At 44.2% G+C, this 144,179-nt stretch overlaps 4 protein-coding genes across 5 annotated transcripts; 3 read left to right on the forward strand and 1 right to left on the reverse strand.

Annotated features, from left to right (window-relative positions):
* The first annotated feature begins 14,548 nt into the window (after positions 1–14,548).
* Positions 14,549–39,437, forward strand: LOC128305230 (tyrosine 3-monooxygenase). 2 transcript variants are annotated; one of them, XM_053042591.1, is made up of 9 exons: positions 14,549–14,932; positions 31,272–31,383; positions 31,683–31,733; positions 32,398–32,475; positions 32,618–32,683; positions 33,223–33,709; positions 33,787–34,119; positions 35,767–35,893; positions 36,609–39,437. In XM_053042591.1, the coding sequence occupies exons 1-9, from the start codon at positions 14,864–14,866 to the stop codon at positions 37,008–37,010; spliced, it is 1,725 nt and encodes a 574-aa protein (XP_052898551.1). In that variant the 5' UTR covers positions 14,549–14,863; the 3' UTR covers positions 37,011–39,437. The 2 variants fall into 2 exon arrangements, with proteins under 2 accessions (XP_052898551.1, XP_052898552.1); XM_053042592.1 differs by lacking the exons at positions 14,549–14,932; positions 31,683–31,733; positions 32,398–32,475; positions 32,618–32,683 and adding an exon at positions 27,310–27,393.
* A 19,112-nt stretch (positions 39,438–58,549) lies between these two features.
* Positions 58,550–83,708, forward strand: LOC128304339 (protein trachealess-like). The gene is made up of 10 exons (XM_053041517.1): positions 58,550–58,596; positions 63,168–64,137; positions 76,888–77,054; positions 77,131–77,282; positions 80,652–80,941; positions 81,008–81,200; positions 81,460–81,691; positions 81,776–82,909; positions 82,990–83,132; positions 83,201–83,708. Exons 2-10 carry the CDS (start codon positions 63,596–63,598, stop codon positions 83,552–83,554), a joined length of 3,207 nt encoding a protein of 1,068 aa, XP_052897477.1. The 5' UTR covers positions 58,550–58,596; positions 63,168–63,595; the 3' UTR covers positions 83,555–83,708.
* A 2,439-nt stretch (positions 83,709–86,147) lies between these two features.
* On the reverse strand, positions 86,148–93,496 carry LOC128304340 (JNK-interacting protein 1). The gene is made up of 5 exons (XM_053041518.1): positions 93,414–93,496; positions 90,264–90,823; positions 89,468–90,201; positions 88,786–88,970; positions 86,148–88,700 (listed from the first exon to the last, which is right to left on the reverse strand). The coding sequence occupies exons 1-5, from the start codon at positions 93,494–93,496 to the stop codon at positions 88,628–88,630; spliced, it is 1,635 nt and encodes a 544-aa protein (XP_052897478.1). The 3' UTR covers positions 86,148–88,627.
* A 5,144-nt stretch (positions 93,497–98,640) lies between these two features.
* LOC128301382 (tryptophan 5-hydroxylase 1) lies at positions 98,641–102,594 on the forward strand. Its single transcript, XM_053037826.1, has 8 exons — positions 98,641–98,748; positions 100,145–100,469; positions 100,543–100,708; positions 100,796–100,846; positions 101,149–101,430; positions 101,503–101,862; positions 101,928–102,144; positions 102,214–102,594. The coding sequence occupies exons 1-8, from the start codon at positions 98,641–98,643 to the stop codon at positions 102,286–102,288; spliced, it is 1,584 nt and encodes a 527-aa protein (XP_052893786.1). The 3' UTR covers positions 102,289–102,594.
* The last annotated feature ends 41,585 nt before the right edge of the window (positions 102,595–144,179 follow it).

A 144,179-nucleotide genomic window follows, 5' to 3' on the forward strand; every position in this document is an offset into this window, starting at 1 on the left:
CGGACGTTTCAACCAGCGGTTACCATTAAATCAGTGCCCCAGCGACCAGCTCTTGACCGCAATTGATATGCAGTTATCCAATAATCACCAGTTATTACAAATTCAATTCCTTCTCGCTCCTCGACGGGGCCCGCCGTCTGTCGAGTGGCCGGGCGGTCACCTTCCCGGAGTGCTCTCCCGCCACCATCAAGTGGCCCCGTTGACGTGCTAATGACGTGCGTTCCCGCTCTAATAGGTGGCGATAATCGGTGCGAGCCCTACGAAACATGGCCATAACGTTAAGCACATTGTCAACCCGTGGTGAGTTTGGGACAGGAAAGAAGAAAAAAAAGTCGCATTGACGAATGCCGGTCCGGCCACCTTCGCCGACGCTAGGTCAAATAACCGCAAATTGCTTTCTCTCGCACCAAAACCACCCCGGAACCGTTTGGGAAAGGACACCGAATGGACGCGGCGGCCTAACCAAGCGCTAATGTTGTGCGGTTTTGCTTTTTTACCTCCGTTTGAAATGGTAAACCACTAACGCGTCCGAGTTCTGATCAGAACAGGTATCGGAGGTCCATCTGTAACGCTAAGGCGATCGTTTGCTGTTGGTTGGATTTTTTTTTCTTGTGCGCATGCTCACACTCAGTGCGTAATTTATTTTACCCGGATTAAGCTCAATTCGAGACGGACTTGGTAGGAAGAAGGCAAAAAAAAAGGCAATCCAGCACATTAAACTATCCGCAACATCTAGTTACATTTCGCGGTCGTGTCCGGGTGTCGGGAGTTCCTGTTTACCGCCTTCTATTTTTTTTTATTTCGCCACACCGCACAGTGACGTCAGCCGTGCGTGCAAGGTTCCGCTCGGCCTGGTAGGCAGGAATCACGATCACGCGGGTTAAGGATCTGCACTGCATGCGTGGCACATGTAGGAGAGTGTTGGTGGGTCGGTTAGGTAGCAATAAAAAAACGACACCTTTAACGCAAGGTGAGTACGGTATGTTCTGTGATTGGATCGTTTGATTGACAAGTTGACTGTTTCCTTTGCGCCAAGCAGAGGGGCATGCTTTACAAGATGTTAGAAATAGACTGCAGAGCTGAAGTGTAAAGATGGGTCAATCCGTGTTCGAAACAGGTGTCGATATATGAAGATATCTAGAAAACCAGGAAGATATTTCAAAATTTTTGATAATCAACTTGAAGAATACTCCAAATACTTACCAGAACCTATCAGTTCCTATGTAGTTCCAAGAATATTTATACAGAAATATACTACAAAGTTGAAGTACTAAGAGAGGTCAGAGTTCCAAATGAATACAAGTCAAATCTTCCTGTTTCTAGATTCCAATATATGAAAACATGTTGAACATCTTCAAGATTTATCAATACTTCTGATAATCAATTTAAAGAATCCGCCAAATATCAACCAGAACCCATCTGAGTCTTTGAAAAAGTTACGATATTTCAATATTTCAGATAACCAATTTCAAGATTCCAATGTACCAAGTAGTTCGGAGCTTCTTCAAGGTATTTAAACACTTCTGATAACCAAAGAATCCGCCAAATATCAATCAGGACCTATCACAGCCTTTAAAAATGTTACAATAAATACAAGAGCATTTATATAGCACGTTAGAAATAGACTACAGAGCTGGAAGGTCTATCAGAGATCTGCTCTGGATGCCGATATGTAAAGATATTTTGAATATCTTCAAGGTGTTTGAACATAGCCGATAACCAATTTAGAGAATCGTCAAATATCAACAAGAACCTATCAGGTTAAATGTGATTACAAGAACATATATATAGGACTTTGGAAATAGACCAAAAAGCTGAAGTGCTAGTTAGAACTATCAGAGTTCCAAGCGAATGCCAACAACATCTTCCAATTCTGGATGCCAGTGTCCGAAGAAATTTTGAATATCTTCAAGGTATTACAATATGTCTGATAAACAATTTAAAAAATCCGTCATATACCTACTGGAACCCAGCAGGTGCCAAGAACATTTATTACTAATTACTAATTCAAGAGAAAGGTGCACCGCACACGCTTATCCCAAGCATTCAGGCAGTGCATTACAGGCTATGATACAGTACCCAGCACTAGCCGACCAACTGCCGGATCCTTCTACACGTGCGCTACTTAGTCGCCACCCGGGTACCGAAAGGAGCCACCGGAGGGAAAGGTCGATACAACACAATCACCTTTCGGGTAGCGCAGCGCAGACCAGACACAATGGCTCGACACGGGCGAAGGGGAAGTTTGTCCGGTGCACGAATGCGGCAGTGCAATTTTCCATAATTAATAATGTTGATAGTGCATCGATAAGTGCATCGAATGTGGAATGCAGTCACACCGGGTAGCCGTCGAGGGTTCGCGTGAATGTGTGTGGGGGGGAGAGGGCGCACTTGCTCGTTTATGTGTCCACCCTTGGCTAGGTTCACACCTGGCAGATGTGGGATTGGCCACACTAGGATCTGGAGCACCTAGAACGTGCCTTCTCCAGTTGGGATCTAATAGGTTACGGTGCGATATCGGCGAGGTGCACGTTGATCGTATCGCTTGTGATCGTGATCATCATTATTGCTTGCTTGATGCGCTATGCCTTATGTAATCATCTTACATGCACAACCAGAAGCAGGTCCGTCGAGTATGAGCCTTTGTTACCGCGGAGCATCTCCATTGCTTTGTGAAAAACGGGGAAGTGCGATCGTCAGTAATATTCAACTGGACATGATGTAGATATCGATCTAATAAGGTATATCCCTTCACCCTGTGTTTACCGGAATCGGAATCAATCAATACAAACCCCTCACCAGTCGTTAGCATTCACACACAACAAACACAGAGGGTGGTGTGGGTTCACATTTGCAACCTGCATTTCCATCCACATCGGTTCAATCGCTCCATTTCAAACCGATTGACACTTGAACTGAGTGCACTAAGCGGCCCATTAGTGTCGGTTTATCGATGCCAATTTACGTGGCGCGATCCCCGCCATACCCCACCGCAAAGCATCGCCGGTACGGAGGTGTACTTAATTTATTAGCAAAAATGTGCACCTTTACTCAAACAATCCATAACTCAGTGCCACGGTTGGCGTTAATGTTCAGTGTTCACGGGTGTAATGAGAGCAGGTGGAAAATTATGTCCCACTCGCGGAGTTGTGATTGAATGATTGGGTGGCCCGGTTAGTGGTCTCGCCTGTTTCCCCCTTTTTTGCGGTTCCGCTTCCGAGCACCTGGAGCCCAATCCGTGTGCCAGGTCAATGCCAATGCAATTCTTGTGCCGGCGGCTTGTGAAAGCGACGAACCTGGGGCGATCGCGATTCTCCTTGGTGGTTTTTTTTTGTTTTTTGTTTTGTTTTGCCACTCAACGAAGGTTGCGCCAATTTCGTTGGTAATTTGTGGAAATAGTTCAATTTCGAGCATGTTGTGGTCATTCCTACTGCACTAACTCTTGAATTCTGCATCAAAATATTGGTTTGTCCCTGTGGTGATTTAATAAAGTACGTGACCCAGAAAAATTAATGAGATAGAATGTTTAACACAATTTAATTTTAGAACAACTTTTAGTACTTCATAATAATATTATCACAGCATCATTATTTGCAAATTGAAATGAGTGAGTATTTTTTAAATATAATATACAAATTTAACTGCTCTCAATACCACAAGTTTTAATACATAATTTTTAAAATTTGTTTTAAAATAATACAAAAATACAAGATCCCACTGAAACACTTGAGAAAGAGAATAACTCCAACCAACTCCAACTCTTTCGATTGCATTCCTTTGTCCATGGATTATCCTTAACCTTCTAACGAACGCTTTCTTCGAGCTACTTTAAAGCTGCTAGTCGATGGCCAACAGCACTGCTCCTCAGCTTCTCAGCAAAATGCCACAAAGCACCGGAACTCCTCGACCATCCCCTGCAGAAATGTGTGCCATTGGTGCGGGACAGTCGCACAACTCGTATCGCACCAGCAACCGAGCTCGAGCAATGCAACGTCCTAGTTCAAGGATTGCCCACATTTGACAAAGTCACCAGCGAGCCTTCTCCTTCGGGAGATTAAACGTCATTACCAACGGTGCTCGTGCTGCACAAGCATGTCCCCTGCATTTGCCGGCCGGTAATGACCGTGGCAAAAAAACCAATAGGCACACACACACCCTATGGCGGTGCGAACTTGACGCTGAACTTGGCCTCATCGAGCCGCACCGTTTCAGTGTCATTATGCGTCTTATGCTTGCCCCGGCCACACGCATACTCCAGCTCCGCTGCAACTGGCAACACTTGCCCGGGGTACGTACGTGGTCGGACCGGAGTGGGTGGTGAAGGTGCCGGTTTACTGGCGAACCTTCGGACGCGTTTAGATCTCGCGGCTAACGTCTCGTGAGCACAGCGCAGCGAACAAAAAAAAAGTGCAGAACGATCACGATAGTTCATGATTTTTGGATAGTTGCGTGTGTTACTCTTGCCGCTTTTTTTTTTGTTTTCTTGTGTTTTGCAGTGCCAAAAACATTCGCCATATTCGCGCGATACCGAGGACATGGTCGTTGCAAAACATTCGTGGCCAGTTCATTGCCACCTGCCTGATGGAAGGATTTAATGCCGTAGAATAAAAAAAAACACACACACCCGTACAGATCCAGACAAATGACACGGCAGCGTTTCATCGTCTCAATGATACAGATGACGTACCGATTCCTTGGACGGCTTATTTTAAGCTTCTACTCTCTGCCTGTTTCGTGATTCGTTCCGGGGTGACACGCAGTATGGGGCAGGTTGAGTGTATAAAGCATGAAAAAAGCTCGCTAAATCCAATCAAATTCACGAAACAAAAAGTCACATTTGGACACAATGAAACTTTAGGGGAAGTTTCTTCAGTTGAGAGAGCGAAACTTCAATTATAACTAAGCAGACTAATTCTATTGTCTGTTAATGAAAATCACTGATCACTTACAACTCCAGTGGAGTAGCTCTAACCTCTAAATATAGCGATATTATAGACTTTGAATTGTTGCTAACTTGAAGACGAACCAGATTGGAGTTGCTGTACGGAGCATTCCTTGAAGTCACATTCAAGCCGAACTATCTCGACTCCACAGCCGTACTCCGACACTCACCACCATACAGCGTTCCGTCACGCGATCGTCCTCGATCTTGAAGCTTAATCCCATTAGCTTACAAACTATATCGCTAAACAGTCAATAACGTTCCGCACATATCCAGACGAGGTGATTGCCAGTGGTACTTGCATTACGTGAATCATAACGTGCGATAAGTTATCGGTGACCACCACCTCCATCGACTCCATCGGTAGCCCCATCGACTCATAACGGCTCGACACGACACGGAATTGATTTCTCGTGCCCGTCCGATCCTTGAACGATCGATGCTGTCGGCACTCCACTCAGCAGGGTCAGACGGGGTGCAAAAACGCCAGTACGATGCAAAAACAAAAATAAACGAAGAAAAACGGAGTAAACCTCCACATTATTAGACGAGACCTGATGCAGTGCGCTATGCGGGTGCTACTGGGGGAAGGTTTTCCGGCTTGTCGATCTCGATTCTATAAGATCAGACGTCCAACAGATCACTTCCTAGCCCGGTAGCACGGTGATCGACGTGCGATCGAGGTGTACGTTCCGGCGGTCTTGCGTTTTGGGGTACGGACACGCGATGCTACTACTTCCGCTCGACGTAACGCTGGATTCGTGCGGATTTATTGCAAAACTGTACATGCAAAACCGTGTTCGTTGGATACAGATGCAGTTGCGAGGGAGAGTTAAACTATTGTTGAAATAAAAAGTAAACATAAACATCCAACAAAACCAGACATCTCTCGGCAAAACGATGGGGAAACACGAACGCATCGATTAGCATACAGCCTTGACGAGACTTACCCGAATGTCTTCATCAATTTTGTTGTGAGTTTGATGCAACCGTTTTCCGATACTTCAAACGCGGTTCAGAGAACTTTAACTGACACTGACAGCCAGTGATTGGTGCTAGAATTGCCCATTGCCCACAATAAAAAACATTAAGTCCTCTACCGTACACGATCATCGAACGATTTGATACTTAAAGCTCACCACCAGTATATTGGGTAATGTAGAACTCTTGGCCTTCCAAAAGGGTTTTTTTATTTTGATTTTTTTTTGTTTAAAAAAAGCAATAATTATACACGCTCTCCCACCCAGTTTTTGCTCGGTGATGCGAGACAGGGATTTGTTGCATAATTCAAAGAGAACTCAAAGAGGTAGAATCGGATTTATGAATTTTATGAGCGTGATTAATAACTTCGCACAAGCCCTTCAAAATTCAATCCCCCCGAACCTCCCACTTCCACTCCATCTTTGCCGACGGTTCTCTCTCTCCTTCAAAAAGGCCGGAAGTACAATCGCTTATGTCACCGCAAGATTCGTCATATCGGTCGTCAATCTCGGCCCGGTGTCCGTACGATCTGGCCGTACAGATCTCCACCATTCTAATTTGACACCAACACGCTTCCCCATTCGCTGCATTGCAGCAGACGGTGGTTGAGCACACTCATTTGAGCAGCGATCAGCGTAATAAGAAAATGGTGAATCGTTACCAGCGACACATTATCGGGTAATGTGTTCGGATGTGTTTGAGTGTGTGCCAGATCGTATAATTACGCTTAATGCTTTTTGATTGTGGCAATAGCGTGGGGTCCCGATCGGGACCGGGGCAATTGGCGCGCTAATTAATCACACGTACACCACCATTTCGCTGTAAAACAATCGACACATTATGGCATTGGCGGCAGGTGGGTTAGAATGTTAGAACGTGCTGCGGGCACGATCGGCGATCCACCGTGAAAGGGTGGATGGCGTTACATAATCACCCGTCGGTTAAGCAGGTGAAAGCCACCCTTTAAAGCCCTTTTTCCCTTCTCCACTCGTGCACTTGGTGTCCGTGTACTTCCGATCGAATCCATTTCCGTCCTTGAAAACCCTCGCGCTGACTCGGCGCGAAGCAGACCGCATGCAAACGGTTGCAATCGAAACGATCGAACATTGTATGCTCTACCGAGATCAGGAAACAATGGTTTTGCCCGGGTTTGGTTATTCATCGGTGGGGGGATTAATATTTTGGATGGTTTTGCTCCTGCGGTCACGTAGACCACCAATCAGGCCTGCTTGGGTACTGCTGGACACCTGTAATCATTACCACCCCTTTCTGCCACACGTATCTCGCTACGAACGCACCGAACGGCTGAATTAATGTAAAACAATGGAATTAATAACCCACGAAGGGGCCACTCGGAAGATTGACCGTTTTTTTTTTTTTGTTTAGAGCCATAAGCGTCAGGCGGTACGCCTGACTGAACATTATGGCATTGGTGTGATGAGTTGAGTTTTAATACCGCTCGATTGATTCGCTGTACCGCTGGTGGTGTTCGATTTTTTGATTGGTGTCCCATTTTATTATTTTTTTTCGTTTGTTTTCCACCATATGCACGTTTCCTGATTTAAGAAGCATCCCGGTAAAAATAGCCTGGAGCCTATTTTTAGAGCAATTCAATTATGGCAGGTTCGCTGTCAACGCAAGGATCATGGCCAATTCGTGGAGGTGTGTCTTACAAATTTTGATCTGCATTCCTGATTTTTTTGCTGCCACACTCCCGGTTTCTTATGACGCAAATCACAGCACACAGTGCTGCCGTGGAGTTCGGAAACAGTGCTCTGATATGATACGTATCGATCGTTGTTGCGGAACTTTGTCAGATCTGCAACGCCACTATCCTGATGGCCATGATATGTTGCGCGTTTTTCCGCGCCTGGGGCCCCGTTTGATCGTGCTTTGGACGTTCGTTAAATTTCATGACGATGAGAAATTTCACGTCTTTCTAAAGCATTCCAAAATCTGGTGATGGCTGATTGGCACGAGACCATCAATTTCGTGCATGACGTCAGAAGCGCTTCTAGCGCAGAATTCTAATGTGGCATTTCGCATCGTCTAAAATACCCACCTGCTATCTAGAACTATCCAAGTAGAACAACAACGAAAACTAAACCCCCGATCTACACAGTCCCCAGAGTGTTAACTCTACCCTGTTTGCGGTGTCTTGTGTCCAGCCTTCGGTCGTCTATGCCTTAATACCAAACGACCTTTGAACATCACTATCGCACACCTCCAGAGACGGTGCCGGAGACTCGCACAACCAGCTGCAACACAAATTCGGTTGTCATAGGCCAAGTACGGACGAATGGAGCGCGTCGGCCACGGCGACACGGCGGTGGAAAAAGTTGTCCACTAGCGCGCGTAAATGTCTCCAACAGCCAGCCGGTTTTGCTTTCCGCTGCGGCTGTTGCCAAGTGCTCACCTTCATCGCTGGTTTGCAGGAAGTTTGTTTGTTTGTTTTTTGTTGTCTACCGAATAAAGAACACACGCACAATACGACGACCCGGTTGATTGCATACGCCCATGCGAAGATTTTGCCAAAATAGTTTCAACTAATCCGATCCTCGCGGTACCACGGCCCAAAGCATCCGCGCCCGTTGCCCTCGTTCCCAAAATCGCTGGACATCTGAGCTGTCAGAAAAGGCAATCTCGAACAATCGCTGATGGAATTTTCGGCTGCAGATACCGTCCAGCAAGCACACCGAAGTGGAAACGGGAACTAATGATAGCCAGAAATGTATTTCCGTTCCGCGCACCCCTTCTCCCCCCTTTCCACCCCACACAAAAGAACCCCCCATTTTCGCAACCAGTTGATTGATTGTCGATCATGTAAAGTTCAGCATTGATGATTAACATAATCCCATCAAACAGCAGGGACTACAGCAGGACGGGTTTCGTACTGTCTTTTGGTCAATTTGCTGAAAGCGTCCGCCGAGCTGTCTCGAATTCTGAGCAAATAAACAGTCTAAACCCCTATACAAACGTGACGTACCCCCCACCCCTACGGGACATCCCCGGACAAGAACCCCGCGCTGACTGATTAATGAGCGGACCGTTCTAAATGAAGATTTTAGCAGCAATAACAAGCTAAACCGGCTCGCACTAATCCATGCATCTTATTTCCCTGAATTTCAAGATCGTCTACGCATGCGCAGCCATGTAACGGCCCTCGCCAGGAGTCGTTGAAATTCACACAGTCTCGACCTAAGCACGACGCGCGGCGCTCAAACACGATCGTCGATTAGGGTGCGATTATGTTACAACGCTGTTACAACGCTGAGATTTATTGGTTGCTTTGATTGCTTCCGTTATTTGCGTTGCGGTTTCTGCAGAGTTTCGTGTGAGTGTTTCTTTTTTCGACCTTTTTTTCGACCAGATGCTTACAATTGAAATCGCTCAACGTACAACCTCTCGTTTGTTAATCCGTCTGTTTCGTTTATTGTAGAATCAAACTAAAGCAACACAATCTATCTATCTCGTCTAGAATAGAGCTGCAACAACAAAGAAACAAAAAACTCAAATTCACTCCGCTTACAAACCATCCAGGATGTGCAGCCAGTCACGTTCGCATCGAATGTGGGTTGAAAAATGGTTTAATTTTTCGCAAAATTAAACACCAAAACATCGACACGCTTCATTGCGGGCCACAAATTAAATTATGTCGAGTTCATTGCGGTTCAAATTGACGGACCCATCGGACGGGAGTACCGGAACATTCGGCATACGTCCAAACACAAATGACCTCGCGTACCAGCCAACCAAAAAACAAAAAAAGAACACAAGCACAACAACAACCTTCCTCCATCCTTGACGATACCGGGCGATTTGTGACGATACCGGGCGAGAGGAGTTTTATTGGAGCCTTTCCATCCATCGAGCCGCCGAGTTACTTCCTACCGGGCACCAAAAGCGGTGCCATTCGGTGTCTCATAAACGGTGTTTATGGTGGCGAAATAGAGTGCCCGATGAAATGCAAGATAGCTCCATAATATATAGTGTATCCAAACAAAAAAAATAATACTAAATGATATCCCCTTCGATGAAAAGTGAATCACTTTCGCGGTAGACGATGGAACTCACTCAACCATGATCGTACGGTTCGATCGCTAATCCTGTACGACACACACGCACACAAAAAAATAAAATAAAATTAAAGAACATGTGCGCCATTAGTTCAGGTAATTCCCAACGGTTTCCCCGTGACCAAACCGTAGCCAAACATTCGCGGTTGCGGTGTGCGAATCCAATTCATACCAAACAAATCCAGTTTCCAACAGCTCCGACTAATCCGACTCTTCGGAACGATCCCGAAGACACTTCGGAACGTTCTGGACGTTTCAGGGAACGTTGCCGGTAAGAGCGGTGGCTTGCTTTTTTATTTTATTTTAATCACAGTTCATTAGTCCGGTTTTGTTTTATTCCACCCTACCCTCGGTCATTGAAGGTGCCATTCGGGCGCAACATGAAAGTTATACGGCTTGTTCCTTTTTTTTCGCCATCCCCAACTTAAACCCCGTTAAATACACGTCTTATTTCTACGCACCACACAGCTGCCGGCGACACCGGTGCTAAGTGGACAGTGGATATTAGAAGAGGCTGTTGACGATCTTGACCACTGTGTGGGACTCCTTTTGGCAAACCCAGCCCTAGGACAACTGTGTTTGTGTTGATGCGGACATAAATCATTGGCCGATAATATCTTTCCCGAAAGCTGTGCGAATAAAACCGGACCTAAGCTCTCGAAAGATCCGTCACCTGATGGGTGGGCTGCGCGTGATTCGCTGTTTGGGGGTAGAAGATAATTTTACTAATTTATGGCTGCCAGCCGATGCCAGTGTTCCGATTGATGCTGTGGGCAGATTGGGCAGCAGACGGTGGAGCCGCGAAAACAAATTTTTCCACCACAAAAGCTTGTCCGGACTGTTGGACTCTTTTTTGGAACAATTAGCAAGGATAATGAACACGACGATACATTCTTCGAGCGAATCATACAAGTCCTGACTACATGAACTAAATCATACGTAATGGGAAAGGTTAAATAGATGGGGTATATGGTGGTGATACAGGAAAAAGGCCTTCTCTACGACATAATAAATGCAAGAAAGATATTTCTAGTAATACGAAATGTTTAATGTGGTCTTGTACGTATCATTTATATAACAAGCGGTCTCATTCTACATTAAAATGGCTTAAATATTCAACTTTTTCAAACAGGCAGCAACATTATGCGGAATTTCTTTAAAGTTCATAAGGAAAGTCATCTTTTTATCTTTTTTCTATCTATACATTTCAGAAAAATCAATAAAATGGTATTAAGTTTTCATTAATATGGTACAACATAGATGAGTTTTGCAAATATATGGTCTTTAAGTGAATGCAATTTATCCTTTTTTTGTAGATTTATAGAAAATGTGATAATTTCATGATTACGAAAACTCCTGTCAAACATAATGAAGCGACAGTGGACGGGAAAAGATTTACGTTTCTTGCGATATAGTCAGACAAATAGTCCCGCAAAGTTATGAAAAAACTGCTCAGAGGCCATACGGAAGATGGAGAACGAATCTTTACCATTATCTTAGTGTTATGGGTAAAGTGATAAAATGATGAACAAAAATAGCATCATTATTGGTGCAGGATACCTCCTCGATAGGAACCGCTCCACCATTATAGAGACATAAAACATAGAACGATAAAACATTTATTTTAAAAAGGGAATTTAGCATTCAATTACCCATGTTTAATGTCCAGTGTCGTTGTGTTTTTTTAAAGAAAGAAACATATTTTCCATCATATTTAGCTGTGAAAGTAACAACGAAATTTGTTACTTCCAAACACCTTCCACGGGTTCTAATCGAGTTTTTATGCTGATTTATTTGCACCACTGTTTTTATACATACTCTATTAGTGAACAATTCAGTTGGTTGCAATAATTTAAAAAGGAACGGTTTATATATATTTCGCTTTAGTTTTTGTCAAAGAAATATATTCCTTAGACTTCTTTCAAATCTGACGAAGATTATTTCAAATTCTTATTATCTAACAACTTTAAACTTATATAATTGAATACAAATAATTAATAATTATGATTTGTTTACGAATTTAAATGTTGTTTTAATTTTCTGAAAACTACAGTATTACAAGTAGATCTTATTTTTTTAATTAATTTCATTTATTAATTTTAATTGATATTAATCAAGTTACTATAACTTGAGACTCTGGCTCCGGATAACCCAGCATGATACTCATGCCAAATATTGGTGTCTTACAAAAATATCGATTCTGTTCTCATATAGTGTACTTAAAAGGGCCTATTATCTAACTGAAAGCATCAGCCAATTATACCACTAGTACCACAATTCCAATTTCAACGCTATTCATGTTTTATTGATGGAAATCGTAACAGAATTCTCTAATCACCATGCCCACCAAACGATCCTTGACTATGGCCTGCTTAAGCTAGGGTCTCCCGCTTACAGCCATCCACCGGAGGAAGTAACATCCACTCAAGCGTACATGTCGGAACCAAGTAGAGTAGTTTTACGATCGACTGTCCTACCGCTCCACAGTGAGTCAGCCAGAGGTGAATGGCAACGGAACACCACCCTTACGACGTACGAACAAACGCCTTACTTGACACCGATCACCGCACCGCACTCGGAAGGATGCAGGCGTAGAGAACGAGAACGTATCAAGTACAGCCAAATGTACGATCAGCCAATAAACCGTACTGCAGCGGTCAGTAATGTCGCGAGCTCGCAAACGACCAACAGGTAGAATGGGACCTTCATCGCCTCTTCCAACGTCCGGAGCAACCGGGGGGGCAAACCTAAAAACAAAACCAACAGCAACAGCAGCAAAAAACTGTCAGCGGAAACAACCATCAGATATGCACTAGTTGGCTGAAGGATAGGGTAATGTAGCTTGCTAACGCTACGCCTTTTGAAGCGATCCGCATCATTCTGCCACATTCCTACTCGAACTTTATCTCTTCCTCGTCGGAAGTAAAAACAAACCAAACCAACGCTCTTCGCCACCGATCATCGATCATTTCACGGCGAATTTCACAACATTGCTCGGCACCCTTAGCGCACTTTCGGATGGTTGTGCCTCCCGGCCGGCGGCTACGTACGGAACCTCAACCTGAATGTGTCAACAACTACGTTTTTCTACAAATCCGCCACTACTTCTAGAATGATAGAAGAAGCAAAAAAAAGCCAAACAAACGATCATACAAGCAGAGAAGGTTAATCTGCTACAAATGAAGCGAAAAAATAGATCATCTATGTTTCAAGGACAACGCTTTTGGTCCCATCGGTCGGAACCGGGTTTTGTTTGGAGCGGGCGAGGGAATGGTAACGAAAGTAGCGAGTACGAGACCACATGCACGGGGCATCGTCATATAATTTAGCAACAAAAAAAAACACCAAACACGTTCTATAGTACGCGGCCCGGTCGGTAAGCGTTTACTACCGGCATATACACTAACCGGTCCATCGACTTAGCGTGCCCGTTAATCGGTACTGCCACGGTGTCGGTACTAATACCGGGACCACGGTGACACCTTTGAACGCACAAACACGCACACGATCGGCACGCGTGGTGGCGCTGGGAGAGGCGAACAAGTGCGTCCAAATGGGTCTAATGCCAACCAGTGCCTGCACCTGTTCTGAGGCACAGTTCTCGACGAGTTAAGCACCGCTTAGCGCAAGCTTTTTTTGTATCCTATTTGTTTTGTTTGTTAAACAAAGAGAATATATTTAATGTTTACACATCATTAGAAAGAAGAACATTATTCTACAGACAGAAATATTTGTTCTGCTATTTCTGTTTAGCAAACAAATGCAATTTATAAGCAGCACATTAGCAGTTCATTAGCTTTTATTTATTCTGATTTAAAGCTTCCAAATTTATTCGCTTTCATTAATTATCTGGACGCCAATAAAAATGGAATTATTACCAAAATAAATTTGACCCTTTATTGACCTTTTTTTTGTATCCAGAAGCTAATATACAGGCTGTCTCAGAGATACGCTATGTCTGCGTATGTCGAATTTACGCGTAAGTCGAATCCTAGTGCAATTTCGTTTATACTTCAATGTCAGGCGTAGAATCGAGTTTGATTGCACTTAATTTGTTCAGAGAATTAGACGATTTTTAGAGTAAATAAATTATAATAAATTAATAAATAATAAATAAATGTGACAAAGAAAGGTATTTCCAGCCAATTTTTCGCCTTTTTGGTTAGATTTTGTGTTATAAACTAACTAAGCTGTCAAATTTCCAAAAAACGTGTACCTAAGCGTAGCACGCGTAGAAGGATCCGCGTATCTGCGGAGCTGCCTGTTCTTGTTGGTGTAATTAAATTTAAACTAATATTGTTAAATTTTATAAATAATAAACAAATAAAAATTGCCGCAACCAATGGATAAATTATTACGAAAACATAATTTAAAACTCAACGCGATCATGCAAGATCACCGATCAATCAATTTCAAAAACAAAAAAATGCCATAAAATCAATACGTCACTAACCGATCTAGAGCAGCTTCTGATCTAGAGCAGCTAGCACATCCTGTCCGCAGATTGCCACATTGCGTTCGAAGGATAAAGGAATCCAGCTGGCAGCAGCATCATCATTCGTTCTGCTATCGCCAGCGAAGTGATAACGTTTCGTTTCAATCTCCCGGTGAGCTGTGCTTTCCCTGCGAGTGTGCTGTGTGTTTGGTGTGATTGTGTGCGCGAGCGCGTGTCTGTGTGTATGTGCGCGTGTTAATCATTTTGCCGAAATATATAATTGCGTAATTAGCCTGGTGCTACGACAAGGCAACCTTTTTTTATCACACAACCGCTAACGTTGAGAGATTTCGCGCTAAATACTATTACTACCAGTCGATTTTGTGTTTTAACTTCGTAAACTTTAAATAAAAAAAAAAACTCCCAAACATGCACACCTCGCCATCGAAAATTATGCAATTCCAGATCATCCAGATCTTCTTGGAGGAATGCGACGAGGTAAGTGAACTTCGTATTTCCTTAATGGGGTTTTTTTTATGCGAATAGCATCATTTTAACATTGAGAATTTATTTGCAAGCATTTGCCCTAAATCTGCCCAATTACATGCGTTTCTGTGCCATACTAGCAGCTTCGATTAAATGATCAAATTAGTGCATAGAAGGATATTGTTTTTTGTCCTTCCTACCCGAAAGATTTTAATTAGTTGCATTTTATAACGTTTTCCACTTCGCCACTGCATCACAGTGTCCGCCATATTTTTACAAAACCCCGGCACGGCGGCCATCTAACGCTAGCGAACCAAACGGTACGGAACGAAAAGAATCAATATCTTCCCATTGTGCCGGACCCTGACCCTGCAATACCCATGGGGGTTGGGGGTTTGGAAGATTTAAATCGGCTGCTTAAAACGGAACGGCCATTTCTCACACCTGGTTCACCCGAGGGGGGGCACCATTTGTCGCGCCCTTCGCGCCACGATCTCGATTGCGCATTTCAATGGCACACACCGTGAATGCGTTTTATATCTGCATCGGATTTAAGAAGCCAAGATCGAGCTGTGGAACTGGGAAGGGCAAAACTATATTATCTAATTGCAGTGTGCACTAATCGTGATGCGAACCGCGTCACTCACTCGCACACACGTGTACGCCCGAACAATGGCGTACAAAATGGCGAAAGATTCGTTCTAACCTTTTCGCCATTTTTGCCCCGCGTGGAATGGTGGCGTTCAATTTTTGAACGATGGCCGTCCCACTCCGTTCCGGATGTGGAACAAGATCTTGACCATCTTGGTGGTGTTCCGCATGGTTTCCACGTGTTCCGTGTCGTAGCGGTAGTGACGCACGATACATCATTTTCCTCCAAAGAAAATACGAAAAATTCACGTATCGCTGTGTAGAAAGTGGAAATAATGTGCAGAACAATGTACAGCGGTTAAATGATTTATTAAGCCACTCAATGAACCGTTTCGTTTAATCCTTTTTCGGGGAGGAAAATGATTCCTTTCGAACTTAACTCGATGCTCGAAGTGCATTGGTGTGGTATTGCACCCGGAAGCACGACCCGGCGTTGGGTGAAAGCAACGTGTCTGTACGCTTACGAAAAACGTCACCACCAGACCTCATGTCGGTCGGGTCGGTAAGGACCCCCGGTTTACCCGCAGGACCACCTGCCACCACAACAACAGCACACACACTGCCCAATGTTTTACAGCTGAAGAGCGAAGACGAAAATCGATGGCTCGATAGCACTTGACCGATATCAGCACAACACCATCCCCATTCCAGGAACCCACCCCCCGTACGTGTGCGAGTGAAATCATTTTCACCAGCCCTGAATGGTCGACACATGGACATGGAGGCACACTCGAGGCCCGACCGAGCCACTCGATAAACGGTTGGGGGGTTCAACTTTCGACCAATTACCAAACCCATCGGTTCCGTCACACCAGCGCTCAACGTCAGCGTCGTCTTGTACGGTCATCATCGCTTTTTAAAGCTCATCATAATAATCGACTACCGATTCTGGGGCTACTTTTCTTACATGCGCACCCTATCGTGTTCGTTGTCAACTTCAACCGTTAATGCTTTTGCTCTGCCGTTGGGCTTACATAATACTCTCGGGGGGGTTTTTTTTGTCGATGTTACTCGAACGCATCCTAGCAACCGCACACTTTGTGATTGGACGAACAGATGCGGTGTTCGGGTTAGCATAACACTGCCGAACAAGACAAATCCGCCCGACGATGTTTCACGGCAGTTCCGGTGCCTTACTAATTGCAAAAAGATTTATTTCTGCATTGCCCATTACAACCGACCGACAGTCGGACATGTGCGGGAAATGGTTGGTCCATTAAACGAACTTACAGAATGGGCCAAAGAAAAAAAACAGCGAGGCGGATACACACGTGTAAATGTATTCCACCCATTAGCACCAGCGTTTGCCGCCTTTTTTTTCGTTGAAGGTGATAAGCATCCGGAGATGCTACCGGAGATGGAGACGCTCGCGATGCAGCCGGGTTATTGAGGTTAAGTTCAATGATGAACAACCGATTACGGATGTGTATGTGTTTGTGTGTGTGGGGGGTTGGTTTTTCCGGCAAAACTGGCACACGATTTCGGTACTAGCAGCTCATTACAAAACCAAACATCACTTGTGGCCGACGCACAGTGTTAAACACGCAATTTAAAGCATGATATCATTACATCCATCGTTTGTCATTTACATCGTAACGTAACACGGTTTTAATTGGCTAGAAAACAATGTGTTCCATGCGTTGCTTGCCGCTCATTACAAGCCAACAAATCACAGTGCCAATAGGTATCAATGTTCTTCCCTCTCACCCCCCCTACCCAACCGAAGGCTATTTACTTCGATCGAATTGTGATCTTGTCATCATACGTTCGATCGTGAAAACCGTTGTTATTGATTTCGGTAAAGACAGATCAACATAAAACCTCATCCAATCCATCATTTCAGCTCAATCGTAATCGTAGGTTGGTAGTTAATTTTCTTTGTCCCACTGTCCATTGCCGGCTCACGCCTGCTTTCTTAGCTGCCCCAAACAATGACACAATAACGACCTGTTTGTTTGGTGTAGTACGATGCTATAATTTTTGTTTTGGCTTTTCTTTCCATTTCCTTACCACTGTTGTGCGGTAATGTGTGTTTTTTTTTTGTTTATTATTTTCGTTCACCATTCCATTCCGAACGACTTCATTTCAATTAAGATCATTTCACGGCGCAAGGGTTATGTTCTCTTCTTTGCTTGCCTTATTTACACCCATTAATGTGTTGTTGTACTCCGCACTTCAATCCAATTTTTCGATCATACTGTTGAAGCATACAAATGCGTGTGTGTGTGTGGTTTTGATGTTTGTATTTTTTTTTTGCTTCTCTCCCATGCTTCACCACCCATTACGGTTCCCTTTCCATACCGAGCTTTCGGTTTCGGTTTCGTTTTCATGTTTATTATGTCGACCTTCAGCCGGATCATGGCTCTTTCGCACGGCGGAAAGTCACGGGGGGAGGAGGGGTGGGAGATAAAGGGGAGGTATGAGTTTTTGGCCGCAGACCTCCACCAAGGCAGAAACCGATCCGATCTCGTTACTCACGTTCGCCTACGGTCGAAACCGATCGAACAAACGGCAACGGTGTTAACAAAATCCCAACCAACCAACGAGAATCCCCCCATTGTCGAATCGTCGAGGAGGGTGGTTCGGTTTTGCGATTTGCGTGCTTTTAATCTAGCGTCGATGCTGTGCTGTTTCACACACCTTTCGGGTTGCGAAAGCGTCCCCAGTGGCTGGATTTCTCATTAGTTCGCTCAAGGAGCACTGAAACTCATCGGTGCGCCGGCATGTCGGAAGCTCGTCAGGAAGGCTAATTTTTTCGAATCTGTTTTGTGAAAAGAAGATCCGAACGGGGTTCGCCTGTCTCCGGTCCCGCTGTCTTGGTTTGATCCGGTGGTGCATATGCTTCACCTCTTCACGGAACAGCGCACGAAAAACCGGGCCCCACGGGGTCGGACACGGATCACCGCCGTCGCCGTGCGGCCGAACCACGAAGTCCACCGAAGTTCAATGTCAGTGTCAGCGTTGGAGCAGTTCCGTCCATCAGAGGCTGCTCAGCGAATGCTCGGATGATGATGATGATGTTGATGATGATGGTGGCGATAATGATCGCGAATGGGAAGTGACCAGTTGGATCGGATCGAGCCATCGAGTCACGTTTGCACGATCGGGCTTCGATCTCCAATCACCACGGCATATGGCGACAGTCATCTAGCGGCCTCGGTGGCCTTACCGTTGACCATCATTCGTAAGCCCAGCGAAAAACCCAATCACCGAGGGTTAACGTACGGAGCAAAGACGAATGTTTTGAAGAAGAAAAAAAAACAACAAACCCCCACACACACACGCACACGCACATGGGAGCCAACGCACAAAGTAATAGTAAAAGAGAACAATGCACAACTTTGGCTAGCCGCGGCGCAATGTTTTGGAACAAGTTTTTTGTTTTGTTTTGTTTTTGGAAAATGAAACGGAACAGACATGCCCGGGACAGTGTGTGGTGTGCCCATAAGGGAAGAGACCTTGGCGGGACCGAACTACGCCACTTTACTGCCGGGACAGATAACCGAGCACCCGTCCAACAGTTTGCCACCATCGCCTAGATCCGTGATCGTGTTCTTAAGCATCACGATCGATCAGCAACAAACAAACAAAAAAAAAACAATGCTCGTGCACAATCATAAGAATAAATTAATTAGTCCCACACCAACACCAACACGTAACACAGGTACCAGGCCACGACCTGGAACCTGACCGCTACAGGACGCTCCCTGTAGGGGGGGAAGAACGGTTGGCAAGATTCTGGGGCCAACAAACTGCACGCAAACACCTCCCCTTTGCAGTGGCCGTCGGGGAGAACGTTCTAAACCGACTTCGTTGCACCGCTCGCGTTGCATACGCTGCGTCCTTGCCGTATTGCAACCCCCTTTTGGTGGGCTTCCGCCCCAAGCGCGACTACCTCCAGAACCGCGTTCCGTACACGGAAAGGGAAAGGATACCTCTGGAGACAATGAGACTTGCCTTCACGTCCATGTCCAGAAGCTCAAGGCACAACACACACACACACACACACACACACGGGTCGGCAATCCTTGGACCCGGTCGAACCTTGAAAGTAAGGAGTTCTAGCTGCATTTTCTTGTGTGTGTGTCCTTCGTGCGATGGGTGCTTCGATCGATGGCTCGAAAGGGTGTAATTTATCTTTGCCACCCGATCGTCGAGCCGCAAAGCCCGTGAGAGTGATGCATCGTGGATGAATGAAAGAATTGTGACAAAGGGAAATATTGGCAGCAAACACCTGTATGACTGATAACAAGATGCCTTAGACATCGGGCAGGTGACTCGATGTCTGCTACGTCAATTAATGCATTGCTGTGAGACTCATCAGTAGAAGTCTTCAGTCTTCCACCATACCGTGGATAATTGCTCTGATTGACCCATTCGCAACGTCGGATAAGCAGAGCGCTATTGAGTGCGATAAAAAAGGCTTTAAACTTACAACCCAGCAGGTCAGAACCAGCTGCTAAAGATCAGTCAACGCATGATTACAGCGTGTTGCACAACAACGATCGAGAGCAAGGGCCACCGCATCGATTCGCTGCTCATAAAAGTATAATTCGCGTTCGCACTCTTACGATTTCCCATTAGCATATATTCCATTAAACGAGCGAGAAACTAGCACTCTAACGCTTACCGCAGCACCATTTCAGCGCACCTGTTACCAAGAAGCGGTTTTTATTAGAACACTTCAAGAAGCGTACTACGGCAGAGGGTAGTGTCGCACTGCCACCTACACAGCAGGGTCGGAATGGAGAATTAAATGGTAGGAAATACCGCCGTCCGCGGGTGGGTTAATTTGCTCATTCCATTCCGCGCCAGCTCAATATGTAATCAACGTCAGTCCGGGTGAATGATAAGGTGAATCGATTCTGACCGCATGCAATGCGGTACACCTTGCAGGGTGCTAGAATTTATATTACGACCATCTTACGAGTGACAGCGAAAAAAAAAACACAGAATCGCTACAAACAATGGTCCCATGCACCCCACACTAGACACAGGACCGGATTATCCTTTTTATCTACTCTATATGACCGTATGAGTCAATATGGGTTCCAGTACCCGGTCGATGAATGTCACTGTACGCTGTATTTTTGTTTTGGGGCCCGGAAAAAGAGCAAAACGTCTGGCGGAACTTGTCGATCATACAGCCACGTACGGCATGCGGGCTCTACACAGCGAGCTTGATTTTGTCTTTAGAATTCTCATTTCCATCCTAGAACACCGCACAGGTGTTAACGAGGAACGGCTTCCAGCAGGTTGTTCGGTTGATAATTGAAACCGTTTAATACAGTTAGTGCGTTGAATATGCAATTTTTCCATACCAGGTTGGTCAATATTGCGTGTGTCTGGTCAAACCTGCTAGTCTAAACCTACGTAGACACATGCGACACAGACTACAGACAAGTAAAACCGGTTAGAATAAGGACAATCACAGGGATTTTTGTACACCAACTTCAAAAAACACATCCTTGCAGACATTAACGTTTAAAATACGCATGCAAATGTTGCCCTCAGTACGAAATTCCCGGGATTTCCAACCCATTTACAAAACCAACACCGCGTCTACGAAGAACAAACATTCGACTCATGCCTTGGGGAATGCGGAAAAGACCTAATGGGACCGAAAACTGTGGGGAGATCCCCCAATCAAGCTGTCATTATTCGGATGTAACGGCTCTTGCTTTCTTCTGTTTTTGTTTTGGGGGCGATCCTCAACTCGATCGTCTAACTCGTCTAAAGACCCCATTGATGGGGAACTTCACAACAAGTCACGTCCACCACACATTACCGCATGCAGCGAAAAACCTGGCCACGGGAAATTTTGGGAACCCACGAGAGTACCACCGACAGCTTCGATCGTTATGCACGCACACACCCTGTATGCGTTCAGTTCAGAAAACTGACGCGAATGCGTTTGGAATTACCCGGAACCGGTTCTTCATCTGTAGCTGACATGGGTACCCCGGCGGTATGACGGAATGGTGGAAGAGTGGGGAGTTTTGATCGAGCGTCGTCACGGTGCAAGTTTGCCACGGCAAAAAGGCCCGTCTTCGCACAGTAAGAACACACTCCCCAGGTGTGGTTGTTTGGTGACTGGTGGAACTCGCCGAATCGGGGAATCTCCGAAGACGCTCGCTACGGGTCGGTGCATTTTGCAATGACGTACCACGGTCCGATATAGTCACGCAGGGGATTCCATCGCGGTGGGCTTGCACCATTCGTGGCGACCGGGTACCGATCGCACGTTATTGCTGCTGGTCAACGATCTGGTCTAATGTCATGCAGCCGTACGCGCATGTGTCAACACACCTCGGCACCGTGTGCGCATCGCGCCATCTTCACCGGCCAGAACGCGCGCAGATTGTTTAGCGTCGTTGATTTGTCTTCAAGAACACTCTAAACCGCCATACAAAAACTGGCATGATTCTTTCAATCTCAACGAGTTTTTGCCACGAATCTTAGACACGATGGCGAAACTCATCAGTGGCGAACGAAAAAACAAAAAAAAAATGGCACACCATTTGCAAGGTTATATTGTGATATTACGTCTAATTACGTTTATAATTGCATAGCTTTCGGCAGTCCGGTTGCCGAGCGTTTCCTCAAAACAGCGTACACGTTACAGGCTTTGGTAACAATCCAGCAAAAAAAAGTAAACAAACAGGAGGATGATGCAAACTTTCGCTTCTGAGCATCATCCTTACAGAGCACTCCCTGAGCCCCCATCCCTGAAGGATGCCCGAGCGCTGGGCTGCGCGAATCTTCGAGACGCCTAGGCCATGTAGTTTGCGTCTCTGTCTCTTGCACGCCTGTACAGAATGCATCGGAATGCTCCCCGGGTAGCTTGCTCGAGCTCTCGATGTCCAGAGCCACCGTCCGTAAAAGTCGACGTGATCATGTTCACGCACCGCCCGGCCACACGGCCCGGTCGGGACGTCGCGTAAACGCACTTTTAAATCAATTAACCCTGGACTCCGCAGCATCGCTGTCCACCTCACTTTGGCACATTAGCGCGCAGAGGCAGTGGCGTCATTCGTGCAACGGCCCAAACAAACCCCGCTCAGTGCGGTATCGAACCAGCGCACCGGCGTCGCTACTGATCGTTGTCAATCACCGCGGGTACGGGCGATCCTCTTCAAACCGGCGACTTGTTTGACAGTCGCCACCTCGAGTGACTTTCGCTTCGCCCGTGCGCACACCCGCGTGGGCCTTAATGTGATGCCGCAATTTTTGGGCGCCATCGTCGTAAGCATTTTCACACACGCTGCGCCATAATTATGCAGAATTTACAGCTCCGTTTTCCTTCTCGCTCATCCGCGTGCTTGAAGTGTTATTTTTAGGCATCGCGCCGGTTTGAATGGAGCCGCAGCTTTTTTTGCTTTTTTTGGTGCTTTTTTTTTGGAGGGGTTTTACACAATGGAGCATAGCTCTTTTTTTTCCTCACCTGCAACTTCAGGTGTTCACGTAGTGCTCGAGGATGTCGACGTGCCCTCCCCCCAAAACACTGAAGCTTGCACTCGACAGCGAGAAGAAGCGTGCCTTCATCTGCTACGCTTGCCAAGCGCACACAAACACTTTTCTCTCGCAGAGAGATGAACCACCTACAAGTGTCCTTGTTTTGGTTTTTTTTTCTGTGGAGATGTTTGTTTACCGTTTGATGGAGAGCAGCATAATTATGGACGTTGCATAGGCGATCAATTTAATTGATCAAACTCTAGTTTAGAAAGTGAACAGCCGTAGCTTACTGTCGCAAACTCATGTAGTGATTTTACAGTCTCGCAATTTTTAGTAAACCGATCGAATATTATGCTATCTTTAAGCAAAATACCTTTCTTACTTACTTACTTATCCGGCGCTACAACTGTTACGCGGTCTTGACCTGTTGTAGGAGTCTACTAAATCGCTCAGAACGCTAATTCAGAACTTTTGGTAGAAACATCAACGTCGTCAATCCATCTCAATTTGGGCCTACCACGCCTCCTATGTTCATGTGGATGATCTAAAAGGACTTTACGAGCTGGGTCGTCCAGTGTCATTCTCATGACGTGACCACCCCACCGGAGTCTGGCGAGTCTAATCCGCTGTACGATGGTGAATTCGTCGTATAGGTCGTACAGCTCGTCATTGTTGCGGCTCCTCCATTATCCTTCCTCACATCTTCATCTTCTTTATTGGCCCAACTGCCTCAAGAGGTCTAGAAGGAGCCTGCCAATTTCAGGCTTTCGATGACTTTATTTACACGTAGCTTGTTAGTCCCGTCTTACGTACGAAGGAGGATTAGTCCGTATGGGACTTTGGACCGATCCTGTCTTGTGAAGACCGGTTCTGCTACCAATACACTAACGGGCCGCCCTTACATACGGAACCAAAAATCCTTCTGAAGATCTTTATCTCGAACACGGCTTTCGTCAGTTTTGGACAGAGTACAAGTCTCAGAGACGTATATGAGTACGGGAACTACATAAGTTATATAAAGTCCCATCTCCGTTGTTCGTGACAGGTGTTTTATTGACAGTGACAGGTGTTCGTGACAGGTTCTGACCTATTTGTATGTCACCCCTGCGTAACTTAGGGTTTTTAAGCAGGGCCTCTGGTGGTGCCACCAAGTCCAACCCGAGGATTTCTGCCGCCTGTTCAATCCTTTGGTAAGCAACTGCTAGAAAGATCAAGTCATCAGCGTAAAAATACCCTTCGGTCTTGCACTACTACTACGTAAACTACAATACCTTACAGTAGTAACAGTTCAGTTTCCATAAAATTAAACAAAAAACCAATGGAATAAGCGCAAAACAATAGCTTTGTTTTTTCACAATTAGAAAGTATACGCGTACGTGACTCGTGTCCGAAGGTCACCGCTAACCAGCCTTCTGGAAAGGGACGTTACAAACGCTAGTCTAGATTATTCCAAACCAACCAAACGCAGCTTCCTCCATGCTGGGTCGATTTCATGAATGAAAGTGTAGTCACACCCCCTCCCCCGTGCCCCTTTGTTGTTCGAGGTGTACAAACAATAGTTTTGTGTTTTTTTTTGTGCATGCCTTTATGGTAGCCAGATCGATGGGAAAGTGATCTCCACTTATTTCCGATAGTGATCACCGTGCGGCATGTAAAGTGCCCTACGCCTGGTAAACGTGCCAACGAGCCAAACGCTTTACACAAAGCAAATGAATGAGGAAAAACAGCATCTTTCGCCTTCATTCATCAATTCCGGTCGCGTTATCTAATCGTGCGTGCCCCCTGCCCTCCTTCACAGCTGCATTATCTTATTGTTCTCCACGCACACGCATTAGCCTGGCTTTTTTTGCTTATTTTTGCTTATGCGCAATAAATAGTCAAATTATCGAACTTAAATTGACTTAAACGATCGCTAACGAAATGATTAACCGTTCAAGAACTTAGCGGAGCGGTGCGACGGGAATATATCTCTGAAAGCCGAGAAATTCCATGACTGAACTACGAGAAGAGCAAACGAAATTAAAGATGCAAAAAATCACACACAACCGACAAAATGTTCCATTCGCGCCTACTATCTTCGGAGGCGTTTTCTTCCATGACGATGGTGTGCGGTGAGATTAATCCACCCGGTCGCACTTCGCCGCCGTAAGCAACACCGGACCGGCACCGGAAACGGAATGATTCATTCGCGACATTTGCTAGCAAAGTCCAGACACACAGCCGGTGACGCTGGGAGATTCCCTTGCAAAGCTGAAGGGACTTCCCCTTGGAAAGAATGATCAAGAATCGCGTTCGATCGATCGAATTTCTTGAAGCATCTCATGCTCGGGGTACAACCAGCACTGGAATATTGTTTTTTGGCTCTTCACGGTTTGTTTTGTGCGAATTTCGTCCAAGATCACGTGAACGTCGATAACAACGCTCGAAGTTACCGATCTATGGCCGATTCACTTCACCCTACTATTCGGTCAAGTGGCGACCTCTTTTCGGTTTACGCGCCGGATACTTGAATACGCAACTACCCTTTTGGTCTGAAGCCTGAAGATTCGGGGGGTGGAGGGTTGAACCTACCCTCACGGTAATTATGGCGAAAAGATGAGTTGATGAAATTATTCAAAATAAATCCAGGTAGGCGACCTGGGTGGATGGGTGACATTTAGGACGGCGAAAAAAAAACAACAACAACCGCTTGATCGGTTGATGTCTAAATTATGAAATGCGTTACGACGTATTGTTGGGCGGGTTTTTAGAGATACCCCGAGGACCTCGAAGGTATTGAGGACTAACACAACATGTAAGTGAAACATTTTAAAATAAAAATCTCTATTAGGTAACAAATAAAAAGGCTTCGGAATCCACTAACCCAAGCAACCAATAAGCAACTTTCAATAAAACGAATGCAAGAACCATCGAAAAGCGTAAGAACACGGGCCGGCGTCCGGAAATGCTTTGCCACCCCTAATGTTTTTTTTTTCTCGAACTTCAACCACCCTACATTGCCGAACCCACCAGACAAAACCTGTTTCCACAGCCCGACGTACAGAAAAACAGTCCGACGCCTGTTTAGCTAGGGACAGTTTTTGGAGGTAAAAATCCCACCGATACCTCCCATTTCCTCCATTTCAACCTGCCCGGGTGAATTCCCGGCGACCGACCGGTCTGGCCATTTTCCGCCACGATGATCCGTCTCCGTCTCGTCATACCGGGTCTTACCGGTCCGCGCTACCTGTTGAAGCTGTTGAATAGTTTTCGACGCCCAAAAATTATGTTTTGCCAACCCGAACCGAGCAGGTCAATAAGCATTGCGCGTAAACTTTTGGCAGGTTTGTTTCCTACACCCAAGAATAGGGGTGGCAGGGTTTTCGTAGAGGGGTACAACCACACGGAGGGTTGTCGCACAGTGTCCGCTCTATTGTTTGTGTCGTGTGTTGGAGATGTATGTTGCACGCGGATTTGTTATGCGCACGCGCACTCCTGCTCGCTCTCGCATCCAGCGACAATACGACCCGTGTGGCAGGTGTCGACAATACAACGCGACGAACGCGCGCTGGATCGCACCGGGGTCCGGTCCGCTAGCCGTCCCGCTCGCGCGAGCCTTGCTTTGTTGCAGTCGTGTAGCAGATCGTGTGCCGCCTTGTGCGTGTCGGCTCGTAACGGACCGGCGGTGGGGGATACCAACGCTACGTCGCGCGTACCGGTGTGTTCTGCCCACCCCGAAAACCCTGCTCGCCACGGCGGACTCGGGCCAGGCGCGGGTATTTAAACTGATGCGAACCAAAAGCGGCATGCATTCATTGGTTTGCTTGCTTTTTGCAAAGTGCCGAAGTTTCGGAGACAGCGAAAACACACTAGAAGGAAGGTCCTTGCGAGAGACGCCTGTTCGCCGTAGTAATTTAATTCGTTCGCTTTACGTCTAAAAACAACCCCGCTCCGCTGCTAAACGCGTGCAAGTTAGTGCGATCAATTGCGGTGTGCGATACATAGCCAACAGACAGGATTCCAAGTGTCCGGATCGGTAACAGTCACGACCGTCCAGACTTGAGCATCGCATCGAAAAACCCTGTGGTCTTGAGCAATACGTAGCGAAATCCTAACCCCTTTTTGCAAAGGAGTCGCTTCGAACGCGCTAAAGCGAATCTAATTAGACGACGAATCGAGGAACTCGCCCCATTCCGAAACGGAGAGCAGTTTTTGCCGAACAAATACACGCGTGCTGTACACAAGTGTTCGACTACAAAAGGCTACCGGTTGCACTTTGCAAAAAAAAAACACAACAACCTTAATATCATCCTAAAAACATGATGGCTGTCGCTGCTGCCCAGAAGAACCGTGAAATGTTCGCGATCAAGAAATCTTACAGCATTGAGGTAAGGAAAATGAAGGGGTTGTTGTTTTTACCTAAAAACCTATAGTGCTCGGAAAGGATTTTTCCCGAATCCGTAAAGTAGTACGCCGATCGTTCAGTGCAGTATTGGAAAAACAAAAAAACATTTTGTACCAAAAAAGGAACTCCAACAGTGATTGAGTGCGAGTGTGATGTGTGTGTGTGTGACTGTGTGTATGTGTGTTTGTGGTTTTGTGTGTCCAGTGTGCTTTTCCTTCCGTAAAACGGTTTAATAGAGCCACAAACAGTAGATCTAGTTAGTCAGAGCAACACTTTTATCGAAGGGAAGGATCAATCAGCATAGAGTGCCGCTCCGATCGCGCAGATAAGACAATGCTTAATTGCTGGGCCCCTAGCCCTATCTGTATATATGCCCATACACACAAAGTTGCTTCCTAGCTTCCTTAGCAATGCTGTGTTAGAGGTTGCATTCCTTACTCTGTGCCACAGAGTGTGATGGATTTGAATAAAGGCACTTATCGTGAAACCTTAGTTCTAGCTGGAGAGCCGCACGGCCGTGCAACTACAACCAGGTGGTTCGGTCGTTCTGAGCTTCTACCACTTACGTATGATTAATTGCTTGGGAACAGATTAAAGTGATGTTTGCAAGGCTTCGGCGGGTTACAAGTGTGAAGTGCTAGCGGTCGAGGGGAGGAAAAATCAAACAAGAATTTTTAACGTAAAAACGCGATGGTTGATCGGTGGAGCCTTATCCTTGAATAATCTGTAATCGTTTGCAATCGTTCTAGAACGATTCGTACACTGAAATAGGAGGTGTAATCACCTTGAATCGGAAGCTCAGATGGGAGTTGTGCGGTGGTATCTTTTTCGTACTTTGAAACGGAGCTCCACAGGTGGTAGCCCCTTAGAGGCTCCTTAGAGGTAGAAATTGGAAAATATTATCGCCACCAGATTTGAAAAAAAAAAACCGAACGGAATTTGACAAGTAATTTTGATAACTTCCAGTTGCATCGCATCACCCCTAGAACACAAAACTCCTTTTACCGCGGTGCCTTAACGGCGGAAAACGCATTACAGCACGTCTATAAAAGTTTCACCCGCGATCAGAGCGTCAATGATTTTAGCACGCAGTATAAAAAGAAAAAAAAACCGAACAACTCCCCAACAAAAACAGGAAAAAGGAAACGATCGTCAAATCGCATGTGGATCGCATTTGTGCCTTCGTACACCGTCCAGCCGAAATCGATTCATCATCGATTGGTCACCGTAATGGAACCAACCTAATTATGACCAATTTCCTTCTCGTCATACACTTATTCCTCGTGCGCTCACTCTCGATCGGCTTGAGGTTAAGGCCATGCCTGGGGCCGCTTCGGAAAACGGAAGGAAACCGAACCGTGCGCGCAGCACCTGAAGCCTGACGAAACAAATGCAGTCTACCGAAGGTCGGCCCATTTTGTTCGCGCCCCGCTATCGCCGCACCATTGCCGACACACGATCACCCAATGTCGGATGTCGCCCCGTACGGCTTGGTACACAGTTTGCAGGGTTGGATGGAGGAAAACGGGCAAGGAAATGATGCTAATTTGCGTTACAAAGTTTTTCCACCGATCTCAAACGTTTTGGTCGTTCTGGGACGGGAAAGAGTCAGGGGAAGATCCTATCAAGGGGGTATCCTTATGAGGTTCTTTGTTAGCATTGGAAGATGGTAACTATGTTTACTCGGTAAGATTTCCGTTTTGAGGTAAATATTGCCCTCCGTTAGGTAAATATTGAGGAGCGCCACTGTTTAAACAGTGGAGCCCGGGCCGTCATGCCAATTTTCCTCCGTTGAGTGTGTTTAGAGAGCAGAGTTCTGAGCTCGGTTCTTTGGGACCCTGCGCAAAACTGATCGCCAAGCCAACATCAAAGACACCGAGCAAAGGCCCCAGTAGGCAACCTCAACCCTGGACGACACTCCTTAGAGTCAGTTCTCCAGTCAGAACAGAACAAAAAACTCGTTACACGAGTCCGAGGCTTGCGGAAGTGATTGCCCGCGCACGGTACTACCTTCTGGTCCAACGTCCTGAAACAGGGGCAAAAGCAAGCCCCCTCCCCGCCCGGGGTCCGGCGAGACGTTCCTTTCACCCGGGCGCAACCGAAAATATGGCAAAACCGGGCCAATAATTGTGGAATGGGCCCCGTGGCGCGGGATATCTTGCTCAAGGTCAAACGGTTCAAACTGGACGATGTGTACGCTGTTGTACGGGTGGACAAGATCACGTTCACCTCGCACTCAACCACGCGGCCAGGAACACATCACATAATCTACTTATTGACATTGAATTTGGCAGAAATCAGCAACAAACAGCGGCAACAGTGAGTGTCATTAAACCGGTCCTCATTACCGTGACCGGTGTAATGCTTCTAGACCTTCCGGTGCACTGGGGGAGTCTTTTCGACGCGATCTCGATTCCCGCTCAAGGAACTCCGGTGTGGAGAGAGGCAAAATCTCCACCAAACAAGACGCGTTGAGGGTTGGCATGAGTCCGAGCGCTGGAGATGACTGACAGCTAACACCTTCGTCACCGGTGATGTATCACCAGCCCGGACGATAATGCGTGTCTTAGTAGCGCATCAAGCGCGTTGTAACGACTTATTCGCACCCACAACCGCCTCAGTGGTGCAGTGTGTGAACGTTGCTCAGTAGCCTCAAACTGCACATGCAACGTACAGAGCTGCCGCTTTTGCGCTCCGGACCGTTGCCAATGTCAATGACGAACAGAGTGCCAGTGCCAGCGCTAAGTGACGTGAAGGTCCCCCCCCGACATCCCTTGCCCCGCACGGTTGCAGCGCTTGTGCGGTCGGTTCCTCGTTGCTCCATGCTTGCTCTTGAAACAAAAACCACCAACGCTGGCAAAGCGTTTTGGACCGCATCAACGCGGAAATTGTAACGAAACGATTTTTGGGCCCCCAATACCCATCGTACTGTCCGTTGGGCTACTTGCCGATCGCCTCTTGGGTGAAGGGGGGGAAAATATTCTGACACCCCCCCCCCCCCCCCCTGGTCACTCAAAAACCCAGAAAAAAGGGGAAGGATGTGTGAGGGTGGAAGCAGACTAAGGGGGAAGGGCAGCCTACTAATCAGGTCAATTCGCGTCCGTTCGTTGCGCACCGGTAGATCGCGATCATGTCAAGGTTTCGGCCGTAAAAACCGAATCGCAATCACACAAGATCGCACGATCGCGTACGCATATGTTCCGGTAGCTCTAGGTAATAACCGCCGCCAACCGTTTTGGAGGCTCGCAAACCCCAACAGCAACAACATCATGGCACTGCACCTGCGCCACGTTCGGCCGTTGCATCGCGCGGTTGCGTCATCGCGGCTACCCCATCTGGGAGGGTTACTCCCTGGCCAGGCGAGAAGCGGCGCTGGCGGAGGTTTGCCGTTGCATCAGCAAACTCACGCGGTACGTTTAGCCATGTGCCGCCACCCTCTCCAAACGACTTCAATCACATCGCTGATCCAAGGCGTTAGATGGCTCCGCACGATCCGGTACTCTTCCAGCACCTGAGCGACAAGGTGCCGATGGTCATTAGGCTCATAAAACATGCAGCTTTAAGCTCTAGCCCTGCGAGCCACAAGAGCTGGCCGTGCGGATGGCTTTGACCATTTTTAGCGGCCACATCACACCCCCATTGCCAAACGCTTGTGTGTGGGGTGTTCTTCATGTGAGGGGAGGGAAAATGTGTGTTTTTTTTTTTGCAAAGTCACATCACAGCGTTTACTCTCCCTTCAAGCGAATTAAAACATTTTGATGTAAAAAAAAACCCACCCCAACTGCAACAGTTCGATTGTTCGATGATTAGCAAAAAAAAAACAATTAATTCACCATTTACCCACCTTTCCAACACTTCCAGAACGGATACCCATCCCGGCGCCGTTCTCTGGTCGACGATGCCCGCTTTGAGACGATTGTGGTCAAGCAAACCAAACAAACCGTTCTGGACGAGGCCCGCGCAAAGGCCAACGGTAAGTAAGCGCGTAGTGAATGTCTTCCGGCATAATGTGTGTGGCATGGCTTTGTTGGTTGGCGTGCTGATAGTCGCTCCTGATAGTCGCTTTGTCTCGCGACTAAGTGGAAAATCCTGTTTTACTTATGATTTTACCTTTCCTTTCTTTTTTTATTTGTCTTCATTTTTTTTTGTTTTGGCGTGATTGTCCAATTTTTGGCTGCTCCAAAACACTACTCCGTTTCCGCCAATGCAATGCTGACCCAACCGAATTCGCTTGATCGCGATTGAAAACCCGTTTCCTGGCTCCGTCTCCAGACTCTAGTTTGGAGTGTACCATTCTGCAGGCCCAAGAACAGCATCAACAAGGTAAGGAACATCCCCCCTCCTCTTGAAGACAGACAGCCAACCGAGAACCGAGTGAAGCTGTGGACCGAGAGAGGCCAGCGGTTAATTTTCCTAGAACTTGCGAGCAACCTAGAACGCCAGAACCAGATGATGAAAGGGAGTGTTCTTTGTATCTGGTTTCTCGCCCTCCGTCGTCACTAGCTGCTAACGAGCACGATATAGTTGTCGTCCAAATTGACCAAACCAAACCCTTACCCCCGTGGTTGCACGGGGCAGGGGTAGCAGTAGTACTCGTGTGGAGTGAATTTGAACCGAATAGCGAAGGTCACACCATTCCGTTCACTTTCGTACACAGAATTGTGGCGTGTGTGTGTTTTTTTTATTAAATTTAAAGTATGATTGTTTTTTTTTGTTGTTGCTCCCCAACCTCACATTTTTGTTACACACTTCGTTGAACAATTTTCCTTCAATTAAGTTCGGTCCGGTTCGGTTCTTTGTCTTTGAGTTTTGATTTGTTTAATGCTTTCGTTTATCTAACTTTTGGTTTTGTTTTTCCTTTTTGTTTTATTTTCTTTCTTTTTTTTGGCACTGCCAATTATTTCCGTTTTTGTTCAAACACAAAAAAAACATAAAAATCATCCACGCGTGTATCTTCGTTATTGTGGGGATTTTGATCTGCGCACAGAAGACAAAATTCCGCAAGAGGTTCAACAGACAGTCGAGGATCAGGATAATGACGAAGAGGAGATTCGAATGGTCGCAGGTAAGCACCCGGAATGCTGGGGTTTGTTTTATTCTTCTTTTTGGTTTATTTATTTATTTTACGTTCTGCATGACATTATTGATGTGCTTATTGTGGTTATGTTTTGTGTGGCTGTTGTTTTTACTCCTACTCCTCCGCGTAGTTGATGAGCTACCCCAGAAGCCGCAGGAATACGTTCCAAGTGCCGACGATGAGGACAAGGAAAAAGGTAGGTTGTGTAGTGGGAGAGAAAGTGATGATGGAAGAACATCATCCAACCCAGAACCCCATAACCCGGTCGCTTCCACAATCGTTCCCCGGCAAGAAAGCTTTTCCTCGTCGCATAATTCATGCTTTACGTCAAAAGCACTCAGTTGACAATGTGGTTCCGTGGTCATTTGGGTGGAAATAAAAATAAGCTGCCTCGAATGGACCATTCTTCGACGAGAAAATGGCTACCCATTAACGCCCGGCCCGGCCCGGAGTCCGTTACGTCACACGGCGTGTGTGTGTAGAATTTCTCAAAGCTCAAGAAACCCCTCAATTTCACACATAATCCAACTCGGGGGTCGGAAGTCGTTCGCGTGGGTAGCAATAAATTACCTTCCGGAGTGGAAAGCGTTCGCACGTGGAAAAAGGATTTACTTGTACGATTGGGGGAGCGATAACAAAAAAAAAAAACAGCGAAGGGACTCGCACCGGACTGACTGAGAGCGTTATTAATCGGGTGCTCTTTCTTTTCCTATTCCGCAAAAATAAAAAATCCAGACGCTGGGCTAACTGAGGAGGAGGTTGTACTGCAGAACGCTGCCTCGGAGTCGCCCGAAGCCGAGAAGGAGGTGGTCCGTGCCGCCGTGGTCGTCCGACTGCGGGACGGCATGGGATCGCTCGGACGCATCCTCAAGGCGGTGGAGGCGTACCACGGCACCGTGGTACATCTGGAGTCGCGCCAGTCGCGCAGCGAGGGCGTCCAGTTTGACGTCCTCGTCAAGGTCGATATGGCCCGGTCCAATCTGCTCCAGCTGATCCGGTCCCTGCGCCAGACGCAGTCCTTCGGTAGCGTTAGCTTGCTGTCGGAGAACAACGTCAACGTGAAGGCACCCTGGTTCCCCAAGCACGCCTCAGAGCTGGACAACTGCAACCATCTGATGACCAAGTACGAGCCGGATCTTGACATGAACCATCCCGGTTTCGCAGATCAGGTGTACCGCGCTCGTCGCAAGGAAATTGCCGAAATCGCATTCGCTTACCGATAGTGAGTATCTTTGAGTGTGCGTTGGAGATTACCACAGCCGAGAAACTAACCGTGTGGAACTCCATCCAACCTTACAGTGGAGACCCAATCCCGCACATCGATTACACCGAAACGGAGAACAAGACCTGGTCGGCCGTGTTCGCGCGCGTGAAGGAGCTGATGGTGAAGCATGCCTGCTCCGAGTACATTGCCGTCTTCAAGAAGCTCGAGGACGAGAAGATCTTCGTGAAGGAGCGCATTCCGCAGCTGCAGGAAATGAGCGATTTCCTGCGCAGGAACACCGGATTCACGCTCCGGCCGGCCGCTGGTCTGCTGACGGCTCGCGATTTCCTCGCTTCGCTGGCGTTCCGCATCTTCCAGAGCACGCAGTACGTGCGACACATCAACTCACCCTACCACACACCGGAACCGTAAGTTGACAGCCAGTTTTTTTTTCTTCCTTAAGTTGCCTTATTTTTTTCTCTTTCCAACCCCCACCCCACAAAGACCCAACTCGGAAGCTCACCTCGCTTCCACTTTAGCTCCATTAGGGGGTGTGCTTTCTGTCTTTCTCGCGTGCACTCAGAACTGAGTCCTTCCTTTGACGAACATCGCTCGTAGAACAATTTATGACTCCATTGTGTGCGAATGTGTGGTTTTTTTTTTGTTGTGTTTGTTGTGTGGCCCTGTGAAGGAGGCCACTGCGATGAAGGAAGAGATGGTATGTTCCATTTTACTTGTGCTTTACCACCATTTGCCACCGAAGCATTTCCCGACAATGGCAAGGACATTTCGGATGGAAGTCAACGTTCACACTGTGATGTTGCTATAGGCGCTGTGGGCCATTAAATTCTTGATTAGCTTCATTCTTTATTATCTTCTTCTATATCTTGATAATATAAAGCAATAATTAATTCTTTAGTATATAAACTTGTTACAAAAAAAAAACAAATTTACTTTAAATTCCATTTTATTTTTACTTCCACTTCCACATTGGAACTGTTTCGTGTTGACCTATAGTTCACCACTTAACCGTCGACGCTGGATTCAACCTCTTAGATCCTTCATTCATACCCGTACGGGAACGGCAAATGTGACCCTCCCCGACTTCTCGTTCCAGTCACTTGCACACTTGGCTCACAATCAAACATAACCGTTTGTGTGAAAGTGGCAAAAAGGCATAAGATGTCATAATAGAATAAAATGATTTTAACGGCAGCGCTACTTCACTCGGTACACGCTTCCGGCCCATGGGGCTGCCAGACCCAGACTTCCTTCCGCCCTCTCGGGAGGGAACCCAACTTTAGCTACTGGGCTACCCCGAAATGGGTCATTTCCTTCGGGAGTTCCACAAGCATCTCCAATTTTCTCACGCGACCCATTTGAAGTAAGCGCTCTTTTGATGTCTTTTGGGCTTTCGGTGGAAGTGTCGCGGTGGGGTGGGTGGAATATTTTCTCCACCCAGATGGGAGAGCCATTTATAGAATTTATAAATGTCTCTTTCTTCACTTTGGCCCGGCACACAAGCACGTACAGTGCAACAAGTGGCCCATCGCACCGTAGAACTGCCGGCAATAATGCTCGGCACATGAACTTTTTCGCTTCCCCAAAGCGAAACTCAATTAAAAGCCCGAACGGGAAACAAGGAGCATATTAAAGAGTCCAGGTCCTTTCTAATTGATTTTTCCGATACGATGATGATGTCGTCGATGGCGCAGATGATGATGATGATGGGTTTCAATCGGTCCCGGTGGTCCTTCATTCGCTCTTTCTCTTCCCGGGTTGGTAAATAGTTGCCATCGGAGGACTTTACTGTTGTATATGCCTGCTGTATCGGTTACCATAGCGACGGGCAACACAGTAATGAAAATCATCTCCCATGGGCCCAGTCAAATCCCCCGCTAAAGAAAGATATTGTTAAAAGTGAATTAAAAAATCTTCTGCCAGCGCCATTGAGCCATTTTCCACCACCCCATTTTCCCCTCAAATAAATCTCCAACGCTGCCGCTCGTACACGCAATCGTCGACAATTCTTATGCTCATCTCGCTTCCAATCTCATTGCACTTTCCTTTTTCAGCGATTGCATCCACGAACTGCTCGGTCACATGCCGCTGCTTGCCGATCCAAGCTTCGCCCAGTTCTCGCAAGAAATCGGATTAGCCTCGCTCGGTGCCTCGGATGAGGAAATTGAAAAGCTCTCGACGGTAAGTAAAGTCGCAATACGCTAAACCCCAACGCATCGCTCTGGGGGGGAAAAAACGGTACCACGGACACACATAATTCTGCGCACAGGTGAGCAGTAATTGCGCCTCGGAAACTGAAAAGGCGGTCGCAATTTCGCTAGGTCATCATCGCAATGGCCATGGGCGCTAGCGCGGGGGGTTTTGATCGCGGTTTGGGTCGAGTGTGTGTTAGCCGCCCGAGCGCCATCTGGCGGCCGGTTTCGAGCAGTTTCGAGCAGCCGATTGGCGTTGTTTTACCATTGGCATTAAAAAAAATAAAACTCGCCAGCAAAAAACCGGAAAGCAGGCCACGAAGGCCGGATCTCGCACGGCCAGTTGGCGGTTGGCTGCCTCTGAACCCGAAACCCCGAACGGACTTTCGCGAGAGTAGTGGATGCCTTGTTGCGTGCTGCCCCGAGAAGCGCGTAGTAACGCGATTCAATGGCATTCTAGCGGTATGATTTATTCCGATCCAGTTATGTGCGCGATCCGAACACTAACTGGTTCGATACTAATATGAATAAGCCTACCCGGGGCTTTGCCAAGATGCCGTGTGCCAGATTTTTTCCCTCAGCAAGAAACATGCGTTGGTTGCCATTCATCGGCAAGATTCTGCGCAGCGGATCACGCGGAGAAGTTCACTTCTAACCTGTTTGTGTGTTTTCGTCTCTCTTTTTCTTCCCACCACGACCACCAGGTGTACTGGTTCACGGTTGAGTTCGGTCTGTGCAAGGAAAAGGACGAGGTCAAGGCTTACGGTGCCGGTCTGCTGTCCGCTTACGGTGAGCTGCTGCACGCCATCAGCGACAAGCCGGAGCACCGCGCGTTCGAGCCCGCCTCGACCGCAGTGCAGCCGTACCAGGACCAGGAGTACCAGCCGATCTACTACGTGGCCGAGAGCTTCGAGGATGCGAAGGAGAAGTTCCGCCGCTGGGTTTCGACCATGTCGCGACCGTTCGAGGTGCGCTTCAACCCGCACACCGAGCGCGTGGAGGTGCTCGATTCGGTGGACAAGCTGGAAACGCTCGTCTCGCAGCTCAACACCGAGGTGCTGCACCTTACAAATGCCATCGCCAAGCTGAAACAGCCATTCTGCTAAGTCTCGCGGGGTCTCTTCGTAACGGCGGCCCACGCCGGATGCAGACCCACACCCCCCAAACAGCAGCATGTGATCCGATGCGAGTGTGTGTGAGTGTGTGAGAGAGAGCGTGAGAAAGAGCGAACGAGAATAATGGAGCGAGTGTGAGAGAGAAGCGAGACACTAAAGCAAAGCAAAAATGGAAAAATGTCTGATCGACAAGGACAATATATGCGTAAGCCCCCCCCAACACCCTGTTGTGCTCCCGGCGAGCGTCCTGGACGATGCTGCAGCAGTGCGGGGCACGTGAGCTTCCGCCATTTTGGGTGGACTACGCTAAACTCGATGTATACTATATCCGCTACTTCTATCCACTGCTACTACTACTACTACAGGAAAAAGAACACTACTATTACTACTACCCGCTACTATTATACGGAACAGTATTCTGCACCCACTCGGAGCACCAAAACTCGCAAGGAAGAATGCTGGTGCGAATATCCTTCTTTTTTTTTCTTTGTTTTGCTAAGATGTTTTATTGTATCGTTTTATACAATCAACGTATGCTTGCATACGATCGAATCAGTATCGGCCAGGGGTGGCAAAGCACAAAAACCACCCCCTCCTGCTGGAAGGAAAATTGTGCAGAATCGAAGCAGAGCAGAGATATTTTTGCACCAACCGCACCAAAACCCACGCCAAGCGTGTGGAGCCCAGTGGTGGTCCATATTGTCCGGAAGATATGGATCCCACATCGTCTCCATCGCAAGCAAGCAAAACCACACAGAAAAGGACAAACGGAGAAGCGTCAGGAGTATCCCGCTCCAACGAAACGCCACAGCTGTACAGCTTCGGTATTCGAAGCTCGTAAGCCCTCGCAATCGAAAAAAGGAAAGGAAGTAAGGCAGCAGAAGAAAGCGGGGAGAAGGGGGCCGATGGGGGGTTGAAAATACCCTCCAGCACAGCTCCCGCTTTCGACTGCCGAGCCTATTTTTGCCGGAGGACGACGAACGGAAGAAGGATTCATCGCAGTAACATCGCCAGTGTGCCCAGTGTGGCACCACCACGTTTTCAAATTCCTCAGACCGACGACTATTCGGTTGTCGAGTAGTGCAATCACCCGTGTTCGTGTTCTGAGCGTCCCCGTTCCTCTTCTCCATTCGACTTGCATGCGAGCGCGACTTGCATGCGAGCCAGTACAACGAAAAGGACACGACTACGACGGATGAACAACATTCAGTATTTTTTTGTTTATTCCAACAAACGAATCCCTGCCAGTCCAGTCCAACAGGATAGTGACATACACACCAACCATGCCTACAATATCCTGACCTCCTAACCGTCCGGTCTTCCCCCCCCAAGCCCTTCCTTGTCCCCGGTAGATCCTTTGCCCTATTCGAGAGCTACATTCCAACTTCCCCCATCCATTTGTTGCTCTCTCCATCTCCGTCTCTGGCGTACTCGCAGGTTCCTTTCCATTTTTCCCGTTTCCCGCACACACCCCCCCTCCCCATCACCCCGTTCCCTTTTCCCAATATGTGTACGTCCTGTCAACGTAGCGTAGGAAAGAGTATTGTTTATTGAAGAGAACATATTTTTTTATTTAACGTAATTTAAGTATTGTATACTATTTAAAGTTAGTGTTTAAACTTAAATTATTCACTTGACTTGAGCAGATACTTTGTTTTTCGTTATATGCAGACCAATGTAGACGGAATGTTGCAAAACCCCCTTTTTTGTCAAAAGGGGCGGATTTAAGGGTGCTGCAGAAGGACTGATTGTGATCGCGATCGCGGCTTGAATGGTTGATAACGACGGTACGGAACACCCGGGCAATAGAACCAACCACACATGCGGAGCTTGTGCTGCCGATCGCCTGCTGCTCCTCATCGCATCGTAAAGGAAGTGACTGTCCGATACGATACACTAACATCTGATAAGGTGCAAGCGGCGTGAGCAGCCGATCGTTCTGTGCGTGTTGTAGGCTTCTATTGCTTTTCTTCTGGAACCGGGTGAAGCTTGCTGTTCCAACCATTCCACCGCCCTCCGATCACAGCTAGCTAGGGAGCTTACTTTACGCTTAGGTATTAAGGCCGTAAGCTAGGTTTGTTAGCGAGATCCTTCGCGTGGTAACATAGATCCGCTACTACGAACGGCAACATTCGCGGCTCAGGACAGGTTAAGACAAATCCTAAAAGACAACACACTGCAACGAAAATTCATCCTCGACTGTCTGTAATCTCATGTTTGTTTTTTTTTTTATATAATTGTGTATTTTTTTATTATTGTGTATAAAGGCAACAACAATGAGCATGAGCGGAAAATTTCTATTTATATTTATACGAGACAATCTTAGCACGCGCGCACGTTTAAGAAAGTGAAAAAAATGCAAACAAACAACAACAAAAAAAAAGGATACAGGTAAAAATTTTCCGTCTTCATGAAAAACTTATATGTAAAAGCTATCCAGCACAAAGTAGCGATGCAAATAAAAGAAACTAAAAAAACACAACAAACAAAACCCAATCGTCGACTATTTATTGGTGTTATTTGCTTTGGAATATATAGGAAATATTGTACAAATACATCCGATCTGGTTGGTAATATTTTTGTGTGATAAATAAAAACATTTAAACTATAAAGGAAACTTGGAATGAATTTGGCAATATCACCCTAATTAGTAAAAATACCTTAATTTGAAATTTTATTCGGAATCTTAAGTTTTTACTGATAACTAGCATTAAAACGTGTTTAGATAAGACATGGAGAGAAACATAATGGAAGAACTCACAAAGAACACAAGATCTCGTCGCCTTAACTCCAGAAATGTATTTCTTTTCTTCAACGTCGACGCCTAAATGTGTTATACTTCTCAGTACAACATTTTTTTCCACAACTGTTCTTAATTGAATCCGGATTTTTACCGAGTATTCATAAACCGAGTGCGGAAAGTTATTGTGACACCCCATGAGATTGATATAATTTAAGTAAAATGATTTTAAAGTCACTCAGCTACTCAGAGGATTAATAATTTTGAGGATTTTCATAGAGACGATGTTTGAATGTAAAGCAAGTACAGTCTATTTCCGAACTGCTTAGTACACGAGATACGTTACGAGGTACTCGAGTTGATTCAAGCAGACACGAAATTTTTTATGCTTTTCAGTTTTCGGAGTTCAATTTCGAAATAAATCATAATGTGAAATAAAAGGATAAGTAAGTAAGTACATCGAGTGGAAGTCCCACGGTATTGAATTTCAGCTAGAAACATTCGCCTCTTACTTGAAAATATTGACTATTAGGAAAATACGAGGAAAATATCTCTTTATTCAAACTTCATGCACTACAGAGCGGGTCAGGAAAGGTTGACGAAGTGAACGGTCATTAAAAGAAAACCTACACAACTATCGTTTAAATGTTTCTTGGTTTTCGCAAGGTGCTATTCATGAAATTATATTCCAGGTTGCTTCGAAAACGATATCGAATAACTGACGCTCCTCATAAGTAATTCCCTGATCTACAATTGTTTTTTTTTTTACTTCACTCTTATCCACTCCACTATTATAAGTATATTTACGGGAATGTTTTCCTTAGTTTAGATGTTTGCTTTCAGCTTGTTCAGTACCCGAGGTTTGTCTTTGTTGACTATAGATTTTAGATGATCAAGTAAAAGGATGTATTTAATTAAATTGGGAGAGTGCGCAGTCGTGGTACCTTCAACACCACAATTGAGATTCGCGCTGTGTATACCCTGGCTCCATTCTGCTGGCATTGCTTTATGTTTCGTATAAAAATGACTTCAACATTCCTCTGTAGCGGTCTTCATTCAAATTGACTGCAGCTTAAATTTCGAATTAATCAACCGGATGTTTCGGGAGCCCTGTACATGCGTTGATTATTTGATTTTTCTTGATTTTCTTGATTTTTGTCTCTTTGTGTCATACGATAATTAATTGTAGAATAGCCAGGATTAGGACCATTCCGCATATTTCATAGGAAGCATAAGACCTAGGTCTAACCTAGATCATAGAAATAGAATGTTTAAATCAAGTACGGAAGATATCACCGAATAAATCCTCGAAAAGTAGGTCTCGACGACGAACTCGTTTGTCCAACGCATGACGACAAGCTGCTCGCGTTATATGAAAACTTATGAGTCTCGTCTTTCGTATGAGTTTAAAATCATCCCTTCTTGATTACATTCAGCAAGCATAACATCACACTGATAAACAAGCTGAGAATAAAGATTATATATAGATTATATATACGTATTCAGATTATATATTTATATTCGCTGATAAATTTAACCGTCATTGTTGAAATATTTCACACGAAACATTTCATGCGAAATTGAACCAAACTTTCGCTGACCCAAACGATAAGTTTCCACCTGTCATCGTTTGGCATTTGTGACAGCCAAGCTGTCAAAAACGATAAAATGCACAAATTCCGTGGTGTAGATAAATAAATACGCACACACGAAAGTGATTTTCCACCTTTCGGAAGGGTTTGCGTGCGGAAAATACGCTGCGATCGCCCGGTGCGGCTGGTGATAGTGGAAAATGTGAGCAATAGAATGTAAACAGCACCGTGCAACGACTGTGTCGCGTGTAGTGCAAAAACCCGTGTTCCGTGTCGCCGCGAAACAAAGAAACGATCACCATCACCAAACACAACACCCAGACGGGGGTTGCTGTTTTTATTACGGAAAAGCGTGTGGACACGGGTGGAACAGCGTATCAAAGGCGGAGAGCGAAGAAAGGAAAAAAAAACAAAAGTTCACAATCGTAGAAACTACGAGATAGAGCAGGCTGCTAATGTTTGCTGTCGGTGCTGTGGTTGCCTTAAGGTTGCCCCCGTAACCAGTTATACACGTTCGTGCCGATCTATTCGCAACCCGTATCGCCGTTGTTGCTGTTGTGTGCCTGTGTACAAGTGTGTGTGTGTGTGTAGTGTTTCTGGTGCCCGTCACAAATGGCACAGTTTGAGCGGAACGCAGACCAGTGCTGCATCCAAAAAATTGTCCGGAATCGGCACAAAACGCCGGGAATGCAATGAGACATGATGTGCGAGACATCGAAATCGAGCAATCCAGAGTGTCCTTACCGTGTGGTGCGTTAGTGTGTAAGCCCATTGTTTCCCCGTTTGTTCGTATCAGTGCGCTTGTAGCAGTGTTGTCCAAGGTTGGGATTGTTTTGTAACGAAAGTTTCCAGAAAAGAGTGTAATCGTCGTTGTGTTGTACAACGCAATGGAAAAGTGTGTTTTACCAGCTGCTCAGTGGTTGCCATGGTGGCAACGATCAAAGCAACCACGGTGTGAGACATGCTGCACCGATTAGAAAAATCTACAGATCACATCCTCTGACCTAGTCATGTTGCGTATTTTATAACAAAAAACTGCATCACCCCTCCGCGTAGAACGTCGCCTCGCTTGTGCGTGAATTTCCAACTGGAAAGAGTTGTCCCCAGCACGGGAATGTGGGCACGCACAATCCGACTATCAAACAATTCCACCGTGTCCCATTATCAACAACTGCTGTGACTGTTGCTGCCGTTGTGTGTCCATCTGCTGATAGCCGGAGAGCGGCTACGACGACCGCAGCGAGCAACGGAACCACGGAAAGCAGAAATTAAAGCAAAAAAAGAAACAAACCCGCAACAAGGCACACAAACACAAGCGCGACTTTCAGAAGGGGGGGCCCCGGAGAAGCTTGTGACGAAGTATCGAACGAAGAAGAGTCGGACCCCCGAACACATGAAACCACGGAAAGAAGGTCAGTTATATTCGGGGGATAGCGATTTTATTGCGTTTCTCCTTCAATCCGCAGGGTCTGTGTGTATGTGTGGTTGTGTGTGGGGTTTGTCCCCATCATCATTCAAACGCGCTCACACCATCATCTCCCACACACCAACACCACGCTTGGCCCGCATTCCGCGCAAATAAGGCTACGGGGCTGCCCCGATACTTGGCCGTACTGCGCGGGAAGTTATTGTTTTCCAACCTATCTCAACATTTTTCGGCAACATTTTCAACCATCGGCAACCCTCCGCCGCTCCGATGCTTATCGTGCACGTTGTATGTGCGCTCTTTCTCCGACGCACATTATCTTCCGTCTGGTCCGTTCGCGACCGGCATCGGTGGCCGTGCATGTACGGCGTGCGTACGGCGCACGGACGCAAACAGGCACCCACGGTGGTTGGTGGGATGACATTGAGAGGGTTTTGTGTTTTGTTTATTTTTAGTTCGAATCGCGATCGACGCAGATTAGCGGGAACGGCTCCGAGCGGCTGATGACGATATGTGTGGTATTTGACCGGGGATAGCAAACAACGGGAACCAGGATTTCCGATCGCCCGATCCGAGACAATATGGCAAAAATGTCGCAGCAGACGCCAACAGGCAGTGGCGGTTATGAAAACATTTGAATATGTCCCCCTGCGGCCCGTCCCTACTCTGGTTTAATTATTGCCCAGCGGTCGTCCAGCGGCGAGACGCGTCTTAACGAGGAGTTGTTTTGTCACGAAAAGTCATCGGCAGCAGTTTGTGCTCCCCCATCGTCCATACTGCTCCCAAAGCCTGGAGGGAAGAGATCCGAGTGCAGTCGGACATGGCAGACCCGTTGCATAACCGAGTAGAATGGAAGCTTCCGCTGGCATTTGAGTGTGTAGTAGTTAACCGCTGGCACACGACATGCACCCCCATTCGCTGTACCGATCGATTCCGATGCAAATGGCCATCCGGAACGGATTGTTCCGGTACAAAGTGTGGTGGGAGTGTGGCAGCCATAGGTCGCGGACCATTCGACACCTTTCGGTATGCATTTCGGAGAGTCGCACACAAACCGTGGCCATACTTACCGACCCACTTTGCGAAGAAAAATCAAAACAGAGCAATGCAACCTGTCGGTGGTTTTATCAATGCATCGCACAGTGGGTCAATTTTTTGGTAGGTGTGTTTGTTACGCCGGTAAAATGAATTATGCCCGTTTGCGTCTCGAATGTTCCATCGAGCTGTTTGATGGCACCCGCAAACTGTTTGTCATCTATGAATTCATTAACGCGATATGGGTAGAAACGGCTTAATTAATGGAATTTGTATCGGTATGTTAATTTCGGGTTCGGTTTTGTTTTTGCTCATTTTTACAAATAAATTATTACAGGCCCGTACATTCTTTCCGCCTTCCGCAAACACAATAATGCAATAGAGGAAACAAATGTTTGATATGAAACAAAACTGGATTAAACCAACTGTGAAGATAAACCTTCGGGGTCGATTTGTCACACAATTTACTTCAGTGCTTGAACGACTTGAACAATCGATCAAAACACCCAGTTATCGAAGCAAGGGCTTGTAAGGTTGCTTAGCAAAACAACCGTACATAAACATGGGAACAGTGTTGGCATAGGTTCTTAAAACGCTAACGATTGTTGAAATGTGCAATCGACTCAAGATTAAAAAAGTTCTCTCCCGGTTACGCATAAGGCCATATCTTTCGCTACTCTGGAGTATCAATCATAATAGGCCACATATGAAATGACTAGCACGGCTAAATGAAACAAAGCTCCACAAAGCATCTCTCACACAACATCATGACTTTATCAATCCTCTTTCACCTGAGCGGCCCGGTATTGATAGCGGTGCCGGTCTCCACATGACAGGACCGGTTCAAAATCCCATCCGGACCGATCCCCCCGTAGCAAGGACAGAGCAATCCGGCTACGTAGTAAAATAAGTCTAGTCTAGTCGTAGTAAATAAGTCTGAAATGGCAGGCAGAAATCTAATAGATCGTTACGCCAATTTTCAATGAATTAAAATTATTTTTAATTAATATTTTAATTTTTATTTAACAATCATATGTTTTACTCCAAGAATTCATCGTATCAAATAATCGAAACGTAAAACAAATCTTTCGCAATTTTTTAAAGCACGCCATTTGCTTTTAAATAGATCGATATTTTAGTTTTTGGGGCAAAAAAGGAACCATTTTTCAGTCAGAAATAGCTTTTTCAACTTGAATTCATCATGTCCATTATTTTGTTACACAATCTGCTGCTCCACAATTTTTATGCTGTCCACTACTTGCAAGATAGACGGCCTAGCCGTTTTAAAATGAAATTAAAAGAAAGCTTACTTCAATTACTAGATTTAGATACCTTTTTAAAAGCACTGCAAATTGTTGGTATGTGTTTTTTTGCTAATCGCCATTAAGTATGTCATATAACTTTACAAATATTCACTTTTTGATTACTCTTGAATTAATTGTATAACAAAAGATATCAAAACGGATCAAACGGAATCAAAACGGATTGCATTTTGACCATAAACTGCTACTACCGCAACCGCTGTGTTACCAGCAAAATTGTCTAACGCGCCATCACCAAACGGTGGAGCAGCAAGCGGAACGTCTCGTCGGTTGGGAGCCGATCGGGAGGTGGCCCTCGGTTTTCGATGTGTCTATTCGGCCGACTGCAACGTTGCATCAGCAACTGCAACTGCAATCTCACACCATTGCCGGCCGGCGTAATATAAATATAGTCACGACCGGGCACAAACACCAATTAAACTGCCTCAATATCACTGTCAAGGGCTTTATGCAATACGCTGTGGGTGGGTACCCACCCCGTGTGTGTGTGTGTGCGTGATGGCATTTTTTTCCTTTCGTTTGCCATTTTTGCCCCCCCCCCCCCCCCCCCCCCCTCCAATGATGGGAGAGGAGTTGGGTTTGGGATTTCAAGGTCTCGGTTCCGTCGGCAATGCGGCGCGAAATGGCCAGACGACGCTGGATTTCGTGTGTATATACACCGACGATCCGTGCAGCGGGGTGCTGCGGAAGGACAATCATTTTTTGGCATCCTTTCGGGAGAGGGCATCGCCGAGCGAAATGAATTATTTTTGGACGAGTTGCAATTAATGCAATACTGTTTTGGGGGTATTTTGAAAAGGTGCTGCGGCCCGTGATTGGGGCGATGTTTATCGCGTACGAAGCGACAAGCCATCGAGACGTAATTGTAAGCTACAACGTAGTGGGCAACGGGCAATGAAGAACAAAACATTTCATAATTGTGAATATTTGTAGTTTTTTGCTTCTAGTTTTTGTTGTGATAATTAATTGCGCTTTTACACAATGTTCACGTAACAATAGAGGCTAATCTGGTGTAGCGATTCGTAACGAAATATCATAAAATTTAACTAAATTTAAGTTACAACAATTGCCGTTTCGTGTTAGTGCGACGTTTTAGCCAACGTCAACACTTCCCTTTTCATTGCTTTGCTCTCCCGTCCGAGCAATGCGTCGTGCGACGTTTAATGCATCGGTGGACATTGGGAAACGGGTGGGTCGGAATGCTTTGAATAATAACGTGATAGGATCAGCTTGCGGGATGCATAGGTCAGTTAATGTGAGCAAAGTGAGATGTGAGATTCACTGCCTCCGGCGTAATTATATTACATATACATTTTTTTATGTTTTAATATGCATTTTTATTCCGCACCGTTTGTAATTTAGAAGCGAATGCACAATGCTTATCACATCACGCACAGTGTGCGATAAAATATTTACGGTTTATATAATTTCAAGGCTACATTACGCTTATCACGTTCGCATGACCGCACACGGTTTGATGCGTTGTAATGGTAATGGCAATCATGAAATGGGATGAGTACCAAATTCTAGTTTGGTAGAAAAAACCAATTGAGTTGCCAATGATAAAAACGATTCAGATAGAGCTTATCAAAATTGTACTTTGTATCTTCCGGGATGCGAAAGATCCATCATTTTGCCTTTGTCTAGATTGTACTCTGGTTCACAATGTACTGTGACTTTCGCTTGCGGTTATGAAGATGTATATTTGGCTGATAATGATTCTAGAAGACTGCAAGCAATTATTTTTTTAATTAAATAATTCTTAAGGGCTTTAGGTAATTGAGTATTTCATTGTCAACCACTGGAACAAGTGTTAAAAGTGCCTTGCGATAATTTTTAATGAAATGAATGCAAATTTTGGACAAGAAGCCAATCTCGTCCATTGTTCATCGGGGTTTGTTTGTTTTCCATTGACACGTCTCTGGCTGCGTGCAGTGTTGGCGCCTGCCAAGCGTCTTCAGCGCGGCTATCAACCAGAGTGGTGGAAACACAAACCCGCACACTAAAACCATCTCAATAGTATCTCTAGCTCTCGATCGCACGCAACCACCGTTAGCCATTAGCCATTTACTCATACTACCGGCGCAAAATGTTGGCCAGTTGTCGCAGTCCTGTGGGTTTTATAGGCGTATGTACACTGGTTATGTATGATTAATTCCCACAGGCGAACATCGATGCTCTCTCGTACTCATAATGCCACCAACCCTGCATCTCGAAGGCCATCCAGTTCTTTGTCCAGAAAAAAACAGTGCTTTGCTTGATTTTTGTACCAATTTGAATAAATTTATCCCCGACCGATCCTTTCCAAATGCATTGGGGATTGGTTTAGTTTTGCAACTGGTGGTTGCACCCTTTTCCCTTTTTTTCTATCGCAACAACATTCGAATGTTGTTGTTATGTTTCATTCAACACTTAAAGCGCATGGAAAGGTGCAGCTTCTATCGCTGCGTCCTCTATCGGGAAGAATGAACGCAGCGCCATCTGGGCGTTTCGCTTGCGTGGAACATTTTTCGAGCAGCTTTCCGCCCCATCGTCGAGGATGGTCGAGCAGTATTCTTGGGGGTTGTGTTTTTGCTTTCTTCAATTTCCTCCCTATTTGAAGTAAATTAGAGAAAAAGGTGTAAATGAGGAATGCTGTGGAATATTTCGTTTGAAATCCTTCCTTCGGAGGTACTTGAGGCAACGAAGATGGAATGAGCAGATGTTCCGGGAAATTGTGAGCTTTTCCGCAGGGATATTTTCCCTCGAATCGTTTCTTTATTTTAGCTTGGGTGCAGGCTGAGTTTCAGTATTTTTTATAAAAATGTTTTTAAATTACTAAAATCAATTTAAACAAATCCAAGATAAACGCGGTCCTCAAGTGACATGAAAAAGGATGTCCTTTTTCGAAGAAATTCTTTCATTCTGCATTACTGCATTCTTGGAAAGCACGCGCGGTAATTATGCTGAACATTGAGTGTAATAATGAATTGTAATAAAAGTAAGCCCCCTTTGTATGAGTTGTACTCAACTGTGATGTCATGTGAATCGAACGCGAAATAAATGTAAATTGATAACCAAAAGAAATAAATATGCTTAATGAACTTTTGATGCCTCATTAAATGCTCTTTGTGTCCTTATTTGGGGTTTGAATTCACCTCACTACGTTATTTATTTTATTTATCTTTCGACGACATTCGCCAAACGATTTATCGAAAATTTCGGAGGCCTCCAGTTTCGAATTTTTCGATTAAACTTAATGTCAACAACGATCTGGAAGCTATTCGTTCTTGATTAAAATATAAAAAAAAACTAATGTTTAATTGGGGAAAAATAAAGGTTCTAATAGTAACAATTAGGCAATCCTTAACGATTCTCGGATGGTGAAGCCTCCGTATCCGATTAGCTGTCGCCTCCCAGGGCTCGAAACCATCAAGGGCAGACACTTCATTTTCCAAGCTGGCTTCATCGTCAGCCTCCTTTTCCATAATACTGACGTCCCTTTCCTTCTATGCTTAATTCCCATCTATGCCCCCTTCCGTCCTTTACGTTAACGATCTCCACTTTCCATTCCCACTCGACTCACGCGGTATGGCCAAAACGATCCATTTCTTACAACGCTTGTCGGCTTTTGATGAATCCTACAACCTGTTAGTCTTCAATATTCCTGTAACCCAATTGCGTCTGCTTCTTCGTGACTACCTCGAATCCTCCTCATCCGCTTCCTCGGTCATTTTGTTTCAGTTTTCAAGTACCCCTATTGTTTAGCCCTTGTGGAGGACCATATTAGTGTTAAATAAATAAATATGATCCGTAAGTATCAGTAGTCATTGATGGAGTACCTGTAGAAATTGTTTCCTATGTTAAGTACTACTATGTCTTATGCTTGGATTTATGGATCACATCGACAACGTAATAAAGAAAATCGCCAAAAACGTAGGGGTTATCTATAGGATGAGAAGAGCTATATCAACCGCTATGATAAGATATAGTTCTATAGGTCGCTCATATCACGGACCTCACTTCGATTTTTGTGAAAAAAAAAAATGTTTCTGGCAACTAAAACACTACTCACTAGACTAAAAAGGCTCCAAATTTTGAGGCAATGTGAGCAATTTTAGTATGGTAGTTGGTACACTTCCTCGACTAATATGTAAGGAATTTTATAGCAATTGTCTGTAAGACATCAAATAGCGTACCAAACAATGACTTTTATAGACAAGTTCGTAAAAGGACGTTTGCCCTCACACCTTACACAGAGGGTGGTTAGAGAAAGGGACATACACAACTACCCTAAACGGCGAACAAATGCTCCAAGACTGCATCTGAGCTTAGAAATTTGTACTCAGCGTTTATTAGAACCTTTAGCTATTTGCTTTTGGCAATTGTCAACTGTTCGAGGATGATCAGTTGTAGTTGAAAATATTTTAGAAAAAAAACAAAGGAAATAGAATCAAGCTACATTACATTGAGATTCGCGTGCGTGCAATGGGCCTTATCTGGAGATTGACATTTGGGAGTCAAGAAGAAATCTGTCTGCAAGTGGAAACCTTATCTCTTTTGCAAATATTTGTTCCAACACCAATTCGGTTTTGCGTTGAAATATCTTAATAAAATTATAATTTAAATGTTAATAGATAACTGGACCATCTCAATCCAACGTTAGGGGTTAGTGGTGGGACCTCATCAACATCTACTTGAGACACCCGCGGATACAGCGGTGTTAGTTCGCAACGCAAACAGCCAAATGGTTGTGCAAACTACGCCATGCAATTAATCGTACATATTCAATAGCAAATTACAAATTACACCTCCCATCGTGACCCACTGTGGCAGGGCAAAGTTGATTATCCAGCAAAGTCATTACAATTATGCTTGTATTTTACGCTTTGCAACATTGTATCTACAATAGCAGTAGCAGTAACTTTCCCAGAATTTAAACCCATCCATTTGTAGTTGTACAGGTGCCGAGGCATATTCCGTGATTGCCATGTAAATTCACTTCGCAAATGATTGTTTTTGCCGCTAACAGCAGCGATCAGCGCAATCTGGTGCATATCATTTTGCACATATGCAAATTTTCCGCTTGCCAGTGTGCGTAACCAGCGACGACCCCAAATGATCTGGTATAGTTATGCAAATGTTGGTGGGCAGGATGGAATTTTCAACTTCCAAGGTGTGCACTTTGTAAGCTTTTCGAGTTGACCACCCTTCCTCCCCCCTCCCCCTCCCTCAACTGTTCAAGGACTTCATTTTCGGGTGACGTCTGTGAAATGTGTTTTAACTCTTCGCTCCTCTATCGGTCCTTCTTCGGTACTTCTTCCAACCCAACACCCAAGCTCACGAAAGCCTTAAGAAACGGGGTTTGTCCACCGACCGTTGACGTTTTTTGTTTGCTGTTACCAAACAAAACGTGCACGGCTAGCAAAACTGAAACCAAAGCAATTGGACCTGGCCTGTCCGCTCATGGGCCTGCCTTGTGTGTCTGTGGGCATGTAGGCTTTCAGGAGAATCCGAACCAGTCCCGCAAAGCCCGCGCCCCGGCGGTGTGTGTGGCACACGAGTAGTAATTTGGTGGAAACTTCGTGGAAAGTGGTCAAATGCATGAGCAAAAGTAAGAAAAGTTAAGTTCGAGCAGTGGTCGGAAATCCCGCCGGCATCGGGGATATTCCGGTTATCCCCCACCACACTGCCGGGGGCGAAATGATTTACTTAATTGAAAAGTTAGTGCTGGCGAAAAGGGCAAACTTTTCAGTAATTGATCGGTCTCATAAGACATTTCGTTGTTGTGGACTATGGTGTGATATATGTGTGTGTGAGTGGTGATATGGAAACTGTCCAGGGAAAACACATGGCAACATGCATGAAACGACGCAGAGCGCATTTACGAAATGCAATCCCTGCTGGAAGTCGGTGACGATAATAGGAAACCTTCACCGAAGGAAGAAGTTTGTGACGGTCCAGGGAGGAAGGGAATTGCTGCCCTGTCCTACCCTTTCCCCTGGGCAGAACTGTGTGCAGAATGAGCGTAATTCTATGCGTCGATAATTGACGAAAATGAAATCAAAGAAAAGTCCACGAGTTAGCATTTACGCAAGAATGCTCCCAACGATCAGCAAAATTGTAAACGCTGCAACGCGGGGTTGATATGGTGTTGTGTGGTGTACAGGCAGTACAGGTACAATCAACGAAAGAGGAGTTCTATGCATTTACGTACGTTGGATGAAATATCCGTTAATGTCCGTCTCCATTACTTGTTTTTTTTAGGAAAAAAAGGAGTTAATGTAGGGATCATTTGGGTGATCGGTCAGCTATTTCAGTACGTTGTAGGATTTATTTCGCTCTACAAATTTACAACGAAGCATCTCGTTTCGTGCTGCTATTTTCACACGACGATGACGTTAGCAACTGTCAAGGCCAAGCTGGAATCCCCCTGCCTGCCGGGCCCACGAAAACACACAATGTGTCACCAATTGTTTCGCGTAATGTTGTCTCATTGCATCCATTTCGGTGTGCGGCACTAAAGTCGCGCGTATTTGTCGTTTTATTATCACCATTATCTTACTCGGTACGTGATTCCACGGTGGAAACCGCCGCGATGTAGAGTCACCGAAGGCATTTGCACAGCGTGGTAGTTGGTAATAAGTTGGTCAGGGATTTATTTGCTTACTGTGTATGTTACATTAAGTTTCTTGTAATTTTTACTCCAGAAATTTACAAATCTGTGCGATGATTTGTTTTATAAAAGTTTCCATTATATCAGACACAGTTCCTTAAAATATACTCCTCTATTAGTGTACACTAAAAGTTTTACGAAGTGCCACAAGCACAGCTGTGAGTTCAATCTCCAGTTGTTTGCGTGATTTAATGTTGTTTTGCGGCCCCGGCACTTATCTTTCACTGACTTTTTACGGTGAACTGCCGCCCTTCGGACTCTTCGGTAGCTAAGTAGATAAAGCTCTTATTAAAAACAGTCGATGTAAGGGGGTTGCCATATGTGTATTGTTTTTTAAAAATATTTTTAGCTTTGTCTAGCTGTAACGAATAAATTGTGTAGGAAACATGCATTTTATCATACGCTGCTTTTAGCATTTTTTTATTGGCGAATATGTTTCGAAGTGATGTACAGCGGGAAAACAGATTTTGTGATTGTTCTTAGCACACGCAGCTAAAGCCCTCAACTGGCTCTAGTTATTTTGATTGGATATTTGTGTCATCATCACAGCTTCACTCTTCCTTGATGTCCTGCTGCTAATGTCGTTCTGTTCTGCTTGCTCTCTCGCCATCACGGTTGGTCACGGTTCGTTCAACGTGCGCAAGATCCTCGTAGCGTCTGACCGTTTCCGCTAACGGACAACATGTTCCACACAAACAATCTGGTTGGTGCTTCAGTTTTTGCTTTCCATCTGCGTGTTTTGTTTCCTGTTACCAGCCTGGAAACGACGTGAGCTTCCGTTAACCACACCCGTAATAAGCCTTGCTCGTTTGTCGATTGCTGTATGCAGTACGATGTGACACAATTTTGTGGGAAAAGAAAATCTAATGCTTTGCATTCCCGGAATCTCGGAACCGAGGAGGGACACACACAAACATGTGGTGAAAGAGATGTTGTGGGGTGTATTGTTTAAATTTTGCAAACACTATTTCACACTTGTATGAGACCTTTTGCATCATTGTTTAATAGACATATTTGATTGATAATAATTTTTTGACTGTTTAGGGCAATATATTCATGAAGAAATAATTCAATGTGGGAGAGGTATAATGTTAATATAATTATAATATAATTATAATGAAGAACTCATATCAGAATGCCGCTCCAAAATTCGCGGTCAGGTCGAATTTGTACCGTGAAAATGTGATCTGTTCAGACGTAGGATGTTAGGACCGAGCTAAACGACCTTTTTATATAACATCATTTATTAAAAATGTTATCCAACTGTAGAAGCCTACATAACAATAATTACAAATTACTAACGTTTGAAGAAGCCTCTCAAGGAAGTACCGTATTTTAGCGTGTATAATGACCTCCTTTTAGGTAAAAAATGACCAAACTCAAATTAAAGGGATCGTTATACTGGGGAGGAACTTTTCCGTTCTAGTTTCATAGATCAACGGTCGTTATGTTCAAGGAAAAGGATGAATGGATAAGACTGGGATGATTCTGTGGTTTCAAAATGTTTGGAAGAAGAGACCTGGAGCTCTTATACAAAGAACAGCAATGCTTGTACTGGATGCATTTAGAGATCATCTGACAGCAGAAGTTGAACAATTTGCTGTTCAAAGCAAAATGTTTCTGGAAGTCATTTATGGAGGTCTTACCAGTCAGCTGGAACCACTGGACGTCAGCCTCAACAAACCGTTTAAGGGTTTGATAAGAGAAGAAGGGAGGAAGTGGATACAAGGGGTTGATTAGAATCTGATTCCTTCAGGAAGAATTAAGAAAATACCATTCCAGACATATGACAATGGGTCCTTACTGCATGGAGAGGCGTCAGCGAAGCGATCCGTCGTCAAATCCATGCTAAAATGTGGAATCAGTAACACTCTTGGCAGGATGAGGATGATGCAAATTATGGAGATAGTGATGACGGGGATGATATGGATGATATGGAAGAGTATTTTAAATCGTAATGTTCAACATTTTTTGTAACAATAAAATTGTTCCAATTGTTTACAAAAAGGAAAAAATCTTTTTTTACAAATTGTTTGATAATTCATTTATAAAATATATATTATTATGACATCATTTCTTTGTATCTTCTAAAAATGGTGTTCGTGGTTCAATAAAATCACAAAGTTCTTTGCACTCTGCCGTCCAAGGGTGTGCATCTTACAAGGGTCAGTAACTTCAGAATGGAACAGCATAAAGCGTAATTGAATTTCCTACTCTTCTAAGGTAGCAACAAAATCAGTTGCCCTAGGTACGACCCAAGACAATGTTTCACCGTTTGAAACAGGTTGTTTGTCTACGGCTGTGGTTCGAATGCGTCCTCCGCTGACCTTTGCGCTGAGCAATGGCTTGTGGTAGAAGTTGATGACCCGCTGGGACAGGTAAGAGTGTGTACACAATTTACTTTGTACTTCGAGATGCGTGTACATTTTCTTTGTTACTTCTGCTGGTTTTAGGACATTTGTCTATAACACATTCTCCATCTTCCAGGTGAATTGAATTGATTAGGTTCAAATAAAGCATTTTGAACCGGCAAGCGGCAAATATAAGAAAAAACACCATTGTTAATATATAACTCTGGTGCGTTCACCGTTTACAGCGCAATCACAGCGCCTGTAAGCCTATCGGCAGAAGCGTACGTGACCGAATATGCGTTTTACAAGAAAACCACAGGAAGGAAGAATTCCTTTGCAATAAAAAGTGTGTGCGATGAGTTTCATGAGGAGGCGTATAAAGCAGGGCGTCACCTACTGGCAGTGAATTGTGCTGGCAGAAGTGTGGGAGTTTGTGTAAACTACTTTCAATTCATTTACCGCCTAATTCGTATCCCTGCAAATCAAACCAGTGCGACGTCACATGTTGCGAACCGCCTGATTAACTTTCTATATCTGGAACAACATTAAACAAACAAACAAAACGAACAAAAAAAACTTCATGTAAATAGATAGTCCTTGAAACCTGTGTGTGTATGTGTGTGTGTGTGTGTGTGTGTGTGTGTGTGTGTGTGTGTGTATCCTGATTTGGCGACGTGGTTTTTCATTTCCCTCTTTTGTTGCCGTGTTGCCAAGCACTTTACGGGCATCAAGATTATGGACTCATTATGGTATCGCATGTGCCACTGATTGCATGTCAATTGTCGCTCGGTGTGTCCTCATTTAGAGCCAGGCACTTTGGGCACTGGCAGCAGCAGAAATGTGGCGCATTCACCGTTTCTACTATGCACGCCGGGACACATTCCGGCAGATCCGATTCCAGCATAACTAACGAGCTAACTTTTAGCCGATGAATGGAACCATCCCCGGGCGAAAAACCTTGCCGCTCGCAGTTGGTGTTCTAATCAGCGTTCCGCCAGTGTTCCCGTGTGTGTGTGTTGTTCGCAGTCTGGTCTGGTTATGCACAGGGTAGCTCATCGTCTCATCTCTTGCGTTTCCCCTGCTCGTCTATTCCAGCTTTTTTTTCTCTTCTCTTCTTCGTTTTGTTGAATTACTCCTACACCTTCATTACATGATTTTCTCGAGTCTCGAGAATGAAATATAACCGTGACTGATCTGTTTTTTGTGTCATTGTCTTTTTAGGTTCATTGCAGTTCTACCCAGCGCCAATCAACCTGAAATGCACACTGGGATATGAGTAAACAAGCTGCAACAAACCTGATGTCGGACGAGTTAAGCATTGAAACCGGGCAGTGCGTAGGATAGCTCGACTCGAGGGTGGACAATTGGTGGCAGGATAGCGTTGCCTTTTTTTTTGGAATATAAAAAACACACACAACACCCCGGCACTGCCGACGAGGAAGCCAGTCACCGGAGGCAACGAAGGCCGCTGGTGTGCTCTGGTGCCTGGTTGCCGGAATGAACGAGTCCCGCCGCAGCCTCGTTCCGGTTGTAGGTGTTGATTCACGTGGACGGGCTGGTGCAACGCTGCTGTCTTCGGTTGGTTCGCGTGCGGACATTCAAAATGGAACCGATGCGATGCTGATCCAAGGTGACAAGAGTGCGACGGGAAGGGGCGGTACCGGGACCACCTTTGGTCCCGCCGGGAGTACCGATGACCACCATCAGCCCGGTTCGATTGCAGGCTACGATTCGGATGGTGAAGACCCGTCGACTGGCAGCAGCAGGGACGATGATCGGAAGGATGCGAGCACGAATTTGAAAGACCTGAACGATAATGGCTCCTCCAGGTGAGTGTTGCACATTGGTATATCTATGTATTTTCCTCCTCCCCTCATTGAATGTGATAGATTTCCAATGCAATTGCGGTTTGTCCGATGGTGTCAATGCTTTGGTGTGGCTTCATTGCGGGATGAGCATCGTTTCCAGGTACTGGAACGTTTTGCAATAAATGTCACAACGTAATGCAATTACACGTATTGCACGTACAATATCCGGCTGATCATTTTCGCAAGAATGAACTCCCAGTACACGTTGTCTAAAGTAGTGAGATGTAGTTTGAAGAAAATAAATTAACATTGGCTCAGAGAGAGAGCGATAATTCTGAAAATAGTCAATCTAGCAAATAAGTAAATGAATTACTTCTCAACATAAAAAAATATTATTTTAATTGTATGAGAAGTGGATCACTCTTGAAACGCGTTGGCTCTCGTGAAAGACCATCCGTCTCCATCGGAGAAAAATGATCTTGCATATGAGAAAATTTTGATTGATTTATTAACCATCGCATATAATGCTGTCTTATGCTGCTGGCTCATAAAAATAGTTTACGATCTCTCAAACACGATGCGGTGGCTGTATCAGTTTAAATCAACGAATTACGTTGAACATCATAATTAATGTGACGTTAATTAATTCATGCTCGTTTCAACCAGTAGCCATTAAAACAATCAAAACACCACCATCACCTTATCGCCGCTACCGTCTTAAGAAGTCGAACGTGCACACGATCTTTGCTGATCTTGGTGTTCGGAATTTAAAGTTGCACATAAATGACGCCTCTAATTTTCACTCGCCACAACGCCACCAAAAACAAAAGAAAGAAAGAAAGAAAAAAAACGGCAAATAGTGTACATCGCGCAGGAGAAATGGAAACGCTCCGGCTTTACCTCGTTTTTTGCAGACCGTTGCCATTCGGTCTGGTTGCTTAAAGATTGCCAAAAAGCTTTAACCAAAAAGGCAATGGGACCCATGTCCGAATGGGAGAAGGTTAATCGGGACGATCAAGGTGAAGGAAGGGGCAGAAACAGAGGAGGAGAGGCAGAGAGACAGCAGAAATGGTCGTAAAGTAGGAGAACCCACCACTACTGTCGTATCAACTAAGGCGAGCACAAATTTGCGCGCTGAAACGCTCTCGACGTCGCTTCGGCGGGTTCGGATGGTTTTGTTTGGGGTTTGTGTGTGATGAAGATGAAATCGAATCCAATCAAATGGGTAATCTTTTTTGTTGGTTCGTTTCAAAGTGGAAAAGAGCAACCCCCCCGCCCCGGATGGTCAAAAGCCACTGGTAGACAGTAGGAAAGCGGGCGACCATCGTGGCGAGGTGCGAAAACGAGACAAATCAACCTGTTTAATAGTAGTCGTCAGCGCGAACGAAGCAAAATACATTACGTCTTGTTTTCCGCCAGGGAGCCCGGTTTGATGAGTGCCCGGTTTTTACATTCGATCACAAAAGAAACGATGTCCGCGCCCGTTCTCTCTATCGCCATCTTACCTCCGCAACCGCCATTACCAACCTCCGACGCGGGGGCAATTTCTAATCGGTCGGGTATGTGTGTGTGTGTGCGGTTGGTCATGGTTGCCAAGTCAACAAGCATCCAACAAATGATGAATATAAGGGTGGTGAAGTCGAATGTGCAAGCGAGAAAGGTCCGTGCTGCAGGGAGGAAGTACATTTGCGTTCGTCAACAAATGGTTACATTGTAGGCAGGTTATGAATTTATTACGCGATCTCACGTCACTCGCCAACCCGAACGGTTGGCGTTTGATCGCACACAGCCACACACGCACACACGCATTTCCCGGTGGAAATGTGTGATTTGCGTTCGCCTACAACCGAAGACGAAATGAAACTCTCCTCTGAGTGCCCTCTCGTGGCACTCACGCGGATACTCGCTGTCGGCGGGGTTGATTCGATGGGGTGAGACACTCAGCTGTGAGTGGCGAGTAATGATTTGAAGCAATGTGTTATTTTTTTATTTAAATTTGTTATTAAAAAGTTTTCAAATAATTTTATACAATAAATTTTGTGATTATAATTATTATTGTATCTTCGTATTAAATGGTGAGTGCAAATAGAATTAAATAGCCTTTTTCGCGCTTAAGCAAGCTTTCGACGTTTGCTCTGGGCATATCGGCCCAGAAGTACCCAGCTTGGGCGCACTCACTGCTATCGTCAATATGAGGTATGGGCCACATATGCGCACACACATAGCAAGAAGGAGCCGCGATGTGTGCTCTGCCGATGGCACGAGGCTTCTCGGACGAACCTCCGAAACACACATCAGCAATGTTGGTGGTAACATTATCAAACAGCTACTCTGCCGCACTCAAAACGCTCTCCCACACGACGACGACGACGACGATGGAATCGCGCAGCGTTATCACCTACCGTCCAACAACGCGCCACCCCCAGGTTGCGCGGTCCAACCCAACCAAAATGCCCCCCCCCCCCCCCCCCCCCCCCCGATGATGGGAAGGGGAGGGTGGGGATCGCCAGTTGTGCGCGGGAACGAAGCAAAACGGTAACAACATCGCGCCAGAGTCCGACCGACCGCTGTCGGGCGCGAATGTTTCAGTCGCATCTTGCACGTGGTACTATCGGGAAGTAGTTTGTGCGCGATCCGTGTTCAGTCAGGTGCTTGCGAAATCGCAATCAAATTCCTTTTGAATTGCCCCACCGTGTGTGTGTGTGTGTGTGTGTGCCGTACGTGAATTTTTCCGAGTTCGAGCGTGGTCCGTCACCTTGAACCGACACACCTCGCCGGACGCCTCGTGTCTGCCACCGTGCGCCATCTGATCGGATGGAAATTCGTTCGCCATATCCTCGCGGACGTGTGTTGTTGCGCTGATTTAAAGTGACTGCTTTGCTGCTCTGCGTATAGTGCGTATAGGAATCCAGAATTGAATGCAATTCTAGCCAAGGGAAATGGCACGCCGGGATCACAAATGTGTGTGTGTGTGAAAGTGTCGCATCGCTCGCCGCGTGTTGCTCCATGTATCCTGCGAGCAAATCAAAGATGTCCCTAACACTCACCACCTGTTGCGTCACTGCGTTATCATAAGCGAGCGAACCGCATCGAACATTCTGGAGGAGAGTAAATGTCCTTTTCGGCGCTTTTTTTTTCCTTCTTCTTCTTCTTCTTCTGTTCCTTCACAATCTCTCCGCTTGTGTCCGGGTCAGTGTCAGTGTCCGATTTGTACGCGAGGACAATTCTTCGATTATGCGTATATGTGTGCGTTGCTATTTGTGTGTGAAGGTGTGCGTTTGCTGCGGTGATTTGGAAAGAATTTGAGCCCTAAATTTTCCCACTATTGCCATCCTTGTCCGTCCGCGCAATTCTACAACAACAAGAAAAAGGAAAAAACGGCGCTAGAACGGAACGCTGTCCAAATCGAAACCGACAAAAGAGACGGACTCGTGGCGTCCCGAATTTTCCCGGTGCGCGTGGTGGCGGTTTGTCTTTGTGAGGGTGGTTTCTTTTTTGGTATGAGCGATGTGATGTTTGGTGTGTCCTTGTAATGTTGACGAACACACTTACATACCGCTGCGTTGCTGCATGCAACATGTATAAGGGCTTGCTGCGAGGGAAGTGCTCGAAATGCGCGACTCCTGGCCGGTGGTACGCGCGGTTTTATTAGGGTTCATAAACTTTGGGGTGTGGTGGCGTTACACGTTCTGCTGCCGTTCGTGAACTGATTTGTTAGCGGGTGCCCTTTTGCGGAGAACCTTCCAAACCCGGGGTTCCGTTTGATTGCGTGTGCTGGAATATTCCACAGGTGTTGCACGGCGCTGCGCCCGATGGTGGCAAAACAGTATTGGTTGGTGTGCCGTGCCGTGTGTGCTTTATTTAAAGAATACAGCACCCACAAAGCGACCGATGTGTAACCGGGCGTGTGTGTGGCTCTGGTGGCTTCTCGAGAGAAATCTTCTGCTTTTGCCACCCTGTTTCCCTCGCATCGCAGGCGCGCGCGCCCGTATCCAAACAGTTTTGCGCAAATGTTAGCCGAAAATGGAGGAAAATAACACCGTTTCCAAACATTGGCCGGCATTATTGGTTACGGTTCGGTTGCGGTTGTATGTGCCAAAAAAAGTCACACAAGGCAACAACAAAACCCAGTGCCCAGTGCTTGTGTAAGTGGTTGTGATGGTGGTTGTTGCAAAGTTTCGTCGTCTTATGCGTGGTGTTTTGCGGGTCGTGAGAAAATGCCCAAAGCCAAGTGAATTTGGGATACAGAGAAAAAGAAAAACATCGCCAATATATACGCCCTGTTGCGCGCACCGGACTACATTGAGTGACAAGCTTTTTTGGAGGATCTTTCCTGATTTATTATTTAGCTTGGCAATACAGTGCCAGGTGATGCGCGACGAAAGTAAAGTAAATCGTGTAGCCGCAAACGCAGGGGAAGCGCAACGCCGATGCAGTAAAGCTGAAGCTTTCCCTCTATTAATGAACCGTTCCGTTTCGCTGCCAAATCCGTTTCGTTTGCGATTATTTAAAATTATTTATTACAGTTTTGGCATGGGGGCACCATATTTTTTTTTTGTAAATTTGTAAATAATTTAGCAAGTACCCACCGATGTGTTAAATGCTACTAAACGGTAGATCGGTATTGGCAGAGAGCGAGAAAAAAAAGCTGCTCCTCAGTAGATCACTGTGCGTGCTTCAAAACTAATAACAAAAGCTCCTGGTGCCTGGTAGCACTTAATGAATGTTTCCTTTCGCGTCGCTGGCACTTGTTTGGTATCGTACAACCCCAATCCCAATGCCCGTGGCATGTGTGTCGTCAAGACAAAAAGACAACAAAAAGAGGAGAGAAAAACATTGGCAAATATGACGGCGCCAAAACCGGGTTACCTTCACGTTCGCAGCTAGAAATAGAAAAGTGCAACAGAAGCAAAACACGTGTAAAGCATGGAAAACAATTAAAAAGTGACAAGGGAGTTAGTAAAATAAAGAAACCAATAGTGGAACAAATAGAAACAAACAAAAAATCAAACAAAACTTGCCCAAAGCTCCCGATCGAAAACGGACATGAAAAATGAAGGGCTCAAAAGAAGTAGGAAAGCTAACGATCTGTGGCAAATTGATAACCGTTTGCGAAATGTTGCTCGGTGCGTGTGTATGGGGTCGCGTGCGTATACGTATGCAAACGGATAATGGATGCTGTCAGAAAACTTATGACGAATTTCCTACACGCCTCTCCCTATTTTTTTTTGAACTGCACTGGAAGGAACTGAAGCGGACAGGTTGCAAGAAGGCTTTTTCGGTGTCGATATGATGTTGCTTCGGGTTCGAAGTTTACCTTCCTTTTTTGTTGTTGTTGTTTCTTCTTCTCCCTAACGCCACCGGACCAGAACCGACCGAAACGCTTGCCCCAGGTGCCAACACCATTCGTCCCGAATTCGATTGTCCACGAAAAGTGAATGTGATTGAGGGGTTCGTGGAGTTGCGTGGTGCGTGCGGCACACTCACCTTCAGCGAACGGCGGTTGGTTCCCCCTAACTTCGCCCTCCTCCCCCTGGGGGGGGGGGGGGGAGGGCAAGTTTGGCAGTATGTTAGGAAAGTTTATTAGTGCGAAAAACATATTATTTAGCACGTGTTCTTTCGACCGCTCTGCCGGTTGCAGGAAGGAAATAAATATGCCGCCCCACCGAAATATGATAGCAAAAATCTGTCAAGCAGAACTTAGGCTACGCATGTGGCATACTGCGAATAGCGACCTTGAGAACCTCTCCGCGATCGTCCGACCCCCCCTCCGGGCACACCGGGGCGATTGTATTATTTAAATAACCAGAACAGCCTCCGATGGCAGGTATTCTTTCTAATGAAAAAGCTTTGCCCGTTTTGCTCATCCTTGCTGCTGCCTGCCGTTTGGGTGGCGGGCGCGGGGCCATTTTCTCTGGTTTCGTGCGCAACGCTCGGTAACCACTTTTGCCAAATTTTGGGAAGAAATGATTGACATTCACGGGTGAGTGCAAAGAAATTGAACCCCGAGAAAAAAGCATCACCATCACTTCCAGAAGTTTTCCGGCGCTGCCTGCTTTCACGGTATCCGTCGTGTGCTGTGTTCCCTTTTTGGAAAATGTCTAATTAATTTAATTGATCCCCTGGTCGAACGAGCGGGGTTTTACGCGTTACGGTTTGCTTACCGTGCAAAATGGTGTCCTGTTTTAACCCAAAAATCTTCAACGGCGAATTTTGCGAATTGAAGAAGTTTTCCCAAGCCAAGCCAAATCAAGAGAGGAGGTTGCTGTAGGTGACTGTAAGCTTCCTAAATCTATCCGCCAACGGTGCGCTTGTTAATCACCATACTTTTGATGGCCTATCAAAGAGGTTTGCGTCCAAGGTCGCGCTTAGTAAATGCCAATCAATCTAGGTCGTTTGTAGCTGTAGCAACGCAAATTAACGTATCGAATCGTAGTAAAGGCTAAGACAAAACGGATCACACTCCAGACCAGAGCACCCATTGACGATGGGCAAGGCAGCGTAGAGTTAATGTGAATGTCAAAGGAGTTTGTTGTTTTTTTCGTTTTGTTCAAAGCCACTTAACATGGTTTTGATTAATTTGTGTCCGCCCAGACGAATATAGGTACATTTTTGCGATAGGCGGCCACAAACTCACACACTTGCATTATTAAACCCCCCTCCGACGCGGGACTCTTCTCTCTTCGTTCTGCGTTTTATTGTGTCTCGAAATCAAAATGCCGCAGAGTCTTATCAAATCCTTCCTGCAAGCGCAACCCAAAAGCAGAGGGGCATCTATTATTGATAGGGGATGCTTGGCAATGCTCCGCCAAATTTCTTTCGACCAGGGGCCGATTGTGTTCCGTCGCTTGGTCGTGGGCAAAGTCTTATCGGTCGCCCTTTCTTGGAGGATCGAAGTTTGCTCATTAGGGGATGAGAGCTAGAAACCAGAAACAAACGGCACATTACCTTACAAATAAATATGAGACGAGGCAGCATGATGCATGCAGAATTAAAAATAAAATCAACGATCTTTTCGATCTTTAAGAACTTTAGAAAAAGTTGGGGAAAAGATGGGCAATAAAATCGCACTTCGCTTTGTAGTAAATAGACAGAGCAGTTAAGGCATATCTTTGAATATATTTATTACGCGAAACGACCTCAGCTTTAGCAGATTGTGAGTGATTCAAAGTTGAGGAAAAAATGTTTTAATAGCATTGATTTACTCTCCATTTACAAGGATTTGTGTTGCAAAGCATCGAAAGAAGTGTGTTGTGTGGCAAAATATAAAATTGTGGAACATTAGTGTGACTGAAAAAGTGTTCTTTGCTGGTGGCTCAAATTGTAGTTAGTTGTGTGCAAAAGTGTTACAAAAAAAAATCGAGTGTCCAAGTTGGAAGTGAAGCAAACGCCAAGAAACATGCCCACCAGTGCGTCCGGGCAGGGGTTTGAATGTGTGGTGCGAAGCTGAGCAGCAACGCTTTGCTGTGATCAGCGGCCCCAAGCAAACTGGATTCATCCAGCGGTCAGCAACGTGCGGAACCGACGTCATGCACAGCTACCGCAGCCCAGCGGTGCACGGTATCAACGGTTCTAGCAGCTAATCAACCGGTGTCAGTGCGAAACCCATCCCGCCACCGAGACCTATACCCGGACGAGCGGCACACGATGAACATTTCGACCGAGTACGCACCGACCGACGGTATGAATCGATCTTACCACACACGATCATCCTACCAGAGCCGGTACTACGGCGGTTCGGGTAGTCCGGGTCCGGGCCATGTACCTTCGTTTAACGGTGCGGTGATGGATGCTCGACGCCACCACGATCCACCGCCCACTATGTTGGGAGGGTACGGAGATTCGGGTGGGTCGCATGGCGGTGAAAAGCCATTCTATTCGCCACCTCCACTCGGGTCCGATTCTTATGCATCGTCCGTACCGGACGAAAGACACGCAGCGTATCAGGCGAATTATTACGGTGCGGCAGGTTATTCCCACCACCACCAGGGTATGCTGCGAATGCCACCCGAGCATGGTGCGTACGGTGGATGCTACGGAACGCCGCCCATACAGTGGTATCATCCGCAACATTCGTCGTATCATCAACACCACGGCCCGCATCATTCGCACCAGCAGCAACATTCGGCAACGCCGAGAGGCTATCCGATGCCACCGGAACATATGTACAATATGTTTAACTTCAACAGGTAACGTTTCGTTGAGATGCAGCCAGGTGCGATCTTTCAATCAAATGCAGATCACTTGTTCGTCTGCGGTTTTGTTGAGATTTTAATGTTTTTAATGTAAAGCTACATTAAAGATTTAACTAATTTTACTCGACTAAGTCGTCTAGACATCCCGTGTAGAAAGACTATTTCGCTTCACCTTTTCTTATATTACCCTTGCTATATCTACTGTCATCTATCCCGAAAATGCGTTTCGTTCCACGTGTTATACCTTACGAAAATCCACCGTTGGTTGTGATATTTTAATGTTCTGCACCAAATCTTGTTACTCCGTTCCAATTTCCACGAAGCGTCAATCTTTTAAAATAAGCACAAAATGGAAGCTGTACTTTGTGCGCAGCGGGGCTTTCCTGTGCGTTATTTCTTTGCCCCAAGTTTTCCGTGCGACTACACGCATCATTTGCTTGCTCTTTTTCGCCCAGCAACGACGGGGCCAGCAAACGGGAATATCAAACGAACTCCAGAAGCGCGCGATGGTTCCGTCGCGCAATGCAAATACAGTTAGCAAAATCAATTCTCGGAAGGTAGCAAATTTTACGAAAATGTCAAAAGAAGCAAATCTTGCGGCAGCGCACACGCCATGCCGGTTCGGGCCGGGTTGGGGTGAAAGTGAAAGTGGAAAGGCCTGTTTTTCGTTGGTGGCCCATCCTTGACCGTACGATGATGGGTTTTCTTTTCTCTGGTGATTGGAAAGCATTACCGTTTGGCTATCCTCCGCCAACTGATGACTGTTTCGTTGAAGGTTACGGGGTTTTTTCTCCAGAAGAGTTTGTCCATTCCCTTACAGTACGTATCACCATGAGCGCCACTTCCGAAAATCAAAAACGTTGTGGCTCGTGGATTCTAAGTTACAAGTTTTGGAAAAAGGTATTCTTGTGGAGCATATTGCGGTGAAGCGTATAGCAGAACGTTCAGTTTCATTTGAAGTGACATCTTTGAGTCTTTACCATTACCTCATCGCTGTGATGAAGTAGATGACTTAGAATGATGACTAATTGACATAATAAGCACTTAAAAGCAATTTTATCGTTTGCGTTTTATAGCGTATACAGTGGAGTGCCGATTATCCGGGTGACATTTAACAGGGTGTCTGATTATCCGTGCATCTCAGAAATGACAGTTCGAAAGGAAATTTGACATATACCGGGCAACACCGTTGACGGAAGAATTTAATGACCTAATTGTATTTGATAAAATAAGCTAAAACCTTTATAGAAAACAACTACAATTTCTTTTGCAACAATAAAACACACAGGAAAAATAAGTTATTCTCTAAAAAAAGCTCTCCCTATGACATAGATATTAGCCTATTATCCGTTATCCGTGTTTTTCGATTATTCGGCAACCGTCATTACGATATGGGCACGGATAATTGGCGCTTCACAGTATATTGGTTAAGAAACAAATCCTTTCAAGGGGTCCATTCGTCATTGTCTATGTTACGATCGGACGATCAGAGTGTCGATCTTCTTAGTTAAATAGACTGACTGTCCAACCAAGAGTAACCAAAATAAATAAATAAAAAAACACAATTGGCAGGCTAGGATCTCTTAATATTATCTTGTCCACGAGATCTCGTGATCCAAGACAAAATAAGAGAATTACTCATATGTGTAAAATTAGATTCGTTAGCTCATAATTACTCTATTTCTTTATGGTAATTGGCCAGAACCTGTAGCTGTTTCCTGCACCTCCCTCATACCTATCAGCGCCCGAACTCATCGTCCATTACGTTGAAGCCTGGGAACTCATCATTGTCGCATTGTAAATAATGAAAATTTAAAATCTTCCACCCTTCATGCACTCTCCATTCCAACACACAGTTGCACCACACGTTTTCATCACACACATGTCCGATGAGCAAAAGGGCATCGAGAAAGCACAAATTAAAACGTTGCACCTCGGTTGGGTGAAGTTCAAACGGTTGGTGGCCAGCCCTTACAAGGTGGGAGGGAGGAAGGTGAGATTTGTATCGATTGCAAAATGATGATACGTTCCACTTGAGCGGCTCGTGCAACATTGTTGCTAAACAAGTACTCCTTACCTACACAACGACAGCCCAATTTTATTACTATTTGCACTTGCACCCAAGTGAGTGCAATCGGTTGAGTGTGGCACTAACGGCCGCGGGGAGGGGGATCGTGAAAGGGCGCGTACGACAACGTGCACCACCACCAGCATGGTTTCACCACTGTGTGGTGGTACACGATCTTGCCGGAAAACCAAAACACCCCTTCTCGGTAGGGGCGGATAAGTCAAGTGTTTGTTAGTGTGTGTGTGTCGATGAAGCATCACCTTCACGTTCCGGGGTGGCCGTAAAGTGTTAGGATTTATTTTTCCTTAAGCTTACCTTAATCTTCTCGCTTCACATTTACTGGGTGGATGTTTTTCTTTCGCCTGTTAATATTAATTGAATTTGAAAGGTCTGGATTTTTTTTGTTTTGTATAATGCGATGTTGTAGTCGTTTTTGCATTATTCTTGTACAAACTCGACAAATAATTCGGGAGAAAGAAACACATTAAATAATAAAAAAAAACCTAAATAAATCCCTTATTTCATTCAAAGCTCTTAAAATTGATCGGCTTTGGACGGTGAATCCAAATAAAAGAACAATAAATCAGTGTTGCTTTCAAAAATCAGTCGGAAATGTTTAACAAAACAATTGATTAATGATTGATAACTACAAATCAGCAACTAAACAGTTAAAACAACCTAAAAAGTTTTGTAATTTGCTTAAACAATCCTAAATATTGATTCCCTAACTAGCTGTTCCTAGCGTTCAACACAAACGAATCAAATGCATTTCAATGCTCGCACGTCTTACCTCGTACATTGTAAGCTTGTTATGGTGTTTTGTTTTTCTCGGCGAATGGCTTTCCCCGTGAAACATCCAACTGACAGAAGCCACTATACCGCCGTCACCCGTTTCCGTACGTAGGATATTGTAGGTGGTCCGGTTTCATTCGCACATAAACTAAACGTTTCAGTATCCTGTCCGTTTACCATCACCGCCGCCACTGCTGTGCCAAAGGGTGTGTTTTTTATCTGCCCTCCCATTTGCGGCTTGCACTTTCCACAGCACAATGTGCATCAAACCACCGGGTTTGAAATAATCGTCCGGTCTCAATACAGCGAGTCACCACCAAAACACATACTAATTCTATATTTCCCTTTTGAGGGCTCTTTCGTCCGCCACGGTGTGTCTCAAAGGATTGTTGGATACTCGCTTTACCGGTAGTACAACCCCGAGGAATTGCTCCGGCAACTCGTTCAAATAATGGCAGACACAGGGTGTTTGTACGGGCGAAGGCATGTGTGTGTCGGTGTGGTTTGGTCGGAATGCTGGCCAATCGTGTTTGCGCTTTAGCAAACCTCAAGCACTCTGTGTAGCGTTTTGCTATGTTTGTCCGGTAATTATTTGCATATTTACAATGTTTCGCCAATTGGAATTAGTTTCGATGGTGCCATGGTGCCATGTGTGGGTGTAATTTACGGTGTGTGAGGCAACGGCATATCAGCGTTCAGGTGTTGACAGTGGAAAAATTCACGATCGTCAGTATCTGGAAGCAATGCAGTAAATTGAAGTGTTTGAATAATCAGCAATCGTGCGCGTTCCCTGCCTCTCCCCGGCGACTGGGACAAACGTCTCAGGGCATTCACATGCGTCATCGGATCGGATCCCCTTCGGAGGTTTTGGACATGTGTTTTGGGCCGGCTAAATTAGTACAGGCTCAACTCGCAAAGAGTGACATGCGAGTGAGTGAGACATCGCTCTAACCATCATCCGCTTTTCCAAGGGGTTCCAGCAATGTAAATGGAATAAGCAGCAATTAGTGTTACCATTGTTCGATTGGCCCACTTCACTCCACTAGCAGCATATCGGTTTGGAAAATTGCGCAGTAGCAGGCGAATGGAGGCGCGCGATGCCTGATTGTTGGTGGTGTGGTTTGCTGACCTAGCCGCGATTTCAAGCGTTATTCTGTTTTTTTTTCGCGTTACACGTGACCGGGACGAGTACCTCGCCAAGACGAACAAGTGGAGCATTTAGCTTAGCCCGCTAGTCTTGCCTTCCGGCTTTGATTCGGCTCAATGAAAGTCTGCTTAATGCTTTATCTTGTCGCCGCAAAACACAAACAATCGTTACCGACCCTGACTGGATGACTGAAACTTTTATATAGTTACACTGTAGCTTTGTAACTTTACAATCTTGCACCACTCGAGTGTCATTTAAACCTATTTGTCCACTTCTTTGTGGGACACCCTCATTGGGAGCTCACGATTTGCGAGCGCTTAGTAAATTCGTTTCCCATAACCGGTGGATGATGGGCTACTCGATCGGCCATGTTGCAACAAGCTTATCTGTTGCAACTGCGTCAAAAGTTAGTCTAAACCAGCGCACTGCTGAATTGATCAATGTTCGAGACGGTAGCGGGATCGTCATTCTGTCATCCGTGTTTTAATGGTTTAAGGATTAAGGAAGCAGGGTGGGAAAGCCGGTTTGCAGCAGAAGTGGGATGAGCAAACAATTTGCTCAACGCCAAGCGTCACTGTCACAGCAACAACTGATGATCAAGATCGGCTTTAATCGTTGTGACCCCTGGCCGAACGACCCCTGTAACGGGGAGCGATGGCGGGAAACTGATTCGCATGGTGGCATGGTGGCAAATTCTGTTATTATAGTTGATTAATTATCAACTCGGCGTCAGCAAGTGAACGCCCGGTAGTTTTGATACAATGTTGCAACAATGTTGCAACAAACATGCAGCTCACAACCACCCTTGTACCGATGGGTAGTCTCTCTAGCGATGATGTGTGATGTGAAGTTTGTTCCTAGAAGCTTATTTATTCCACCATTTTGCAACAATTTTCATTTATATGGTCCTTATTTTATTTTTTTAAATCTTTTTTATCATTAAAAAAATGCAACTGTTATTTGTTGTTACTATGTGCTGTATTATTTGTATAAAAAATATGTGTACATACAGGCAGTCCCCGAGATACGCTATTATAGCGGACCGCTATAACCCGAGAAAAATCCGCGTATCTCGAATTTCCGCTTAAGTCGAATCCTGGTGCAATTTCGATTATACTTCAAAGTCACAGAGTCGATTTCCTTCTCTATACTTTATTTATTCAGCGAATCATTCGATTTTTTGAAAGAATACGTTAAAGTTAGTTAGAAAGAAATGTTTTATGTGAAAAAAAATGGATTTGAGACCAATCTTTTACCTTTTTGCTTAGATTTTGTGCTATAAACTTACTCATATGTCAAATTTCCAAAAACCGCGTATCTCCGAATCCGCGTATAAGAAGTACCGCGTATCTCGGGGACTGTCTGTAATTTGCTCATGCGTACACTTTTTATCTAAGTTTATTATTTTTTTGGCTTAATCCTTCATAAGGTAATTGCATATAGCTGGTAACGTGTTGGTAATTAATATTTTAATCTCCGAATTTAAATTATCATTCCCACGGTTTGTTTACCAAACCTTTCATTGTTGACTTTACATGGCACAGGAAAAAGAGGCTACACTTAAACAATGCTGACCTATCATGCTGACCAGCTTGAAGGATAATTACCCAATCACTTAATGATCTACCCCAAGTATTGGGCAATTAATTTACCAACTTAGGTTTTGCTGCTCGTGCGCTACGTGCCTCAAGAACATATTGTATCAATCCCTTGAATAAGGCGCACTTTCTTGCTGTTGCATACCTCAAGCAATATGTGAAGGGATTGCTTCGGTAATCCGTAACATGCTTTCCTTGCTAGCCTACGCATCCTACACATTCTTTCGATCGAGCTTTTCCCTACTTTCCCGAACTTGCTCTGTTTGCTTTAATTCCCTCCCTATTCCATTAGGGATGATAAAGCGCGTGGAGTTCCACGGAAATGGAAAGATTGCTTCCCTTCGACGAATTATTTTTCGCTGAACTTAACAATAACAAGCGCTCAGCCTATAACGGTCATTCACCTGTCACTTCTTGGGGGTATCCTTGAAGCATTCCTTGAGCATCATTATCGCAGCATCTCGTTCGTATCAATAGGCACTCAATCTAGATTGGCAGCGATATTTAGCCCCCATTCCCATTATGTGAGGCCCCGTAGCTATCCATCGCTGCAGCTGTATAATTCAGCTAAATAGCACTCGCTGACCGTTTCGTCTCACTTTCACTTGCGTTTCGCGAATAACGATAATGAATTCACTCTTAAAGTGAGGCTTATTCGGGCATACATCATCGAATGCGTTTGTAACGACGTTCAAATGCCAAAAGTATAGAATAGTAGTTTTGAATAAACAGCCGACCGTAGATCCTTCTGTGCTCCCGGCACAACTCCCGCCAACTGACGGTTACGAACTCTGCCCTATTCTTCGTCCCGGGAATAAAGATGCTAACGCACCAACCGGGGTAGCTATATATACGATCCCCGCCTGAGGCAGGAGTTGCTTTCTTCTATTTCGTTTCGGTCGGTGGTAGGGCCCATTCTCCGAACCCGGTCCCGGGAATATCTTGATACAGGTTTTCGACCTTGTATTAGCGAATTCTTGGAATGCCATTCAAAAGCGGGGTTGCACTTGAAACGGCAATATTGCGTAAAGGATCGGCTCTCTTCCGACCGGTACGCTTTCCACGCGGCACTCTCTTTTGGGCAAAGTGTTTCCCCCGTAACCCCGGCCGAATGAGCAGGAGAGCCTGTGGCTGTGTGTGTCCTTTTTGGGCTTTATTGAACTGTTCACTGCCACACGGCGTGTTCTTTCTGGGGTTTTTCGCAGGAGAAAGTGAAACGTAATCTTTCTCGTTCACTGGATTTCCCCCCCCCCCCCCCCCCCCCTTTTTCGGGTGCCCTAACCCCATGATAACCCATGATTTCCGTTCCGTGCCGTTGCCTAACCAAAAAACCACCTAGACTGCCATCCTGATGGGTCTTGTCAGTTTCTACTAGAGAATTCCCGGAAAGTGTAGCGAGCGGGGTTGCTCTTGACGGCTTTTATTTGATTTTTTTGCTGTTGTTGAATATCTTTCTGGCTGACGTAGAGCTTTGATGAGTTCTTATGCTGAGAGAAAATAGTCAAAATGATTCCGATTTTGAAAGGAACTGCACAAGCGACGCTAGGTGTGCTAGGGTATTTGTTTGTGAGGATTAGCGAGGGCCAAGGTAGAAATTGTACGTTAAATACTAACTGTTCTTAATTTATATGTTTCGATCATCATTTGGTCTATCGACTGTCATCGAATCTCATTTGAAATTAAGCATAATGTTCATGCTTTTCCTTTCACTACTGGAAAGGATCTGCAAATTTGAAGCCTGAGTACGATCGTTATGTTTTTTTTACTTTTGCTTAAACACTGTATGTAGCTGTGGTGGAATTAGCTATAAATATTCGTCATCCCGTTTTTTTGGGCCTGAGCTACTGCTGCCACGGAAAGATCTCTTCAGCCGGGTGGGAAAGGTGAGCAGAGACGCATATGATGCTAAAAGGATTTTTGGAGATATCGTACACAAGACGGGGCAATGTCGATGACAAGTAAAGAGCCCAGTTTGAAGAGGTCCGTTGCCGTTGCGTGTCCTCTGCGCGTATTAAGCAGTTTCTGAGAAATCCTTTGACATCCTTAAGATCCTCTTTCCCGCAAGGATGAAGCGGTCCCGGCAGGATGGAGCAAGTACTCACCGAGTGCGCACCCTGCTCCGGGCCCCCTTTCCTCTGTGTCACCGTCGGCTGTAATTTATGCTATTCATTTTACACGCCTTGATAAACGTGGCGCTCGCTGGGTGGAAGGATCACAAAATCACCTTTGAGCATCACCCGGAGAGGAATTGGTACAAAATTTTCAAGAACGTGTGCGGTGTGGGATGCTTTGAATGAGACATTTAATTAATCATCGAATTTATTCCCAAAACCGCTTCCTAATGATGTAAGCTACACGTTTTGTATTTTCACCAGCGTAACAGTGAGCTTTTGGGGTTCTGTCGCTGTTATAAAATTATGAGTTATGGGAATAAACGTCCGGAATGGTTTTTAAAACTCAATTTTCAGGTCGTTTAAGATATATTTTCTCTTATTTATATTTTCTATATATTTTTAATTTTCAGGTCGCTTAAGATTTGTTTTCTCCATCTTAAACATATGAGAAACAGATATTTATAAAATTGAAGGTATACCTCAATTGAAATCGGCAAAACATACTTTGAATTCGAAACTTTTGTGGAATATCAAGATATACACAATAACCCTGGTTCGGACTAGTGTAGGAGTATGCAAACTGGCTAAATTTTTCGAAACAAAAAACACACACGACACATTCAAGGTTTTAACAGTTCGTGATGAAATGTGTGCTCCGTGTGTGGAATGACGGGAGCGCATAAACTTAAGCGTGTTTAAATATAGTTTACAGATGCAGTTTTAGCACAGGACCTGTTCGGGCATCCCGAAGCGAGAAGGTTTAAAATAGACATGGTCACGATCGTAGGGTTTTTCTTTGCAGAATTGCAATGAGAATTGAAATTAAGATTCGATTCTAGCGAGTTCTGTTTATCTGTTGTGCAAATAAGCTTTCCAATTCCCAGCACCATTTCTGGCGAAAAACTATCAAAATACCAGACAGAATGCAGGCGCGAGACAACAACGGGCTGACCTTGGCCTCCTTTTTCAGCGCACCAGAAACGATCTCCTAACCGTGAGTGTTGTGTTCCTTTGGACAGTGTGTGCTGTTATTAAACCTACTTCGTAATGTGACCCAGCCGGCGCGAGTTTGTTTCTCATGGCGAAGAGAGCGGTTTCTTCCATGTGCAAAGTGCACAAACTTGGCCTAGAATGCATCAAACGGTGGGACTAATTTCCTCAACGCAACCGAATGTTTCGCTACCGTTGTCGTATTTCGCTCGTGCCGGGCCGCGTGCCATGATGGCAGTTAAATGCAGGGGGTTGGACATTTGTGGCGGAGCGGGTTTGATAGACGGGGAGTGTGTGTGTGTGGCGAACCCGGCCGCCGCAACATTGTTGCCTATCCAAACAAAGTGGTAGCGCGCATTAGTGTAGGGCACCACCCCGTATTGCACTAGCCGTACATGCATCAATTGCACCTCCATCACTCGATGCCGGTGTGCATCGGGCAACCGCAAACAAACACTCCAAACCGCAACGGACCTACCCCCACGCCAATCACAACCCGGCGGTGTGTGCCCCCCCTTCTACATCCTTGCGGCATCCCGGATTTCAGTGTACACGCGATGCTTTGGGAATGGGAACGACGCGCTAGTTTTAACCAACGTTCTGGTGGGTGTAACTCGTGAGAACTGAGATCTTATAGGGGTTTTCCTCCCCACTGGAATATTATATCCACAACCCGGTACCATTACAGCTTGGCATGAAGCGTGACAGTGTGATATTTCAAACTTCAGAGCAAATTCACCCGAAGTTTGCTGTCTAGACTACGGCTCAGACTATATCCACGTGTGTTAGACTCTTCTTCACGATCTGTCAGCATTATCCAGTCGAAACTCGTTGTCACTCATAGATTTGTGCGCGAATATAAAATGATAAAAACCCTCAATAACATGCAGGCCATTTTTGTTTTCGAACAATACAGTCGTTGCCACTAAATTTTGTATTAAACGCATGAATTTTTGTCTCGTGATCACTAATGTTTTACAGTAGGCATCAATTTTTGTCTCGTGATCACTAATGTTTTACAGTAGGCATCAATTTTTGTCTCGTGATCATCAATTTTTGTCGCAATTTGTGAAGTACTTCACGTAGGAAGAAAATTTAAATGATTACCTTACATGTAAGGAATATTTAATGGAATTAGATCAATAAAACATCAAAAACAATTAACGTTGATTCAGCATAATAATAATAATAATAATATAATAATAGCATAACGTTGAATTCAGCATAAATGAATTCCATTGAAATTTAAATTGATTCTCACCTGCTAAATTGAAAAAAAAAATGAATGCAAGGCTATTTCAGTACCGCAAAACTACCGATAAAGCTCGATTATTTTACATAATTTCATAAAATTATATACTTTATTCACAATAAATTTATTTTTATTTATCACTGTAATAAAAGCAGTACATTTCGCTTGACATTGTGTACATACACAAATGTATGGATGAGCGATAAAAAATCGTAACTTAGAGACAAAAATTGACTGTCAAAAATTGGTGAGCACGTGACAAAAATTGATGCCTACTGTCAAAAATTGGTTGCTAAGAGACACAATTTAGCGACAACGACTGTAATAATGCAACAGAAGCTTAAAAGCTCTCTCTATTATCGCTCATTTTTATTATATTTCATGACTATTGTATTACAAAATTGAATGTAATGGCTTGTTTGATAGTGGAAGGAGTTGCTAAGCTCTCGCTCGTCAACCACAGCCATGCAGAACAAGAACCAATCGGAGTTCATTAGTACAGCTTAAAATATGTCTGATGTGCTTTTCCGCACAGTGCGAGACTTATCATATTATCGCTCGCAGGTGATTAATTAATTTCGCTTCTTACGTAACGCATACCATTTCTTATGGTCGAAGACGCTAAGTATGCTCAATTGCGATGCCTACATTTCGGCAATCGGAATGATCTCGTGTTATTATCGTATCCTACTCCAGTGAACGTTCTAGATTCGAGGTAATAAAAGCGTGTCGTTTAATTCGTGAATTTTAGTTAATATTTTATAATAAAATAAATATTATAATTATGAGCATAGATATCATCGTAAATAGTAATAAGAACAAAGAAATATATCTCAATATTTACAAAACTTAACAGTATACAGCTTCGTTAGTACACTCATAAAACGATCTTCAATCAATTTTCAAAAAGATCTTCAAGATTTTAATTCTACAACTGCCTCACGGACATTTTCTCCCATTGAAGTTTTCATGAAACATTTTCGAAATTTAGAGCAACATCTATTTATGTTTCTTTTTGTCAGAATTAAGATAATTAATGAAAATAAATTAATTACGGATGATTCAACGCTTTTTCCACTTGTATGAAGCACGCACGTAGTCTTCTGCTCCGTTGCCCTGTTTAGTAATCCTACTTAGCAAAGCTTCCCCGTGGTACGCGGTTCATTGTAAAGACATTTACGTGGAAACTTTACAGCGAAGGAAGGAAAACAAGAGACGAAGCAGCAATAAAAGGCCCCGTTCAAGATTTTTCTTCGTGTGCAATCGTACCATTCCCCGTGCCTACGGTATATCAGATCACCGAGAATGGGAATGGTTGAACTTCAACTTCGCATTTTACATGGCACGCGTTATTTGAATGAGATGGATTTTTTTTTGTTTGCGTTACACAGTGATAGTAGCGCCACACGTGTCATGGCGCACGCAGTATCGATTTGTTTTTTTCCGAACCAAATATTTTTCCAACAACTTTTTTAACGAACCGATAATAGCATTTGCGCAAATTTCGACCGCGTTTCGGCTCACCTTCATTCGGGAAGTGTGTATTGCAAAACAACAACCAAAAAAAAAACGCATATCGAACGATTGTTGTTATTCGTCAATAATTACCTCGTCGGTACCATTTTACCGTCATGGTACGCTCTCGCGGAGATTGTTTATAAAGAAGACTCGAGCTAAATGAATGCGATTACAATTTACGATCGGGCAACAGCAATGAACTAAGTATACTAATGTCGATTCGCGCATACTGAAAGCTAGACAGTGGGCGCTTTTTTGTGCCATTGCCAAAAGTGAATGTGAGGTGATTGCTGTCCGGAAATGGGAAGCAATTTGTCTTGCCTGCTCTCTCAGTCATCGCATTCTGAACAAGTGAAGCTTCCCGTTCTTTTACGTTTTCCTTATCAATTACTTGCGCGCGATGATGTGCTAAAGCCCCCCTCCCAATGCATGGCTACAAATTCCGGAACATCCGCAGTATAGCATAATTGAAAGAAACCTAAAGACTTTGGTGAAATGGTGAACTCATTATTGATTTACATTTATTCATTATTTCGAGCAAATATTTATCTGCTTTTTTCTCATCGAATGCCGAAGACCTACCATTTCCTGTTCAGTACAGCAATTGCAATTAGAATTTACATGCACTTGAAATGAAGTCAAGCGCCCGGAGAAGCATACCAGCACAGCTAAACGTTGCTTACTGTTGTTAAAATCCGTTAAATCATTCGATGAATTGGCAGTTGTCGTACACAAATTGTTGTTCGGTTTTCATAAATTCAGTGACGATTTGAAACTTGCTAAGTACGATGCAAGCGACGGCGACACTAATCATCCACAAATTAGATCCCCTTCTACCGGACGGTAGCAAATTAGGTGATCATTTAGCTGCCTCCATGGCGAGGGGTAGCCCGATCGTGCGGTGGCGTTGGTTTTATTTTTATTTCTGGTTGAGAGCATGAGCAGCATGAACTATTGAAATTTTGTGTGAGTTTTGTTTCGACCCACCGTTGGATTTTGTTTTGCGGCTCGCGGTCAACGCGGCTAACCATTAATCAGGCCAGTACACTGGCCTAGGCCTAATGCCTATCTAATAGATCGACATCGGAACAATCACAATCCCTCTAAATCCAGGCAACGGAATGGCGGCGAATGGTAGAAAAAACATGCGATGGAAACAAAAATGAGAAACAAGTTTGTTTCTTAATAACTTTATAAATTGCTGCAGTGGTCCGATAACTAACTGTACGATTTCTTTTGTTATTTCTATTTTGTGTGTGTTGCAGAAATGGACGCGAGGCGCGAAACCGTGCAGAGAAGAATCGGCGCGACAAGCTTAATGGATCGATACAGGAACTGTCGGCCATGGTTCCCCACGTCGCGGAATCACCCCGGCGAGTGGACAAAACGGCCGTGCTGCGGTTTTCGGCCCACGGGTTGCGGGTAGACTACGGTAAGTGGTAACTGATGATGTGTAGCTATCAAACTATCACCGCTCCAAATCGTGTAACACCCCCTTTTCCCCGCAGTGTTCGGCAAATCCAAACCGGATGAAACGGTGAAACCGGAAGCCCAGGACTCGCTGTTTCGTATGCTGAACGGGTTTTTGCTCACGGTGACCTGCCGAGGACAGATCGTGCTGGTTTCGCCCTCCGTAGAACAATTTTTGGGACATTGTCAGGTGAGTTGTCGCGGTACAATCACACACAGCAATCGCAAAGATATGGATTATTGATGAAATGCGGCGGTATGGGTATTATGTAGCATTGGTTGGCCTGTTTTTTTTTTCTTTCGGTGCAATGTCACTATCTAAATATATGTTTGTGGCAGCCATACTTGAACCATATTTGAACAGATGGTCAAATGCCACACGCTTGTCTTATTTCTTGTTTCCAATAATTTCGAATTTGAGCGTGTCGGTAAAGAAAGAGGCTAAGAAAACGGCCATTTACCCCTGATAGGGGCATTTTTGAATGCGAACGCAAGAAATAAATCGTACTGATTGATATCTACTTAATTAAAAGCTTCATTATGTAACGTATCATTTTTTGCAAGGTGTGTTTGCTGTAAGATTTTGTAACTTCCTTTCACTAAAAACTTTAAAATCAATTTATAAGCGCACATATTTTTGATACTATCATGTTATAACTTTTGTGATGTCTTTCGTATATGGCTTAAGACTGTTTTCATATCTCTTAATCTTAATTGTGTGTATGTGTGTGTTAATTGTGTGTGTCCGTGTGTTTTTCCCCCCTCATACGTATTCAATAATACGTTGCCCCGTGCAGTGGTGGAAATTTGTTGACATTAAAAGCGTGTCTTCATTAATAGTTCGATCAATGTTCGATGCATTGGGGGGCAACCTTGAATAGTTGTTGGTCGCAAAAATTGACCCCATGAAGGTCTCTTCAACAAACACTCTGACGAAGCATTTGTTTGTTTTTTTTTTTTTGTCACGAACAAGACGAACAAAACAGCGTGCGAAATGGTTATTATATTCACCTTAAATTTGCTATCTTGCCTCGCACCACAACAAACAGTTGATTTTACTAATTGTGCCAAATCTCCCCTACTACTGCTATTACTACTGCCCACCATCGACTCCATCCGTTTGCATCATAGTTTTGGGTATTTCTCTTCTTCTGTTTTAAGTGCCCCCCGGAATCGAAACTAATTTAATGATCTGTCATGTCTTGCCTACGATCACACGCTGAAATGTCGGGGCACTGTCAACGGCACGCGTGATGGTTTCGTACAGCGAAGTAAAACAGCAAAAAAGCCACATTATTTAATGCGTTTTTAATTTGTCGGTCAAAGTGGAGAAATGAAATGTTGTTTAACAGTTTGAATGCTTTATATTTTGCCCAAAATATTGTTTATATGCTGGACCTTGGAGTTATTCGATGGTGGTTGTGCGTTGTGTTGTATGATTTTTTTTTTCTTCGTTTGCTGATTGCTGCCCGTAAAACAGATTTATTGTCCCGTGTGATAGGGTTTTATTAAACTCAATCGGTGCACAGCAATGATGTTTCTTTATATTTTATTTTAGGCAGTGATTTGTTGCCTCTGTTTGCTCACTAACCTTGCATACGGTACTCTTTTAATATTGGCACAAGCTTTGGTTTACTTTCTTTATAAGCAAACGCAGCCAATGGACAATGTGTTGCAGCATCGATCGTAGTGGCTGCTTCCTTTACCAAACGCAATGAAATGCAACCAAACAAAGTCGGTAAACGTTTAACCATTGGCAAACGCGCAATGATCTTCGCGGTTGAACATAATGCCACACGCTTAAGGACAGGGACAGGCACAAATAGCACCGGAGTGCTATCTCCCGAAGGAGGATAGCAAATGTTGTTTGTGTGCACCCTGGAAAACGCATTTTCATCACACCCATCACCCAACGGCACATTCCACCCGATGCAGCACACGGTCGACCTGCATTCTCATTGGAATGCAAGCGGGCCGCCATTGTATTTCATTTTTTGCTTCTGCTGTTGCACCGACCAGCCCATATGTCCCAGCGTAGTGGGCAGAGAAGGAAAACTTAAACTATTCGTGACTACGTGCCTAACAGAAGGATGTCTTCACTTGTTTGTTTACCGACGGCGAATGTTGCTGTGTGCGCGATTTCTCCGTTATTGGCCAGCTGTCCCCACCCCACCCAGGGGGGGGGGGGGGCTTCAAGGTCAGCCGCGGAATCCACGGGCACACCGGCGAGAGCTATCTGGCGAAGCTTGCCTTTCCTCGTTCTACTTACTGCTGCTGCCGGCTGTAAAGAAAAAAAAATTGTAAATTTCTCCGAGTGTTTCCGTTCAGCTGTCTTTCCGTGCGATGTTTGCAAAAACTTACCCCAAAAAAAAAAACGTTTCACACTTCCCCCCCACAACGGACTGTGGCGCTTTATTCGATTACGAAAACCCAAATAACATGTCAGCATATAAAGTGCGTTACGGTACGGTAACTAGCGCGGGTTATGTTGCTTAAAAGTTTAAACCATTTGATGGCTACAGTGCTTGCAAGAGGGAATGCTGACAAGAAAATTATACAGCTGCCGAAATATTGTTGTTTGTTGTGAGTTTGCAGAGTTTTTGATGCCTCTTGAAACTGTCCAAATGTCTTTAATTTTAACGCATCTCGGGCGCAAGTTCCCGGCTTAACGTATGCTTACTTGTGGGAGAAAATACAGCGTTTTTTTAAGATTAATGGCAAACGAACAATGACCTGGTTGTATCGTAACATGAATTGTATTATTTTTTTTTGCAAACTCGGTTCTTGTTTTACAAATATATTTACTAATATTTTTTGTATAAAAGAGTGCATTAAAAGAGAAATTATTGTTTAGATTACTATCTCGCCAACAGCGGAAGCGTCTTAGCTCATGTGAAACACGTTGCCATCCAGCTGCACTATAGGTGGTCGTACCACAAGAAAAAAAAGCTGCTCATTTGATTGCAAATACTTATCAACCGTGGAATGGATTAAAGTACCGAAATGTGATTTATTTTCTTCTTTTATTATGTTTTTTACTGTCACTGGTTTTAATTAGAGCTTGGTGGTTGTGCAAAGATAAGAAAAACGAACAAAACAATCGTCTCGACGGAAGACAGTCGCAAGCAAAAAAAAAATCAAATTCGTAAATTGTTGTGTACCCTCAACAAGATTAACGTTGTCCGGTCGCAAGAATGCCATCAATTACATAAACCAAAATCAGTTATTTTGTTATGAATTGATTACCGTTTGCCAATTCATACCAACATATTTACTAATTGTAAATATCTCTGTAACACCATAACTTTGTTAGAAATATGTTATTGTGTCACTTCGAGGTTGGCAATATTATTACGTTCGTTAGAATATTTTACACTTTATCAGTAGTGCCAAAACTGTTTGCGTATGCGCTATTAATAGACGCATTATCTACGCCGGAAGTGGGTTTCATTTCAAATCGATGGATGACATGATGTATACCTCCCCCCCCCTGGCATACACGACACTGGATGTGACCCTGACTATTTCTTTCTTTCCTTTTGCCCCTGACTTTCCGCAGACTGATCTTTACGGACAAAATCTATTTAACTTAACCCACCCGGATGACCATGCGCTGCTCAAACAACAGCTGATACCGTCGAACTTGGTCAACATGTTTGACAACGGACCTGGAACGAGCAGCAGCAGCAGCAACAGCAGCAGTAGTTGTGGCGGCACACCGGCCCTTCTCAGTCCAACCGATGGGACAACCTCCAACAGCACTGATAGTGGTGAGTTCCAGCGATCCCACGATGAGGAGGAAGAAATTGACAAAAAGCTCCGACTGGATCATCGCCGATTCTCCATCAGGTAAGAAGCGGTGGCAATGCGGTGCAGAGTAAAATCATTAACGAACTTCTTACGGTTGCGTTTTAGGATGGCCCGTGCCGGACCACGATCAGAGGCAACGACTTACGAGCTTGTTACGATCGATGGAAGCTTTCGGCGGGCGGACGCAGCACCCCGGGGCACCGCGAAACCAGGCGGTACGTCCGGTATGCAAATGATACGGCGAGCCCGTGGCCGCGACGATGCTATACCGTTGCATAGCATCAACGGGAACGATATCGTAAGTGTTCGGAGTAGAGGGGGTTTTCTTTTATTTAGTCAGTTATGCTAAGATGGTGTCAAAAACATGTTTTTGTTTGCTTTCGTACCACGAAGTGAGTTCCACCACCGATCTGATCTTAGAATATGTTTATTTTATATTTTGTATTGCGCATCAATGATATATTCTTTCTATGGATTTAAAATAGCAACAAAGTGGTGCAACTGTCGTGCGCAAATTATTTGCTAACGCTAATTTGCTTCCATTCCACCCGTTCCAGGTTCTAATTGGGTTAGCGCGAGTGATGAAGGTGCCATCTATCTGTGATCGATTGATTGAGGCTTGTAAATATGAGTACAAAACACGCCACCTGATCGACGGGCGAATAGTGCAATGCGATCAGCGAATATCGATAGTGGCCGGCTATCTGACCGACGAAGTGTCCGGCCTGTCCCCGTTCACCTTTATGCATCGAGATGACGTCCGATGGGTGATAGTAGCGTTACGGCAAAGTAGGTTACCCGTACATTCACCATATCGTAGAGCGATATGCGTACGCAAATTGAGCTTTCTTTGTTTTGCTTTTTGTTTTGCAGTGTATGACTATAATCAAAATGGTGAATCTTGCTACCGGTTGATGTCGCGTACCGGGGACTTTATCTATCTGAAAACGCGCGGTTACCTAGAGGTGGATAGCGATACCAAAGTGGTGCAGTCGTTCGTCTGCATCAACACGCTCGTTTCGGAGGAAGAGGGTCAGCGTTTAGTGCGCGAAATGAAGCGCAAGTTCTCCGTCATCGTGGACAAGGTGGAGCTGCCGGATGAGAGCGGGGAACCGGTGGTGGAAAATCCGAAACAAATCGAGGAAGCCGTCCTGAACCTCATTACCAACCTGCAGCCGGACAGTGAGGACAAGCTGCTAAATACGATGCCCGCCTCACCGGCCAGCAGCATAAAGTCGGGCTTCGGTGAGGGTGCCCCGTTGGCGATTGTGGCGCCGGAGAAAAACTCGGTCAAGTCAGCGATCGTGAAGAGCATCAATGTGGTGTCTATTGCCGCGAAAACGATGCGCGAAACGCGGTGTTCGTCGGTGTCGGGTGAATGGTCTCCGATGAATGATGATCAGCAGAACAGCAATGGAAGCAGTAGTACCAGCACCACCGGTATAGCAAGTCCCGGTGTCCCACCGACGGAAAGAACCGCCGGTTCATCGAGTGATCCTATCGCGTCACCGCCTCCACCGCCACTGTCACCCACGGTGAGTGTATCATCGGAACACACTCAAAGGCCTACGGTATTGCAAAAAATCCAGCTTTCTGAGGATACGCCCGGTGGTGCAAATGTGGAGCAGCGTGTTCCACCTCTGCCGAGCTCGGAACATTACTTCACGCAACCGTTTTCACCATCGAGTGGGGGAAGCGTACCGGTGTCGCTTCTGTCGCCGGCCTCCTCACATTACAGCCAGCGAAGTTCACGAAGTCCATACGGGTGTGGTAGTGGAATTTCTTCCCCTCCTGCGCCGGTGCATGCTAGCAGTGGCGGAAGCTTCCTTAATCGAACAACGACCGTGCTAAAGCGAACGTACAGCAACAGTAGCATCAGCAGTCTTAATTCTTTAGATACCTTTGGGGATAGCGATGTGGGTACAGGCGACAGCAAGAGAACGAGAATGAATTTGACGAACGCCGATTTGGTTCATTGCTTTAGCGATTTAATCAATCCGGGAACAGGTAAGGTGGTGCTTTATTGCACCAACTGGAATAGGCAATGTTCGGCAACACAATTTATAACATTTCTTGTTTAACCCTAGATCTTACTTCTTTGCTACCGAACTCTTTCGATGCGCTTGATCAATCGTTACTAACGATGGAAACAACAACAACCATCATCCGCGATCGAGTGAGCAGTTACTCAAATCTTCACGAATCACAGGATCGTTTGGAAAAGATAGTGGTGTGTATTGATAGCCGGTTAAACATGTGATGGTGTCTTACTGTACTCCCTTCGTTTTCCTCCCGCAGGAAGAACATCAGGAGCAGCGGGAAATGCTACAGTCAATTAAGGAAGAGTACCAGCTGCAAATGCAGTCCAACGGGACAGGTGATGCAATAGGGACAGAAGCTGTACATAGTGAGGCCAGTGGTGGTGGATTGACAACGAACACAACAGCCGCCTCACATTTGTTTGGCAGTACCGATGCAAATGCAATGCTGTGCAGCACACTTAGCGCGGGATCACTCTCACGCAGAAGAGTCAGTACTATTGCCTCCACTACGACAACGACGTCAATGATGCCTTCCGTTATAACATCTACCGTCGTTCAGCGGACACCAAACAGTGGCAATGAACGATCCGAAAAGGATGCGGGAAGTTAATATCTATCGATCGAAACACATTCTATCCACTCTTTGTTCCTTCCGTTGTTCGATCAGCTATCACCGTTGGCGTGTAAATGTCATGCCATGAATGGCTTATGTTTACTAATTCGCTGCTTTCCTTCCAACTTCCACTGATTTAATCGCGATAAACGCTCTTCAAATGTCTTGCTCGTTGTTTTCTGGTGAACCTGGGAATTTATAGAACAGACACATTCTTATCGTTATCCTCGAATTAGACTCGCCAGGCTCCGGTGGGCTGGTCATATCATGAAAATTGACACCGGGGGACCAAACCTTTAAAGTCGTCCGGAGGATGGACAGAGGAAGCGTGATAGGCCCAATTTGAGATAGAGCAATGATGTTGATGCGACCGTCAGAACGCCATGGTAATGGATTAGCGGGAGAGGGCACTCAACTGTGAGCGGGGTTTAGAGGACTCTTGCAGCAGGCCAAATCCGCGAGGCGGTTGTAGCGCCGGCTAAGTAAGATTAGACAGTTGTCCGTGGTGTGTGAAATCGATTCAATAACGTTTTGATTACACATGCTTACGCTAGGCGTTTTAGAAAGATCGGTTACCGATTGCTCTTTTGGTTCTTCTTTTCTTTTTTGAGAGACACAACCAACCGTTATCTATGGCTTAAACTTCGCACAGACGGATAAATGAAGCTGGAAAAGGAAGTGAACGATATGAAGTCGATATGTCTTGCAGATGGAGGAAGGATGTTGATGGGAAAAGGGAACGAACAGCCCCATAATACAGGGTCGTGTTTAAAGTCAACGAATTCATCATACGAATGTGGTTGAACATACACAAAAATCCCGAACCATTCTGCTATGAATGTATATATTTATACATATATATTTACATGATTGGGAAGTGATGATTCAAAGTATTCTCTTACACGGTAGTGAATAGAACTCTTCGGTTACAGATCGACCATTCGGAACCTTTTTTTTTAATGACGAAATCCAAATAATGATAGTAAATATGTTGAGAATGTTTCTCCAATTTAACGTACCACATATAGTTAAGCTACTGTTTTGTTGTAGGCTAGGTATTGGAAAGAGTCATTGTGTGAAGGAAAAGCCCAAGATTTCTTAATTGCTATTGTTTTCACATTCAAAGATGATAGGGTCGCGAAATGTGCTTTGTTTTGTTACTTTGAGCGGTAAAATCCAACATTAAGGTGTAATAAGTTTAACAAGTCTCATTACTGTAATTTATCCAGCGGACGGGCAAGGCTTTAACGCAAGTTCGGCACATGGGTGGGCCGAAAGAGAAGAGGACGCTTTCAAGACAAATGATATATTTTTATTGTTTTGTTTTAGGATAGAGAATAACAGAAAAAAAGAGCAAAGAGAGCTTGAAGCGAGTAGGGATAGGCAAAAGAGTTGTTTAAAACAGTTGATTTTGTTAATGTTAGTTCGCGTCCTAGGTGGCGCGAGAAAGCTCGTTTAACAACCGGAAGTAATAAGGAGAAGGCAGACCAACGGTACACAAAGAAACAAGTTACTGATAAAATAAGGTGTAATTAGTAGAATGGAACAAAGTTACTTTTTATATGTGTGCGTGTGTGAATGTGTGTGTGTGCGTGTTGAATCTGAAGGAAGATGGAAGATGTGCGTGAAGGAAGATGGAATGTGCGGATAGAAGATGTATCATCATCTTATTATCGCTTGTTGCGTTGCGACATATGGGCGGATGTGCAAGAGCAAAACCTGGTCAATTCCAGATGTAGGCGTTAAAAGAAATTAGAAAAAAAAACAAAGAAAAAAAATAACAACACATATGATGTACTAAAGCATTCTGTGCCAGCAGTTTGAATAAGTCAGGCAAAACAATATGTTTATGATATTTATTGAACGTTTCCATTCAGAATCATGCTCATAGGAACAGGAAAAAGGGGAAAGGTAACAACAATAGCAATGGCAATAGCAGCAGCGCATTAGGACTACCATGTACAATGATACATGATGCACCAATAGGGAGAATGAGGCCACGAAGGACGGCAAGGGATATTTCTACAACCTATTATTAGCGTTTACACACCGCTACGATATTTCATGCAATGTTAGTTGAACCGGATCAGTTTTAGTGATTACGTTCTGTCCCTTCACTCACCGAAACTACCCAATCCATGATCGTCACAATTACGTTAATAATTATCCAAAGTAGAACTCCACGAGAAATCCTCCTATAACGAAGAAATTCCATATTTTGAATAGCAACACCCTGTGGAACACCATCATATACTGTTGATTTCCTACCCACTTCCACATTGCGGACCACGTTTGTGCAAAAGATTTCCGTTCTGTCCGGTTTTAGTTCGATTCGATTCATAAGTGCAAAACGGAAAAAAATATGCAGCGGTTCAGTATGCAAGCCAACCAAAAAAGGAAAAAAAAACAAAATAACAATTCACGAAACGCAAAAAAAAGTAATAAAACACAACATTACAACAAATTGAAAGTACCACAAAACCCTGTTCGGGACAGCTGTTTCGTAGACGAGAACGCTTTCCGAAAAGTTCGTGCCGCGAGCAGACACCGGAATTAAAAACACCGATTAACGTATGTATTTAAGGTTGACTTTTTCACAGTTATTTATTTTGCTTGTACATTTTGCACTAAACATTATATAGGCTTGCTTTTCCCAACCCTGCTCGTTCTGACTCACCCAACCCGCTCCCACGCACCCAACATCTTTGCCACCGTTGTCTCATGCTGCTGTGATGCGGCGGCCCCATCAGCAGGACGCTTGCTAACGATAAAAGACACTTTTCATCATTTCGTAATCCAGTTTCCCTGATATCAGTGCTCTCGAACTCGAATGTTTCGCTCAAAGTTGTGCAATAGAAAGTATTTGTTCACTTTGTTTTGTTGCTTCTTCCATGTCTTCCTTATTTTTTTGGTTGTTTAGTAGACACCACGCTGTGTGCTTGCAACGACAGTACATGCTCAGTGGTGTATAGATTCTTTGCCGTGTTTAGTGTATTAGATTCACTTGCTTTAATGTTATTGTTCATCAGATTGTTTGTTAGTGTCAGTTAACAAGTTTGTTGCGTAAAACGCGTTTTACATCTTCCCGGCATTTTACACTGAAACAGCAGTTACACGCTTACGTTTTCCTGTAAATGCTTCGGAATGTATGTTTTGTGTAGTTTCCTTATTCTTTCTTTCTTTCTTACTTATTTTTTTTTTTGGTACAATGTTTATAATTTTGCCTTTCGAGCAAAAAATGAGTACAGTTGAACGACAACGAGTTTTTTTTGTTTAGGTTTGTTTACGTTTGCTTGTGTATGTGTTGCATTGGATGCTCAATGTTGTAACTACTTGTCCTTTGTAGAGTATTATTTCTTGATAGCTGATGCATTTGCTTGATAAGCTTGATGATCGATTTAACTAGTAATGTTGTATTTGCATTTGTTTCTTTGTAGATTTTTCAAAGTTCCTCCCCCCATTCGCACCGCTAAAGCTTTCTTGCACGTGCCAATTCAAACTGCCACTGCCTGCACATTTTGAAGTGACTTTAGAAAACCAGGGAAGAAAAAGTGTAAATCAAAAACATTCAACTGCCTGTCTGAAGCTGACTGTATTACATATTTTGCAGTGTTGCTTTGAAGTGTTGCAATGTTATTGAGTTACAAATATGGATCACGGGGTTTTTTTTCATCGAGTACATGTTTTTTTTATTTTGAAAAAAATATATATTCAATTAGATAATTTGCATGTCAAATCTATACGCCCATTTTCATATGTTGCTGTTGTTCATATGTTGGAAGAAAAGCGACTATATTACATTGTTTGTTTTTTTTTCTCTTCTGTGTTCTTATTCAAGCAAATGGCTTTATTTGTGGCCTGTCCTTTTTAACTTTCATTATTCTCAAGCTTTTTTTTGTTTAATTTTTCCTTATCCTTTTCTCTGTGCTATAAATATAGATTTCTTCTAGCATTACTTCTTGCTCTCACCAGCTTTCTTCGCACAAAAGCACTACTATCGATTCATTTATCTTTTCTTACAGTTGTCTTTATCTAGCTCTTGATGGTTTTGGTGTGACAAGGTTTTCCTTTATCTACCTTTTGTTTATGTACAGCGAACGGAAAAGGACGAAAGAGCAACGAGCAGAAGAAGTTGCGAGTTTGTCTTTGTAGTTAGTTAGCTTTAAAGTGTCAAGAGTGAGGGAAAAATTGTAACCATTGCAGAAAGCCCTGCAAGAAAGAATGGTGATGTGTTTTGCTTCTAGTTTCGCGTACACATAGCACTTTCTCTTACCCTGCGCTGTAAATGCACAGCGTTGCCAGAAGTTCAACTCTACCGTTATTCGTCCACTTTGTAGCATGCTTTTGCTTTCTCAAGTCTTCGTTACATTCTATTTGCTGATAACGAGCCTTCTAGTAACTAACTGCATACCACCGTGCTGCACTACGTACGTCGTATGATTCGTTTGCTGAAAAAAGCAGAAACGTTGCACTGCATCGAAAGGAAAAATGTTGGTACAAAAATGTTGCCAAGCTATCAGAAAGCGTGCGCCTAAGTGTATCTAACTGTTTCATGTGCAGCACCTTCCGTTCAGTACATGCTGGTCACTAAAAGGGAATCAAAATGGGCGATCCATCCACTGGTGGCACAAAATACATCAGAAGCGTTTGTAAAGCGTCCCGTATCCTTTTTTTTTAATTCTTTTTGCTAAATACCAAACATAAACAACATATTCTAATAATCGGCCTCCGGAAGCGCACTATGCCTCTTCTGGCCATGCTCTAACATTTATTCTTCTTTGGTTGCATTGGTATCATAGAGCGATACTGTTTCCCGGGGGCGTTACTGATGCCACCAGCACACTACTAAGGGCTAAAACTGTACAAAAGTCTAAATATCTCATGGAACTAACTCAAACTGCAGAATGGTGTCGAACTGATCGCAAACATATACCGGAGCGCTCCAATCATGCTATTGCGTGCTTTAACGAGACATTGCCGGGGAGAGCATAAGGTGGAAGTTGTTTCCTCGATGAGCACCAGTCAGCTCATCTGACCATCGGAATAATTTATGTCACCGTGCGCTCTGCTTTAATCTATGTAGATGTCTTCTATCGGATATGCGGTTTCTATGAACTTCTGGTAGAATCTCTGAAAAGCTCGGCTGTTTCGGATGAACCGAGAAGAAGGAAGAAAACGTTAGGAGATAATCGCTTCTGTAGCCATTTAATATTCATTTGCTGCCTTACCCAACGGCTTCTGCTACCGGGCGGGTTGACTCGGTACCCTGGAATACGTGACACGCGAACCGCTGCACTGTCGGATGCTTCGTGATGAAGCCGATATAGCGATGATCCCTTGGATGGAACGCGCAGAACGACACGTTCTTCAGCGAGTAGAAGTAGTCTATGCAGGGACCTTTCGATTTTTTGTTCTGCAAAAAGAGAGCACAACGTTAGGAAAAAGGATAGTTAAAGCAATTAGTCTACTTCAACTAAGAGAAGAAATGCTAAACTTCTAAGCTTTATCGTCCTATCAGCTCCATCGACTATTATTCGGATGGTTTGGTGAGTTAGTGGTAAGTTATATAACTAAACTAAAGCAATCAATTAAGTTCCTGTCTGTTGCTGTTTTACTTGGAATGCCTTGATTTCACTCAAACACGATAATTAAACCGTTTCACTGACAGTTACGCTCTACAGTTTCTGAGCTGCATCCACGTGGAACTGATTTCGTCCAAATTATACTTTCTGACACTCAACACATGCTGTGAGCGTAACTCTCCACTAAAAAACATAGCCTGGTGGAAGCTTGGACATTAAAAATGCAGCATCTTCACTTAATAGCGCTGCCTTAAGCTTAACAAACTTGTTGGAACTTTTCTCACGAATATCTCTCGGCGATTTGAACCGTACCGCACCGAATACTTACCCTCGATCGGTCAACCATTCGCAATCCCTGGTCGGATATTTCCAGTATGCAGGGCTGTGCCTTCGGTGACTCCGTGCCATTGCCAACGATTTTCCTGACGGCCTGACACACCACACCCGTGCCCTTGTGGGCCATCGTTTCTACCGAGCCCAGGTACCCCAGCAAATACCGTTCCCGCTTCATCTCGATCGAGGTCGGATCGAAATCGTTATAGTCCAGATCGACGGCGTACGCGGACGGGAAGATACCCTGCCGACCGGTGCGCAGATTAACGCCCTCGCACCAAAGGTCTTCCGCCTCCTTCTGCACGTAGATCGGATCGCCTATCTCGATCTCAATCTCGTCGTGATGCCGCGGTATGAACTTGTGCAGTGCCCGATGGGTGGCCTCGAGCATCTCCAGCTGGCTGAACGGTACGCCACCGTAGGGCGGTGGGAAGGGCGACGTTACCGGTGATGCCGCTTGCGGTGGAGGTGGGGACATGCTCTTGTAGTCGTTCGGTGAGTGGGCCGTACTGTGGCCGCTATCCACATCGCCGAGGCTCTGCAACCGCTCGGAGTCGGGGCTCGAGTCTTCGTCCAGCAGGTAGCTGCATTTGAGCGCCAGCAGCGAGCTCTGCTTGAAGAAGCTGGTACCCGAATGGTACTGTGCCGAAGGATAGTGTGGCTTTCGATTGCTGGCGCTAAGCTCGTCCGCCAGCGAGGTCTGCCCGGCTAGAAGCTGTAGCACGGAAGCTGCAAGAAGAGAGGTGGTAAGCAACGGTAGAGGGACTACACACTGCGGCTATTGGACTTACATTTACGATTTTTCGGAATCTCCGGCAGCTTACGTCTTCGCCGCTCCACCTGTCCCGGGATCCACGGAAGAGAGCTCGTCCGTGCTAGCTGGGCACTGTTCGTCGATGTCGCATCCACCGGTACGCTACTAACAGCTGCACAAAGTCCTACGTTCGGCTGATGATGCGATGCAGTCCCATTGGAACCGATTGCCGCGCACTTGGAGTCCCCCGGCGTTCCAGTGTGACCGTGCGTTGTTAGATGCAGCTGTAGCAAACTTTCCGGACCGGAACCACCCGACACCACCAGCAACTCGTCGTCGTCGGTCACAATCGAAGACTTCCGCGGGCCCAGCGTTACGGTGCGCAATCCGTCACCAATTTCATCATCCTCGCCCGTACTACTGCTGCTGCTGATCGTACTAATCGTCTGGATGATTTGCTGCGTCTTGCTGGGCGTACCTTTGAGTACTGATTCCGCCGTACCGTCGCTGGTCGAAAGTGGACCATCTTCCTCGTGGTCGGATGATGCATCACTTTTCGACGATGGCGAATCATCCAGATCGAGATCCGCAACCAACCTGTGGATAAGAAGAAAAAAAAACCCCACCTCAAGTACATCAGGAATAGCAGTACGGAATGGAAATAGATTAGTCGCCGGCACACTGGAGAGGTTGTAATTAATTTAGCTCTGATCCGAGCTGCAGACCGCACTGCAATCGAGGCAGAAAATTTGCTGCTAAATAAATTAAAAAACCGTTCCCGGCTACCGGAGGATGACCCCATTTTCAGCTCCCGGGTGGGAACGCTTGCCAAACAACCGTTGGTGCTGCAACATCGACAGGGCATTAAGGAGCAGCAGCCGCGCATTGTCCAAAATGTCAGAGCCGACCCGGGCGTCGGGCGTGAAAAATGGGACAATTCCGTGTGGAGTGTCTAACAGGAGGTGGGAAAAAAAAGAAAACCATCCGGCCCATCTTATCCGAAGACTAACGGCTCTGCTATTGAACGGGCAAGTATTGATCGGATTTTATCTGCCTCGAGTGACATCACTTTCGTGTATTTATTCTTTTTTGTTCGTTTCGCTCTTTTTTTTTTTCAGCCCATCGCTTAGAACGGTCCTCGGCGAGCGGTACGCGCGCCCCAACGCAATTATTTGCCGGCATCGTAAACAGATTCCGAGCGGTGTGGTGATGGTACACAGGCCCTGTGTTTTACTGATCGATCCCATCGAATTGGTTCCTTAAGACGAGAACAGTTTCCCCTCTCCTCCGAAACACATGCACCTAATGAAGGTTTATTGGGGACAGCACAATGGATGGGCGGCGATGCGTGAAGGTCGTGCGGAAATTCGATTAATTTTAACAACCCCCGATTAAGGCGCCACTAGCGGAATGCCCTCGGGGAAGGTATTAAAAAAAAGGTTCTGGGTTTCTTGTTGAAGTTTGAGCTTCTCCTCGCCAGATATGTGATGCTCTGCAACTATACCCTTTTTGCAAAAAAAAAAAAACAACAACGAGTTCTCATGTTACAGCTAGTTAGTTCTCAAGAACCCTGGTGTTACCTTGCACCTGGAAAACATTAGGAGGACACCCAAGGCATACGAAGTAGTGAGCAAAAAATTAAACCATCACCGCACTCTAGCAGTACCTGACCTTTCCTAAATGCATGTCCACTTGCCCTACTTGTTTTGTGGGGTGATTAAAAATGCTCGTCATGAGCCGCTAGAGTCAAACGTGACTCATTAGTTCCGAATGTAAATTGCACCAGGCCGATGCCCACGGACGTTGGGGAGAGACAGCGTGTGTCGTGGAGTCTCCTGTCTGATTCACGCACAATGCTCCGCAATAATCCTGTCTTGTATTTCGCATGGTGGAGCAAAGTGTGTTTTAATTCAACGGCATGATCCTTTGACATCGCTGTGTTCCCTGTGCAATGTAGGCATATCTGGAGAAAAAGGTTTTCCATCCATAGACGCTGGGAAGGAAACATCTCTTTTATTTAAGCTTTTCAAAAGCACACTAACTTCTCATTCGCTTCCATTTATTTGCACGCCTGCTGGTAAGACCTTCTGCCTGTCCTGGCAGCAATGTGATAGCGCAAACATGGATGTTGCAAAAAAAGCCTCTCGACACTGTGTGTGGTGGAAGCTGGCTGACCGTTTTCCCATTCCCACCTTTACCGACGTGGGAAGGAAAAGCTGGCCGTAGGAGAATGAAAACCGGACGCATGACGGTGGGTTACAGGAGATGGCTATTTTTAAAACTTCTGCCATAAATCACGTTCAAACAGTGCCATGCTGGGGACAACCAACATTAACACACACAAATTCACAGACGCGTAGCAGTGGGGCACTCCATTATTCCTTCTGTTGATGAGACCTTGGCATTGCCTACAAATGATGTTTTCTCTTGAGATGGGTCGCCTTCAAACAACAAAAAAAGAAACCCATTTTGATAGGAGCACAAACACCGTATTCACACGGGACACATAGGAAGGAGATACACCTGTGGGGTGGAGGACGCACACACGTACACAAAGCGGGCAGATGTTATTGCATTCATTTCCCAGCTCATCCGGTGAGAGCACACACACACACTTCCTGCTGCTGCGGCACACTGAAACCCTGTGTCCGCGTGTGAGCTCTGCCAAAACTCCTGCTCCCGCTTCAACAGCGACGTACGTAACGCAATACGCAAATCGTCCCGCAGTGGTTTGCTTGGGATATGTGCGCCCATAGGCCCCGGTGGGCACGCTCCTGGCGGTCTGGCACGATTTTATGCATCATCATGTGCAAAAGCCCAACGTTCGGCGGCCCCCCCTTTCGGCTCTCGAACGTGTCAAGGATGATGACATGCTGTGTGGGGCGTTTTGTTGTTTTTCCTTTCGCTTTGCCTTCCTAGTGGAACTGATTTGATGCACATATACATTCACAAAACCCACGAACACACTCACACACACACACACACACACGCGAGTACTAAACAGAAGGAATTTTCCTTCTCACAAGGACGGCAAAATGAGGGAGAAAATTAAGCTTCAATTTTCCATCCCACTTTGCACCAATGCTTGCTAAGGTTAAGTAGGGTTTAAGGTAAATTATAGGCTGGTGTCGTCGTATTTCCTTCAGTGCTTGTTTTTCTTCCACACCTCTTCCGCTGCATTACTTACGAATAGAACGGTGCTGGTGCCTTTCGGAACGTTGGCAATGTGTCGAGATTTTGACGGAGCTCCTCAAACTCCGTGTCGGCCATGGTGTGTGGTGGAAACGGAATTAACCGTGCTGTATAACACAACTTCGAACACGCACACACTTTCAAGAAACACGCACTTTGTCGTTGGGTAATATTGCTTTCAATGGGAAAATAACTTTTCCAGCACCAAACTATTGGGCGATAGCTCACGAATTCTTCTCACTGCCCTGAGTCCAGAGCCATTGGCCAATTTTTCACACACCTAACTGAGCTCACTGGCTCACCGCACCCGTGTGCAAGGTAACCGAGAAGGGGAGGGGGGGGTCCCAACCAAAGGGCCACTGGTGGTCCCCCTTTCAGAAAAATAGCCACCACGAATCGGATTGCAGTTCCAAACTGTTGGCAAGTCTAATGCTTCACGCTGCAGAAACCTCAGCGAAAAACCTCAACTGAAGTTTGCCCGTTCAGTTGGATTACTACGCGAGGCTGCGTCTATGCGATGGCTGCTCTGATCTCCTTCCCTTGAAGCACAATACAAGGCACACACACTCTCTCCCTCTCTCTCTCACGCACACTTTCGTTCTCTCCGCGTTTGACAGTTTTCCCGAACGTAACCATTTTCCATCCTGGCAGAGCCTGAGTAAGCGAAGCCCTTGCGATGGTTGCGATTGACAGGTCACGGAACGAGCGGGAGAGTGCGTATTCTTCCTTGGCAATGATGACGTTTCGTGCTGGACGGCACAGAGAGAGCCAGGATCCGATTTCCCGTCTCGCCGAGCAGAGCGGGAGCATGTTTTCCCTTCTCGGTTACCATGTGCCAGGCGCCGTTTGCGTATCGATTATGGCATACGAAGGGGAAACCGTGCCAGGTGCATGCGCATTCGTAGCACTGGTTGGTTTCGGCCAAGGCGTAACAAGGGCAGATTGACAGGTCAGTTGTTTTATGGGATGCGTTTGGATGTTTCTGCAGCCCAGCAACGATGACGTAAAACTTTTTTAAGTGCAATTGTTCGTTGCCATAATTTTTACCTTTACCGCGCGCGTCGCATAACATTCCCAATTCTGTCAACCATTTTTGTTGGGGGATTTTTTTCTAGTCTCTTCTATCATAGTGCTGTTATCAAGGAAAAATGTATCGGAAGTTCAGTAAAGTAAAATACTTCGTCTATAGTTTTAGTCCGTATAAGTTTTAGTGATCGTAGCAAAACATTGCAATTATTAATTTGTTTGAAGCATTAATGTTGTTTTTTAACAGACACGTAATAGCCATGCATCTATTCAGGAAGAATAATTTAACCTCAACAAACGATGTGCTTTGAAATGAGTCAAAAGGGTCCGGTAATTCCGGATAGTGTTGGAGATATTGGGCACTCAGCTCAACACTCAACAGATCCGCAACAAAATCCCACTCGAGTCGTTTCCCTGTGCACAAGAATAATTATTAAGCTCCTGGTAAATAAAAGACTTCCAATGTCAGAAAGCGAATATAAAGACTTCCTGAGATAAACTTCCGGACTTTCTGTTCGTTATATCTCTCATATGACGTACATCACCTACTTTAGGAAATTCGCTATATGAGCGAGTTGCAGGTGAAAGAATCATAAACCACCAAAGTGATGTCAAACTAACTCAAATTGGAAGATCTTAAATCTATTAGAATACTAAACTAAAGTATAATTTTCATTCGTTTGAAGACACTTTCCTCTTCGAACAGTGAAAGTGCACCTTATATTAGATGTTTCTTAAGAAACGAACACTCCGTATTCCTAAAGGACATCTTATCTCGATCTGGGAGATCTTTAAGATATTTTATCACACATCTAAAATCGGTTAAAACTGTTCTTTCGGGCGGTACCAATCGTTTACAGTCGCAGTAATCAAATACCCTTGAGGGACATGGTCTCAGTTCCAGGTCTCAAGGTTTAAAACATCCTAGAGGGATATTCACACGACTTTTTGAACTCGTATGTCTTCAAGGGAAATGAAAGAGCTGCTACAACGACTAACCGCATGAGTTACTATTATAAAACGCATCAGACACCGCAGGCTCTTGTGGAGTGTTTATGTCATTAGAATATCATCGGACAACTGATTCCGAAAAATCTTTTTAATCCGATTGTTGGCGTTGATGGTTCACCAATTAATGGTTGTGAGATCCGTGCGTATACTTTTGTAGCAAGAAAAGAAAGTCAAGCTGATCTTAATGCGTAATAATGTTAAGTTTTTGCAAAGTTCTAATCGATTGAAAAGTTTAAACTTTACCATAAATCATCCTCAGTTCTGTTAATCTTCTTATTTTGTTGAAACACTGGACCAAATAGCACATTCCACTCTATTTCATTGCGATTTTAACCCAACCCGGGTACGACAAACCGTAACAGGAAATGCTTAGACATCCAGCGGAATCCAACGCGCAAGAATAATCAATCAATCGAGGTTCGTTAAGAAATCTTATCCCGCTTATCCCGTTCATCCAGAACCAGTTGATTCCAGCCGATTTCTTCTGTTCCTAGCCCGGTGCTGATGAATATATTCATGAATTAGCGCTTATCGCTTACCGTACGTCCATTTTGCGACTGACTTTTGCGAACCGATCTACCCACCACAGGTCGTTACATTAAGTGAATCGATACCGGGACAGTGCTGGTACTCGAAAGGTATATCTCACAGTCGTCAATCGATTTCACTCGAACAGCGAGGAAGAGAACGCAGTAGAATCAACTACTTCCTGCTAGAAAAAAAAAATACCTTCGCATTTTGTTATTTCTGTTCCCATATCTTCGGGCACTTTTCAATCGAGTCTCGATTGGTTTCCTATTCAAACATTGTGGTACCACAGAAGAAATCAAACCGGCCAGCTTCCTTTACTGTGGTGAAAGAACAAACCACACACACAGCCGGTGTACTCTGTCAGTAGTGCTGATGGTTCTACAGAGATTCGGTTTTATTTTCCCATCCCTTAGCGCCACCGTCGCGCTCCGTCGGGCGTCCGGTCCAAAACCGCAGAGCCAGTCAGCAACAAGTGGAAAATGCTGCCAGCATTGTTACATGATTTTCCCTTATCATCACTATCATTATCCACCGCACACAGGGCCCACGCCAAAGCGTTTGCCAGTGCGGCGATTGAAGCGTGTCCTGTTTGCTGTGGCGTCCCTTTGACTAGCGCACGCTTGCGGTTGTTTAAGTACGCTTCAGAGTTCCGTTCTTCAAAGGGTTTGTGTCCTATTCCGGGGCTTTTTTTTTGTAAAATTCCTATCTTATTCCGTTCTCTCCCAGCACAAGGAAAAACAAAACTATGTCAATGAAATGATATCTGCGGAAATTAACCAAAAAACCAACGATCCAATGCCTCCCGGAAAAGGTCAGTGTCGGATCTTTAACGCTACGCCGTGGCTTGAAGGGATGGAGCCATGGAACCCGCGCGTACAATGGTGGAAAGAAATTAATTCTTCTCCCTTCCTTCACGACTCGGCGTTACGACGTCGTTTCAGCACCATCACGAGTGATCACGGCCCATGGGTGGGTGGCTTTGTTCCTCCGCAAAACGCTGGACGCCAGTAAGGACGCGTGTGGCACACGTGGTAAAAAAAAGGGATCTCGAATCCTGGCGTGCGTGTGAGGTAGTGAGGGAGCACATGTAGTCCCCTTCGTCTAAGAATAAACGGCGCCAAGCCACGCAACAAATAGTGATTTTATACAGAATGCCTCGGTAAGTACTCGAGCTGGTAGATAAACACTTGGGTTGAGATTCGTTTTCGTCTCTTCCGACCGTTTTTTTTTTAAAGGTTCTTACTGTGTACCGGTGGCAGTCGCAAGCATCTGCAGCTATTATCCACCAGTGAGAATGGATGAAACGTTTCTAATGCCTTTTAGTGATGCGATTCGTTGTTTTATTATGATGGAAAAGGGGACTTCTTGAGGGTTAAGACAGAATGACGATTTTTTTTATTAAATAATCAGTTTGTTAAATAATCTTAAAAGCATTTAAATAATGCCACACGATAAAAAAACAACATGTAATATTTATAAAAACGTTTAATACTTGTTTTGACATTTTGAAAAAAATATTATTTCATGATAAAAAATGAACTGTCGTCCGCCGTGCTAAATTACCTCGAAGACTTTGCTTAATCGTTGCTCAAATGCAATGGAACGCATTGCAATGCCTGCTTTAATTATTTCCCTTTCAATTTCGTAAAACCATCATACCTTTCCGTCGTACCGGGTTGCAAGGAAGTGATAAGTTTGTCTCAATGCGTAAGAACGGGTCGTTCATTATCCTGTGCCGGTAGCACCCTTGCGCCCAGCTCAATCCGGATGGCCATAATCAACAACTCGTGCTCGGTTTTACGTTTCTCTATTCCTCCCTCCTGCCTTCCCCCCTCTTACTGCCTACCATCCCTTCCTTACCACCAACACATCTCACAGTACCAGCATAAAATCACAACGCCGATAAAGTTTAGATTATTCCTGACATTATCGTGATTCAGCCAATCGAAGAAAGGGGATGAGGCGGGATGGGGTGGTGCAAAATTTTCTTAAGGATGTCCAACGAGAAAGAACATCGAACCGAATCCACTGCGCGCCACCATCGTGTCATCGTGGGGGCGATTCCAGGGTGAGTGTGAGTGAAACTGCTACAGCGAAAAAAAAAAAGGACAGACGCTTACGATCTATCTAGCAAGGGAAAAGGGATCGCTTGGGGGTCGGGAAATGTGCCGGAAAGGAGAAGATTTTATGCTGGTTTTGCTATACGGTACGTCAAACCGAACCGTGCAGAATGGGTACGGGTTCGAGTGGCTACGAATGGAATGGATGGTAAGCAAACCTAGAATATATTTCCACACGTTCCACACTACGCTTCCCCCAAGTCATGCCCTTCTTCCCGCTTTCCTGAGTGGCCACATTTGATGTGGGACGAAGGATCACCTTGTTCGGGGGACGGGGGAGCAACTGCACAGTTCGAAGGTTCCCATCGGAAGGTATAAAAGGGCCATTAGTGATTGAAAAACTCACCAGTTGATTCGAGTGCGTCGTGCGTGTCGTGTCGTCCGGGTGGAACTCACAGCGAACCACTACCGCGTTACCGTGTGTGGCCAACGTTTAAGTGTTGCCTATTTTTTGTTGTTGTTGAACTGATCTGTGTATTTTTGGAGCAATATCAGTCGACTGCAATCCGCGGTGCATCTCGTGCTGAGCACACGATGAGTGGTTCCGGCAAAGGATTACTGGGATTATGGCTGTATCACAGTGGCGATCAGGAGTGGGCAGTCAAGGAGGGCAGTCCGCTGCATCGGCGCAAGGAATTTGCTGTAATTATTCACAAGTGCCCATACTCTGGTGGATATGAATATTGGTTAAAACGGTGAACCCCTGGTGGCGAGACTTTGACGACTTTGAGGATTAACGTACCGAAGCCGCTGGTGTTGCATGTGACCTCTTTTATGATCAACTTCATGCCGGACACTTTTTCAAATTGTTGAAGTTTTGTGGAAGTGAAGGGAAAGAAAAACAGTTTTTTGAAACGGTTTAAAGGACCTTATGTAGTTTACTATATTATTATTATATTATTTACTATATTTTGCTTACATTGCCCCAGAACTGTTTGGGAAGTAAGGGCCCTATCCCGAGTGTTCACGGCCGAATCTAGTAACGTTGTATTTAATTTTTAATGTCCCAGTGGTGTCCATTTTGCAATGGAAGTGTTTTTTTTTTAATATTTAATAAATATGTATTTCAAATCAACTTCTTCACTTCTTAAATTATATTAACTACAAAATTTATTTTATAAACACAAGAACTACCCGACTAGACATTTTTATTAGAATGCTTCATTTTAATCAAATTAATTTTTGGTGTAAAACAATTCTACCATAACTGATGCATGGCTTTTACAAATATATTCTGCATTATTAAAACATATTAACAACATCGTATTAAAATATATTCCAACTCTTCAATTTTTTATTGTGAAGTGATCTTCAATGAAAAATGCTTAAAATGTAAAAAGTGTTAATGTCGGTAAAATATGTTAACATAAAACCCTATTTGATGTTATCCCCGAATTTTCGTAATCTATTTTTTACAACATACAGCATGAAGGTTGATCTGTGCTGTGTTAGAATTGTGAAAGATTGTTTTAAAAATTATTTTAAGTAAATTTACGAACAATTCTTTTATTACACAAAATAATTGATTTGGTTTTGAAGATTTGGTCCAGCAGATTACGAAAGTGTTTAAAAAGTTATTTCTAATTTTTATACGTGCTATTATTGTCTCTTATTCTCGTGTCGGAATGAAACATTTGCTAGCTTTTATTAAGGTCAAATTAATTTCATGAAAACGGTAAAATTATAAAACTCTCTAAAATCATACTATCATACTATAAATAAAATCTATCATACTATTGTAAAATTTGTTTACGCATAAAAACTTAAATTAAATCTTAAATTGTGTAATTATTACTACCACGTAGTTAAACCCTCAGTTCTTATTATTGAGATCCATTCGCATCAGATTTCATTCATGGCCGTCGGTGTGTTGCACCCATCATCAAGGCTCTTAATATAAGACGAAGGAAATACTAAAAGCTACAAAATATTATTCAATCATGTACTACCAAACGGCCACACACTCGAAATGATTCAATGCGTTACTTAAAGTTACTATAATTTCCTATCTTCTCCACAATCATCCAAACACCATCAGAAATCAGTCGACCACAGCAACGGCAACGAGCGAATGGGTGTCGATCGGACGTCCATCATCTTTACGCTGAAAAACCAAATCGGTGGTCTGGCCAGTGCGTTGCGCGTCTTCCAAGAGCTCGGCATCAACGTGCTGCACGTGGAGCTGAACAAGAGCGGCGAAACGTGCGACAGTGCGGATGTGCTGGTGGACATTGAGTGTGATGCAAATCGGTTGGATCAGGTGCTGCGCCTGCTGAAACGCGAGGTCCAATCGGTGAACTATGCGGCCCAGGTGAACAGCGATGGACCACCGCCGACGCCCCTGTCCGCCTGTGGAAGTTTTGGTAGGTTTGAGGGTGACAGTTTGGGTGTATATTTAAGTGTTGTAATATTCGTTTACCCCGTGTGATTGTGTAGATTTCGGTGAAATGCACTGGTTTCCGAGGAAAATTTCCGACCTGGACCGGGCCCAGAACGTGCTGATGTACGGCAGCGAGCTCGATGCGGACCATCCCGGCTTCAAGGATCCGGTCTACCGCAAGCGACGAGAGCAGTTTGCGGCCATTGCCAACTCCTACAAGCAGTGAGTGTGGTGATCGGGTGTAGTTTGTTCTGGGGCGGTTTCACTACTAATCTTGTTTCTTCCACCACTACTTCCCATCGCCCACAGTGGCAGTCCCATCCCGAGGGTTCAGTACACGCCGGAGGAAATCAAAACCTGGTAAATTAGATTTACACTTTTCAATGACTTTGCATGTCTCGAGACATCGATCGGGGGTTGTGCGTCGTTTAACAAGCTCCGGTCGTTGCTTGAGTGGAAACTCTTTGCATCCGGTTAAACTAGCAGGAGAGTAATCAATCCAATGTTGTTCCGTTGCGTCTAACGAGTGCCCCATTCAGTCGGGTTAATTGAGTTACTCGCAAGAACATTCTAAAGAGTGAACTTTTGACACAAACTCTCAAGACGATGCCGAGTCGTGTGGTCGGTGTAGATACCGTGCTCTAGTTGCTTCCTTTCCGCAGGGGCACAGTGTTCCGTGAGCTGCACAAGCTTTACATCAAGTACGCCGTGCCGGAGTATCTGGAGAACTGGCCCGAGCTGGTGAAGTACTGCGGCTACCGGGAGGACAATCTGCCCCAGCTACAGGACATCAATGTGTTTCTGAAGCGCAAAACCGGCTTCCAGATACGGCCCGTTGCGGGCTACCTCTCACCGAGGGACTTCCTGTCCGGGCTGGCGTTTCGGGTGTTTCACTGCACCCAGTACATCCGCCACTCGTCCGATCCGTTCTACACGCCGGAACCGTAAATTGAAATTTCGAATTATACCGTCTACCGCGAGCGGGCAAAGTGTAATTTGAAATTTTGTATTTCCAGCGACTGTTGCCACGAGCTGCTCGGGCACATGCCCCTGCTGGCCAACTCAAGCTTCGCCCAGTTCTCGCAGGAGATTGGTCTAGCGTCGCTCGGCGCATCGGAGGACGACATTAACAAGCTGGCAACACTGTACTTCTTCACGGTTGAGTTTGGGCTCTGTCGCCAGAAGGATGGCAGCTTCAAGGTGTTCGGTGCGGGTTTGCTGTCGTCCGTAGCAGAGTTGCAGCACGCTATCACCACGCCGGACAAGATTAAGCGGTTCGATCCGGAAATTACGTGTCAGGAGGAGTGCATCATCACGGCGTACCAGAATGCGTACTACTACACCGACTCGTTCGAGGAGGCTAAGGAGAAGATGAGGTGAAGCTGAGGATGGCCCCTTGCACGGTGTACTGCTACTATGTTCAATATTTCCTCCTACACAGGGCTTACGCGGACACCATACAACGGCCATTTGGGGTTCGCTACAATCCGTACACGCAAACGGTGGAGGTGCTAAGCAATGCGAAGAAGATAACCGCCGTCGTGAGTGAGTTGCGTGGCGACCTGAGCATTGTTTCGTCCGCACTGAAGAAAGTGTCCGCGCTGGATGAAAATCTTGACGTGGAAAAGATCGAGAAGCTCCTCTCGAGTAGTCTACACGTGAGTGGTTAATGTAGCAATAGTTTTGTGGGCCATTTTCACTTCTAAATTCCGCTGCTTTGTTTTCAGGTATGCGAGAAAACAGTGAGCCCGGAGGAATCTGACTGCACGGAGAAGAGTAAAACTACGGCGCAACAAGAGTAAACCGTTCCATTTATGTTTGTCTACACTACCAAACTGTTTGCAACCGTACTGTACAATCATGGACAATGCTTCGTTGTTGATAAATGTATACCAACATTTTAAATATGTTGTTCTTTAACAGAGATAGTATTTTAAAACTTAAACATCCATTGCTGTTGAGTTATTTTAGCAGGAGGTCTGTTTTGTTTCCGAAAAGATAAAAAAACTGAAAAAGAAACAAATAAATATTTAAACTCAGTGTCATAAATTAATATCAATGTAATAACGTAAAGATGTTCTGTGAATTCTAATAAATATTATGCATTAGGCATTGGCCTAGAACACATATTGATTTAAAATGTGTTAACTTTTGGTACATATTGTGAATATCTAGAAATTCAATATAAAACTAAAATAGATAATGGTTAAAAAAGTAAAAAAATAACAATTACAGAAATGATTGAGAACACCTTCATTATTTAACTAATTTTTCGAATTCCATAAGTACAAGTAAATCTACCAATGGGCCTCGTGCTCAAACTTCAATGTTTCCTATTACTTCAACGTATTCATGTATTCGAATACTTCAACGGGGTTCTCGACTTCACGATTTTCATATTTTTGTATATTTTTAAATTATCCTAGCTATAGATGCTAGAAGCTTGAAAAGAATTTAGGCTGGTTTTCATGTCCGTAATATTCGCCTGCTATTGACATTGCGATATTCGTCATTTGGTATTGGTCATTTGCACCAGGACCAGGAACACTAACTTTCCCGTAAGTCGAGAGAAATTTCTTGGAAAACTACCATTTTCCGAATGTAAAGTACTAGGAGAGCATCCACGGAAAAGGTAGCACCTTGTACAGCAATTTTGCTCGAAAACCGCCAAAAGGTATGCAATGTTTAAACACTAACTTTCCCGTTGGTCGAGAAAAGTTTCTTGGGATACTACCAGTTTCCGAATGTAAAGTACCAGAAGAGCATCCACGGAAGAGGTAGCACCTAGTACAGCAATTTTGCTCAAAAAACGCCGAAAGACTGCTTCAAAAACTACCAGTTTTCGAATGTATAGTACCAGGAGAGCATCCACAAAAGAGGTAGCACCTGGTAATTTTGCCCGCCTAAAGGTATGCAATGTATAAACACTAACTTTCCATACAAACCAGCTGTTTTCAGATTTCCGTTACCAGGAGAGCATGTTTTTCAAGAGGTAACACCTGGTACCAGCAGAGCAAATCACGCGCATCCCGGTAGTTGCAATCCCAAGTTGTTGCATGAAAGATGTTGCATGCCAGATGTTGCGCAACATATGTTGCGCGACATATGTTGCATGTCAGATGGTGTGCAACATATGTTGCGCAACATGTGTTGTGCAACATACTGGTACTCGGCGTTACCTCTTGAGAGACATGCTCTCCTGGTATCGGAAATCTCAAAACAGCTGGTTTGTATGGAAAGTTAGTGTTTAAACATTGCATACCTTACGGCGCATTGCAAGTTGGTTGCCAAGTTAGTGTATAAACATTGCATATCTTACGGCGCAGTACCAGGAGCTACCTCTTTCGTGGATGCTCTCCTGGTACTATACATTCGGAAACTGGTAGTTTTCGAAGAAATTTTTCTCCACCAACGGGAAAGTTAGTGTTTAAATATTGCATACCTTTAGGCGGTTTCGAGCAAAATTGCTGTACAAGGTGCTACCTCTTCCGTGGATGCTTTCCTGGTATCGGCAATCTTAAAACAGCTGGTTTATATGGAATTTCGTACCAGTCGACGGAGAGTTTGAGCGAGATGAAGGATGCTTTCCGTTTCATTTATCTTCCTTACATTAGCGATCGCTCTCACGGGTTTAATAGTATGCATTGCAATAGTGATGGGCAAATTTATTCCACGCTGCAGGTGTCACCTCTTGAAATATGTTCTCCTGGTATTGGAAATCTGAAAACAGCTGTTTTGTGCGGATATATAGATACAGCATTTTCTATTGCGCAACGGTCTTATTTTGAAAATTCAACTTTCATTAAAAAGCAACAAGCTTTTTCGAACTGTATCGAGTGAAGCTTACCAAAGCTTTGCGGCAAGCGTCAGATTGACGTGCAACATTGAAACTTGAAAAGCTTTCAATAGTAAAGCTTTGATGCCGAGGAAAAAGTGCATTCGAGCAGTTGCATCAGCAGTGTAACTTTATGCAGCTCGAGTCGAGCAAAATATTTAAGAGAAAAAAAATAGTTACTAATATTAATTTACTCCATTTCAATGTGGATGCCGCGATTTAAAATGCCTCAAATTCGTCGTCGACCTGAAGAAAATTAGTGTAGAGCATTACACTCATATAACATATTTTAGGTTAGTTTTAAAAGATTACGTAGATTATTGAGGAAAGAACAAGATTGCTAGAGGTTAATGTTCATTTAAATATATGTTACCTTTTTCATCAAGTAGCAACATACACAGTCAATGTTTGACAAATGTTTTGTTAATACAGTGCATAACAACGGCCGAGCACCCCCGGGATAAAGTGACCTTTCACTGTTTGAAGAAGGAAATGTCTTCAAACGAATGTGAATTGTATAGTAGATTAAGTTACCTTTAGTTCCAGTTTAGCAATATGACCAGGTCGTTCTTTTTGAAAAAAAAATACAGTCCGTAATAAAACTATACGACACACAGTTTTTTGAGAAGAACAAATAAAAAAGAAGATGAGAAGATAGATCAAAATAAAGTACATCAAAGTGCATCGAATAAAAATTACAGTTTTCTATGACATGCGCATGGCAAATTTCGAAGAGTTTCGAAATGAAATTCGTGTCTTTTGATTTTTATTTATTTTTTTTTATAATTACCCCGATTGGATAAATTTTTTTTTTATTTTTTATCCCATATAAATAATCTTTCAAAACATGCATTAACACTGCTGTTACCTACAACGTATAACAGATTCAACTTAAAGCGGAAGATTTATCAATTTTTCCATTCAACTAACTTCAAATGCGTCTAGAGGAGGCAAAATTAAGATGGAAAATTATTTTAAAAAATCATATATAATATGAAACATTGGAAGATGCTGCCGTATTTTCATTTTTTCTCATCAAAAAGCTCTCTCTCAAAAAGCTAGGTGTCGTATAGTTATGTTACCGACTGTACAGGGCTGCGCAACAGACAGGATGCCTTGAATTGAAAATGAAAATCGTGTGAACAAGTAGTGTTTATTTTATTTTTATTAAATTTGCATAACTATCAAGTGCACGAAGAAGTAACAGTTCATAATACTCACGAAATAGTTCAGTATTTACATGAAATAGATCAATACTTGCACAATTTTTACTTATCGATAGTAGGTCATACATCTTACATCTTGCTATATAACTCTCAACTATCTTTATCTCATCCTTATCAACGAATGTTATACAAAACGTTACGCTTTACTCGCAATCAGCACAAAAATAAGGCCAACATAACGCTTATTATTTTGCTCCTTGCGCTATATTGTCCCGGCCACCTATCGCGTTCCCGTTTATAGCAACCCCTTCCTGTACGACTAACACAAAAAAACGACACTCCCTAAAGATGCACAGAACCTGACCAGATGGTCACAGGACGCTCGCTGACAACGCTCGGGACACCGTTGCCGGTCGGCACCACACGACTTCACCTCCTACCTTCGATGGCGGCGACGTCAGTGATCTCAATTAGAAACCCGTGAAAACAAAACAAAAATCAACATGCACCACGCGGAACATGCATAGAAAGGGTGTGCCAAAAAAACACACACACAACTCATAATAAAATAAATAAACCGAAACAAAACAAAAACCTTCGACACTCACACACTGCGGAACAACCCACATCGTACGGAACACAGGAACTTCCGGTGTTTTGCATTTTGCACTGCTCTGTTAGCTTATCCAAAGGGGTAAAGTGTTACCCTTTACACACAAAAAAATTGAAGAGAATTCACCTTTAGAATCAATATTACAACCCTCTCGCCATGGATACCGTTCCTACCGTTCCTGTGCCAGCAAGAGGGACACTCAGCCCAATCCTACCGCTAGCAGCATCCACCCAGCCGTGCCCATACCGAATATGTACATATTTTATGTAATATCCGCTCTGTTCACCGCTTGATTTCGTTTAAAATTGTGTTAGTTTTTTTTTGCTTCTCTCTATTCGCTTAATTTTATTTTTGTTGCGCTGTTGGTGCTGTTGTTGCCGCATGATTTTGATTACGTTTTCATTGGAGTAACTCCTTCTATGGTTAACTTTTTACGTAAAAAAAAAACACACACAAAACACATCCATTTTGGATGACCCGGAGTGACGGTGACTTAGTGGGTACACTGAAATGAAAGTCCTTTTGCGCAATGTTAGGCGAGTAGCAGTGGTGAAGCGATGGCGCTGTCCGGTAATTGTATGGTTTTAATTTTATTTTCATTACTTTTAAATTAATTTTGTTTCTACACAACTGCAGCATGGTGGAACAGTTTGAAACAATCCACATTGAAACATAGAGAATAAAGAAAACACAAAGCATGAGTCGATTGTTGGTTTGTTTGTCAAGATATCAATATTTAGCTCTGTTTATTGAATGTTTGCTTAATATGTTCCAAAGTGGGAAGGATTTTTTCATTATTTGATGTATTATCATATCCCTTTAGCTTTTTACAAAAGATTCCATTATAAGAAATGAGAAAGAATTTCGGTCGAGTATGCCCGGGATAAGGTGACCATTTACTGTTTGGAGGAGGAAATGTCTTCAAATGAATATGAATTAAACTATACACTATATTACACTACCATTAGTTATAAGTATTAGGGTGGTATTGGTATTGGTTTTCACACGACAGGACCGGTCAAAAATCCCATCCGGACCAATCACTCGTACGCAGGCTATCCATCTACGGGTAAATAAAGTCAATATATAAGTCTAAGCAGGCCTAGACTTCATGAGGTCCGATAAAGAAGAAAAAAATATAAGCCAAACGGCCTAGCCGTTCCTTTTCTAATAAAAAAATAATAAAGAATTATAAGAAAAAGTAAGAATATTTAACTAAAAAGATAATAAATGTATGAAACTGTAATTTGAAGCAGAATTGCTCGAAAAATGCAAACTTATAAATCTGTCTCTAATATTAACAGAAAAGCATAAAAGAACATCCAATGCATGACAAAAATGTAGCATCACAGAACTGTCAAAACACCTGCAAAATAAGAAACGACGGTAACGTACCCATTAGGTAACACTTCCAGGAAACGCGTCCACGTCCTGGAACGAACCACGCACACTTGCAAAAGTGGAGTGCGCAAAAAAAAACACAAGGAAACGCACAAAAAAAAAACGAAAACCTCACAGGCGTCTGAGTCAAAAGCACAGGAGGTGGTATACGGATTTTATAACAACAACAAAAAAAAACCCAAATCCAACAAAAAGCGCGTAAAAAAACGCAAAATAGACGGTCACAATTTAGCTTTTGCTCGCATTGCACAAAAGATGTGGTCTGGCGAAAAAAAAGCAACCTTCTCCCCCCCAAAAGTGAGCACAGGAACAACAAAAAAAAACCTCTAACAAGACTCCTACCCATTCGGAATCGCACACGCCCCATCCCACGCTGTGCGTGTTTTTCCCGACAAAAATGTTCCCCTTTTTTAATAAATTTAGCGTCCACTAGGGCGCTTCTTTTCCGCTCACCGACCGGTTCGGATGAGCGTGTGACTCTAATGACGCGGAGTCCGATGCGTTTCATCGTGCGACGTTTGGGTATCGCCGTCGCCGTCGTCGTCGTCGTCGTCGTCGTCGCGATTAGATTGATTCCGTGTGCAGGCCCATCTTTCGGGGTTTTTGCGCGCGGAAATGGGCGCGAATGGCGGAGAAATGGACGCCGGGAGCGTTGTCCCGTGACTGATTCGCATCCGGTGAGCGATACGCAATCGTGCGCATTTTTTAGCGCAAAACTAGGCACCCTTTTTCAAAAATCTGCTCGCATCCACACCGTACATAAAGGTACACAGATAAACTCCCAAATATATGTGAACGACAAAAAAAATATGGGAAAGGAAGAAAAATTGCGAAGCGAATTGAGATGGTTTCAGTTCCGCGAGTTTCGGTATATGACATCGATCCCGGGGAGGGGGGGGGGGGAAGCATTCGGTGCAAAAAGAAGCACCGCGCATGAAGAATCGGTGGAAAGTTTCGGCACAAAATAAAAGCATCGCAGCAGGCCGTAGCCTAGGCATTGCCCGGTGCAGCATCATTCCCTGCAGGCCATCGTTCAAAGTATTCTTGGTCTTACGGGAAAGGGAAATAACACATCCGCTGGTGCAAGCGAAAATGGGAGAGGGGGTATTTTTGAGGTAGAAAGGGAAGAGAAAGAAGGAGGGGAACACACACTAGCTTTTTTTTTTCGTTTGTTTCACCAGTGGAAAGCCTGCGCCTCCTGCGATTGCGAGTACGATTTTTCCCCGGGATGGCACTGAGAGATGGTTTTCTTTCCGGTTTTTCCTGGCATCATCAGTCGAAGCAGGGTTTCAAATTCGAATTCTAAAATTCGGACGCCACCCAAAACGCGGGTGGCACATCCACACACACACACGCTCGCGTGTCCTTCTGCACGTGAATTCCGAGAACGAGGTTTAATTTTTCACTCTTTACTCGTTGTAGTTTCTTTTGGCCTCGCTTTGTCTCCCCCGAAACTGCCGACCGGCTTTCTCCACCAGGAAGGGAGATTGTTTTTTTTCTCAATCGTTGGAGTTTTTGTGTGGCCCCTGCGGCCAGGTTTATTCTACCCAGCCACCATCCCCAGTTGCCCCGAGTGGGGAGGAACAAAAGGAGAGACAAAAAAAAATGGTAGAAATGAAAAAGAAAAACGAAATAAAAATGACAACGGAAAGGAAAACCCATTTCTCCGATGCTTCGATCATTTGGCGCATCCTTCCCGAACCCCTCGTCACCCCCATCCACACACACACACCCACACATGCATCACGTCTCCCGTTTCGATGGCATCGAAGTTTTCTTGCCAAGAGACCACCGGGTGACTGCAAGCGGCATTAGGTGGGGAACCTCCCGGATGGTGCTGGTATTTTTTTTCCTTTCTAGTTTTGTTCCCTTTCTACCCCTATCGGGACGACGCATCATCAAAAGAGTCACTCGGACTTACACGATGCACGGCGGGCGGGTGAAGGATAAACTAACGCAACCTTCGCACACGCAGCCGGCAGATGCTAGGACTGATTGCAGTGGGGTCAGTTTTTTTTCTGGTGGGGTAGGGGCGAACGGATGAAGGATGAAGAGATTTTCATCGACACCGAGCGGTAAGAGCAGTAAAAATGTACAACTTCCTAACTGGTTGGTTTCCATGGCTGGGCATAGGTAGGTTTTAAGTAGAGTAATCGTATTCTAATTTATTAGTTTCGATTTTAATGTTAAAATGTAATGCATTGAATAATTGAGCATTATTAATTATAATCTTTTCTTTATTGTATGATGTTTGCTTTATTAATAGAGGCTTTCGCAGTTTTTGCTAAAAAGATTTTAGTTTAAATTTTATAGTTTTTATTTGTTTCTGCTGCTTGGATTCACAATTGTAAATGCATAATATAAACTCATTCTTTCATAGTTTTGTTGTATCTTACTATTTTGTATTCCTATTTGTTCATTAGTTTTACATTTTACTATGCTTTACTTACTTACTATGCTATTTTACTTAGCTTTACTATTTTCAACATTTCTACATTTCGTTAAATTAGATAATTGCATGCAAAAAAATTGTATACATGAAGGTTTGATGTAGCTTTTAGTATGGTTTGTATACTTACATATTTCTAATTAAAAATGCACAATTCAATACCATCATATTATAGTTCTGCATTTTTTCTATTGTGTTTGTGCTTTTAATCAAATTGATTTGCACTACTTTTTTATATATTTTCTTTACATTTTATTGCTTTAAATAAATTATTTAAAACAGCTTGAAAATCGATGTTTTATTTACAGCTTTTGTATAGCTTTTTAGTTTCTTTCATGGTGCGTTTGTTATTTTTTTTATAATTGTCATATATTAGTTTTTTGTCTCTTATTCGTTTCTATCTTTTTGTTCAGGTTTCCGTTCCTTTGTATTCTTATCTATTCTTTTTCTCTTTTGCATGTGGGCTTACACGTCCCCTTTTCTCTTTTTTCGTCCTATTCTATGCGATTGATTTTTTAACCTTTAACCCAACGCTTATCTTAGCTGCCATTGAAGACACGTAAGCTTACCTCCCTGTACCATATCCTGAAGAACTCTCGTTACTGCCTTTAATTTGAGCAGCCAAAGCCGAAGCAAAAAAGGCTTTTCCCTGCTGGTTTTTTTGTTTTTTGCTTTTAGCCCACCAAAGTTTCCACGTCCATCCATAACGAAAGGCAAGTCGCTCGACGGTTGTGTCCTGCTGCAATGAAGGCATTCCGTAGCTGGGCCACATACGCACGATACAACACCCGATTTTCCGATGGCTTATGCATATTATTGCTACGGAAGCATACTAGATGAGACCGGTTGGGGTGAAAAAAAAGGGATGGAGAGAAAAAATTGCACCAAGCATCTAATGCAACCCGCTTGGACAGGGCACATTTACTAAGCGAAAGCACTTCGATCTTGTGCAGGAATTTTTTGGTTCGTTTGGAGTTCCACCTTTTTTTTTTCGTTGTTGTTAGGCATTGCTTGCTAGCACTTCCATTTGGGATGGCTGAGAAAGACATGCGGGTTTGTGCGTTTGGAATAGCCTACGCCTTCTGGGTGCGCTGGTGAACCTTCAGAGCGGTGTGTGCGTACGAGCTAGATGTGTCTGTAATGTAATTGATTTTGTACAATGTTCATACGCATGGACGCAAGGCTGAGGTCAGGTCTGGGAAGGGTAGTTTATGCATACCATGAAATACGCGCGAGAGGACCACACGGTAAAGTGCCTGGTGGGCAACCTTTTACATCAATTGCAGTTGAGTTGTGCAGTTAAGCAAAAAAGAGGGGTTTTTTCTTCGCGTAGCGTTGTTCTTCATTTATGTGCGAGTATAATTAAAGTGTCTACTGTTTCTTGCCGTATTAGTTAGCACGCATAGTTAAAGTAATGGTATTTAGTTCAGTATCGCTCTTATTTAAATTCCTAAAGACTTTATAAACTTAGCTTGCTCAAACTATTTTTCTTCAATTGTATATAACGAATTATATTAGAACATTCTTATTTATAACTCCTTATTAGGAAGTTCTTTTTTCGTTGCAAATTTAATAAACTTCCTATAACAATCAAGTAAATATTCCTTTTTCTAAGCAATTACCAAGTCACATAATTTAATTAGTTGATAAAAGTAACTTTATTCCATATTTTCTAACTTAAAATCGTATCAGAGTTCCTGATGTCTAATCAGCAGATGAATCCCTTGCTACTGAGATCCTTATTGATGAATACTTCCGTACAGCAATCAGAAACAAGAGCAAACAAAATGTTCGTCTGAAAAGTCAATCCACGTACCAGTCGAAATCTATTGTGCGTCTTCGACTGTCAAACTTGACAAACGGAATTTTGCTGGGCAAATTTACCACCACAAATGTAGCTTACAGATACGGACCATGGGTGGCTTGGATCAAATTTGCACAACTGAAAGACCAACATTTAAACTTTCCCATAAAACAAACTTGAAGTTTGAAAAAAAAAATATCTCAAAAAACCTCCAAAAACACAATGCCTGGCAGTAAAATTACACTCTAAACTTTTTTGCTAATGGAGCTTTCCCGATTTTTTTTACGTTCATAAAATGCATAACTGCATGCATCTACCCCGTAAAGGATGTGGCTTCAAACCTCGTTGCATCTCGGCGCAGTATCAGCAACTCAGCCGTTCGCATCATCTCGAAGCACCAAATTCCCGGGGCCCGTTTGGTTTTTGTTTCTCGGTTGCACATTTTGCACATGCTGGCCGGCAGCAACCTTTTCCCCCAAAAAGGCATCCGGTGCGTCTTTACCATTTCGGGGCGGGAGGGTGGAAAGGGGTTGTGGGAATTTGTTTGCATTTTTGACCAATGGCCACGGCTGGGCACGATTTGTAATTGAACATTTCGCTTGATTCACTTCAATCATATTCGCGGCCGGGAATGGCCGGTGCCCTTGTGAATGGTGCAGTGCAGCCATGCGGTTGGCGAGTGCCGGCCGTGCTAGGAAATGAAATTGAAATCCCGCAAATCCACGCGACCGCCCGGACTTTTTCCCCTTTTGTACCAGCCCGTTTTGCCTGCATTGCGCGCCGTGTGGGTACGGGGGATAGTTTTTTTTCGGGCAGTAGCGCTGCTGTGATGGGTTCAAGAAATTCTAGCGCACGTCCCGACCAGATGCAGTAATCTTTGTGCATTTGTGCGTTCTTTCCCGTGGCCGGAAGTGTACACGGGCCGGTCGTACAGCCACGGTGCCACGGTTCGTCGCCCAGAACGCAGATTCGTTCTCCGCGAGCTGGTGCAGAGCGTACTCTTTCAATTGGCCACTCAGGAAGGAATCTCGCGGCAATGGAGCCTGGGCAACCTGGGGCACCCGAAACTGGTGCATCCCACAAAGAGCGCGGTGAGTCGGTGAAGAGATCCAGGCCATGGACACGCATAAGACCGTACCGTATCGGGCCGGCGAGCGGTCTAGCTACATGCCGGGTATCCGGGCCACGTCTGGACTGGACGAACGATAAGTGGCCGTGTGAGTCGCATCCATCAAGGAACGTGCACGGCAGCGAAAACCGTTTCGAAACGCTTCCAGGCGCGAACGGATCCTGCAGCACGGATCTTGAGAACTGACATTCTGCAAACCGAGCTCTGCTCGCTCGCTCGCTCGGCGTTTTGTTCCAACAAGATATAAAAAGGCTATTCCGATTCACGCTGCGGTACGGTTGGTACGCTTGTTTCAAGTTTCGCGCACTAGAAAATTAGCCTTCCACCCCGTTCGCACAGGCCCGGACCGCCCGTACTGCTGGCGAGATCATCAAACAAGAGAGCAATCGCAAGAATGCCAACTGCGTTTAGGCAGCATAAACGGCCGCACCGAAAGGAGACGGACAACAAAAAAATACCGGCGCGTATATTTACCGGCCAGGCCTTGCACCTATTGGGTCCTGTGACTGGCCACCGATACATGTCCGGTACGGTGCGTAGCGATAGTCTTGCCTTTGGTGCGTGGAAGTTCGTGGTGAAATTTCCCGTTCCTGAAGAGGGATTCCCGTTGCACCTCCCATCTTCACGACACCGCCAGAACTCGGGTTCTGTGCTGTGCTGGAAGAGAGTGGAGAAACCTCACACGGAAATGTTAGCTTCACTAGAGCCAGCGCTGAAAGAGTGCTGCAGATCGTTTGTCAAAAACATGCAATCGAAATGCAGCCGCGTGCACTCGGACGAAATTCTTGGAGACTCGATGTGGACGAGGGTCCACCCGGCCCTACGCGGATGCGGGACGCGCGTATAAAGGCCCGCCGTTTTAGAAGCGAACGCAAATATCACCACCAAGGAACACGGGACGATGAATTACACAGCATGTGCGTACCACCGGTTCATACATACGTGTACGTGAAACTCCTCCCAATTTCTTCGCAGCAGAGCAAAGCACAAAACTATAAAAAAAGGCAGCAAAGGCACCACTGTTGGCCAGATGCTGGCCAACGAGGTTGAAATGTTTCGTAGAAAATAATAGTGAAATGTTCTCGTCAATTGACGCAACCGGGCGCAGCGCTTTCATCAAGAAATGTCATTTCGTTTGATGTTTTTCGGTGATGATTTTCCCAGAGCCTGCTTGAGCAGAGTCTTCGGCGAATGGATTTGTTTTCTTTCGTTCGCTTCTCTCGCAAAACCCACTTTTAACTGTCAGCTTTCGTGATGCCAAATTTACCACCCAGTGCAGTTGGTGCACTCCAAATAACAAACGAAATCACCGGGCAAACCGGAAAACCGGTCGTTTTCAATCAAAATCACTTGTTTGTCTAGAATTAGGCTTCGTTTGGTGATATGCTTTGGGGGGCGACTTGTTTGAAGCGTTTTGTGAATCCGTGAAAACCGTACCGGTATTGTCTTGAACGCAAGCATTCATCGCACGAACGAGCATCTCCATGCCATTGTTTTTGCTTAGAGATGCACTTAAACACGGGTGTAAGCAAAATGGAGCATCTTGGCGAAAAGATAAGTGACGTGCATTGCCAAATTAAACCAAAATTCCAATGGACAACCACTCGCATCAACAAAAGGAAGTGCATTTTTGTTCGTGATTCGAGTGTTTGTTAGCCTGTCTTTGCTTTCGATTGATTGACAAAGCAATATGCAGTTGAAAGCTTCATTCCATGATGGGTGTTTTTTTTACGAGAGGAATAGTAAAAATATTTTTTCTAGATACCTGAAATGTCCTTTCTTTTTTTTTGGTTTATAAACTTTTCGGATTGTGCCACGTTTAATGGTTGGGAATCTTGAGTGATTTGAATTAACAAGACTGCAGATTTTAACGACATTCTTCGTTAACGTTCTATCATCACATTATTTAGATAAAAATCATATAATAGACTAAATAAACTTATCAATAAAAAATAACTAGAAAATAAGATAATAAATAAATAATAAATAATTAAATAAAACTTATCAATAAGAAACTCTTAGTCGAGCATTACTAGCAAAGGATGAATTACCGCAGGAGCAGTAGATTTTTTGGACTTGAATAACTATTATGTTATACTATCATACAATGATTTTCAAATTATAATAATTTTAAATTATTGACCGAGTACACCCAGGATAAGGTGACCTTTCACCGTTTGGAGAAGCAAATGTCTTCAAACGAATGTGAATTGTACAATAGATTAAGTTACTCTTAGTTGTAAGCAATACGGCCTGGCCGTTCCTGAATAAATAAATAAAAAAAAATAAAATTTAAATTATTTTATGATAAGTTCGCATAACTCGGCAGAATACATCCAGGATAAGGTGTGAAAGGTCACCTGTTTGTAGAAGGAAATGTCTTCAAACAAATGTGTATTGTAATATAAATTAAGTTACCTTTAGTTCTAAGCAAGGTAGTATTGCTAGCGAGGCCTTTCTTCTTCAATAAAATAAAGTTAACACAACTTTACATCATAATCTTTAATAGCTCCAGCAGCCACTGTGTAAAATATCTCTACGGTGTATTTTGACAGGACCGGTCTAAAATCCCATCCGGATCCATTTACAAGGATTTACTGCCCAGATACGGAGTACATAAAGTCACAGAAAGCAAAAGAAGGACAAACCTTAGCCCTCTTCAGGGGTGCTGATAAAGAAAAAATTAACAGTTCCATCATCCTCCAAACAAGACCATAAGATTGAACAACTGAAATGTTTTTTTTGTTACTGAAACTGTTACTGAAATGTTTTAATGTTTTTTATGAGCAATTCTCGTTGCTGAATAAAAATCTTTCTAATAAATTGAGTGTTAAATTAACATTCTTCAAATTTCACTTCTTGTTTTAGCTTACATTACATCTTATAAATCTCATGTTTGAATTACTATATTTCGGTGTTGTGTATAACAGAAAAAGGAAGTTAATAATTTCTGTGTAAACTTTCAATCTTTCCATCCTTCAGGAAAAGAATAAGCGAATACAGATTTCATAACCCTCATTTCAATACCCTCAAATCAGCGTTCCACAAAATGGGTTCACCCCTCACGAAACCATCACGTAGAAAGCGAGAGCCGAATGAAGACCGTTGTAAACGTACCCATCTCACAAGAAATCTTCGCACGATATCTATTGGCCTCGCCCGCTCACCCATCCTCGGCCCATTTCACCAGCAGTACATCTTGTCTCTATCAAAAATGACAAAATGGTGCTAAACGGCAAAAGTGTGTTTAAACTGTTGCCTTCTTGTCGCCGGTCCGTACCAGCAAAACGAACCGACGCATACGCGCCCGTTGCGCTCTGGGGCACAAATGTTGCTCCTTTCCAGTACCAGAACTTCCGAGAAAGGATGGTGAATTTCCACCCCGCACGCGTGGCCCCAAATAACCCCCTCTGGGTGAGGTTTGCTTGAGTCTTGGCGTTTTGCTTAATGTGTTTTGCTTCTTGTCCCTTTTTTTGCGGTACACCGGCATCCTGTTGCTTCGATGGAAGAAGGCGTCACGGATGTATCCGATGTGTTTACCGAGCGAAAGATTCCCTTTTCTCGGTTTCGGTGTGGTGTTGGCAAAGGAAGGTGCTAGCTTGGAGCAGGCACCGGCCATGAACCGGCTGCCGCCTGGGTCGTGGTTGGGATGAGGGTTTGTGTTCGTCCTTGTGCTGGTGTGGCTTTGTGCAAGGACGAGAGCACGTGCAACAGGGGAATTTCTTGCTTCCCTTCCGGAGCGTACACACGACGACGACGATGTCGTAGGAAGGATGGCTTCATTGAGTGAAAATTTACTTTCGCTTTTCGCAAGGACTCGTGACTCGATAGCTACCATCTTGCCATTTTGTGGTGTTTTGTGAATGGCTGTGCGGGGAACTACGGCATTTTCCTGCTCGGGAACGATTTCTCAGTAGCCGGCCCAGAGCAGCAGCAGCAGCAGCAGCAGCAGCAGCAGAAGATTAAGATTCTCTCCCCTTTTCGATGGAACGTTGTGCTAGGTCGGGTCCCTTGCTTGCCAAACGGCTACTTGACATTCATGTGGACGAGTGTCTGGCTTCGCCAAAAACCCTTGTGGGGGGGGGTCGGCAAGCACAGATTTATGGCGGTGTTGGTGTTGATTCTGATAATGATGCTGTTACTCGCTAACATTTCCTTCCGGCAATCGTCGGGCTGCTCGCTTCGAGTGCCGGGTTGTGGCTTTTTCGGTTAAGCTGGTGTCGGTTTGACAAATCGCAATTGAAACCACTCCCCCCGTTCGATACGCACAATTTGTTGCAAGTTTCCCAGGGCAATGCAGTGTCTGTTGCGTAAGGCAGAAGCAATTGAATCTTTGCATTTTCAGTTGGCAAAAATTGAGAATATTGCAATACTTTTGAAGCACAATTTTTATTTTCAAGCGCAAAGAGAATGTTGAAATAGTTTCTCAAATCATATTCGTCTCGACCGTCGGACCCTATTCGATACGCAAACGATCCTTAGGCTTACCACACAAGGATGCTTTTGCGTTTTCGGCAACAACCCCTCGGTTTAGCTAACTCAATTCATATCAAATAATATTTAGCATTGCTTTAAAATCAGCAGGTGATGAGCATTCTATGCAGCACTTCCAGAACCCTCGCTTTAAACACTCGCATTCACATTATTCGTACATCTTCGGCGATGCTTCGAGGCATGTTAATTATATTTCCCAATGCAAAAAAAATCATGCTGCATCCCTCTTTCTGACTTCGTGCCCTTCAAATAACTTTATTTCATCTCGTTTTTTTTTTCTCTCTCGTTACGAGTGTAAATTAAATGTAAGTTTAATGATACTATACGGCTGTCTACGACTGCCAATTTCGAGTTCCATCCACGGCCGCCTGCCATTACAATGCGTGAGGTTTTCATGGATTTGTTTCCCCTCTCGACGCCCCATAACGCCCATAACGTTTTGACGCGAGAACGCGCCTCAAGTGTTTGTGTGGCTGTATGTACGTATATTTATAAATTGATATATTTTCTGCAACATTTTGTAGCACATCTGAAGAGGGCCGACCCAAGAGGGCACCAACAGCAGCACTCATCTGGTTTTCATTTGGCGGTTTTCACGGTTAGACGGTTACGCTCAATGGAGCACTTCAGATGCTGGTTGGCGTATTGGGAAAATAACAAAAAAAGCAACCTCCCGCCAGGTAGCTCGTCAGTGCCAATGTTTTCGATGCTTTATGGAGGATAGAAATGAATTCGGATCGGTTGGAGTTGGCCGCTACAAGCCGCACGGCGTGAGCGAAACATTAGTGCGGTGTGCTATCGTATCGTACGCGGTTGTAGCTCTGTTTGTTGATTTAATGTCGGGGTAGGTCGATAAGCACCTTTTTTAATTGATAAGAGAAAATGGGAAAATTAACTGCTGAAAAGCACGCAATCGTATGAAATGGCATGTATTTGTTTATTAGCCATTTCTAGCGCGGATCGGTCGAATGGTTAGCGAATGATAAGAGGCATTCAAGAATCGGGAACTAGCGGCGTAAAGCTCTCCGTTCAGCTATTTAAGATTTTCAACTATTCGAACAAATTAAGTAATTTGAACGATGTTTCATACGAGTATCCTTGGATGGCAGAGAATTAAATTGAATTATTTTTGTTATAAATTATTTTGCAATAAACATAACGAAAACAGTCAAGCACCCGAAGATTTTTTGATTTTGAGCTGCAGGTTCATACGTAAGCGAAGCGAGCTTTATTGCGTGAGGAGGTTTAGGCCTTTGGATATAGCCAATACAATATTTAACATATTTCCTCTCTTCAGGAAAAAGACCTGGGTGTTGCATAATTCCAATCACACAACAACATATATGATCAAACTTCTAACACAAAAATCTAATTATTATCATCTTTACCCCCGGTAGTGGGCTCCATTAGTCAAACAGTGGTGAAGTGCTGGGACAAGATGAACATTACTTATGCATCAATGATAAGATTAAACATTAAGCTATTTATTAATTGAAAACATTAGTTAGAACACCAATAAGTCAGACGAAATTAAGTTAAGTAAACAAATAAAAGCCTCAATAGAGCAGAAAGTGTTGCCAGAGAAATATTTTCTTGCGATACGGCGACTATTTCTACTTAATTATTTATACCTTTAGCTTGTTTAGTTTATCTAAATAAATCAAGTTCTGTAGGTTTTGAATGTTCGATTGCATAAGTCCTAACTTTTAAAATCTAAAACTTCCCCTCCCTGGACTCCGACGATCCTTGAGTCTGATCAATAAAGAGCTCTTCTTGAGCTGAATCGCAACGGCAGACAGGAAACATCAGGCAGTTGTGGAGAACAACTCCATTTAAGAAGGTCCTTGTGTGGTTAACGAAGAGTTAAATGGACGTTTTTCCGCTGGGACTCGCGGAGACTTGGGATATAATTGTAACTTAGAATTGTTTTTCGGAGGCTGACCTGATCTCATCGTCAAGAATTATACTGGATAAAATGGCTGGAGAGATGAACGGGTTATATACATGTCCTTCAACCTTCTAACTCCCCCAAAGTCCCTCAGATATTGTTCTGTTGACAATTGATGGACAAACTCCATCTATTCTAAAGAATGGTCTACTTGTATACGGTAATCTTGTAAGGCTTCAATATATAAGTGTTTAAAAAAGATGAATTCAAGGAAATTTGCTTGCATTGCAAAAGTCCTATTAATTATTTTTAAAATTATTTCATTTTTTAAATGAATGTGTCGTTTTGCACATGACTGCACTTCAAGCAATTACACAGACAACACGATAGTTTTCGGTAGCACTGGATGGACATCTATAAATGGCTATCTTGATGCAAAGTGCTATTTTAAAAGCATAATGATAAAACCAAAGGAGTGAGAACACAAAAAATGCCCAAAGCTGTCGAAATCACCGTGTTCCTCCGATCTCCAATTGTCCTGATCGTGCAATCATCAGCAGTATGTATATTTTTCCATTGCTTCTCCACTCTCCGGTGTCGAGTCTCGGTGCGAACAAAGTACAGAATTAAATACACCAGCATGCATCCTCCTCCCCACCGAAAACCCATCTCCGTAAACTCCCTCACATGTTACGACCACAAAACGTCACGGTCAGGCGAGACTGACACGTCGCTATAAAATAAAATGTCGAATTATGTCCATCACTTTGCATTAATAATCGGTGCATAAGCTGAGTGCCCATTTTAGTTTAATCGAAAAAAAAACAGGGGGAAAAGCCAAAACTACGACCAGACCGTCCATCATCATCATCATCATTAACATCGGCACACAGGGAACGGCATCCTTGCGGTAGCGGGCAGTTTTGGTAAAGGAGTCGTTCGATTCGATCGATTGTCGATCATAGTTTTGGTGCTTTGGACAAATCTGGTTGCCTGTGTGCTTGTGTTGGTTTTTTTCGCAGTGAAGCCCTTTTTTAAACACAAACAAACCGTCCGAACATTGTATGGGGCATCGAAAAATTATACATCAAGCAGTGAAGGTTAATGCGATGCGATTCCTTCGTATTTTATTTGCAGGACTTTTTTATTTGAAACATAAATATTTTGCTCACTGCAAATGCACAAGAAAACTGTCTGAAAATGAATTCCCAGCAACGTTTCTACCCCGAGCTACCCGAGCACAATGTCACCCCGAATAATGATAACATGCAGCCTCACACACAAACGCCTGAATCGTTTAGTTGTTGTTTTTCCTGTCCGTTTTCGCACGATTCGCATGCGGCGTCCTGTGCTGCCTCACCCGACCGCGAGATGCATCGCGATGCGCTTTCCAACCCCATGTAGGAAGAAGGAGCTACGCAAACGCCTGAACGCATACGCATACCGAAGAAACGCCCCAGGAATCGGCGTTCGGCTATCGGGCTCCACCGGCCTGCCAATAATCGTTGACGGATGGCACGTTCCTTCTCTGTCGTTCCGGCCCGTTCTGCGCTCTCGCTCTTTCGATAGCCCCACGCACGGTCTCATTCGAATGGAGCTGCATTTTTTATTCCCCGGGTATGTATGCCCGATACCTTCACGATCGTGTGCAACGCTTTTTCGTTCGGCAGGATAGCTACCGGCAAGGTCCAGAGCACTTGACTTACTGCTTGCTTCGCCGTGTTGCGGTAGGACCCGGCAAGGCTTGAATAAATACCCCTAAAGATAGGAGCAAAGGAGCAACTAAAAAACAAAAAAACGTACTGGAAAAAACGCAGGAAAAAATAAAACACCCAGCATTTTTGTCCAATGTTGGGCCTTGATGGAGGGTTCGATTATGTAGCGAAAGAAAGAGGACAAAAAAAAACACACCGTGCATTCCGGATCGCATGTGTGAATATCGCATTGTTGTGTATATAAAAATATAAAATAACTATTCTACGCCCTGCCGAACGAACGCCATTGCGGCACGCACTCACACAACACCCAATACCATGGCCCCATGGTGCGCATCGATCTGGGACGCCGAAGCTGCTCGGGGTGGGAAAAACTACCGTGAAGGGAGGGGAGGGAATAAAAATGTATGCAGATTTAGCATTGCATGCAGTGCAGTCGTTATTTGTTGCAGTGTTTTATGCCGATGTTTTGCTTGCCGATCCTTTTGCCCCACACCGTCCATCATCTCCGCCTTCCGCCTTCAAACCGCACGGTATTGGCAAAGCGGCATACATTTATATAATATTGTGGCCCATTTGTGGGGCTGCGGCTTCCGAATTACCCGGTCAAGTTGCCCTTTCGACGGGCGTTCATTTTTTCCCGCGTTGACCACCATCATCATCGCCATCATTAAGTCGATCGTGCGAATTAATGAGTGGAGTTGGCGAGTTTGAGCGAAACAAAAACAACAACAAAAAAAAAGGATGGAAGTAACAGGGGCTGGACGTGCTGCACAAACGCACTTGGTTAGGGAAAATTTGTGTCCCTTTTTGAGACATGAGCGCCCGATTTGCATACGTCGTTCGCATCGGATTCGGAGTAGAGGCTTTTTTTTTGTTTCGCTGCTGTGCGCTGGCCTGCAATATGCATCTTCATTATCTCAAATGTGTGTATGCGGTGATGCAATGGAGTTGAGCTTTGGTGTTTTTTTTTTGTTGCTCTCTTCTTAAATATAAGATTCGTTTTGACTGGCCAGTGGCAATGAAGAATGGGAAATAAATAAATAATTCACTCACCTCTTTCGTTATCACGGTGAGTTCGATTTGTTTCATCATTGCACAGTGGACGCAGGCTACGCAAACACCGGGGAGAATGTCTTGAAATCATCACAATTTCGTGTAAGTAAAGGTTTTAGAACGTTTATAAATTAAAATTAATTGTAATTAATTACATTTTTGATTATCTAAAAAATCTCTAAAAATAAGTAACAGAAAAATTTGTCAATAGAGCTAAGTATTAATCACATTATTAAGAGGTGTATTATTCGAATGATCTCTGTACAGTCTGCTCTTAATAATGTTTTAAATATTTTCCTCGGTGAATTTCGATTCATTGTGGGATGATTTAACACTGTTTAACACATAATTTTGAAAAAATGTCACTTCGATCAAAGGTGTCAAACAAACTTGTCAAATTATCAATAGGGATGTTTCGAATTTCCCCTGCACTAAACATTTATTTTTCTACTTTTTAAATTAGAGTGTTTTATATTACAAAATGGCGATTTGAATTCCACATAATGTTATTGGCTATTTTTTGTTTAAATAATACTTGTACTTGCAAGAATACTTCGAGTGCTTACGTTTTAAAAAAATATAATAATTCTATCCCGGTTCGCGTCCATTGTGCCATGCCAGGCCGAATCGCAGCTTGATTGCTTGATCGTTTGCTTTACTTATTGGTTGTACCATTTAAAATATCCCATAATAAGCATTTGCGGCATTCGCGGATCCGAAGTTTCGCCGAGTGCTATCGGCTTCGCAGCGATTTAGTATGCCGACCCATCGAACATTGTGATTATGTCCCATTCCGGCTTTCGCACGCACAGGCAATAACGATTTTTTTATTTTTATTAAGAGAGCTCTAGAGAGAGAAAAAGAGAGAGAGCGAGGGAAAGAAAACCCAACCCCCACTTGATGAGCTTTTCTCCATCTTTTTCCAGTTGATGTGAGTCAACAAAAAAAAAACGCGTCATGATAGTAAACACCAAAATGCGGCCATTTGCCTGCCAGCGATACAAATTTCGCAAATGGCCGCAAGCTAATTTTGTTGTGTGTGAGTGTTTGCGAGCAAAAATTAAAAAAAAAAACATTTCATTCGGCATTGATTTGTTATTTGAAAGGATTTTGCACCGTGTGCAGGTTGTTATTATCTGCGCAAAACGTTTTGCCATCCGTTATCGCGTATTGTTAAATAAAACGTTCATTATAGGTTTCGGAGCAAAATGGTTCGTATTTCTTGGGAAATGCGATTGATTCCAGTCGATTTCGCACTGCTGTCCTGGTGTTTCACACGATTGATCCTCCAATTTTCTAGACCATTTACTTTGAAGTGTACGTTTTTTTCTTTTTTATGCCATCTTCTCGTTGCATGTAACGTAACCCTGTGTTTCATCGTCTCCCATCGCATTGCAATCCCACTCGCTTTAATTATTCGAGCGAAATGCAGCGCCCCGACTGGGGAAGCACTCTGAAACTAGCACTATAGTCCGGCGACTCCATCACGTGATCGAAATTCGATAGCGCTGAGGTGAGGTGTAAATTACAAAATCCGTTTCACGATACATCATCGGCCATGTCAGTGTGTCGGACATGGAATGTCGCAGTGTGGTTCAAGTTAACAGCCCCCTCCCAGTAGCGGCCACCCAGTAGCGCGTGGGAAAAGGCATCTAATCCGGTCGAAATTTGGCCGTGTGCTATGCAATTGTATCTATCGCCCCTGCTCAGGTTAACATCAAGGGACAATCGTTTAATTCACTTGTCGCCAAATCCCCACCCCTAAATACAGCACAGCACCAGTTGCATCGTTCGGCAATTGCATCCATAAAGAAACGGCGAATGTCACTGATTTACTGCCGCCTGATAGGGATCTCAAATTTTTCAAATCGCTACAATTTGCTCACCGACCCCGATACACTTAAAAAAAAAAACAAAGCAAAACTACTCGCCCTTCATACATATTGCAACACACCCGGTAAAACCATCCCCCCAGAAATGGCCCAAGCAGTGTCAAAAGCAATCGTTTTGCGTGACCACTTTTGGGGATTTGGCTAAATATAAAATTGCAACCGTAAACAACGCGCGCGGCGGAAAAACGATCGCACTGGACTGGATGCATCACACCTGCAACGCACCGTTACGACCGATCGCGTGCCACAACGGTCAATGAAATCAAATGAAAACAAACAGAAATAAACGAAAAAAATCAACAGCCCAAAACAAACAAAGCGCCCTGAAAAAGTCATGCACTTTGCAGAAAATACGTTTGTAAACTGTACGCGCGCTGGTGCGAATCGGCATCAATAAGGCGTGAGGCACGCGAACCCAACACGATCTCCACCCAGCGATGCATTTTGGGACAGTGCGTAGAGGGGTGGGTGGTGTAAAATTGTTATTCACTTACTTTTCCGGCCAGCGTGTGGTGTGATTTATCTGTGTGTGAATTTTGCCAGTGCCATTCGCACTGTCACCCCCGCTGCAATAATGGCGAGGGGGTGAAGCGGTGAGGAGGGTTGTGCGGAAGCAGAAAACAAAAAAAAAACAGGACTCACCATCACCTCTCTTCGACACTCGAGGTTGATCACTTTTCACCATTCCGTCCTGGGTGCATCCCGACAGTCGCGACCGCTGCGTTCATGATGATGCCCATGATGCCCCAATCGAATGGCGCGTTTGGGTGGACGCATTCAATGAATGCACTTGCACTCGGGGTTTGCATTCCCGTGTGGGGAGGACGGGGAGTGCGAGCGGTCGATTGTGCGTGCCGGGGTTATCCTCGGTGGTTTTACATGCAATCAAACGCCTCAACCCACCGTCGGTCCCTACAGCCACGGTTCGAGTCAATTTGACTGCACTTTACCGGTTGTGGCCGTTTCGTTTCGTTTCCCTTTTTGTTGTGCATTGTGTGTGTGGGAATTCTTTATTTTACTCCCGCACCGCACCGAATGTGCAGTTGCACCGGGATGCATCGGTAATTTTTTGTTGTCTGCCTGCGTGTGTGTGGTACCGGTAAAGTGTTTGCGTGCCAAACCAGGGATGGTGGATTTGGCATTTCTTCTATTTTTGCAAAACCCATCATGCACCACTTTCCCATGCAAATGAATGCATCCGGAAGGATGGCTTGTTTTTTTTTTATTAATGCTTTACGTGCTGCCGCACGAGGCAACCGACACTACCGAGCAGGGTGTGTGTGTCAAAAATTTGGTGGCTTTTCCGGGCGCGTGCCTTTTGTTGGTGGAAATTCTCATCGCCTGCTTTGTGTTCGCTCACCTTTCGGCTCGTGGCAAATGAAATCATTGCCTGACATTGATGACCCCGAGCGTGTAGGTCGGTGCCGGGATCAACATAAGGTGTCAAATAGTACACAACACTACACTTGTATTAAAAAGCATTATGTTTTGCTGTTGGGACAAGGAAACTGCTGGAGTGTGAGTTAAAATATTTGTTTGCGAATTTTATTTTTTGTTACAATCATTGCATCAAACCAGCACATTAAGCCGACTTCTGTAACAAAAAAATTCTTTTTTACTTCCTATTTTGAGTCATTATTGAAGCAGTTTACTTAAGTCAGTAAGAAAACATTAGATGTGACAGATGTCACACTTCTACTTCTCACTTCAAGGCGTTTACAAGAGGAGATCAAGCCCAATTTCAATTTATTTTTGTTTAATTTCATTCTGCTCGCATTTAATTAGTGTAAACACTCAAACTGATGTGTTTATTTTCCACTCCTTTAGTTCTACAATTGGCACCAAAAAAATGCCAAGTAAATGTCCATCAATAAACATTTCAATTTTTAACTATTATTGGGTTTTTAAAAAATGGAATGAAAAAGGCATTTCGCTCGAAGCTTTGTAACGCATTTTACATTGTTCTATAATTCACATCAACGCCATTTCGTGCGGTATCCCGCTTGTGTGCCATCCAAACGTGAAGTGCTGTCGATTAGTGGCGATTGTTTATTTATCCTTTATCCCGTTCCCATGCATTAACAGCGTTCGGCTGACACTTTTGATAAATCAAACTGTAATGAGAGCCAGATGCGAATGCATACGAGCGATGGACAAGAAATCATTCCGCTTTCCGATTATCATTTTCCACCGATTGCGATACACTTGTCGCAGCATGTCGCCGGGCCCGGGTTTTCAATAACTCGCTGATACGTGATCGCGGATATCCGCCACGCGTCCTGATCGATGGTTGGCGCACTGATTCACGGCGTGGAAAGCCACGCAAATCGGTACGTGTGTGTGCCAATTCCCAATGTCAACTGCCACTCGCGCTGCAGCCGGGCGCGTTAAACGACGTGACGCCGTACGGTGCTAACTGCATAATGGCATTGTCGTAATTTGAGTGAGAATGCATTGATGGGGGGGAAGAGTCGAGGCAGCCAAATGGAGCATGGCGAGCACAGCCACGGTGAAGGTAGTAAACGATTTCACAGGCCGTTGGTGTGGCAGTGGTTGCATTGATGGTGACAATATGCTCTCGTCGGGGGTGAACCCATCGGATTAGTGCCGCGGTTGATGATAGAAGCGTGTTTAGCACGTGCTACTGAACCACTTACTAAGAGAGTGTGATTGATCGGTTGCGATTAGCGTGCTTTGATGTTGTTGATGTAATAAAAAACAGTTTAGAAAACCCTGTAATAAGCCATAGAAAAAAACACAATATACAATTCATTTGTATCTCTCTACATCTTGATCGATCTAATATTATGAAGACGAAGTCCAGAAATGGTGTAACACCAACACAGGATTGAAATATGAATCTCATTAAACATAAATATAAGCCTGCAATCGAACTGATCTTCTCAAACTTCCAAGAAATGACCTACGGCTAAACAATTACCAGCCTAAACGCCCCCATCGGCGGAGTCTCGCCATGTCGCGCGTACTATAATTTGATTATAATAAATTCAAATGCAACCTAATTTGCCCTTCCAATCCGGCTTCTGTTCTGTGCTGCTAGGTCGTTGATTTTTGCATCGCTGCACTTCGGCTCCTGTCTCACAGTTCTGCCCCTCCGTTACTTCCTAATTGTATGATTATCGAGTGGGAAATTGGCTCCGCTTTGTTGCTACCGGTTTAAATCTTACCGGCGAAATACCAATTGTGAATATACCATTTTTTCCAGACATCTCCAACCGGGATACCGTTGAAGTATGTGAGGGAAAATGGATGATAAAAGACTTCTGCAAATGCTCGGAATGATAATTCTATAACTGAATGCATCGAAATCATCCATTTAACGGCCGGGAGATATAGTTTGTTGTATTAAAATGATTTCGTTGCCGGATGAGAAGCTCGGAATCGTGTCTAACGCGCGTGTATCAAACCGAAACAATGTGTTTCTTCAGGATTCGGAAGCACCGAGTAACAAAAGATGCCGGTGGGGCCAGTGCAACGGCTTCCTTAAGATGCCACTGTTTTCCAAACCTACAGTGTGGGTCTGTGCTATGAAAGAAACTTTCGTAAAAAAGACATCCCAGACATTGGAGAAACATTTGTTCGCCTTTTTTTTTAATTCAAAACAGAAAGATCCCACACGATGCCCACGAAGTCGTGCCATTTCGTTTGCCGCTGCGAGGCGTTCTTCGTTTACGGTTTCGCCGCATGTTCTCTCCATTCTGCCATCAACATGATTATTTATAATAAACATATTACGAGCAATATGTTTATTAGCATGCAAATGCCTGCCGTCTGATACACCGATGACAAAATGCAGCCACGACATTAAAAACCGTCCCCCTGGTGCCTTTATTGCATTGTCGTAGTCGCTTGTTAGTTCGTTCGTTCGTGATCGTGCCACGGTCGGGCTGCAACATATTGGAGCAACATAATTCATGGGGGCTCGTGTAGTGGTTGGCAAGTCAGGGAAGTAATACAGCCAGTAATAGGTCGTGCAGCGTGCAAACGGTAGCAACTACTGCAAGCGGTAACGACCCGATGGAAGCTGATGTTCTGTTCCTGGTGGTCTGACATGGTGACCTTCTGTAATGTTTTGTTCGGCAGTTCGGAATGCAATTGTTGTGGAATGAAGACAGAGCAAGTAATTTAATTTTCTGCTGCTCGGGAATATTAAGGCGCATCTGTGTTACACGGTGGATGACATTTACCAGTTATAGTTTTGATATTTCTGTTACAGTTTCATGTGTTTTTTTTTTATTTAATTCGAACATGTTACGTTAATTTAATTTAAAAAAAAACCATCACAAACAAACAAAAGCGTTCTTTCAAATACTTAAAACACTAATTCACTAACATAGTAAAAGACACAAACAGGACTAATTTTAGCGCACTTTATTTGCCAAATCGATTGCCTCAGATTTGGCTATTTGAAAGGAACTAAAAAAACTCCTGATCGTTGATCCTTTTAGTTCGGATGTGTTCAACTCAATGTGGCGCACTCTACAAAGCTGTTACATTCGAATCGACCGTTGAAGAATACTCAAAATATTTTATTTAATTCAATTTCTATTTAAATATCGTTTATAAATATCGCTCATGAAAATGACTAGTACAGCTCAATGTTTCTCTCTCTTAGAAGTTATTAATAAAAAGAATGTAGTAGATATGAGAGAGTGCATGTTACTAGCGACAAATCAAACAGTAGGCGGAGTAGGCGGTCGCCTAGGGCCTCACCGTGTTGAGGGCCCCAAAAAATATGTGGCGATTGTGTGATTTTTGGAAATTGAACAGCAGAGTTAATTTATAGCACAAAATCTAATTAAAATGGTAAAAAACTGATCAAAAATATCTTCCTTGGTTCTATAAAACATTTGTTTCTAAGTGATAAAAAATGCAGCGAAAAATATCGACTATGTGACTTTAAAGTATAAACGAAATTGCACCAGGAGCAGGAACACTAAATTTCCCGTTATTTAAAAATTATTCTTCGAAAACTACCAGTTTCCGAATGTATAGTACCAGGAGAGCATCCACGGAAGAGGTAGCACCTAGTACATCAATTTTGCTCAAAAAACGCCGAAAGGTATGCAATGCGCCTACGGGAAATTTTAGTGTTTAAACATTGCATACCTTTCGGCGGTTTTTGAGCAAAATTGCTGTACAAGGTGCTTCATCTTCCGTTGATCTTCCGTGGTCTTTCTACACAAAAACTTGACCTAGCATTTTAGTTTTCAAATGATAAAAGCTATGTAAATCTTACCGGCTGTACATAACACAAATTATTATTATTATATAAAATGTCATCGCTTTTCCTCCCTCCTTCGTCGTTTTTAAAATTAGAGGCGTTAACTATAATTCCGCCCTGGGCCTGCATGGGGATTGATCCTCCACTGCATGTTATTATTGTGATTACAAATTTATAGTCAGTGTTATATATTGTTATATATATATATATATAGTAGTTATATAATGTCTAAAACCATTAAGGAGGGATAAACAACTATTTCTGTATAACATTTTTCAAGAATTTGGCACAGCAGGGATTACCTTCTTTCCTATGCTTAATCCCATTCCACCGAGAAGAAGTTGTTTCCATTGTCCAATTTTCCCTTTAGGCGAACACAATGTTTCCAAAAGAAAATGTACCTCCACCACATGTGCACGTGATAAAGTCAAATCTAAACATCACACCACATCGGGACTACTCGCATGGTTTGAGTGTTCGAAACTACTAATCTATAAAGCAAACAATTCCAACACTTCCGGATCGCTTCCGGGCCCGCGCTTCGGGAACGCGGGCGCGTGCTCACCCCGTTTGCCAAAATGGAAATGTTTTAAGAAATAAAACTATCGCAAATGGTGGCAAAATGCGATCCGTTTCCAATCGCCGATTGACCAAAAGCCGTTGCGTTTCTGCATGGGAATGGGAGGAAGAAGACATCGAAGCTATCTTCCGCACAACGGTTGAACCATTCGGCACAGTGGGTACCCCTGCTCGATGGTAGCAGGCGCTGGGATGAGACATTTTTGCACCACTGACTGCACCACTATGATGGGACGGCGAGCAGATACACAAATAGGCACAGTATGGCGTGTTCCCGCGCATCGCGATTCACGATCACGTTTGTTTACAATCCATAACCGGAAGAGTGTTCATCATCGCGAGGCCCAGTTTGCACATCCTGCCCATTCCTTTCGGTTGTCCATGGCGGTTTCGTCGAGTGTACCGCCTATCTGTCCGCGGCGAGTGCATCTCCTTCGCGGCAGTCGACATCGGCTGTCGCTGAAGGGACCCATTCCTAAGGATATGGTGACGCTGAAAATGCGGGTGTCTAGCGCATCTTTTTTTCGTGTGTGTGTGTCTTTGCTACTTTTGCCCCAAACCGTTTCGATTCACATTCGAAGTCAACGGATTGTGAGTCGGCGGTATGTTGTATGTTTGATGCTTGGCTATATATTCGGACGAATTTTGGCATTCATTTGACTGGTCTGTTCTTTTTGGAGGTTTTGTTTTGCTTTTTTACGATCCTCACTTCTCCTGTGAGTGGTCGCGAACTGTCGAACGGTGCATGCATATTTTCTAAGTCCAATATACCTCGCAAAGGATTGTCGTCGCTTGGTGGGGACTGTGTATCGAACTGGAAGACTGGCGCAAAAAAAAAAAAAAAAAACAGAACAACAGCGCAGAACTCATTTCTAATCTCGATGCAAGCTGCAAGTTGGTCGCCCGCAGTGCCGCTCAGGTGAGGTTGCTTTTGTTATCAGCGGAAAGATAAATAAGGGTACACAGGGATGGTACACACAGTCAAAAATGTCCCGATACCGTCCCGTCCATGTGCCCGGTGTCTTTTCTCGCAAGTAATGCAGCGGGATCCTGGATCGTGTTCTGCGTAACTTACAGTTTCTAATGGTGAATGCGTTTGCTCTGTTTCGAATCTGTTAGACTTTGGAGTCAATCCGAGTTTTTTTTTGCTGTTGTCGTTCCAGTTATGGCTCCATCTTCTCCAAACATCGATGTCCGATGTCGAGTGTTGGAAAACAGTGGCCAATGGACACTGCTGGCCGCCGATGTGGGCTGAGGTAATTCAACGGACACGATATTGCCTGTTATTGTGGTTCGGGAACGGTCTTTGATTTTTCATTTTTTGACAGCGAGACAGACAGGATCGGAGACGAGATATTGGACGAATCGGTTCGCCATGTATGGATTGAGCTGTTTTAAGAGAAAGGCGGTTTGAAGAGTTCAATTTTGATAAGGAACGGTAAACGTATTTATGTCTACGACTTTGTATACTTCACTTTGTCACTAAAAGGATCAAAAAGGAGAATCTATACGTAGGACCTTTAGGACTTTCTTCAACAAAAATGTTAAAACTCATATTTATATAAAATTTTGTAAAACATTTGAGTACAGTCACTAAATTGGTTTCAATTTCATAGGCTTTAGAATTTAGTAAAAAACAGAATAGAGAACTTTAAGAAACCAAAAATAAATATCTTAGACGAACATTTTCAACATTGTTTATCTGGTTTCCATCTAAAGCCCAGTTCTGAAGCTTTCGTATTAGTTGCCCAATACGTGCGCTATTATCGTTCCGATTGGAAGCGAAAAGATCGCAAAGAAAAGCTTCCGAATGCTTGCATTAAATCATGCTGTCTTTGAAAACAAAATGATTTAAGCAAATTTAGTCATCGCCTTTATTCCACACACCGTAAACTATCCCCCAAACTCTCGACACCCACCCGCGCCATTGGGGCGCGATTGTGATCTCTACACCGGGCAATAGTGGAGTTGAAGTTTTCCGTTCCGTGTCTTGTCTAAATTATGCCCGGGACATCCTCCCGCATCCTCCAGGGCTCCCAGAAGACAGAAACCGGGGGGCCCGTGTCGATAGCTAGATCGAAAAACAAACCACCATAGCCCCAAAATAGCCTCACCTTCCGTTACCTTGGTGCCGCCAATTATTGCTGACAGCGGCCATTGGCGGCCCACCCCAAAAACACAGTCCCCCACACAAAGTGCACAAATCTTCATTGCGCTTCCCATTTGCCCACCACCGGCAAAACCCGAAAATGTGCTACAAGCTGGCGAAAGGTAGCGCCCGAGCGAGAAAACCGTTTCTTGTGACAAGCAAAATAAATAAATCATTCCGTATATTAGAAAACGGTCGGCCGGAAATAACAATTCCTCGTTGCGCTTTGCGATGGGATGCGGGATATTGAGGGCGACCGAAAAGTGTGGGGGACGGATTTTCTAACACAACCTGCACCATGGCAGGAGGAGGATGGCCGATTCGTAAGGATGTGTGTTTGCAGTCGTACCGTGGGCGCAAATAAGTACCGTGAGCATTGGCTGCAATGGTGATGCTGGTGTGTTCTGGGAGTAGTTTGTGTAGCATAAAACATTTTTCTGTGAAAGTAAACCCATCCGCTACCGTGGGAGAAAGGGAGGGGGGGGGGATTTGAAGGGTTCTCCAACATGTGCAACGGATGTGCAAACGGTCGAAGGCAAACGAATCAGGCGCGCATATATAGACGTTTTTCATTCGATTCGGCATCGAGCAAAACCAAAACCATGCCTCCGTTGCCGCGCAGCAACCCGTACCGGGGTAACGCAGGCAAAAAGGGCCTGCGCCTTTGTGCTCCACATCCCCGGCCGGAAAGCCCGGGAGTATTGTACGGGAAGAAAAAGGAACCCGTAGCACTAACAGCAGCAGCAGCAGCAAATGCGAAATAATATTTATAAAGCACCGAAAAACCGAACACTGCAGCAAGCGCCCGGAGTAGCGGCAAGCGGGCGGAACGGTGCAAGATGTGCAACGGTGCGCGTCACATCCATTCCGTGGTCCCGGGTTCTCCCGTATCCCTCCCAGGTCCAGTTCTCCAGGCTGGGGAAAATCCTCAATTCACGTTTGTCTTCAATGCGGGGGGGGCTCTAGGGAGGAAAAAAGGTCCCAGGAACGGCAGGCAAAGGCCTTCATCTCGCAAGTCCGCACCGGTCTATTCGCGGGACAGCAGGCAGGAAAGAACGAGAAAACTATTCCACCCTTGCTAGGCCTAGGCCTGCCGGATCGTGCAGGAAGAAATGGTTTCACCGTTCGGTTTTTCGTCGATTTTATTCGCCCGGGTTCGAACATTCCTTTCAGCGTTCGATTTTCCGATGCATGAGTCGCATCCCGTTCCAGCATCCAGACGGGTCCGCTCGGGGGTCCCCCATGCGTCCCGTTCGCAACGCGCGGGACATGTGTGACCGGGTGCGCGACTGGCATACACGCATACACACGGAAACGGTTCCGTCCAACGTTCATCTCGAGTTTGCTTTCTTTCCATCAAAAAACGCACCCGCTTTTCCAGCGGGTCCCTTCGCAACCCCCCGTGTACGTATTCCTTCAAGGCTTCGGGTGGATGAGAAGCGTGTGGTGCTGATCGTGTTGCGTAGAGGCCGTAAGCATGGAGGTAAAGTGCGGGCGGAAAACATACGCAAACAGCGGGCTCCATCATACGCACGCGGTGAACGGGATGCACCGGCATCGAGAGAAAGGACTCACCGCTGGATGGTGGGTGATGAGGGGGTGGAAGGGTAGGAGGCTCCTACACTTTCTGTGCTGTGCGTATCCAATCAAGCTAACCGAACTACGTCGTCCGAGTCATCGTCATCGTCGTCGCCATCGTCGTCGTCGTCGTCGTCGTCGTCGATGTCCTTTCAGCTAAAGGTGACCAAACACGATGGGGACCCTCATGGGATGGGGTGGTACCGGAATCAACGCAACGCAATGTCCAGCAAACGTGCCTACAAAGCTGGGACGGTCCTTTTTGCCAAGCGTGTGTGTGTGTGTTGGAACGAGGGCCACCATGGCGACGCCAAACGACCGGCGCTACGAACGATGAGACATGGGCCCCTGGGAAACTGCACCATTCGCCGCTCGGTTCGCGCGTTCTTTCCATCATCATTACGCTTCTTTTGCCCGAGCGCATCGTACGCATCTGCGCCTCGCCAATATTTGTACCGTCCTTATGCGTGTGTGTGGCCCGCACCGCACCGGGACCATCCGCATCCAAAGGGACCAAATAAGAGATCAATGCGCTAGCGTTTGGGGTTGGGGGGGGGGGACCGGGACGGGACTCGCACACCCGGCCACCGCATCCGCACGCATCCGTACGATTGATGACGATGATGTCGGTGGTGGTGGATGATGATGCTGAACCACGATGAAAGCTTACGCACAAAGCTTCTTATGGGAGCAAGCGGGACGGAGCAGGGCAAAAGAAATGAAACGAATTTTCTCGATTTCGAACTCGAACATTTGCATCTCACCCGTGCGCCATACAAGGCGGGTATGTTATTGTATTATATTTTAAACTTGTGCGTTCTTCCTCGCGCCTTCCATCCCGTCTGCAGGGATGGTCCATTCGTTTTTGTTTTTTTTGAGAGGCTTGCTTACTCCTCTACATAAGGACGATTCAAAAAGAATCGAACACGAATCCGGCCCAACCGGGTAACCAAACGAAATCCGCAGAAGATCCTTGCGTGGATCGAGGTGGAGAACGGCCTAGTCGCTGTATATGCGTAGCACAGTGAAAACCCCTGGTGGAACTAATTTGTCGATTTCTGTGTTTCACCCTTTTCCACCCCAAAAACCCACAATTTGCTCCTGCTCCCGCGCGATGTTGGCAATGGGAGCCAGGCGCGCCAGGTACGGAGGGTGCAGTCCGTTGCAAATGAACATGAGCTTTCCCGGGCCACGCCGACGACTGTTTTTCGGTAGCGAAATCCTTGCGGTAAAACCTTCCGCTTCTGCTCAGGTGTGGTTCTTTGCTCGGGGAGCTGGGAATACAGGTTCTTTTCGTACGCAGCAAAAGGAAAGAAAGGCTTTCCTTTTTCGGTCCAGATGCAGCTGCATCTCGTTGTGGGCGAAGAGGGCCCTCTCTCTCTCTCTTTCTGTTTGTGTGATCGCGTCGGACAGTATTAGAGCGCAAGGGAGGGGGCCCATCCGAAACAAACCTGAAAATTCAATGTTGAAACGATATGTGCAAACAAATATTATACATCGTGCATCGGATGGGAGGGATGGGTGCGCTTGGTGCACCGGGACAGCAAAGGGAAAGAAGCGCACCACGACAGTGTGCACGGACACATTCCGTGGAACGTTAGATTTTATTCGACGTTTCTTTCGATGCACGAGATATTCGGTTGCGCCCGATACGTCGAACGTGGCCTTTGAGATATGCGTTTCGGCAACGAGGCGGTTTTATGACCGTTGCACCGTGCCGGATGCAGCGGACGCTGCGTCTTTGTGCGCTGTGCGGCAATCCTTCCGACTGCGATGGTGCCTCAGTACGTTCGAATGCGATACGGGCGAAGAAATGTTCGTGTGATTGAAAGCTCACCGTCGGTATGTTTTGTCGATGGACAAATTGATTTTAATTTCCACTGCGCCCCGTGTGCGGTTACGGGTATTGTGTTGCGGATGGGTTCTATGCACGCATCGATTGTAGAGGTGGGTGGCAGGCAGGTCGATCAGGAATTATTCATCAAGCAAATGATTCATCATGCGAGCGCAGGAAGCAATGTTGTGGAAACTGATTACATGTTTTTTTGTACAAAGTAATTTGTACGAATCTTTAAAAACTAACCTGACATATTTACTTAATACTGTGGGAAAGTAATTCTTTAGAGATTAGTTATTATTTAACCGCACTTTTCATGGTTATATCTGATAAGTTTAAAATTATGTTGAAAAAGTTATCATATGTTTATTTTTACAGCATTGCGCATGGTCGAACAAGCTAATTAGTGTAGTACTGGAATATCGAACAATAATTAGTGAATTGTAATTTTAATCTTCGACATATTAGAATAGTACAGTCATTTCCCGAGTTACACAAATAATGCGTGAGAAATTCCCGTAACTCTCTGTAATATCGTTTATATTCAGTATTCAAGGATCAAATAAATCTTTTCACGTAATAAAGCACATACGAAATTGATAATTCTTTTTCAATTTCGACAGTTAGAGTAAAACTTTTTTAAAAGTACCGGTAAAATGTAACATGTTTTTTGGGGAAAATTTTGAAATTAGATAAAACCAAAACTAAATTTCTAATAGAAAATTATATAGTATTTCTTTAAAAAAAAACATTACTTCTTAAACTAGAAAGATTGTTAAGCCCAGTATAAAGCGATAAATTACTCTAATCTCTCTTGAGATGTTGAATGTTTTATGAAATTGGAAGAAACATTTTAAATATTTGAAGAATCTTTTATATTTTTATTTCTACCACAAATTCGTAAAATGTTATTGTAATCAATCTGCTCATTTTTAGAATCAACTATTTTAATTATTATAAGTAAAAACTATGTCATAATTCATTGAAATCAAATAATGAATCATAATATAAAAATCGAATTTTTATTAAATTTTAATTAGAAAAAAAAGGTAAACAAAAAGTACTTTCATATAAGATAAATAATACAATGTTTCGTATAATAATGCAGCAGTTGCAATGAATAAAGTACACAAACAAATGTAACTGAAACAGTTAAACGAAATTTACATTACATGATTACATTTACGGAAAGCGGAACGTTAATAAAGCAATTAGCTTTTTTTTTTCTTGTATGCATTTTCCTCGCATTTTACTGCAGGACGTTCACCCTCGTAACAGGATATTCAAACAGACCGGCACCGATGCACGAGTAAATGATCAGGTGTCGCCATGAATTAACCATCGACACCTAATGAATCCAGTCCATCCATCCAGGGTCGGAATGATGAATCGTGTGAACCACACAAATCTCACCATTTCCTTTCGGGATGCACATTGCAAAACGAGTGTGTGTATGCTGCCCTTCCAGTTGCAGGCAGCAGTACGAGGAATTGCAATTTTACTCACTCACCCTTTTTCCACAAGTATGGGGAATTCATTTCGCTCGCCTCTTTTTTTTTAATATTTGTTGCTCCAATCCGTACAGCTGTGAAAGTTAACAAGGATCAAGGTGCAGGTGAAAAATATGCAATCAAAGTTCGTGAAATATACAAAACTGCTGCACAATTGATGAGGTTGTTCACTGTTCACACTCTGATTTTTAGAGGGGTCAAACGGACCGCCAAGGGTGTACGAGCGGACGGACCAAATGCCCGGGATTGTGTTTGTAACTCAAACAGAATATTGTAGTAAAACTAACTGTTGGCAATCACAGACGCAGTTAAACGTATGTTTTTTTAGCGATGGTCGAAAAGGTGGATCGAGCGTCAAATGTGTTATTACAGACATTAGGCGGAACACTGATTGAGACATCAATTGACGATGGTTTCAGGAGGCACCGCTTGTCTATAGTGTTATTTCCCACACTAGAAATGGCATGTTTGCTTAACAGTACGCTGTTCGATATTTTTTCCATTTACTACTTTCTTGCTCTGCTTAAGAATTAAGAAGAATAAAAAAACTAACCTCAACGCGATTTGTGCAACATTTATTCAAAAATATTTTGGAACAAATCAGCACTCCTTCAGATGTTTCCATCCGCGTCCAGCTCAATGTGCTTGCAATAACTTTCGCACGAACCAGCCCAAAAGCGGACCAACGTACGAACGGTTCCAGCAATTTCCGATCCGGTTCGACGATTAACGAATTGATTTCGCAATAATTTCCTGCCAGCCCGCCACGGTCGACACATTCCGCACGATTTAAACAGACATGTGTGTGACATTTCACACCGCAAATATTTTAATTTGCATCTAGTTCCCGGGCATCAAGCGTCGCAATGGCAATGGTTGCTAGCCTACTGCATGGAAAATAATATAAACCCCATCGAAATGTGCTGCATGCTTTTGCTGCTTTCACGCGGCACATATTTATACAGCATGCTTATTTATGCTGCCACTGATGAAGCTAGCGAGCTGTACATGTGTGTGTGTGTGTGCTGCCAATGAGATTATTATTCAAATTTAGATCATTTCTTCGTCCGTCTACCCTTCATGCCTGCCCGTGGACGAGGGGAGAGGCATGAGAAAGGATGGGATGCGGGCTGAAACAATCCGAAGCCAGACAACACTCATTTCTAACGGATATTTATCGAACAAGCGCATTCGTGCAAAGTGCACCGAGCGTGTTCGGTTCTCGTTGCGTCCGACCGGCCCTATCCGGCGTCTAATAAAATACAACATAATGCACAAATCCCGGCCCGGCCAGATGCTGGAATGTAGCCGCTTCCATCGGACAGCAGCAGCAGCAGCACCAGCCGTCTCACAGCCCCGTGACAACACAATTATAATCGTTTAGTTATAATTTACACAAAGTTTCATCCGCCAACTCGTTTGACGTGTGTCAAATCTCCATCAATTGAGTAATATGATAATAAGCGACCAGCCGATTAAATTACAGACCGTGCCCAATACTGGCTGGCCGGAAACCCGGCACAAACAATCGTCTCTCCGCCTGGCCAGACTGGCCCCGCGAGATTGGTTCTCCGAACGCCGAACCGACTTTCGACGGAAGTTGGCGAGATGACAGGTTTAATTATAATATTGATATAAATATTTCGTATTCAAAATAGAGCCGTGCCATTACGGGGACTAATTACGGTGGTATGTCAGAGCACTGCATTATCCTGCGAGGATATGTGAATGGTGCGAGGTACGGTGTGGGCGGCAAAGGACCGAGCAACGTTTTGATCCACTTTCAAATCCGATATCACTTCTTGTGGTTCATGAAACAGTTGGGAATACGGATCTCGATTTTTTTTTTCGCCATTTTTATTCGCCTGTTCTAATTTGATTTCGGTCACACTGGACCGGTTTGATTGATGATGGAAATAGTTTTGATGCACACGATCGTTTGCCACCGGTGTATTTTAGTGAACACAGAAGAATGGCGAGTGGTACCGAATGTGTCAGAAGAAGCGTAACACTTTTAGAATATTTAAAAATATTAACAAAACATTTAAATAGAAATATACATAAAATATTTTGGACAAACATTTGGACTATAATATGTCTTCTTTTATTGGTTTTTGTTCAAAAATGAAAACAGTGACCCCCCAAAATGTAAAAATCCGTGTATCTGTCTATGCGTAGATGTTAGAAATATTTGTGTATGTAAAAACCTTTTAAAAAGTCCAAGACACATGACTTACTGAATTAATCATAATGTTATTAATTAATTAAATGCTTTTATTAATAATAATAATTCATTAAAACGACATTTGATCGTCGTTGGATCTTCTTAGGAAATCAAATATGAGCATTAACTAAAATTGAATAAAAAATGTTTTCAGTACATATTACATATACATATACATATATACATATATTATATAATATTATTACATATTATAATAATTACAAATATATTAATAACAATATCATCATTAAGGTTCATTAAAAGTATTGCATTTTGTATTTCGTTAGAAGATTTCAGATTGGTTATTATTGGTTGATTGGTTTTCATTTATTTTGGACTTAATTTATAATTGAACCTCATCGGATAAAATGATACCATTAACAGAAACGATCATGCTTTTGAAAAAAAGTACAGATTTTGAAATATTTCAAAACTAACTCCTGTGATAGCCCTACCATACAACCTAATTGCCCTGCAGAATTCTCTCTGCTGCCCATGCTGAATGTTAGTTTCGAAGATTCAGTTATTGAATTCCGTTGTCATTCGTTTATCTATTTGCTGTAAAAAAAAAATCGAAAGCAAAACTACATACATCCCGATGCCACCGGTAGAAAAGCTCCACAAGAACGAACATCAAGAAAATCAACTCGCTGAAGATTCACCTGTGGGGCACACCTATGGCAAAGCAAAAGCATCAGCAATAGCATAAAAAAATTCACCATTCCCATCACAAAACCGAGTGTGTGCAGCTTTCTTTCACATGAAGTGTACACAAATCGATTGCCGTGTTCTTGTTTTTTTTTCATTTTGTTTCGCTACTTTATCATCCCACGCTGCTGGACACTTTGTAACGTAACGGGCATCGGGAGAAGACAACCCGAAATGCCCATCGGCCACCACCGATCACGCGCTCACCTCAGTTACTTCGATTGCTTTTGCCGCCCGGGCATGGCTAACTGGGTGGGAGTGTTTGTCTTCCGTTCCCATGTACGTGGAACCATTGCGAATAGCGAGAAGATAGGACTGAGCGCTGTGCAATAATTAGATTTCAGTGAAAAATTGCAATCTAATATTATTATAGTTGTTGTCGATAGAATATTCAAAATGATTCGTTTCTTCACCGGTTGTATCCGGCAGTGGTGTTGTTGTTGTTCGATTTTCATCGTTTTGTTCAATTGTTGGAGCGTTTTGGAAAACGTCCTCCCCATCTGGTCAGGCGCTGTGTCGTTGTCTGTCTTCAGCCGGACGCTCCTGACGGTATGACAGTGAGGACGATTCTGTTGATTTGATTTTGATGTAGCATGGTTGTGTGCCAGGTGGTTCGTGTCTTTTGCACGTCGTTTTGATAGTAAGTGAGCAGTCTGTTTAGCATTGCAGAGATGTCCATCATTTGATGGCATTTCTTGAAACCCGATATTTTAGATACTTGAGAATACTGCAAAGCTTCAAATTTTATATAACTAATACACTTTCAAAGTTCGCTAAAAGTTTACTAATACACTTTATGTCAAGTTAGTTTTCAACTTGCGACATGACAAAACATTAACTTTCTTAACAATATGTATATATTTATAATTAGTACTTTATTCAGATCACAGTTTCATTATAGGGGATCATTTAACATGGTATAACAACTATAACCCGGAAAAAAAATCCGTGGTTCGAATATCCCCGAAAATCGAATCCGGGAGTAAAATCGTTTATACCTCAAAGTTGCATAGAAGACTTCCTTCTCTGCACAAAATGTAATCTAAAGTTTATAAGGCTTTTGTTAGATTACATTATTATTTTTTGTTTGTCGGTGGAACGGCCAGGCCGTATATCTATTACAATAAAATAATATCAAAAACAAATGTTTTACATTAGAACGGAAGGTGGTTGTGGCCAATTATTCACCTTTTTTATTAGGTTTTGTACCTTAAATTAATTCATTCGTCGAATTTCCAAAAACCACGTACCTCCGAATCAGCGTATACGAGGAACTGCGCATCTCAGAAACTGCATGTACCTTTCGAATAATTCTCTAACTAGTGGAGACATTGATGAGTTAGAATTATGCTTGATTTTTTTTCCGTTGATTATGGTGACAGTACTGTAAAAGCAATTATGTTTCACTCTGAGTGTAATTATATAAGCCTTTTCATCAACAAGACTATCTCTACGCTCCATAAATTCCGACGGATTAAGAAATTCATAATCTTGGGGCTTTCTCCGATACTTCGCAAGGTTGAACACCATGTGTTTACCATTGTACAAGCTTATATGTAGGAATGCTTAGGACAAGCTTCCATAAATTGTGTGGTACCAGGGAGTTCCAGTGCTACTTACTCGATCTTGATCTCTTATAGGTTTCAATCACTTTCTTTGCTATCAATAGAAAAGATCGATCCCTTAAATCTGTCTTAGATTAAGCTTTATGATCTAAGATGAGCAGGAGATGTATAGGAAGTTGAATTTGCAAGATAAATATTTATAATAAAAATTTGCTTGTTAATATCCTGCGTTTAGTTAAACTTTTAAATATAATTTTAAGCGATACTCTATTCACCTATAGGCGAATATCAACAACGAATACCATCGGTACAGTATGAGTAGCAAAATTCGCATGCAATTTGCGAAACCCTCCCTTACCCCGGTCGACCAGGACAAAGTGAGTCAGCAATAGCCAGCTGGGCCACGAGCTACGAGCCACAGTTTCACACCAAGCGAACGGGCGACCAAAGCGACTCAAGCCCAAAGATTCCCACACGGTTCATCGTACCGAAAACTATGCTGAGCTTAAAAGAACGATCATGACAACGCGGACACGTTATTCCACGAGCGTGTGTGTGTGTATGTGGCCATGTTGTACGAGTCATTAGTTGTTTAATCAGGCGAAGAATTTGAAACAGATCACAGATCACCCAATCTCGAAACGTGCTTGCACACCCCGTACCAACGAACGATACGGCGACGGAATCACCATCGTCATCGGTCTACGCATCGTAGACGAAGTGTGGCCACAATGACCGCGATCTGTTTGGGAGAAGAAAAAAAAACTATATATATAAATGTTGTTGCGTTTTGTTGTTCATTTAACCGGGCGATCGATTCGATCGGTCGTTCGGTGTTATTGTTCCGGCATATTTTTATTTCTTTTTTAAATTTTATTCTCCATCATGAGGTGTAAAATTGCACCATTTAATCTTTAATCTTCGCTTTCCCACTCTACGCTCGATCGAGAGCGGCTGCTGGAGCCGGTAGGGTTTGCTCCAAGAGGGGTAAGTTAGCTGCAAGGGGCTCGGATAGAAATCGTCAGGAACTATGGTGAGGTTTGGGGGAAAAAACAAATGGTAATGGGGGATATAATACACCGCGAGTAGGAAAGAATCGTTCCGAAGCAGCGACATAAAAGGGATGTGGATGTCGGGAGGGAAGCAAAGCAACAAAAAAAAAAAGCAACGAACGCAAGTTATGAAATAAATCCTCAACCGTTGAAGCGTTTGGGCGATTAAGTTGTAAATCGCTTTTTACGCTACGCTTAACCACCCGACCCAGACTGTAAGCGCTGTGTGGTTGGGTTGCGTTCTGCCTTTGCGCCCGGCAGGACGGAAGCATAGCGGTAGCGCATAACGCATACCACCGTTTCCTGCCACTTCTCTCTGGCTGGGTTCCCTTGCCTGGGACCCTCTACCGGGGCCGGGAGTCGATCGCGATGAATCGAAATGAAACGATCAGCAAAACAATGGTGCGTTTGTATGGGCCGCACAATCGGATGCAGCACAACACACAGCCTACTTTAACGACGCGCGATGTAAGAAAGTGAGCTTCCGACTGCCGGAACATGGTTGCGGTAAACATAAATATGATCTCGAGAAAAGCAAACCAAAATCCACCTACCAGCCGGGGATTCTATGCCAACCGTTTCAGCAATATTTAAATTTCTTCCGCGCCTTGTTCTCCTTTCCACTTTAAGCTAAATTTCTTTTTCTAAAAGTGTGCACGTACATAAAACGGTAGCTTAGCTTATGGGTTTGCTGGCCCATTTCTTTGGCGCAAAAAAATACGAAAGAAAATAAACAATAAGAAAACAATAATAAAGCGGCAGCGGAGACGCCGGGGCTGTAGCGGAACCTGTAGATTATGTTTTCCTTTTCCAAACTCCAAGCCCCGTTTCATATCGTTGACGCCGGCGTATAAACTGTCGCTCGGTCGATGACGGTTTTCTGGCGAACGTCTCGATTATGTTGCCAACACACGCGTAACGCTCTAGCTGCTAGTACCGTTTCCACGTGTTCCAGCGCAACGCAACCACTCGGTCGCTACCGACGGCACGCACAATGTGTACAGCAACCACCGACCGACCGAAAGTCATACTATAAATGACTTCTTAAATGGCATCCGGTCGTAAATGTGTATCAAATTTTAAGACAATAATCTACAGCTGTACGGATCCATGGCAGTACGGATTTTAAATATATTACACACTGGCCAACAGGCTGCGGCCAACTGGGCTGTCGGTGCGCAAGCAGGGAAAAGATCTATCGGTGGTTAATGTTTTTTGCCCCACAGCCTGCTTGAAAGTCGTCGTCCACAAAAAAAGGGCGCGCCGGGAAGAAGGAAACAGTGCAGGGAAACAAAGTAAAATAAAAAAAACATGTATCATTACAACCCACAATGCGGTGATCAGTGCGGGCATGCCAACCGGCAGCCCAAACACAATTTGGCCAGGATTAGTTTCAGCATGATGTGTCGTTTTTGTATTTCTCTCTGTCTCTATTTTGTTTTGTTATAGTTTTGTGGCTTTTGTTTTCCTTCGGTTGGCTTTCTTTCGTGTTTATGCTGCTTGATTGTCCGTCTCCTTTTGCTACGTCTTGCCTTTTTTTAGCCGCTCATCCGCCGCTGTGGAGTTTGATGATGATTATTACTATTATTATTGTTATGATTACGATTATGCGTTATAATATTTGGTACGCGCCTCTTTCGACTCCTCTTATTGCCCCTTGAGACAGAGAAGGATTGTTTGAATATGTTGTTTGCATCTTTAGAATTAAAATTTTCAGACGATAAGAAAATTAATGCATAAATCAAGTGTCATTCAGCATTTTATAGATATTTATTAAAAAACATATTTAACATATTTTAAAGA

Source organism: Anopheles moucheti, chromosome 3, assembly GCF_943734755.1.
Source record: "Anopheles moucheti chromosome 3, idAnoMoucSN_F20_07, whole genome shotgun sequence".
NCBI lineage: Eukaryota > Metazoa > Arthropoda > Insecta > Diptera > Culicidae > Anopheles > Anopheles moucheti.

What these genes read in the sequence shown, in the direction of transcription:
- LOC128304340 (XM_053041518.1), bottom strand. Translation starts at nt 93,496, where the DNA reads ATGGCCGACACGGAGTTTGAGGAGCTCCGTCAAAATCTCGACACATTG. An exon ending in GCACCAGCACCGTTCTATTC is followed by an intron (nt 90,824 to 93,413) that starts GTAAGTAATGCA and finishes TCTTATCCACAG; the next exon opens with GTTGGTTGCGGATCTCGATC. An exon ending in GATTCCGAAAAATCGTAAAT is followed by an intron (nt 90,202 to 90,263) that starts GTAAGTCCAATA and finishes CTCTTCTTGCAG; the next exon opens with CTTCCGTGCTACAGCTTCTA.
- LOC128301382 (XM_053037826.1), top strand. Translation starts at nt 98,641, where the DNA reads ATGAGTGGTTCCGGCAAAGGATTACTGGGATTATGGCTGTATCACAGT. An exon ending in GTCCGCCTGTGGAAGTTTTG is followed by an intron (nt 100,470 to 100,542) that starts GTAGGTTTGAGG and finishes GTGATTGTGTAG; the next exon opens with ATTTCGGTGAAATGCACTGG. An exon ending in CCGTTCTACACGCCGGAACC is followed by an intron (nt 101,431 to 101,502) that starts GTAAATTGAAAT and finishes TTGTATTTCCAG; the next exon opens with CGACTGTTGCCACGAGCTGC.
- LOC128304339 (XM_053041517.1), top strand. Translation starts at nt 63,596, where the DNA reads ATGAACATTTCGACCGAGTACGCACCGACCGACGGTATGAATCGATCT. An exon ending in AATATGTTTAACTTCAACAG is followed by an intron (nt 64,138 to 76,887) that starts GTAACGTTTCGT and finishes TGTGTGTTGCAG; the next exon opens with AAATGGACGCGAGGCGCGAA. An exon ending in AATTTTTGGGACATTGTCAG is followed by an intron (nt 77,283 to 80,651) that starts GTGAGTTGTCGC and finishes GACTTTCCGCAG; the next exon opens with ACTGATCTTTACGGACAAAA.
- LOC128305230 (XM_053042591.1), top strand. Translation starts at nt 14,864, where the DNA reads ATGCACACCTCGCCATCGAAAATTATGCAATTCCAGATCATCCAGATC. An exon ending in GGCCCGCGCAAAGGCCAACG is followed by an intron (nt 31,384 to 31,682) that starts GTAAGTAAGCGC and finishes CTCCGTCTCCAG; the next exon opens with ACTCTAGTTTGGAGTGTACC. An exon ending in CGATGAGGACAAGGAAAAAG is followed by an intron (nt 32,684 to 33,222) that starts GTAGGTTGTGTA and finishes TAAAAAATCCAG; the next exon opens with ACGCTGGGCTAACTGAGGAG.